Below are 144,179 nucleotides of genomic sequence, written 5' to 3'. Positions count from 1 at the left end.
CCTTCTATACTGACGTCCAGCAGGTTGCAAATTGAATATAATTTTTTTCTGCATCTAGCTCTGAAAAAATATTTGGGCTTCTAGCGGTGTGAGGGACTTGGTCTATTAGTCCATCTATACTGACCTCCATCAGGTTGCAAATTAAAAATAATTTTTTTCTGCATCTAGCTCTGAAAAAATATTTGGGCTTCTAGCAGTGTGTGGGACTTGGTCTATTAGTCCATCTATACTGACCTCCATCAGGTTGCAAATTGAATAAAAAAATTTTCTGCATCTAGCTCTGAAAAAATATTTGGGCTTCTAGCGGTGTGTGGGACTTGGTCTATTAGTCCATCTATACTGACCTCCATCAGGTTGCAAATTAAAAATAATTTTTTTCTGCATCTAGCTCTGAAAAAATATTTGGGCTTCTAGCAGTGTGTGGGACTTGGTCTATTAGTCCATCTATACTGACCTCCATCAGGTTGCAAATTAAAAATAATTTTTTTCTGCATCTAGCTCTGAAAAAATATTTGGGCTTCTAGCAGTGTGTGGGACTTGGTCTATTAGTCCATCTATACTGACCTCCATCAGGTTGCAAATTAAAAATAATTTTTTTCTGCATCTAGCTCTGAAAAAATATTTGGGCTTCTAGCAGTGTGTGGGACTTGGTCTATTAGTCCATCTATACTGACCTCCATCAGGTTGCAAATTGAATAAAAAAATTTTCTGCATCTAGCTCTGAAAAAATATTTGGGCTTCTAGCGGTGTGTGGGACTTGGTCTATTAGTCCATCTATACTGACCTCCATCAGGTTGCAAATTAAAAATAATTTTTTTCTGCATCTAGCTCTGAAAAAATATTTGGGCTTCTAGCAGTGTGTGGGACTTGGTCTATTAGTCCATCTATACTGACCTCCATCAGGTTGCAAATTAAAAATAATTTTTTTCTGCATCTAGCTCTGAAAAAATATTTGGGCTTCTAGCAGTGTGTGGGACTTGGTCTATTAGTCCATCTATACTGACCTCCATCAGGTTGCAAATTAAAAATAATTTTTTTCTGCATCTAGCTCTGAAAATATATTTGGGCTTCTAGCAGTGTGTGGGACTTGGTCTATTAGTCCATCTATACTGACCTCCATCAGGTTGCAAATTAAAAATAATTTTTTTCTGCATCTAGCTCTGAAAAAATATTTGGGCTTCTAGCAGTGTGTGGGACTTGGTCTATTAGTCCATCTATACTGACCTCCATCAGGTTGCAAATTGAATAAAAAAAATTTCTGCATCTAGCTCTGAAAAAATATTTGGGCTTCTAGCGGTGTGTGGGACTTGGTCTATTAGTCCATCTATACTGACCTCCATCAGGTTGCAAATTAAAAATAATTTTTTTCTGCATCTAACCCAGCCAATAGTTTTGGCCTAATACCACAGTTTGGCCACTCAGCTCTGCTCGGTTCCCATCCATTGTTTTTTTGTGCAAACAACTCCAGAGTTGTGAATTAGTTAACCACCAAAATGAGTGGAAAAAGGCCTGCTGCTGGTGGAAAGGGGAATAGGCGTGTTGGGAAGGGGAAAAAAGGTTGTGTCCGTGGGGTAGGTGCAGAAGAAAGACCATCTTCCAGCCAAACTAAAATGTCTACTTCTTTTAGCGGACAATGTGATAAGATCCCTTTCTTACGGCCACGCCAATCGCTACAAATTCCAGATGAGGCACAAAAACAGCAGGTGCTTCAACGGATATCAAGTGCTCCTTTAAGTGGGCTCTCCTCCACATCAACTTCAACATCACAAATACTCCAGTCCTCAAAGGTGTCACCCAATTCGCACTTGCTTCCTCACAGCTCCCAAATCTCCAGCTGCCCGTCTGAGTATGAGGTAGAACAGATGGTTGAGTCTGCAGAGCTGTTTACTCATACTATAGCCTGGGAATCAGAGGTCGACTCCAGCGCTTCTGTGAATCCAGACGAGGAAATGATCTGCACTGATGCCCAGAATCTTTATGAGTCGGATCCAGGACCAGACGCAGAAGGTTCTGACCATAATGTAGACCCTCATTCCCAAACTGTAACTCCTGTTGGTGGAGACAATGAGGAAGACGATGATAAGACTCAAATACCTGATTGGAGCGACAACTTTAGTTTTTTGTCAGGGCAGGAACAGGTTGGCTCTGAGGACGACGGGTGTGATAACGCACAGGGTGATGATGATGAGGTCGGAGATCCCACTTACTGTCAACCCACAGTCAGCCAAGAGATGAGGTCAGCAGAGGAGGTGGAGGAAGATGCTAGTGACGACGAGGTCAGGTTGCGCCTTCCTGGACAGAGACGTAGTACTGGAAGCATGTCAACAACTGCATCCTCAAACACAACTCTGCCTCTCACCACAAGTCGTGGTGGCTCTTCAGGTCGCATGGGTGCTAAGCCTTGCATAGCCTGGGCATTTTTTCAGATCGATAAAGATGACCCAACTCGTGTTATCTGTAACATTTGTCAGCAAAAGCTAAGTAGAGGCCAAAAAATACATAGTTTGAGTACTTCATGCATGAACCGGCACATGGACATGAAGCATAAGTTGCAGTGGGAAGCTCAGTGTGCTACAATGCGGTCTAGCCGGCCGAGCCAACCACCGTCTGCCATATCTTGTGCATCCGCGGCCTCTTCATCCTCTGTGACTGGGGGGACAGCAGTCACACCTGTTTTGGGGCGCAGACCTGCCACCTCTTTACCCGCAATAGCCAGCGTGATTGGCAGGTCATCATTTTCTTTGGAGGTGGTAACACCACCTGGTCTTGAGCGCTGTCCGACATCGATAGCACCACCTTTGGATCAAGGCAACCTAACATGTCCGCCTGCATCTTCCTCACAGACCGGCAGTTTGCCGGGGACACCCTTATCAACCCCGTCTAAGCACAATAGCCAGCCCTCGGTCCCTCAGATGTGGACAAGTAAAAGACCATTTCCTCCTAGCCATGAAAAAGCTAAGAGGTTGAATTTCACCATCTGCAAGCTCTTGGCTACAGAAATGCTGCCTTTCCGCCTGGTGGACACAGAGGATTTTCGAGACCTTATGTCCGTCGCAGTGCCCCAGTACCAGATGCCCAGTCGGCACTACTTCTCAAAGAAAGGTGTGCCTGCGCTCCACCAGCATGTCGCACACAACATCACCGCTTCTTTGAGAAACTCTGTGTGTGACAGGGTGCATTTCACCACAGACACTTGGACGAGTAGGCATGGACAGGGGCGTTACATGTCGCTGACTGGGCACTGGGTAACTATGGTGACAGCAGGACAAGGGGCTGCTGTCCAAGTCTTGCCGTCCCCACGAGTTGTGCGTCAATCCTCTTTATGTCATTTTTCCTCCACTGCTTCTGCCTCCTCAACCTCCTCTCGGTCTTCCACCTGCACCCAAAGCCTGTCTGGTCATGCCACAAGCTTTCTAACTGCGCAGAAGGGATCCTGCACACCTCCTTACTATGCTGGCAGTAGGGCTCAACGTCATCAGGCGGTTTTTACATTGAAATGTCTGGGAAATGTGAGTCACACAGCTGAGGAGTTGTGGTCAGCTCTGGAGAACCAATTTCATGAATGGTTGTCTCCACTGGACCTGAAACCAGGGAAGGCCGTGTGCGACAATGCTGCAAACCTGGGTGCGGCCCTTCGCCGGGGCAATGTCACACACGTGCCTTGTATGGCTCACGTGTTGAACCTGGTTGTCCAGCAATTTTTAGCCCACTATCCCAGACTAGATGGCCTTCTGCAGAGGGCACGGTCGCTGTGTGCTCACTTCCGCCGTTCGCATCCCGCAGCTCAGCGACTTACATCTCTACAGAAGTCGTTGGGCCTGCCACTTCACCGGCTAAAATGCGATGTGCCTACCCGGTGGAATTCAACTCTGCACATGTTGCAGCGACTGTGGCAGCACCGACAAGCCCTGGTGCAATACGTTCTGACGTATAGCCTGGGCCAACGAGATTCAGAGGTGGGGCAAATCACGCTGGAGGAGTGGTCTCAGATCAGGGACCTATGCACCCTTCTGCACAGTTTTGAAATGGCGACGAAGATGTTTAGTGCTGACGATGCCATTATCAGCATGACTATTCCGGTGATTTACATGCTGGAGCACATGTTAAACAGAATTCGGAGTCAGGTGGTGGCACAAGAGGAGGTGGAGGAAGTAGAGGAGGAGGAGTTGTATGCGGAAGGGCTAACATCTGCAAGGTCCAGACGGTCGGCAGCACCAAGGCGGCAGGCATGTGAGGGTGGGGGAGATGGTTTAACCAGGGCGCATGGTAGCAGCCAAACTAGTGAGGAAGGTGCAGGAGCCCAGGAAGAAGTGGAGGACGAACTGATGGAAGACTCATCAGATGAGGGAGACCTTGATCACATTTCTGTTGTGCGAGGTTGGGGGGAGAGGACAGAGGAAGGAAGCATGATTGTTACCTCGCCACCAACACAACAGGGACTTGGTGCTCCTGGATGCGCAACACACATGAGTGCCTTCTTGCTGCACTACCTGCAACATGACCCTCGAATTGTGAGAATTAGAAATAATCCTGACTACTGGGTTGCCACACTGTTAGATCCCCGGTACAAAAGTAAATTTGCAGAAATTATTCCTGCCATAGAAAGGGATGCACGCATGCAGGAGTATCAGCAGAGACTGTTGCAGAATCTTACATGTGCTTTTCCACAAAATACCAGTGGTGCACGTAGTGAATCTCACAGTTCCAACTTGCCAACCGTGGGACCGTCAAGTGTTCAGCACTCAAACCGTAACAGAACCACAGTATCTGCTGGTAACATCAATTTTGCGGAATCATTTCACCACTTTTTTAGCCCATCCTTTGCAAGGCCACAGGAGACAAGAAGTCTGACACATAGTCAACGCCTAGAGACGATGGTACAGGAGTATCTCCAAGTAAACATTGAAGCCACGACTGTGTCACTGGACCCTTGCTCTTTTTGGGCTTCCAATCTGGATAAATGGCCGGAGCTAGCCACTTACGCCTTGGAGATCTTGTCATGCCCCGCAGCCAGCGTTCTGTCTGAACGTGTGTTCAGCGCTGCTGGTGGTGTGCTGACAGATAAGCGCACGCGGTTCTCCACTGATAATGTAGACAGACTCACGTTCATAAAGATGAACAAATCATGGATCCGAAACGACTTTTCTACCCCTGTGTCATCCTGGGGAGAGTAAAAGCTTGATGATTGGTTAAAATCACCCTACCAACCGTTTTAAGCTTTCAAATTGCTAATCATGTTTATCTGTATCTTGACTGGAAAATAATTTGGGCTTTGTAGCAGTGTGCAGCACTGATCCTATTAGGCCATCTATAATAAGCTTCACCAGATTTAAAATTAAAAATAATTTTTAGCTGCATCTAGCCCGGAAAATAATTTTGGGGCTCCGAGATGCGCAAGACACATAAGTGCCTTCTTGCTGCACTACCTGCAGCATGACCCTCATATTGTCAGAATTCGAAGTAATCATGACTACTGGGTTGCCACACTCTTAGATCCCCCAAACTTTTCGATCAACCTTTTCATTTTAATAAAGACCAAAAAAATGGTCATTTTTGAAATTATAAGCATTAGCAGGTTGTTAGAAACTGAAATCAAACAGTTTTCAACTCAAAACTTTATTCTAGGTGATGTTACATTTTCACATAGGACCCCTTGTTCGAAAGGAGCTTCTGAACTCTCTCGTCCATTGAATTTGTCAGGTTTTGGATGGTTTCTGCTTCAATTGTTTTGCATGAGGACAGAATACCCTCCCAGAGCTGTTGCTTAGATGTGAACTGCCTCCCGCCATCATAGACACTCCTTTTAATGATGCTCCAAAGGTTCTGAATGGGGTAGAGGTCAGGGGAGCATGGGGGTCACACCATAAGTTTGTCCCCTTTTATGCCCATATCAGCCAGAGATGCAGATGTTTTATGTGCAGCATGAGATGGTGCATTATCATGCAGAAAAATGATCTTGCTGTGAAATACACGGTTCTTCTTCTTGAACCATGGCAGGAAGTGAGTTTGAGAAAATCCACATACATTATGGAGTTCATCTTTAGCGCCTTCAGGGATCCTAAAGGGGCCGACAATCTCTCTCCCCATGATTCCAGCCCAAAACATTACTCCACCTCCTCCTTGTTGGCGCTGTAGCCGTGTTTGCGTGGGGTGTCCATCAACCAGCCATCCTCCACTCCATTCATCTGGACCATCGAGCGCTGCACGGCACTCATCCGTGAACAAAACAGTTTTGAAATCAGTCTTCATGTAATGTTAGGCCCACTGGAGCCGTTTCTGCTTGTGTGAAGTGGATAGAGGAGGTCGACAGGATGGCGTATGCACAGCTGCAAACCTCTGAAGGACCCTGCATCTTGTTGTTCGGGGGACGTTGGAGGCACAAGCAGCTTCAAAAACTTGTCTGCTGCTATGACAAGGCTTTTTTGCCGCTGCTCTTTCAACCTGACGTAATTGCCTGTAGGAAAGAGTCCTCAATTTGCCCTTATCAGCACGCACACGTGTGTACTGTGAATCAGCTACATACTTCTTGATTGCCAAGACACTTCATCCTGATCATCGCACAATGTTGATTGTAGTCATGCCTTGACCTAAACACTCCACAATTTGTTGCTTCTCAGCAGCCGACACATCCTTTTTCTTTCCCATTTTGGCAGAAAATGTAGGCTGCTTAATAATGTGAGAGAGCCTTCTTAAGTAGTCTTGCCTTTATTGGACACACCTGCCAAACTAATTAGCACAGGTGTCTGCAATTGCTTACAGTGATATAAAGAGCCCTGACACACATCACCATCAATGAGTTTAACACTAGAACAACTGATGGAGTCATTTTGACTCCTTTCGTTTTTTATTTCTCTTCTGTGACTACATTTTTCAGAATTCCGGCTTGAAACTCGGTGACTTTTCCTCAAATATGATGTGAAAAAAGATTTTGTGAGAATAAATAATTTTGGTGAAAAATTTGCGCGTTTTTTTCAAAATTTACCAAGAACTACTGAAGGGAGTCATTTTGACTCCCTACTATATTTTGAGGTCCTTTTGTCACTAAATGTTGCTATAAAGTTTTGTGCATAATTTTTTCACTCTGTCTTATTTACCCTGATGTTCATATAGATGTAGTTCAATTTACATGTCAACTTTTCACATTTTCCTTGTGTTTTACCTGCTTGTATTACTGTGTAATGCTGAACAACCTCTATCTGATGAGGAGCTAGATGCATTCATTGCGATATTCTATGCTCGTGGAATATCTGGCACGAACCGTCACTCGATTAGCAGTATTTGGTGTAATGACTGGGGAATACCGTTTTGCAAAGCGACAATGTCTAGGGACCGCTTTGTTGAAATTATGAGGTTTCTCAGATTTGATGAGAAATCTACTCGATCGGAGAGACTGCAAACGGACAAGTTTGCTCTATTTTCTACTGTGTGGGACAGGTTTATTGAAAATTGTATTGCGTGTTACAAACCTGGCCCATACATAATGGTGGATGAGCAACTTTTCCCAAGCAAAACTAGGTGTCCATTCACGCAGTACATGCCTTCCAAACCAGATAAATATGGCCACAAATATTGGCTAGCTGTTGATAAGAGGAGCAAATATCTGGCAAATGGCTTCCCTTATCTAGGCAAAGATGACACACGCCGTGCTGAGGACCATTTAGCTGACCATGTGGTAATGAAGTTATTGGACCCGTTTTTGAAAAAAGGTCGCAATGTTACAACCGATAATTATTTTACTTTAGTAAAATTAGCTAAACAGCTAAAAAGCAAAGGAACAACCATCGTGGGAACACTGAACAAGATAAGGCGAGAAGTGCCTAAAGAAATAAAATCCATGAAAGAGGAATTGTACAACACTAAAGTGTTTAGAAATGAAGACAATTTTACACTTACAGTATATCAAGGAAAGCCCAACAAAAATGTTGTCATTTTGAGTTCCGTCCATCCAGATGTTGTTGTTGCGTCTGATTCCGCTAAAAAAACTCCAGAAACGGTAAAGTTTTACAATGAAACAAAATATGGAGTAGATGTAGTGGATCAGATGGCACGAAAATATACCACACGAACATGCACAAGGAGATGGCCTGTTCATGCATTTGAAAATGCCTTAGACTTTGCGGGTATAAATGCATGGATAATATTCAAGGAGATTACCCACCAAAAAATGTCACGCAAGGCATTTTTGCAAACGCTTGTGAGAGAGTTGAGTGGTCCTTATGTCACAGATAGGGAAAAGGGTTCCACGTCCCAAGTTTCTACATGCTCAGAAGTGATGGTTCAAACAAAATTTTGCCAGATCAAAGAAAAGTGCAAGAAAAATAGATCTGTCGGAAATTGTAAGACTTGTGGTAAGTCTTTGTGTGGGCAATGTACTGCCATAAATCAAAGGCAATGCCTAAAATGCGAAACACCAAATGTTTAGAAGGTGAATTCTGCACCATATTTTCATTTTTATGCTCCTCCACCTACATTTTCTCTGCTTTTTGTTCTTCAGTTGTTGTTTATATGTGTGCACTTGAATAAAAAAAAATGTTTGAAAAGCGTCTATTATAATTATTGTTATTTTCTGTAGAAAAATAAGAAAAGCAGAAAAAAAACAATCAAAAGCATTACTGTTGGATCTCACAATAATAATACATTACAAAAAATATAATTATTAATAAATAACCACAAATGAAACTCTAAAAATAAACGAAAACAAGCAAGGAGTCAAAATGACCCCTTTCAGTAGTTCTAGGCGGGGTCACGAGTCCAGTAGTCCTAGTGTTAACTGACAAACAAACAAATTCTTCCCTTATCACTCCTAAACACTTTTTGCATAATAATTTGTAACGCGGTGTACATGTGCTTTTCCACAAAACACCAGTGGTTCACGTAGTGAATCTTACAGTTCTAACTTGCCAACCGTGGTCTGTATGGAATTGTTCAATAAAGGGCCCAAAATTAAGATAACATAGATGGGAGAGGTCTCTATGAATAGGAATTCCTAAGTATTTGATACCCTGTGAGGGCCAGGCAAAGGGAAAGTTGGACTGGATGGAATCCTATATGGATTTAGGGAGGGAGACATCGAGGGCCTCAGACTTCGCTGCATTGATTTTAAAATTTTACCATGTAACAAAGTGATCTATTTCAGCCATAACAGCAGGGATGGATATATGTGATTGAGTGATATATACTAGGACATCATCAGCAAATAGAGAGCACTTGTACTCGGTGCCTCCCACCTCAATCCACCTAATATTGGGGTTATGGCGAATTGATGAGAGCAGGTGCTCCGTCACTAGGATGTATAAGAGAGGGGACAGAGGACATCCCTGCCTTGTCCCATTGGTGATTGTGAAAGGTGATGAAAATGTTCTGACGCACCCCCTGGGCCTTGGGACACCCGGAGCCGGACCCTTTTTGGTGGATGCTGGTGGTTGTAGTCTTCGTGGCGGCGATCCGGTTCCGTGGCTCAGGGCGGTCAAACCAGTGGCGGAACTATTTATGTGGTTTTGATGTTTAAATGTCCGACTACGCCACCCGTGGATTGCGGTCAGAGTGAACCGCCGCTACAGGGCAGACCGCTAAGGCTGGTGTTGTGGGTGCAGCAGAGCGTAGCATAACTCCCCACGGGAGGAGTATAGCCTCAGGGCAGTGTATGCGGAGGATGGGGGTGATGGTGCAGGGCGGCAGCAGTAACGACACAGAGTCAGTGATGCAGTTCAGGGCCTTTACTCACAGTTCTTATTATCCAGACCACGTCTGCAGGTAACGGCTGCCCACGTCGTACTGTGCTCACCAGGTGAGGGGCTCAGACAACTCCCAGATAACTTTGGAGCGCTTCACAGGACCCCCTTTGTGTGTCCTTTGTCTGGCCTTTCTTACCAACACTTCTGTCCGGCTGCCTCGGGCCTCCTCTTGGTAAACTTGGCGCCAGTTTCCCTGACCCTATGTGGTGCCTTCCTAGCGGGTGGAGCAAGGGGCTGCGCCACATAAAATGTCAGAGCCTCCGGTTTCTAGCTGAGGGTCGTTTCCTGCCTCCACTAGTTCGGGGACCGGTCTCCCCCTTTGGCCTGACCCCTCCACGCAGGTGGATTCGGGCGTGCGGTGGCGACTCGCCCGTCCGCACCCCTGGGATCCATTCATTCCTCGTTCCTGGAGCCTTCTCCGCTCCTCTTCCTTCCTTCTCCCTCTTGCAGGCCTGGGCCTCTGTTACTAGGCCCGCCTCCGGAGCAGAGCTCATGCAGAGCCCCTGCTCCCTGCCACTTCTGCTCAGACTTCTCTGCACTGAACTAAGATGGTGCCCACCTTTTATACTCCCTTCTCAATGCACCCAGGAACTGCTTCCTCCCTGCTCCTGCACTGCAGGGTTCCCCTTCCTCAGTGTTCCCTCCCCCCACTCCAGCCAGGGACAGGGACTGTCGTGCCCATCTCAGGGGCATATTGGTCGCCCTGCCCCACGGCAATGTGGTGTAATGCATGCAGGTGTCGGGTCCTGATCCACACTCCATCCTTATCTGAGAGTGAGATATCACACCTCTGGGTGAGGTGCAATACGTCTGTAGCAACCGAGCCCTCGGTGCTACAGTTCCATTTATCTTCAGCCTAGGTGACGTATTGTGATACAGGGCCGTGATTTTGGCTATAAAAGGGTCCCCTAGACCCCTACCCCAAGCTTTTTAAGAGAATCATATATGGCATGCCAGGAGACTCTATGGAATGCTTTCTCAGCATCCAACGAGAGTATCTACTTACAAATTTTTAACTGCATCTAGCCCAGGAAATACTTTGTGCCTAGTAGCAGTGTCTGCTAGTCAGCGGATTATCCCGGCTGTTAAGCAAGCTACACCACCTGTAGTTTGGACACTTAATTATTTCAAAGGAAATGCTTCGGGACCACGGGATACTTAGTGAAGAGCATCAGGAGGCACCCCAAGGCATAGGGGCTGGGACTGGCACTAGGATGCCTTGCGGTGGACAGCCGAGCTCGATCCTTATAAAAGCTTTTTAACTGCAGCAGCTTTAGTGGACGCTACTGGAGCTGGAATTACGCGGCTGCTGGCATGAGACTTGCCCTCCAATAGATCCTTGTAAATGGATTTAAAGTGTATTCATTCAAATTAGAGGGACAATTTAAATTAAAAAGCTTAGAGCTGCCTCCACCACAGGGGGGCTCTCTCGACCCACCAGCGGACAGGCACCAGTATTGGGAGAGGGGGGCTGGCCATCAGGGTTCACCGCGGCTCTGGCACAAACCCGGCGACACGGAGGTGGCACGGGCAGGAGCGGACTGGCCGTCTCGGCTTCTCACTTTTTGGATTTTAGAAGGGCATGACATGCCTATATCTGTGTCTCCCCCTCCTTTTACTCCTCCACCTCTTTTCTTTTCGCATGACTATATGTACTTGTCACTTTTCCATGTGTTAGTTGTGTCTTCTGAGCAGTTTGTCAGCTTTTGGACACCTTTGAAGGTGTTTTCTATGTGTTTCTATGTGTTTTTGTTTGCCTGCCATTGGTTTTAACGGTGTTCGAAGGTGTTCGACGAACAGTTCGACGAACTGTTCGGCGAACACACGGGTGTTCAACGAACCGAACCGAACTCGAACACTACGGGGGTGGCTCAACACTAGTGAGCACCGCTCCGGCTCCAGAGGAGGAAGCATCAACCTCCAGGTAGAACTGTTTGTTGCAGTCCGGACGGTGCAGCACAGGGGCAGAGGAGAAGGCTTGCTTCAGGGAAAGGAAGGCCTCCTCAGCTTCGGGTGGCCATACCTTGGGATTTGCTCCCTTACGGGTGAGCGCAGATATGGGCGCAGTCCGAGACGAGAAGTGAGGAATGAAGAGACGATAGTAATTAACGAAGCCCAGGAATCGCTGTATCGCCTTCAAGCCCTCCGGCCGGGGCCACTTTAGGACAGCAGAGAGCTTCTCGGGATCCATTCGCAAACCCGTCTGGGAGATAACGTAGCCCAGAAATGGAAGAGAGGTCTGCTCAAAAAGGCACTTCTCGTATTTAGCATAGAGGTGGTTCTGCCTGAGCCTCAGCAGGACCTGACGAACATCCCTCCGGTGTGAGGGAAGATCCGGAGAGAAGACCAAGATGTCGTCCAGGTATACCACCACGCAGGAGTAAAGAAGGTCACGGAAGATGTCGTTGACCAGTTCTTGGAAGATGGCGGGAGCATTGCAGAGACCGAAGGGCATCACACGGTACTCATAGTGTCCGTCACGGGTATTAAATGCCGTTTTCCACTCGTCTCCCTGACGGATACGGACCAGGTTATACGCTCCACGTAGATCCAGCTTGGAAAAGATCCTGGCGCCTTTAAGGCGATCAAATAACTCGGAGATGAGCGGAAGGGGGTATTTATTTTTAACCGTGATCTGATTGAGTCCTCTATAGTCAATACAGGGGCGTAGCGAGCCATCCTTTTTTTTGACAAAGAAGAATCCGGCTCCAGCTGGGGAAGTAGACTTCCGGATGAATCCCCTGGCCAGATTCTCCTCTATGTACTCAGACATGGCCCGGGTTTCGGCCGCAGACAACGGATAAATACGCCCACGGGGTGGAGTGGCGCCAGGAACCAGGTCAATCGGGCAATCATATGGCCTATGAGGTGGCAATGTCTCTGCTTCCTTCTTACCAAAGACGTCAGCATAGGTCCAGTAAGGAGCCGGAAGACCGGGTAAGTTAGCTGGGGTAGGTGGAGGACGAACCGGACGAACCGGAACCAGGCAGGTCTTATGGCAGTCCGGCCCCCACCGGAGTACTTCACCGGAATGCCAGTTCAACACGGGTTCGTGTGTTTGGAGCCAAGGTAGACCTAGCAATAGGGAGTGGGAGAGTCCGGGCAACACATGGAAGGAGATTACCTCAGAGTGCAGCATTCCCACCTGCAGGGTTATGGGTTCCGTGGCGAGCAGGATGGTCACCGGAAGGAGTCTTCCATCCACTGAGGCGACCGACAAGGGTTCAGCCAGAGACTTGGTGGGAATACGGTATTTCTCAACCAGGGACTGGGAGATGAGGTTTCCAGCGGATCCAGAGTCCAGGTGGGCGAGTTCAAAGTGACGGATCTCTCCCCAGGAGATAGATACAGACAAAGTCAGGGTTGGAGAGGATTTATTTTTGTCTAGGGCGACCTCTCCGAGCGGTCCTAGACACTGGAGTTTCCCGGCCTCTCCGGGCAGGAACGAATCAAGTGCTCCTTACTGCCACAATAGAAGCAGCTCCCCTCGGCTCGGCGAGACTCCTGGCGAGATTTGACCATCTTGGTCTGGTCGACCTGCATGGGCTCGGGTGAGTGTGCCCGGGGAGTGACAGAAGAGGAGACAGGTTTCTGGAAAGTAGGAGCTAGGCGGGGAAACCTTCTCTCTCGGGTGGTCTCTTTGGTGCGTTCTTGAAACCGGATGTCAATCCGGGTAGCCAACGACACCAGGTCATCCAGGGTGGTAGGAATATCCCGACCGGCGAGCTCATCTTTAATCCGACCGGAAAGGCCCTCCCAGAAGACGGACACCAGGGCCTCATTATCCCAGGCAAGCTCAGAAGCGAGGGTGCGGAACCGTATGGCATATTGGCCCACGGTGAGACTCCCTTGACGGAGACGTAGCAAAGAGGAGGCAGATGAGGTCTTTCGTCCCGGTTCATCGAAAACTCTCCGGAAAGCAATGAGGAAAGACGACAGGTCGGACACCAGGTGATCCCCTCTCTCCCACAGGGGGTTAAGCCATGCCAGTGCCTCCCCAGTGAGATGGGACAGGATGAATGCCACTTTGGCTCGGTCGGAGATAAACTGGTGAGTCAAGAGTTCAAAGTGCAGGGTGCACTGGTTTATGAAGCCCCGAGCTTGAGCGGGGTCCCCTCCGAAGCGAGTAGGTGCAGACAGCCGGGGTCCGAGACAGGATGCCATGGTATTGGTGGGCAACGGTGCTGCCGGGGTGCGAGTCGTGACACTAGCGTTGGTTGCTGGTGGAGCAGACAGTGTGTCCAGGCGGGAGTTGACATTCCGCAGGTGGTTCAGGATGGACTCCTGCTGGGATCTCTGACGGGAGAGTTCATGGTATAGGTCAGAGAGCGAGGGAGCTTGGGTGCCACCGAGTTCCATGGCCCGAGCAAACTGTAACGGGTCTGGGAGGCGGAACCTCTGAGCTACTATACAAGGGGGCAGTCCTTGTAAGGGAGCGGGTGGCGACCAGGCAGGCAGTCACAGCAGGTGACCGGGACAGTCTCTAGAAGAACGGGCAGGAGGTCATGGCAAGTGACCGGGGCAGTCTCTGGATTAACGGGCAGATGGTCACGGCAAGTGACCGGGGCAGTCTCTGGGTGAACGGGCAGATGGTCACGGCAAGTGACCGGGGTAGTCTCTGGGTGAACGGGCAGATGGTCACGGCAAGTGACCGGGGCAGTCTCTGGGTGAAGGGTTGGTACGACCTGTGGCGGCTGATGGTAGACGTGAGCTCCCAGGTGAGCGGGCAGAAGTCTCTGGACAGGCGGGTGGTCACAGCATGTGATGGCGGAGCCTCCAGGTAGGCTAGCAGACAGGCAGCAGATGAGCGCTCCCAGGTGAGCGGGCAGGAGTCACTGGACAGGCAGGTGGTCACAGCACGTGACGGCGGAGCCTCCAGGTAGGCTAGCAGGCAGGTAGCAGATGTGCGCTCCCAGGTGAGCGGGCAAGCTGGTCCATAGACAGACTGACAAGAGTTGGAAGGCAGACCGTCGGACCTCAGGCAAGCAGGCAGGTAGTTGATGTGCGCTCCCAGGTGAGCGGGCAAGCTGGTCCTTAGACTGACAGGAGTAGTAAGGCAGACCGTCGGACCTCAGGCTAGCAGGCAGGTAGCAGGATATCAGGCAGGAATTAGACAGCAGACTGGCAGGAATCTGGCAGGTAACTGGCAACGGGACCTGAGGGCTGAAGCAGAGTAGTGAACAGTGCTACAACATTGCTCGGGCACCTCCATTTTGGAGGAGGTGCCTTTTAAATGGGAGGTCCTCCGGCAATTGGCCGGGGACTCCTTAGGACAGCGCGTGCGGTCCCTTTAAGAGAGGGGGAGCGCGCGCGCGCGCGCCCTAAGCAGACTGCCGGGGAAGGAGCGCGTGCCGGAAGCAGCGGGAGAGCAGCGCTGGAGGACGCCGCGCCAGGAGCGGGGAGGTGAGAGGGACGGCGTCTCTGCCTAGAACGGGGCAGAGACGCCGATGCTACAATTAGCAAGATTCTCTCTCTGTTTTCTCCCCCAGTTGTATTATCTGAAAAATTAAAAACTTTCCAGTTTAGAGAGTGGTGCAAATTTATTTGCCAGTAATCAAATTTGGGGGAAAATTTGGCCAAGCTGGTGAATTCAAATGTCAAAAGATTGGCTTATCACTAGTTTACCCATTTAATTTATTATAAAGGTGCACCTTTTTGGAACCACATAGTGAGTTTGAGCTAATCCCAAGGGTAATAATAAAATGCCTTATAGGTGCTGGTTCTTCTTCAAGAATTATATGGAGATAGGAGTCCTATTCTCCCAGGCTCTGAATTTTGGAAGGGAAGAGATCATGCATGTATGCATCTCTCTCCAATGCATAAAGTTGATTAAATGGACAAATGTTTCATTTCTCACATAAAACTATAAAAAGAGAGCCTCAAAAATAAATGTCAAAAACTGTACAACTCTGTTCTAATGGAATAGCCACCTCTTGATGTAGTCATGCAGCAAACATCCACATCAGAGATGAGAAGTCTGCAAGCACTTCAACACTCCTACAGCACACGCATTCCCAAGCTTCTCCTTCTGACACTACTTGCTCTGAACAAGCCAGCGCTGTAAATCAATATAGAGGGAGGTAGAAGAATGCAAAATCTGGGGGTTGAACAGTGAACAGAGCCGCTTGGCCACGCCAAGGGTGCATCGAGTACCTTAAATAGCATATTGGATTAAAGAGCACTTTCAGAAGAATGGAGGTATAGATTAATAAACTAAAAATATAATTTGAAATGGAGTAGGTGCCCTACATGTATATGTGATCAGTTTAAAATGTGTTTTAGGGCTCACAGATGGGCAGACAGATTATTACAAAAATCTTGTTAAAAATTTCCCAATCTTATATTTCCTACATAAATGTTACCACTTCTCTACTCAGGCTTCCTACTTCTCCAAATTCTTCTACATTATAATTATTCACTCCTGTGACGATTGCTTCACTGGTTTTAGTAACAGCTGCAAATATTAAAAGTAAGTAATAAACATATTAAAAAGAAGATTCTTTTAGTTTTGTGGTAGCTTGATCCTGTCTAGGTGTCTTCCTGTTAGTAGTCTCCTGTTAGGTTTTTTCTATCTTGCTGGTCACATGATCTTGTTTGCCTATTTAATCCTGCTCCGCCCTCCTGGCCTTGCTGGACTTCATTGTAATTTCTACTCTTAAGTTAGCCTGGTGCTTAGTTACCTTTCTCAGTCTGTTTAGCTTGGTCTTCGGACCTTTATGTTCTATGTTGTGTGTTTGTCTTTTACTGCTACAATTTCTGCTAGGAGGTGCCCAACTTTATCCCAGTCCCTAGTTCTTGTAGGGATCCCTCCCTTGCATCTATAGGTCTTCGTACAGACTAGCCGAGGACTTTAGCGGGTCTGATCGCAGGATCAGGTTCCCCGTTATATCGTAGGGATCTAGCTTAGTTCTATTGTAGGGACAGATCTCCTTTCTTTCCTTAGTGCTTGTAGCAGATCATAACAGTAAGTCCAGCCCAAAAATATCTCTAAGGAAAGACTTCCAGTTTCCATCATGGTGTCGGTTCAGGATTTGGCTCAACGCCTGCAGGGACTCTCTCTGGAGGTGGCCGAGCTCCAACAACACGTGAGTAGCTGTTCTGGAGCACATTTTGTGGAGCCAAAGGTACGTTTGCCTGATTTATTCTTTGGTGATCAACAGGAATTTTTTTTCCTTTAAAAATGCTTGTTTATTGTTTTTTGTTTTTTTAAGACCCAGATCCTCTGGTGATGAATCACAGCGCATAGGGTTCATAATGTCACTTTTGCGCAAAGAACCTCAGGGATGGGCCTTTTCTCTCCAACCTAGTGATCCATGCTTTAGATCAGTGGATAGTTTTTTTTCTGCTTTGGGTTTGTTGTATGATGATCCTGATCGTGTCTCATCAGCTGAGACTGAATTAAGACATTTTAGGCAGGGATCAGGTAATGTGGAAAAATATTGTTCTCACTTCCGTCGGTGGTCTGCCCAGGTGGGGTGGAACGATTCAGCTTTGAAAAGTTTGTTTCTTGCGAGGCTAAGTGAAAGGGTTAAGGATTTGCTGATTGCTTATCCCACACCTGGAAACTTGCAGGAGGCTATGCAATTAGCTATACGGGTGGACAGGAAACTGCGTGCAAGGGTTAATAAAAGTAAATCCTCTGCCATGTCAGCTCCGAGTCTTGAGAGGGTCTGTACTGACATTGGAGAGCCAATGGAGATCAGGGCGATGGCACCCCGCTCTCAGGAAAAAGACCGCAGATCTTCTGAAGGTTTGTGCTTTTATTGCTTAAAATCTGATCATTTTATTAAGAACTGTGTACTTCGTATGAACAAAGAAAAAAAAAAGGTCAGTTACACCCGTATTGCCTGTTTAAATTCTAAGGGGGTATTTCTTTCTGCTACTACCACTGCTCAGGAAGAATTAATTGAATTTCGGATATTTGTGGATTGTGGTTCTACTCTGAATGTGATTGATGGGGGATTCTTGGAAAAACTTAAATTAAAACCCAAACCTTTGTCATCCCCTATTGCTGTGGTTTATGTCGATGGCTCCCCCTTGAAGAGTGTTACTCACAAGGTCTGTGAATTTCCCCTCACTATTAATGGTGTTCATCAAGAAAATTTGGATTCGGTGGTATTAAATAATTTGCCTTCTCCAGTAATTTTGGGGTTACCCTGGTTAAAATTGCACAATCCTGTACTGGATTGGTCTACCAATGAAATTAAGTCCTGGAGTCCTAAGTGTTATGACAAGTGTTGTAACGGACGTATTGCTGCGGTGGAAAAAGGGGAATTACCTGTGCTATTCAGGATTTTTGGAGAGTTTTTTCTGAGGAGTAGTGTTGAGCCACCCCCGTAGTGTTCGAGTTCGGTTCGGTTCGTCGAACACCCGTGTGTTCGCCGAACTGTTCGTCGAACTGTTCGTCGAACACCTTCGAACACCGTTAAAACCAATGGCAGGCAAACAAAAACACATAGAAACACATAGAAAACACCTTCAAAGGTGTCCAAAAGCTGGCAAACTGCTCAGAAGACACAACTAACACATGGAAAAGTGACAAGTACATATAGTCATGCGAAAATAAAAGAGGTGGAGGATTAAAAGGAGGGGGAGACCCAGATATAGGCATGTCATGCCCTTCTAAAATCCAAAAAGTGAGAAGCCGACACGTTCAGTCCGCTCCTGCCCGTGCCACCTCCGTGTCGCCGGGTTTGTGCCAGAGCCGCGGTGAACCCTGACGGCCAGCCCCCCTCTCCCAATACTGGTGCCTGTCCGCTGGTGGGTCGAGCGAGCCCCCCTGTGGTGGAGGCAGCTCTAAGCTTTTTAATTTAAATTGTCTCTCTAATTTGAATAAATACACTTTAAATCCATTTACAAGGATCTATTGGAGGGCAAGTCTCATGCCAGCAGCCGCGTAATTCCAGCTCCAGTAGCGTCCACTAAAGCTGCTGCAGTTAAAAAGCTTTTATAAGGATCGAGCTCGGCTGTCCACCGCAAGGCATCCTACTGCCAGTCCCAGCCCCTATGCCTTGGGGTGCCTCCTGATGCTCTTCACTGAGTATCCCGTGGTCCCGAAGCATTTCCTTTGAAAAAATGAAGTGTCCAAACTACAGGTGGTGTAGCTTGCTTAACAGCCGGGATAATCCGCTGACTAGCAGACCCTGCTACTAGGCACAAAGTATTTCCTGGGCTAGATGCAGTTAAAAATTTGTAATTAGATACTCTCGTTGGATGCTGAGAAAGCATTCCATAGAGTCTCCTGGCACGCCATATATGATTCTCTTAAAAAGCTTGGGGTAGGGGTCTAGGGGACCCTTTTATAGCCAAAATCACGGCAATGTATCGCAATACGTCACCTAGGCTGAAGATAAATGGAACTGTAGCACCCTGAGGGCTCGGTTGCTACAGAGGTATTGCACCTCACCCAGAGGTGTGATATCTCACTCTCAGGTAAGGATGTAGTGTGGATCAGGACCCGACACCTGCATGCATTACACCACATTGCCGTGGGGCAGGCCGACCAATATGCCCCTGAGATGGGCACGACAGTCCCTGTCCCTGGCTGGAGTGGGGGGAGGGAACACTGAGGAAGGGGAACCCTGTAGTGCAGGAGCAGGGAGGAAGCAGTTCCTGGGTGCATTGAGAAGGGAGTATAAAAGGTGGGCACCATCTTAGTTCAGTGCAGAGAAGTCTGAGCAGAAGTGGCAGGGAGCAGGGGCTCTGCATGAGCTCTGCTCCGGAGGCGGGCCTAGTAACAGAGGCCCAGGCCTGGAAGAGGGAGAAGGAAGGAAGAGGAGCGGAGAAGGCTCCAGGAACGAGGAACGAAGGGATCTCAGGGGTGCGGACGGGCGAGTCGCCACCGCACGCCCGAATCCACCTGCGTGGAGGGGTCAGGCCAAAGGGGGAGACCGGTCCCCGAAACTAGTGGAGGCAGGAAACGACCCTCAGCTAGAAACAGGAGGCTGTGACATTTTATGTGGCGCAGCCCCTCGCTACACCCGCTAGGAAGGCACCACATAGGGTCAGGGAAACTGGCGCCAAGTTTACCAAGAGGAGGCCCGAGGCAGCCGGACAGAAGGGTTGGTAAGAAAGGCCAGACAAAGGACACACAAAGGGGGTCCTGTGAAGCACTCCAAAGTTATCTGGGAGTTGTCTGAGCCCCTCACCTGGTGAGCACAGTACGACGTGGGTAGCCGTTACCTGCAGACGTGGTCTGGATAATAAGAACTGTGAGTAAAGGCCCTGGACTGCATCACTGACTCCGTGTCATTACTGCTGCTGCCCTGCACCATCACCCCCATCCTCCGAATACACTGCCCTGAGGCTATACTCCTCCCGTGGGGAGTTATGCTACGCTCTGCTGCACCCACAACACCAGCCTCAGCGGTCTGTCCTGGAGCGGCGGTTCACTCTGACCGCAATCCACGGGTGGCGTAGTCGGACATTTAAGCATCAAAACCACATAAACAGTTCCGCCACTGGTTTGACCGCCCTGAGCCACGGAACCGGGTTGCCGCCACGGAGACTACAACCACCAGCATCCACCAAAAAGGGTCCGGCTCCGGGTGTCCCAAGGCCCAGGGGGCGCGTCAGAACATTTTCATCACCTTTCACAATCACCAATGGGACAAGGCAGGGATGTTCTCTGTCCCCTCTCTTATACATCCTAGTGACGGAGCACCTGCTCTCATCAATTCGCCATAACCCCAATATTAGGTGGATTGAGGTGGGAGGCACCGAGTACAAGTGCTCTCTATTTGCTGATGATGTCCTAGTATATATCACTCAATCACATATATCCATCCATGCTGTTATGGCTGAAATAGATCACTTTGTTAAATGGTCAAATTTTAAAATCAATGCAGCGAAGTCTGAGGCCCTCGATGTCTCCCTCCACAAATCCATATAGGATTCCATCCAGTCCAACTTTCCCTTTGCCTGGCCCTCACAGGGTATCAAATACTTAGGAATTCCTATTCATAGAGACCTCTCCCATCTATGTTATCTTAATTTTGGGCCCTTTATTGAACAACTCCATACAGACCACGGTTGGCAAGTTAGAACTGTAAGATTCACTACGTGAACCACTGGTGTTTTGTGGAAAAGCACATGTACACTGTGTTCCAAATTATTATGCAAAAAGTGTTTAGGAGTGATAAGGGAAGAATTTGTTTGTTTGTCAGTTAAACTCATTGATGGTGATGTGTGTCAGGGCTCTTTATATCACTGTAAGCAATTGCAGACACCTGTGCTAATTAGTTTGGCAGGTGTGTCCAATGAAAGGCAAGACTACTTAAGAAGGCTGTCTCACATTATTAAGCAGCCTACATTTTCTCCCAAAATGGGAAAGAAAAAGGATGTGTCGGCTGCTGAGAAGCAACAAATTGTGGAATGTTTAGGTCAAGGCATGACTACAATCAACATTGTGCGATGATCAGGATGAAGTGTCTTGGCAATCAAGAAGTATGTAGCTGATTCACAGTACACACGTGTGCGTGCTGATAAGGGCAAATTGAGGACTCTTTCCTACAGGCAATTACGTCAGGTTGAAAGAGCAGCGGCAAAAAAGCCTTGTCATAGCAGCAGACAAGTTTTTGAAGCTGCTTGTGCCTCCAACGTCCCCCGAACAACAAGATGCAGGGTCCTTCAGAGGTTTGCAGCTGTGCATACGCCATCCTGTCGACCTCCTCTATCCACTTCACACAAGCAGAAACGGCTCCAGTGGGCCAAACATTACATGAAGACTGATTTCAAAACTGTTTTGTTCACGGATGAGTGCCGTGCAGCGCTCGATGGTCCAGATGGATGGAGTGGAGGATGGCTGGTTAATGGACACCCCACGCAAACACGGCTACAGCGCCAACAAGGAGGAGGTGGAGTAATGTTTTGGGCTGGAATCATGGGGAGAGAGATTGTCGGCCCCTTTAGGATCCCTGAAGGCGCTAAAGATGAACTCCATAATGTATGTGGATTTTCTCAAACAGCACTTCCTGCCATGGTTCAAGAAGAAGAACCGTGTATTTCACAGCAAGATCATTTTTCTGCATGATAATGCACCATCTCATGCTGCACATAAAACATCTGCATCTCTGGCTGATATGGGCATAAAAGGGGACAAACTTATGGTGTGACCCCCATGCTCCCCTGACCTCTACCCCATTCAGAACCTTTGGAGCATCATTAAAAGGAGTGTCTATGATGGCGGGAGGCAGTTCACATCTAAGCAACAGCTCTGGGAGGGTATTCTGTCCTCATGCAAAACAATTGAAGCAGAAACCATCCAAAACCTGACAAATTCAATGGACGAGAGAGTTCAGAAGCTCCTTTCGAACAAGGGGTCCTATGTGAAAATGTAACATCACCTAGAATAAAGTTTTGAGTTGAAAACTGTTTGATTTCAGTTTCTAACAACCTGCTAATGCTTATAATTTCAAAAATGACCATTTTTTTGGTCTTTATTAAAATGAAAAGGTTGATCGAAAAGTTTGGGGGATCTAAGAGTGTGGCAACCCAGTAGTCATGATTACTTCGAATTCTGACAATATGAGGGTCATGCTGCAGGTAGTGCAGCAAGAAGTCACTTATGTGTCTTGCGCATCTCGGAGACCCAAAATTATTTTCCGGGCTAGATGCAGCTAAAAATTATTTTTAATTTTAAATCTGGTGAAGCTTTAGTATAGATGGCCTAATAGGATCAGTGCTGCACACTGCTACAAATCCCAAATTATTTTCCAGCCAAGATACAGATAAACATGATTAGTAATTTGAAAGCTTAAAACGGTTGGTAGGGTGATTTTAACCAATCATCAAGCTTTTACTCTCCCCAGGATGACACAGGGGTAGAAAAGTCGTTTCGGATCCATGATTTGTTCATCTTTATGAACGTGAGTCTGTCTACATTATCAGTGGAGAGCCGCGTGCACTTATCTGTCAGCACACCACCAGCAGCGCTGAACACACGTTCAGACAGAACGCTGGCTGCGGGGCATGACAAGATCTCCAAGGCGTAAGTGGCTAGCTCCGGCCATTTATCCAGATTGGAAGCCCAAAAAGAGCAAGGGTCCAGTGACACAGTCATGGCTTCAATGTTTACTTGGAGATACTCCTGTACCATCGTCTCTAGGCGTTGACTATGTGTCAGACTTCTTGTCTCCTGTGGCCTTGCAAAGGATGGGCTAAAAAAGTGGTGAAATGATTCCTCAAAATTGATGTTACCAGCAGATACTGTGGTTCTGTTACGGTTTGAGTGCTGATGCTGAACACTTGACGGTCCCACGGTTGGCAAGTTGGAACTGTGAGATTCACTACGTGCACCACTGGTATTTTGTGGAAAAGCACATGTAAGATTCTGCAACAGTCTCTGCTGATACTCCTGTATGCGTTCATCCCTTTCTATGGCAGGAATAATTTCTGCAAATTTACTTTTGTACCGGGGATCTAACAGTGTGGCAACCCAGTAGTCAGGATTATTTCTAATTCTCACAATTCGAGGGTCATGTTGCAGGTAGTGCAGCAAGAAGGCACTCATGTGTGTTGCGCATCCAGGAGCACCAAGTCCCTGTTGTGTTGGTGGCGAGGTAACAATCATGCTTCCTTCCTCTGTCCTCTCCCCCCAACCTCGCACAACAGAAATGTGATCAAGGTCTCCCTCATCTGATGAGTCTTCCATCAGTTCGTCCTCCACTTCTTCCTGGGCTCCTGCACCTTCCTCACTAGTTTGGCTGCTACCATGTGCCCTGGTAAAACCATCTCCCCCACCCTCACATGCCTGCCGCCTTGGTGCTGCCGACCGTCTGGACCTTGCAGATGTTAGCCCTTCCGCATACAACTCCTCCTCCTCTACTTCCTCCACCTCCTCTTGTGCCACCACCTGACTCCGAATTCTGTTTAACATGTGCTCCAGCATGTAAATCACCGGAATAGCCATGCTGATAATGGCATCGTCAGCACTAAACATCTTCGTCGCCATTTCAAAACTGTGCAGAAGGGTGCATAGGTCCCTGATCTGAGACCACTCCTCCAGCGTGATTTGCCCCACCTCTGTATCTCGTTGGCCCAGGCTATACGTCAGAACGTATTGCACCAGGGCTTGTCGGTGCTGCCACAGCCGCTGCAACATGTGCAGAGTTGAATTCCACCGGGTAGGCACATCGCATTTTAGCCGGTGAAGTGGCAGGCCCAACGACTTCTGTAGAGATGTAAGTCGCTGAGCTGCGGGATGCGAACGGCGAAAGTGAGCACACAGCGACCGTGCCCTCTGCAGAAGGCCATCTAGTCTGGGATAGTGGGCTAAAAATTGCTGGACAACCAGGTTCAACACATGAGCCATACAAGGCACGTGTGTGACATTGCCCCGGCGAAGGGCCGCACCCAGGTTTGCAGCATTGTCGCACACGGCCTTCCCTGGTTTCAGGTCCAGTGGAGACAACCATTCATGAAATTGGTTCTCCAGAGCTGACCACAACTCCTCAGCTGTGTGACTCACATTTCCCAGACATTTCAATGTAAAAACCGCCTGATGACGTTGAGCCCTACTGCCAGCATAGTAAGGAGGTGTGCAGAATCCCTTCTGTGCAGTTAGAAAGCTTGTGGCATGACCAGACAGGCTTTGGGTGCAGGTGGAAGACCGAGAGGAGGTTGAGGAGGCAGAAGCAGTGGAGGAACTTTGAGATAAAGAGGATTGACGCACAACTCGTGGGGGCGGCAAGACTTGGACAGCAGCTCCTTGTCCTGCTGTCACCATAGTTACCCAGTGCCCAGTCAGCGACATGTAACGCCCCTGTCCATGCCTACTCGTCCAAGTGTCTGTGGTGAAATACACCCTGTCACACACAGAGTTTCTCAAAGAAGCGGTGATGTTGTGTGCGACATGCTGGTGGAGCGCAGGCACACCTTTCTTTGAGAAGTAGTGCCGACTGGGCATCTGGTACTGGGGCACTGCGACGGACATAAGGTCTCGAAAATCCTCTGTGTCCACCAGGCGGAAAGGCAGCATTTCTGTAGCCAAGAGCTTGCAGATGGTGAAATTCAACCTCTTAGCTTTCTCATGGCTAGGAGGAAATGGTCTTTTACTTGTCCACATCTGAGGGACCGAGGGCTGGCTATTGTGCTTAGACGGGGTTGATAAGGGTGTCCCCGACAAACTGCCGGTCTGTGAGGAAGATGCAGGCGGACATGTTAGGTTGCCTTGATCCAAAGGTGGTGCTATCGATGTCGGACAGCGCTCAACACCAGCTGGTGTTACCACCTCCAAAGAAAATGATGACCTGCCAATCACGCTGGCTGTTGCGGGTAAAGAGGTGGCAGGTCTGCGCCCCAAAACAGGTGTGACTGCTGTTCCCCCAGTCACAGAGGATGAAGAGGCCGCGGATGCACAAGATATGGCAGACGGTGGTTGGCCCGGCCGGCTAGGCCGCATTGTAGCACACTGAGCTTCCCACTGCAACTTATGCTTCATGTCCATGTGCCGGTTCATGCATGAAGTACTCAAACTATGTATTTTTTGGCCTCTACTTAGCTTTTGCTGACAAATGTTACAGATAACACGAGTTGGGTCATCTTTATCGATCTGAAAAAATGCCCAGGCTATGCAAGGCTTAGCACCCATGCGACCTGAAGAGCCACCACGACTTGTGGTGAGAGGCAGAGTTGTGTTTGAGGATGCAGTTGTTGACGTGCTTCCAGTACTACGTCTCTGTCCAGGAAGGCGCAACCTGTCCTCGTCGTCACTAGCATCTTCCTCCACCTCCTCTGCTGACCTCATCTCTTGGCTGACTGTGGGTTGATAGTAAGTGGGATCTCCAACCTCATCATCATCACCCTGTGCGTTATCACACCCGTCGTCCTCAGAGCCAACCTGTTCCTGCCCTGACAAAAAACTAAAGTTGTCGCTCCAATCAGGTATTTGAGTCTTATCATCGTCTTCCTCATTGTCTCCACCAACAGGAGTTACAGTTTGGGAATGAGGGTCTACATTATGGTCAGAACCTTCTGCGTCTGGTCCTGGATCCGACTCATAAAGATTCTGGGCATCAGTGCAGATCATTTCCTCGTCTGGATTCACAGAAGCGCTGGAGTCGACCTCTGATTCCCAGGCTATAGTATGAGTAAACAGCTCTGCAGACTCAACCATCTGTTCTACCTCATACTCAGACGGGCAGCTGGAGATTTGGGAGCTGTGAGGAAGCAAGTGCGATTGGGGTGACACCTTTGAGGACTGGAGTATTTGTGATGTTAAAGTTGATGTGGAGGAGAGCCCACTTAAAGGAGCACTTGATATCCGTTGAAGCACCTGCTGTTTTTGTGCCTCATCTGGAATTTGTAGCGATTGGCGTGGCCGTAAGAAAGGGATCTTATCACATTGTCCGCTAAAAGAAGTAGACATTTTAGTTTGGCTGGAAGATGGTCTTTCTTCTGCAGATGTTACTGTTGCTTTAACACCTACCCCACGGACACAACCTTTTTTCCCCTTCCCAACACGCCTATTCCCCTTTCCACCAGCAGCAGGCCTTTTTCCACTAATTTTGGTGGTTAACTAATTAACAACTCTGGAGTTGTTTGCACAAAAAAACAATGGATGGGAACCGAGCAGAGCTGAGTGGCCAAACTGTGGTATTAGGCCAAAACTATTGGCTGGGTTAGATGCAGAAAAAAATTATATTCAATTTGCAACCTGATGGAGGTCAGTATAGATGGACTAATAGAGAAAGTCCCACACACTGCTACAAGGCCAAATAATTTTTCAGAGCTAGAAGCAGATAAAAATTATTTTTAATTTGCAACCTGATGGAGGTCAGTATAGATGGACTAATAGAGAAAGTCCCACACACTGCTAGAAGGCCAAATATTTTTTCAGAGCTAGATGCAGATAAAAATTATTTTTAATTTGCAACCTGATGGAGGTCAGTATAGATGGACTAATAGAGAAAGTCCCACACACTGCTAGAAGGCCAAATATTTTTTCAGAGGTAGATGCAGAAAAAAATATATTCAGTTTGCAACCTGATGGAGGTCTGTATAGATGGATTAATAGAACAAGTCCCACACACAGCTAGAAGCCCAATATTTTTTCAGAGGTAGATGCAGAAAAAAATATATTCAGTTTGCAACCTGATGGAGGTCAGTATAGATGGACTAATACAACAAATCCCACACACAGCTAGAAGCCCAATATTTTTTCAGAGGTAGATGCAGAAAAAAATATATTCAGTTTGCAACCTGATGGAGGTCTGTATAGATGGATTAATAGAACAAGTCCCACACACAGCTAGAAGCCCAATATTTTTTCAGAGGTAGATGCAGAAAAAAATATATTCAGTTTGCAACCTGATGGAGGTCAGTATAGATGGACTAATACAACAAGTCCCACACACAGCTAGAAGCCCAATATTTTTTCAGAGGTAGATGCAGAAAAAAATATATTCAGTTTGCAACCTGATGGAGGTCAGTATAGATGGACTAATACAACAAGTCCCACACACAGCTAGAAGCCCAATATTTTTTCAGAGGTAGATGCAGAAAAAAATATATTCAGTTTGCAACCTGATGGAGGTCTGTATAGATGGATTAATAGAACAAGTCCCACACACAGCTAGAAGCCCAATATTTTTTCAGAGGTAGATGCAGAAAAAAATATATTCAGTTTGCAACCTGATGGATGTCAGTATAGATGGACTAATACAACAAGTCCCACACACAGCTAGAAGCCCAATATTTTTTCAGAGGTAGATGCAGAAAAAAATATATTCAGTTTGCAACCTGATGGAGGTCTGTATAGAGGGATTAATAGAACAAGTCCAACACACAGCTAGAAGCCCAATATTTTTTCAGAGGTAGATGCAGAAAAAAATATATTCAGTTTGCAACCTGATGGAGGTCAGTATAGATGGACTAATACAACAAGTCCCACACACAGCTAGAAGCCCAATATTTTTTCAGAGGTAGATGCAGAAAAAAATATATTCAGTTTGCAACCTGATGGAGGTCTGTATAGATGGACTAATACAACAAGTCCCACACAGCTAGAAGCCCAATATTTTTTCAGAGGTAGATGCAGAAAAAAATATATTCAGTTTGCAACCTGATGGAGGTCAGTATAGATGGACTAATACAACAAGTCCCACACACAGCTAGAAGCCCAATATTTTTTCAGAGGTAGATGCAGAAAAAAATATATTCAGTTTGCAACCTGATGGAGGTCTGTATAGATGGATTAATAGAACAAGTCCCACACACAGCTAGAAGCCCAATATTTTTTCAGAGGTAGATGAAGAAAAAAATATATGCAGTTTGCAACCTGATGGAGGTCAGTATAGATGGACTAATACAACAAGTCCCACACACAGCTAGAAGCCCAATATTTTTTCAGAGCTAGATGCAGAAAAAAATTATATTCAATTTGCAACCTGACGGAGGTCAGTATAGATGGACTAATAGAATGATGCTATGCCCAAAAGATTTTACTTCACTAGGTGCAGTAAAAAAATTGGTATTCTATACACAGGTGGTATATCTTGCAACACAGATAGGCTACTCCACTGACTAACACACTCTGCAATAGGCCAAAAAGGATTAGCTTTGCTAGATTCAGCCAAATGCTGTGAAAAAAACTTGCACAGCACTGCCACAGACCTGCCTGGCAAAAACTGATAGGAACTGATGTAACCTAGTCCTGAAAAGGACTCCAATTACAATTAGTCTTTACTCCCACAATCTATCTATTTAAGAGCACAGACCTGCCTGATAAAAGTCGTAGGAAATGCTGTAACCTAGTCCTTAAAAGGACTGCAATCAAAACTATTCCCTACTCCCAAGCTATCTGTAGATTTGTGCGAAAATTGGCTTGAAATTAACAAGGTATAGCGCACACAGCAACAGCGGTGCCGTCTAACACGCAGCTGCAGCAGTGAGAAAATGGTGGCGACGGGGAAAATGGCTTGGTCTTATAGGGCAAGGACATGTGACATACACTGCCAATGACACATGCCCTTGCTTGTGTGAAAAAAGCACTTCGCTCCGTGTGTGCGCTGCTGATAGGCTGACAGATTGCACCTCCCCACTGTAAATGCGGGAAAGAGAAAAAAAAAATGGAGATCTTCATTGTTCCTGCAGAGATCCATCCCCTGCCCCTCCCCCCACCCCGCTGTACACTCAAACTGCGTATTAACATTAATTTTCATCATTACTGAGAAAAAATCCAGTTATGATTTTGGTGCACGAACAGTTATCGAACATAACCTCGAACAGCCGAATTTTTCTCAAATTGTTCGTGTTCGCCGAACGGCTCGAACACCGCCCAAAACAGCTCGAATTTGAGATTGGCGAACAGTTCGAGTAGAACAACGCTCATCTCTACTGAGGAGGAGTCACAAATGTTGCCTCCCCATAGAGACTATGATTGTACCATTGAATTTGTCCCTGGAGCGACTCTTCCTAAAAGTCGTTTATTTAATCTTACTATTCCTGAGAGAAAGGCTTTGGAGGAATACATACAGTCAAGCTTGGCCGCCGGTCACATTAGGCCTTCCAAGTCTCCTGTGGCTGTTGGATTTTTTTTTGTTAAAAAATAGGACGGCGGTTTACGTCCTTGTCTGGACTTTCGTGAGATTAAAAAAATTACTGTACGCAATCCTTACCCACTGCCATTGATTCCTGATTTGTTTAACCAGTTAGTGGGGGCCAAGTGGTTCTCTAAAATTGATCTCCGGGGGGCATACAATTTGTTGCGCATGAAGGAGGGTGATGAATGGAAGACTGCATTTAACACTCCTGTGGGTCATTTTGAGAACCTGGTTATGCCTTTTGGTCTTACCAACGCTCCAGCATTTTTTCAGAATCTTATTAATGACATCCTTAGACCTTTGATCGGCAAAAATGTGGTTGTGTATTTGGATGACATTTTGATTTATTCGCCTGATCTAGAGTCTCATTGGCGGAGCGTATGTGAGGTATTACAGTTATTAATTGACAATTCGCTTTTAGCTAAGCTGGAGAAATGTGAGTTTGCTGTACAGAGAATTAGTTTTTTGGGCTACATTATCTTCAGCGAAGGCTTTGAGATGGACCCTGTGAAGGTTCAGGCGGTTCAGGAATGGTCTAGGCCTATTGGTTTGAAATCGGTACAGAGGTTTTTGGGTTTCGCCAATTAATACAGAAAATTCATTAAAAATTTTCTATTATTGTCAAACCACTGACCGATCTCAACAGGAAAGGTGCTAATGCGGTTCAGTGGACTACTGAGGCCATTGAAGCTTTTGTGTTTCTAAAGGAGAGGTTCAGCTCTGCTCCTATCCTTATGCAGCCTGATGTGACTAAGCCTTTTTTGGTTGAGGTTGATGCTTCTTCGGTGGGGGTCGGTGCGGTGTTGTCTCAGGAAATCAAGGATGGAGTACATCTCTGTGCTTTTTTTTCAAAAAAAATTTCTGAGACTGATATTGGTAATCGGGAATTGCTGGCTATTAAACTCGCATTTGAACACTGGCGTCATCTCTTGGAAGGTGCTGAATTTCCCATTCAGGTTTTCACCGATCATAAAAATCTGATCTATCTTGATGCTGCCAAGCGCTTGAATGCCCGTCAGGCTAGGTGGGCACTTTTTTTCTCGCGGTTTAATTTTTCTTACATCCCGGGTACCAAAAATGTTAAAGCTGATGTAGCGTCGGCGTCCCTGCCTCCTGCTAGGCAGGGACGCTGTTCCCCTCACCTCTCCGCTCCGTGCCCGGCGTCTTCCTCCCGCTCTGCTGGCAGCGCGCGCTGCTTCCTGGCCACTGTGCTTAGGGCGCGCGCGCACGCGCTCCCCCTCTCTTAAAGGGTCCGCGCGCGCCGTCCTAAGGAGTCCCCGGCCAATGGCCGGAGGACCTCACCATGTATAAGGCACCTCCTCCAAAATGGAGGTGCCCGAGCAATGTTGTTGCATAGCCTATCACTCTGCTTCAGCCCTCAGGTCCCGTTACCAGATACCTGCCAGTTACCTGCCAGTTACCTGCCAGATTCCTGCTTGATACCTGCCTGATACTTGTCTATCTGCTTACATTCCTGCGGTCCGACAGTCTGCCTACCAGCCCTGCCAGTCTGTCTATGGATCGGATTGCCCACTCACCTGGGAGCGCTCATCTGCTACCTGCCTGCTAGCCTACCTGGAGGCTCTGCCGTCACGTGCTGTGACCACCTGCCTGTCCAGAGACTCTTACCCGCTCACCTGGGAGCGTCCACCTGCTACCTGCCTGCTAGTCTACCTGGAGGCTCAGCCGTCACTTGCTGTGACCACCTGCCTGTCCAGAGACTCTTGCCTGCTCACCTGGGAGCGTCCACCTGCTACCTGCCTGCTAGCCTATCTGGAGGCTTAGCCGTCACTTGCTGTGACCTCCTGCCCTTCTACCCAGAGACTGTCCCCGTCACTTGCCGTGACCTTCTGCCCTTCTACCCAGAGACTGTCCCCATCACTAGCCGTTACTACCTGCCCGCCTACCCTGGGAGCCACCCGCTTCCTTACAAGGACTGCCCCTTTGTATCGTTGCTCAGAGGTTCCACCTCCCAGACCCGTTACAGTTTGCTCGGGCCATGGAACCCGGTGGCACCCAAGCTCCCTCGCTCTCGGACTTGTGTCATGAACTTTCCCGTCAGAGGTCCCAACAGGAGTCCATCCTGAGTCATCTGCGTAGTGTTAACTCCCGCCTGGACACATTGTCTACCTCTTCGGGAGCTGCCTCCGCACGCGCACTTACTACCCCGGTACAGCCGCAGCCCATCAACACCATGGCATCTCTTCCCGGTCCCCGCCTCTCTGCTCCTCCTCGTTTTGGCGGAGATCCCAGCCAGGCACGGGGCTTCATTAACCAGTGCACTCTGCACTTCGAACTGTTGGCACACCAGTTTTCCACCGACCGAGCCAAAGTAGCCTTCATCATGTCCCATCTCACGGGAGAGGCACTGGCTTGGCTAAATCCTCTATGGGAGAGAGGAGACCCCCTGGTGTCCAACCTGCCAGCCTTTCTCATGGCTTTCCGGAAAGTCTTCGACGAACCAGGACGGAAGACCTCATCCGCATCATCTCTGCTACGCCTCCGTCAAGGAAATCTCACCGTGGGCCAATACGCCATACGGTTCCGTACCCTTGCTTTGGAGCTGGCCTGGGATAATGACGCCCTGGTGTCTGTCTTTTGGGAGGGTCTGTCCGGCCGTATTAAAGATGAACTCGCCGGTTGGGACATTCCTACCACTCTCAACGACTTAATAACTCTTGCCACCCGGATTGACATCCGGTTCCAGGAGCGCGCCAAAGAGGTCACCCGTGAGAGGAGGTTTCCACGTCTAGCCCCTACCTTCCAGAAACCTGTCACTTCTCCCATTACTCCCCAGGCGCACTCACCCGAGCCTATGCAGGTCGACCAGACCAAGATGGTCAAGACCCGTCAAGAGTTACGCCGAGCCGAGGGGAGCTGCTTCTACTGTGGCAGTAAGGAGCACCGGATCCGTTCCTGCCCGGAGAGGTCAGGAAACGCCTGTGTCTAGGATCGCTCAGAGAGGTCGTCCTAGATAAGAGTAAACCCTCTCCATCTCTGTTGCTGTCGGTCTCTATCATCTGCGGGGAGAACCGTTATTTTGAACTAGCCCAACTTGACTCTGGAGCTGCCGGAAATCTCATTTCTCAGTCCCTGGTAGAGAAATACCGCATTCCCACCAAACCTGTAGCTGTACCCTTATCTGTCACTGCCGTAGATGGGGGCCTCTTACCACATCCCATCCAACTCATCACCGAATCCATAACCCAGCAGGTGGGAATGCTGCACTCAGAGAGCATCTTCTTTCATGTTCTGCCTGGACTCTCTCACGCCCTCTTGCTAGGCCTACCTTGGCTTCAGAAACATGCACCCATGCTTGATTGGCAGACCGGAGAAGTCCTTCGCTGGGGACAGGACTGCCATAAGACTTGATTAGTTCCCGTCCATCCTGTCCGTCCTTCTCCTACCCCAGCCAATCTACCTGGTCTTCCGGTTCCCTATTGGTCTTATGCGGACGTCTTTAATAAAAAGGAGGCAGAGACATTACCCCCTCATAGACCATACGACTGCCCAATCGACCTGATATCCGGCGCTACTCCTCTCCGTGGGCGTATTTACCCTTTGTCCGCTGCTGAGACCCGGTCCATGTCTGAATATATTGAGGAGAATCTGGCCCGAGGATTTATCCGAAAATCGACCTCCCCGGCGGGAGCAGGCTTCTTCTTCGTCAAAAAGAAGGACGGCTCACTCCGTCCCTGTATAGACTATAGAGGCCTTAACCAGATCACGGTGAAGAATAAATACCCCCTTCCGCTCATTCTGGAATTATTTGACCGTCTGAGTGGGGCTAGAATCTTCACCAAGCTGGACCTCCGTGGGGCATATAACCTGGTCCGTATACGTCAGGGGGATGAATGGAAGATGGCATTCAACACCCGGGACGGCCACTATGAATACTTGGTAATGCCCTTCGGTCTCTGTAACGCTCCCGCCGTCTTTCAAGAGTTGGTCAATGACATCTTCCGGGACCTTCTCTACTCCTGCGTAGTGGTGTACCTGGACGACATCTTGGTCTTCTCTCCGGATCTTCTCACTCACCGGAGGGATGTTCGTCAGGTCCTGCTCAGGCTCAGGCAGAACCACCTCTACGCTAAATATGAGAAGTGCCTCTTTGAGCAGACCTCGCTTCCGTTTTTGGGCTACATAATCTCTCAGACCGGCCTACGAATGGATCCTGAGAAACTGTCTGCCATCCAGAAGTGGCCCCGACCAGAGGGGTTGAAGGCTATTCAGCCGTTCCTGGGCTTCGCCAACTACTACCGCCTCTTCATACCGCACTTATCTTCCCGGACTGCCCCAATCTCTGCGATTACCTGTAAGGGCACTAATCCCAGAGAATGGCCGCCCGAAGCAGAGGAAGCCTTTCTTTCCTTAAAACAGGCTTTCTCTTCCGCCCGGTGCTGCATCGTCCGGACGGCAACAAACAATTCTTCCTGGAAGTGGACGCCTCCTCCTCTGGAGCCGGAGCGGTACTTACCCAAAAGTCATCTTCCGGAAGAATGGTAACTTGCGGCTTCTTCTCCAAACTCTTCTCCCCTTCTGAGCGCAATTATTCTATAGGAGACCGAGAGTTATTGGCCATTAAGCTGGCACTGGAGGAGTGGCGTTACCTGCTCGAGGGGGCTCTTCACCCGGTAATTATTTATACGGACCACAAGAACTTGGCTTACCTCCAGAGCGCCCAGAGACTTAATCCGCGCCAAGCTCAGTGGTCCTTGTTTTTTGCCCGCTTTGATTTCGTTCTTCATTTTCGCCCGGCAGACAAAAACATCAAAGCTGACGCCTTGTCCCGATCCTTCCTGGTGTCTGATCTAGAGGAGGAGCCTAAGCACATCATTGATCCCGCCAGAGTAATGCAGGTGGCCCCCGTGAATCTAAATCGTCTCCCTCCTGGTAAGACGTTCGTAACAGTACCTGATCGGAAGAAGGTCCTACACTGGGGTCACTCGTCTAAGCTAGCTGGCCACGCCGGTCAGAAAAAGACCCTCCAGCTTATTACCCGGCATTACTGGTGGCCTACCCTGCACAAGGACGTAATAGACTTTGTTTCAGCCTGTGTGTCCTGCGCCCGCATTAAGGTTCTGAGACATCTGCCAGCCAGTCGCCTCCTTCCTCTTCCAGTACCTGCTGCCCCGTGGCAGCATATAGCTATAGACTTTATAACGGATCTCCCTGTCTCTGCCGGTTGTACGGTCATTTGGGTGGTCGCTGACCGCTTTTCCAAGATGGGTCACTTCATTCCCCTGCCGGGCCTCCCGTCTGCACCCGAGCTGGCTAAAGACTTTATCCGCCACATCTTCCATCTCCATGGCCTGCCCCTCCACATCGTGTCGGATCGTGGGGTTCAGTTCACCTCACGCTTCTGGAGAGCCACATGTAAGTTGCTTGACGTCACCCTGGACTTCTCCTCCGCTTACCCCCCACAGTCCAATGGTCAAGTGGAGCGGATAAATCAGATCCTGACCAGTTACCTCTGGCACTTCGTTAATGCCCACCATTCGGACTGGGTGGATCTCCTACCATGGGCCGAGTTCTCTTACAATAATCACGAGAGCGAATCTTCCTCCAAATCCCCGTTTTTTGTAGTCTTCGGTCAGCATCCTCGGATCCCATTTCCCGTCTCCACCTCGGTGGACAATCCGGCTGCGGAATCTCTCGTTAGCGAATTCTCCTCCATTTGGGAGAGTACCCGATCCGCACTCCTTCAGTCGTCCGAGCGGATGAAAAAACACGCTGACAAAAAACGCCTGGATCCTCCACAATTCCGTCCTGGAGATAAAGTCTGGCTATCGTCCAAGTATGTCCGGCTCAAGATTCCTTCCTACAAGTTAGGGCCTCGGTTCATCGGCCCACTGGAAGTTATCAAACAAATCAACCCGGTGGCCTATAAATTGAAACTCCCGGCCAACTTGCGGATCCCTAACTCCTTCCATGTATCTCTCCTCAAACCCGTGGTACTTAACTCTTTTTCCAAGTCTACAGGTACGCCTCCTGCTCTGGTTTCCGCTGAAAACGAGTTTGAGGTAGAGAACATTCTGGCCACCAAAAGGGTAAGAGGAAAGACCTTTTTTCTAGTGGATTGGAAGGGGTTTGGTCCTGAGGAGAGAACGTGGGAGCCCCGGGAGAACATCCATGCCCCTCTCATCCTTGATAAATTTCTGTCTGGTCTAAAAAAGGGGGGGCCTAAAGGGGGGGTACTGTAACGTCAGCGTCCCTGCCTCCTGCTAGGCAGGGACGCTGTTCCCCTCACCTCTCCGCTCCGTGCCCGGCGTCTTCCTCCCGCTCTGCTGCAGTCCAAAGGAGTCCCCGGCCAATGTCCGGAGGACCTCACCATATATAAGGCACCTCCTCCAAAATGGAGGTGCCCGAGCAGTGTTGTTGCATAGCCTATCACTCTGCTTCAGCCCTCAGGTCCCGTTACCAGATACCTGCCAGTAACCTGCCAGTTACCTGCCAGATTCCTGCTTGATACCTGCCTGATACTTGTCTATCTGATTACATTCCTGCGGTCCGACAGTCTGCCTACCAGCCCTGCCAGTCTGTCTATGGATCTGATTGCCCGCTCACCTGGGAGCGCTCATCTGCTACCTGCCTGCTAGCCTACCTGGAGGCTCTGCCGTCACGTGCTGTGACCACCTGCCTGTCCAGAGACTCTTACTCGCTCACCTGGGAGCGTCCGCCTGCTACCTGCCTGCTAGCCTACCTGGAGGCTCTGCCGTCACGTGCTGTGACCACCTGCCTGTCCAGAGACACTTACCCGCTCACCTGGGAGCGTCCGCCTGCTACATGCCTGCTAGCCTACCTGGAGGCTCTGCCGTCACCTTCTGTGACCCCCTGCCTGTCCAGAGACTCTTGCCCGCTCACCTGGGAGCGTCCACCTGCTACCTGCCTGCTAGTCCACCTGGAGGCTCAGCCGTCACTTGCTGTGACCACCTGCCTGTCCAGAGACTCTTGCCCGCTCACCTGGGAGCGTCCACCTGCTACCTGCCTGCAAGCCTATCTGGAGGCTTAGCCGTCACTTGCTGTGACCTCCTGCCCTTCTACCCAGAGACTGTCCCCGTCACTTGCCGTGACCTCCTGCCCTTCTACCCAGAGACTGTCCCCGTCACTATCCGTGACTACCTGCCCGCCTACCCTGGGAGCCACCCGCTTCCCTACAAGGACTGCCGCTTTGTATCGTTGCTCAGAGGTTCCACCTCCCAGACCAGTTACAGCTGATGCTTTGTCTCGCAGCTTTTCTCCCATGGTCGGTGCTAAGGAGGAGGGGAGCATTTTACAAGAAGGTGTTGTGATTGCTGCATTGGACTCCATTTTGGAAGATGAGATTCTCAAAGCACAGGAGAATGCCCCATCTAACACTCCCCATGGGAGGTTGTTTGTGCCTAGGACCTTTGGGAGAGATTTGTTTGTTGAGTGTCATGAGTCTCGGCTGGCAGGTCATCCAGGAATTTCTGAGACCAAGAGACTTGTGGGTCGCAGTTTTTGGTGGCCTGGATGGCAGAAGGAAGTCATTAAGTGGGTGCGTCAATGTACGGTGTGTGCTAGATCTAAGTCTTCACATACTCCTGCAGTGGGGTTGCTTTGCCCTCTGGAGGTTCCTAGTGCACCTTGGACACATCTGGCCATGGACTTTATTACTGACCTTCCCCCCTCTGAGGGTTTCACAGTCATCTGGGTGGTCGTGGACCGTTTTAGCAAGATGTGTCACTTGGTTCCTTTCATCAAACTGCCCTGCGCTAAGACACTCACTAAGGCCTTTGTCAAGGAAATTGTCAGACTACATGGCGTTCCTACTGACATTGTTTCGGATAGGGGACCTCAGTTCGTGGCTCGTTTTTGGCGTGCTTTTTGTGACATTTTGGGAGTTCATTTGTTGTTTTCATCCGGATATCATCCTGAGTCTAATGGCCAGACAGAAAGGAAGAATCAGGATGTTGAGCAGTTCTTGCGTTGTTTTGTGGCAGACAATCAGGAGGGGTGGTCTGAGTTTCTGCCACTTGCTGAGTTTGCTCTTAACAACCATACATCCTCTTCTGCTGGTTGTTCGCCTTTTTTTTGTTGTTCTGGGAGACATCCGTCTTTTGGGTCATTCTCCAAATTGGTATCGGCTGTGCCTGAGGAGGAGAGTTTTTCCGGTGACTTGGAGAGAGTTTGGACGGATGTGCTTGGTAATCTTCAGGAGGCTAGCAAAAAATCTAAGAGGTACTTTGATAGGAAACGGCAAGAGGTTTTGTTTGCTATTGGCGACATGGTTTGGTTGTCCTCTAAGAATCTGCGGTTGAGGATTCCTTCTAAAAAATTGGGTCCCAAGTTTGTAGGGCCCTTTAAGGTGCTTCAGGTAGTTAACCAATCTGCTGTTAGGTTGGAGGTTCCTACCACCTGGAAGATTAATCCGGTGTTTCATGTTTCTCTGTTGAAAAGAGCTTGTGTGTCGGATGGAGACGTCTCTGCCACTGTTCCTCCGGTGGTGGAGGACGGGGAATACGAAATTTCCCGCATCCTAAATTCTAGACGTATAGTGGGAGTTTGCAGTATCTCGTCGCTTGGAAGGGTTTCGGACCCGAGGATAACTCATGGGTGAGGGCGGATGATGTTTCTGCTTCCAGACTTGTCAGAGCGTTTCACAAGAGATTTCCTGATAAGCCTGGGCCTAGGGGATCCGGAGGATCCTCATAGAAGAGGGGGTACTGTTAGAACTCTCCTGTTAGGTTTTTTCGATCTTGCTGGTCACATGACCTTGTTTGCCTATTTAATCCTGCTCCGCCCTCCTGGCCTTGCTGGACTTCATTGTAATTTCTACTCTTAAGTTAGCCTGGTGCTTAGTTACCTTTCTCAGTCTGTTTAGCTTGGTCTTCGGACCTTTATGTTCTATGTTGTGTATTTGTCTTTTACTGCTACAATTTCTGCTAGGAGGTGCCCAACTTTATCCCAGTCCCTAGTTCTTGTAGGGATCTCTCCCTTGCATCTATAGGTCTTCGTACAGACTAGCCGAGGACTTTAGCGGGTCTGATCGCAGGATCAGGTTCCCCGTTACATCGTAGGGATCTAGCTTAGTTCTATTGTAGGGACAGATCTCCTTTCTTTCCTTAGTGCTTGTAGCAGATCATAACACTTCCATTATTAACCATCCACTCTTTTCTATCCCATCAGTTAAAATGATCTTAGTAAAGTATCTTTTTAAAAATATACCTACTTTCAATTTACTTTAATTTAAAATATTGGATTATTTATGAGATATTAATTAGATATAGATATAGGAAGCCATCCTTGTTCAGTCTCCACAGTATGCCCGCCCGTTTCTCTTCCCTGAGCAGAATTTATAGACTTCTGTGGGTTGCATTGACTTAGAACCTAATAGAAGATTATGAAAAGCCAAGCATATGCAAATAAATATAGAATATGAGTTAAAAAGGAAAAGACATACAGCGGAGGCTCAACCAGGTGCTGGATGGCATCCTGGCTGTGAGACATTTTTAATTGAAATAAATTCCATAAATAAATTAAGTAGTTTTATTTAAAAAAAGGGATTTTATCAGGTGATTGGTTACCTATTGCCTCGCTACTGGTGGGTTTAGATCTTATAACAGTAATACCAGTATTTTTAATCTTATCAATAGGTTTCAATACCCTGATGTTTGTGTTCACTGTGTTACTCCACCATATTAACAGCCACAGTACATATCTTTATTAATGTTTTTCTGTACACCTCAAGTGAGGAAGATTATGGCCCCTGCAATTTGGTGATTTCTGTTTATTTAATAAAACTTTTCTAATATATTTTATCTTGAGGATTTAAGTTTTTTATTATGCTTTGATTCTACTCTATACTAAAGAAAAAAGAAGGCCCATAGGCAAATTATAATGAGGGCAATCTGGGCTACCGTCCTGGGCCCAAAGCTCCAGGGGGGCCCATGGCCAGACTGCCCTCATTTTGTCCACAGCCTGCATGACAATATAGCAGACGTGAACACGCAGTGCACTCTGCGTGGCAACGTCTGCTGAACTCACCCGCAGAGTCCCTGGTGTTCCCGGCTGTCTACTCCCGCAGCTCAGGACCTGTGCGGTGCTCAGTGCTGGCTCCGCCCCCTGATCATCTTGTGCTGCCTTTCAATGTTTCTCTCCTGCTGGCAGCACCTGGTGCCTGGTGGTGATGGTAAGTAACAGTGTGATAGATTGACGGGGGGGGGTCTGCAGGGCATAATGTTATCCTGGGAGGTGGAGCTGCAGGGCATAGTGTTATCCTGAGGGGGGGCAGCTGCAGGGCATTGTTATCCCGGGGGGGAGCTGCAGGACATAATGTTATCGTGGGGGGAGCTGCAGGGCATGATGTTACCCTGGGGGGGGGCTGCAGGCCATGATGTTACCCTGGAGGGGCTGCAGGCCATGATGTTACCCAGGAGGGGCTGCAGGCCATGATGTTACCCTGGAGGGGGGCTGCAGACCATGATGTTACCCTTGGGGGGGCTGCAGGCCATGATGTTATCCTGGAGGGGCTGCAGGCCATGATGTTATCCTGGAGGGGGCTGCAGGGCATTGTTATTCTGGGGGGTCAGCAGGCCATGATGTGACCCTGGGGGTCTGCAGCGCTTGATGTTACCTTGGAGGGGCTGCAGGCCATGATGTTACCCTGGAGGGGCTGCAGGCCATGATGTTATCCTGGGGGGGGCTGCAGGGCATTGTTATTCTGGGGGGTCAACAGACCATGATGTGACCCTGGGGGGGTCTACAGCGCATAATGTTACCCTGGAGGGGCTGCAGGCTATGATGTTACCCTGGGGGGGCTGCAGGCTATGATGTTACTCTGGGGGGCTGCAGGCCATGATGTGACCCTGGGGGACTGCAGTGCTTGATGTTACCCTGGAGGGGCTGCAGGCCATGAGGTTACCCTGGAGGGGCTGCAGGCCATGATGTTACCCTGGGGGTCTGCAGGGCATTATGTTATCCTGGGGGGGCTGGGCTAGTGGTAGAGTTACATAGGGGAAGTTGACGAGGAGCAGGGGCGCCAGACCGCTTCATCTTAGGGGCCGACCTCCGCTGTCCAGGAGGGAATTGTGAAGGGCAGAACTCGTCCCTGTCTCTGATTATTTCTGCTCTTTCTTTTTAAATCACTGTTTTTCTGTGTAAATGTGGGTGCATTTATGTATTGGGTTTTTAAATTAAATAAATAAAGAGAATTTTTATAGTTTTTTTTTTTGTTATGGACTGGTTTACATGTATAAGGGCCCCATAGGTTGATCTCTTTGGTTGTTGATTGAGGGGGCTATGTGGGGGCTCATGTTGTATGCTGCGCATAACCAGAAGCCATCGTCTGAACTTCCGGTCATGCGCACTGCTCGCCTCTGAAGCTGGGAAGCGTACACCTGACTGCAGAGGCGCAGTGACTCTGCCGGAATGAGCACCGCACCTGCGCATATTTGCATTAGCCGATGATGACGCCGCTCATGCAAATTATGTTATCACACCTGCAGGGGCATGATAATATGGAAGAGGGCTGACTAGTCTGGGGAACTAACACCCCATCGACTAGTCAAAACCCTCATTAGGATAGGGAAAGAAGAGGTTATAAATGATTTTTTAAAGCATTTATTTAAATGAATAATGTTACAGGAGGGGTATAATCGCATATAGCTGAATGCTGCTGGATTGGAGGGCATACGGGACCTGACAGGTTAATTCTGCTTAATATGAAGTCATACAATTAATATACAAAAATAATTAATATATTCATATTTCAGCCTATTGGTTTGGCCTCCACAACAGTCACGGTCTCTCACGTGGCCCCTTGGGAAAATTAATCTCCTACTCCTGTTCTATTATGTATAGCGCTACGTTATGTATAGTTCTGTACATAAGGGAAAAATTTGCGTGACGAGGATGGAGGGGGTCCAGACCTTCTAAACTGCCGTGGGCCCTAGCTACTCTTAATCCTCCCCTGAGTAAGCCTAAACATATCCTGTAAGAATGGAGTCAAAATTTTATTTAACCTATAAACTGGGATCGATTCCAGCACGTACGGTAAATGAAAGCAGACAATACAGTATGAAAGTAACCTATACCACATTAAAGAGGCAGAAAATGTGTCAGTCAATAAGTCATTGATGCAATTGACACATGAACAGAGTTGCAGCTGGTTGATGTCAAAGTTTGCCTGGTATGGGCTCAAATTTTAAATTGAAGTTCTGTGTATGGACTGATTTAGAGGAGATGTCTATATTCTACTTCTGTTTTACATTTACTATGTATCAGAATTAGAGGGGTTCCGTTGCCTAGAAGAACATGTGACACAGTACTACATTTCAATTATCTAGATACATACACTTTTATGATTTAATTAATATTTTTTTTATCCACGAAGGATCAACTTCGAGTTAAATTTTCTGAAATTTGTAGCCTCTCTCTATCTCTCTCCCAGCTATAGATAACACAACACATGCAAAAATGACTTTTAGCCTTAAAAACATGCATTTGGCTAAAAAAAAATGACCCGAAGGAACAACCCTTTTAAATTTTTAGTAACTGGGAACAATCATGGTTAAATCCCCCAGTAAATCTAAGCCTTGGTAAAGTAGTGTAGGGTTTGGTACTCACTTAGCCGCATTAGAGGTAGACACAGGATATTGTTTCTTTTAAAATGTCCAAGGCTGGTTTATTATTCCTGAATAAACCACACTTTCAGAAGTAAACAAGAGCAAGCCTGGTCCGGCACAGTGTAAAAAAAACAGAAAATAACCAGTCCATACAATATGGCAGGTACACCTGCTCATGGTCAGTGTCTTTTTTGCGCAAAACACTCTGGAGGTCTCCACACCTCCAGCCACAGACACTGAATGAGACACTTGGTCTCTGTTTTATGCACACGCCCTGGGGTGGGGATATGTGAGCAGCCAGTCCCCCCCATCTCTTATGACTTGTCGTAAAAACCAGCCGTGATGCACTTAATTAACTCTCTCAACACTACTTGTGCTGGAGCATGTTTTTCTGGTTTTGAATCACTGAAGTTACCATCCTCAGCGATACATATCTCCCCTCAAGGACATGTCTGGTGGCCATCTTACATACCCCCCTTCTGCCCAAAGGCAGGGGGCTTGGCACCTTCCGCTAATAAACAGTGGACCCTCGATAATGCATCAGCATTTGCATGCCGTTTCCCGGGCCTATGCTCTACACAGAAGCTAAAATCCTGAAGGTCTAGGAACCACCTGGTCACTCGAGCATTGTTCCCCTTTTTCTCACTCTTCCATCTTAGTGGGGCATGGTCTGATACCAGTCTGAACTTCCTGCCTAAGAGATAGCACCTTAGGGTGTCCAAGGCCCACTTGATGGCCAAACATTCCTTCTCCACTATGGAGTAATTTTTCTCACAGGATGTCAGCTTCCGGCTTAAATACATTATGGGGTGTTACTCCCTATTCACCTCTTGTGATAGGACAGCACCCAGTCCTCCATCTGACACGTCCGTCTGGACCACAAACTCTCTTGAGAAATCCAGAGCCACCAGCACTGGCTGTTTACACAGAGCCTGCTTTAGTTCCTGGAAAGTCGTCTCTGCTTCTGGAGACCACTTAGCCATAATCGACTTTGTCGCTTTAAGGAGGTCTGGCAAAGGGGTGGCTACCATGGCGAAGTTGGGGAGGAACTGAAGGATCGAATATTGCCTGGACTTTACTCAGATGGCTTCCCCAATCCGACCTGTAGATCATGATATCATCCAGGTAGGCCGTTGCATACTTCTTGTGGGGAGCTACAATCCAGTCCATGGCTCTCTGGAAGGTAGCTGGAGCACCTTGCAACCCAAACGGCAACTTGGTGTACTGAAAATACCCATCTGGAGTTGAAAAGGCTGTCTTCTCCTTGGCATCTTGGGCCATAGGAATTTGCCAATACCCTTTTGTGAGGTCAAGGGTGGTAATGTACCTGGCCGGCCCTAGCCTTTCATTTAGTTCATCTACCCTGTGCATTGGGTATGAATCGAACTTAGAGACCTCATTCAGTTTCCTATAGTCATTGCAAAACCGCCATTCTCCATCTGGTTTCGACACTAGGACTATGTCACTGGACCAGCCACTCTGGGATTCTTCAATGACTCCCAGACTTAGCATCCGCTTTACTTCTTTCGAGAGTACCTCTCGGCGGGCTTCGGGAATCTGATAGGGCTTCAGGTTTACCCGGACATGAGGCTCTGTAAGGACCTCATGCTCTATTATCTGGGTACAACCTGGTAGTTAAGAAAACAGGTCCCTGTTCCGCTGCTGCAACTCTCGGCACTATTGCTTTTGGGCACGTGACAGCAACTCAGCCACCTTGACCTCTTCCACATCGGCTTCAGACTTCGCCACCAAACACGGAGCTTCCACCTGCTCCCTATCTCGCCATGGCTTTAATCAGGTTGACATGGTACACCTGGTAGGGCTTCCTTCTCTCAGGTTGGTGGACCCTATAGTTGACATCGACAACCTTTTCCACTACTTCATAGGGACCCTGCCACTTGGCCAGGAATTTGCTCTCTACTGAAGGCACCAGCATCAGTACCCAATCTCCAGGATTGAAGTGTCTAACCCTCGCCGACCTATTGTACACCCTCGACTGTGTCTCTAGCGCTTTGAGTAGGTGTTCTTTCACAATGGGCATTACTACTGCAATCCTCTCTTGCATCTGTGCCACATGTTCGATTACACTTGTGTAGGGTGTAGACTCAGCCTCCCAGGTCTCCTTTGCTAAGTCCAGGAGTCCACGGGTGTGTCGGCCATACAACAGCTCAGAAGGGAGAATCCAGTAGGCCTGTGGGACTTCTCTGATGGAGAACAGAAGGTGCGGCAGTAGGCAGTCCCAGTCCCAGCTGTCTTTCTCTACGACCTTCTTCAACATGGCCTTCAAGGTTTTATTGAACCGCTCCACCAAGTCATCTGTCTGCGGGTGGTAAACTGAGGTCCTGAGTTGTGTGATTTGCAGTATCTTGCTCAACTCTCTCATCACCTTTGACATAAACGGAGACCCTTGGTCTGTTAGAATCTCTTTAGGCAACCCCGTCCTGTTGAAGATACCGACCAACTCCCGGGCTATACACTTGGAGGAGGAATTTTGCAGGGGCACGGCCTCCGGATACCGCGTAGCATAGTCCAGTACCACCAGGATGTACTGATGTCCTCTGGAGGACTTGACCAGGGGTCACACTAGATTCATTGCGATGTGCTCGAACAGAATCTCAATGACAGGTAGAGGCATTAAAGGGCTACGGAAGTGTGCCACCGGGGAGGTCAGCAGACAGATGGGACACGACCTGCCTATAATTCACTATCTCTCTGTGACACCCGGGCCAGTAGAACCTCTGAAGGATTCATTCTGGGTTTTTTTTCTACCCCCAGATGTCCAAGACATCTGCATGGGCCATATCTAACACCCTGAGTCTGTATGGCCCTGGCACTAGTAACTGCTCGATTATCTCCCCTTTGAGCTTGGTGACCCAATATAGTAACTCTCCATTTATGGAAGAGTGAGGATATCAGATGTCAGCCCCCGGCTCTTGATCAACACCATTAAGAACCGTTACATTATTAAACGACTGTTTTAGAGTTAAGTCAATGAGCTGGGCGGTTCCAAAGTTTCCCCCGGACACCTCCAGTTCAGGGATGTTAGACTCCGGGGATTCTGCCTCATCCTCATCCCCAACCAGCACACAAAAGAGAAACCTGTTGGCTGCGGTCTGCGATGAGGTTTCCTCATGGGTGACTTGGTTGTTGCCCCGGAAAACCTGGCTTCCTCCCTTTCTCCCACAAGTCCCAAAGCATGGCAAAGTCCCGCTCTATTATAACCAGATGCAACAGGTCCTTGACTACGCCAACCTCATGGGACTTGGCGCCACAGTTTGTGTCTATGACCACTGAGGCCACAGGGTAGTCCTTAGCGTCCCCATGGATACAACGGAAGCTGACCTTTTTCCCTGAAACCAGTCGGTGAGGAACTGTGGCTCTTACTAGGGTTACTAAACTCCCCGAGTCTCACAGAGCAGTCACTTGCATACCATTCACCGACAAGAGACATGCCTGCGATCCCTAGCCTGTTTGAGGAACAGCACTGCAGGCAGGATATGCAAAATATGAGCAATGCCGTCCTGAACTGTAGTCCATTGGTTCAGTTGTCACGGGGCACAGGGTGGCTATGTGACCTGGGGCGTAACATCTCCAACATGCTATATTATGGGGCGGGACCTTTGGCTGCAACTCAGACCCCTCCTGGGCTCTAGGAGCCCCCCATATGTGGCTCTAGCTCCCCTCTTTTGGGTGTCTGCCCCCTTTTGGGAACCCCAGTATGGAGACGGTATGACCCCTTGTCTCCCCAAGGAACTCTCAATCGCCTGATACCTTTACACCAACCCCACCAAGTCATCGGCATTACGGGGATCTCCCTGGGCAACCCAGGATTGCACCGACCTCGGTAGGGAGTTTATGAACCTGTCCATGACAACTTTCTCAACCATTTGTGCTGGGGGGGGGGATTCAGATTGCAAACACTTTTGGACCAGGTATAGGAGGTCGAATATCTGGGACCTGGGAGGTTTGTCATTGCAATAGGCCCAGTGGTGCACCCGTCGCGCCTTGACAGTCAGAGTCACTCCCAAGCGTGCCAAAATCTAATTTTTCAATTTGGTGTACTCCTTTGTGTCCTGCAAAGCCAGGTCATAAGGGGCCTTCTGCGGCTCCCCTATTAAATATGGCGCCAGTACTTCCGCCCACTGCTCAGGAGGCAATTTCTCCTGTTCTGCCACCCGCTCAAAGAGTGCCTCAACATCATCACCCGAGGTCATCTTTTGCAATGCTCTTCTTACCGTCTTCCTCACGTGAGAGTCATCACCTGGAGTAGGGGGTGGGGCGGTTGCCCTGCCATGGATCACCTCGGCCTGGAGCTCCATATGCATCTTGTGCTGTAGTTGTTGCATCTGCTGCTGCTGTTGCCACTGCTGTTGCTGTGCCTGCTGCTGCTGTTGTCACTGCTGTTGCTGCTGTTGACACTGCTGAAGGTTAGCCTGCACCAATTGCTTAATCAGCTCCTCCATGCTGCCGGACGTCCCTGGCTGGCTGGCGGCCTTCACCCAGAACATAAACGGCTTTCTGTAGCAGTCACACTGCCCCTTGGGATTCGTGCCCATGCTTCTAGCACTAATTGTATGGTTTGGTACTCATTTAGACACGTTAGAGGTAGACACAGGATACTGTTTCTTTAAAAATGTCCAAGGCAGGTTTATTATTCCTGCATAAACCGCACTTTCAGAAGTAAACAAAAGCAAGCCTGGTCCGGCACACTGTAACAAAAACAGAAAATAACCAGTCCATACAATATGGCAGGTACACCCGCTCATGGTCAGTGTCTTTTTTGCACAAAACACTCTGGAGTTCTCCACACCTCCAGCTACAGACACTGAATGAGACACTTGGTCTCCATTTTATACACACGCCCTGGGGTGGGGATATGTGAGCAGCCAATCCCCCCCATCTCTTATGACTGCTCGTAAAAACCAGCCCTGATGCACTTAATTAACCCTCTCAGCACTACTTGTGCTGGAGCATGTTTTTCTGGTTTTACATCACTGAAGTTACCATCCTCAGCGATATATATCTCCCCTCAAGGACATGTCTGGTATCCATCTTACAGTTGGTTGACCCTTCCAACTTATTTTGGACTCACCTGTTATTGATTTTGATTCACTTAAAACATGAGGCCATTTCTACATTTTTCAGGTTTAGTTCTAAGCCACAAATTGCCCCTTTTCCCTTGTGCTGATTTCAGCTCCTTACCTAACTACTGGTTCCTTTTTGTTTCTGACCATAATACTTAAAGGGGTGGTCTGAAACAAAATTTTATTTTCATTTTAAATCTCCATTTATTGTAGCAATGCCAAGTAGGCTAGGATTAAGTCCTAACGCTGCTGATCTTAATCAGAAGTACCTTAGTAACTTGACTAAGAACCAGGAAATGGGATCACCTTGTGTCAGTCTGCTGGATGTTAAGCAGAGTGGAGTGTGTTAAAGCTGGTGAGTGACCAGCGAAAATGTAAGATGTAGATGGAAAGCTGAGCAGTTTGTGTGTTGGAGCTACAGAGTAATGTGTGGAAGCTGCAACCTATTCAGTGTGAACTCTGAATGGAGTTGATCACTTCTGCTTGGCACTGGAAGCTGCTGGAGCTCGGGCTGAAGGTGATACCTAGACTGTTAGGACTATACCTCTTCTGCGTATAATGGAGAAAGGACTGTAATCTGTTGGAGTGAGCCCTTTAGGATGGCACACGCTGTCCCTTTAAGAAGGAGGAAGCACGAGTGCGCCCCAAGCAGAGTGCCCGGGAATCTGCGAGCCGTGCACAGACCCCGGGCAGCAGCATCAAGAGGAGGAGAAAGTGTGGGATGGGGTCCTCAGCGGAAAGTGAGTCGGCATTCCTGCCAGAGGAGGGGAGCATGCAGGGACGGCGGTGCTACAAATGACCTCCGTTTCAGGGGTTAGGCTAGTGCCTGCTCTACTGAGCATGCGTCGGTTGTCAATTCCGAGAGATGCTTAGAAGGATCTTGTCACTGTGCACTGTTCTTCTTAGTGCACAGTGACAATGTACTCTGTCGCTGGCTCTGATCAGAAGTGATGAAACTGACAACAGAGTGCATGGTCGGTGAACATTGTAAGTAAAGAACATGTGATCAGAGACCAGCGGTGATTGGGACTTTTTAATTAAAGTATATTAGAAAAAAGATTAGATTATGACAATAAATAGAGATTTAGTAGTAAAATAAAATTTAGTTTCAAACCTCCCCATTTAATGGTTCTATGGCTGTTTCATTCATCTAACACTGTATTAGTTTCTGTTGCACTGCCAATATTGTGATCTTTTAATGAAAGCCATGTTTTCTGTATTAAATTTTAAAAAAATGTGTTAATCTACTGTACATATCCGCTTACATTAAAGACTCAAGTACATTCAGTAACTGCATTTTCAGATTTGTGCAACAGTGGTGTATTTTGAGCAAATGATAGTATCAGATTCCATTCTGAGATTAGAAAATCTTTTCTCAAACCCTTCACTGTAAGGCTGCGTGCCCACTATGCGTTTTTCAAGCGTTTTTGCCGTGGAATTTCCGCACCGAAAACACTTAAAAAACGCTTGGTAATACGTGCTCCATGGTCCCCAATGATAATCCGCATGTGCTGTGCACATGCTGCGGAAATTTCAGCTGCGGATTATCACTGCGGAAAAATACTCAGCATGTCCATTAATTTTGCGGACACGCAGCGTAATTGCCGCTATTAACTTGCATTGAAACGCTTGATATCCGCATCACTACATGTGCACATGCGGATATTAAGCGATTCAATGTGCGTATGGTACCTCCTCCAGACCCGGGTACCATGGTACCTGTTAAAAAATGAATTTAAAGTAAAAAATAAACATTATACTTACCTTCCGATGTCCACCGGTCTCCTGTACGATGCGTCCGGTCTCTTGTACAGCTCGTGATGGTCTAAAAGGACCTGGGGTAACGTCATTTAGTCATGTGACGACCTGTCACTCAACCGCCGACGTCAGCGGACCGTACAAGAGACCGAACGCATCGTACAGGAGACCGGGGGCCATCGAAAGGTAAGTATAATGTTTATTTATTATTTTTTACCATTTTTATTCTTTTTTTTTAACTATTACTTGGTCACACTATACTGTATAAATCCATGCCAGGTGCATGGATTTATATAGTGTGACCAAGTTGTCAGGCACTTTTCTAAGTGATGCTAAAATCGCTTGGAAAAGCGCTTGATAACCCTCATGCAGAAATGCATGCAAAAACAAAAACATCCGCATGCGTTTTTCCTGCCAGGGAGATGCGGAAAAAATCTGCAGCATTTCTTCATCGTGGGCACTTAGCCTAAAAGGGTTTCCCGATTTCACAGGATGTGATCTTATGTTGCCCTTTGCTCTAAATAAATAACTAATGAACTGCACCATTATGTAATGTAGTCATAATGGTTATTGAAATAAAATGATTTGATAATAATTTTTATTTGGATACAATATAAAACACATAACTCTTTCACTTGTTGGAGAGGTTTTTTAAATATCAGTAACGAGAGCAAAGTTAGAGAGACACTATGTCCAGCATCTTGTTTACCCACTGCCTGCACATGGAAAACTTTCGGCCAAATGAGATAAGAAACTAGCTCCCACTGAAATAGAAAATGACTAGCCAGTTTGATTATGTCATTGTTGCACTTCTGCCTATAAGTCTGTCAGTAAGATAAAAGCAGATCTAGTGAGGGACATGTACAAAATCTTTGCCAGCTATCAACCTGTTTTGAAAGCGTTGAGTGAAGCTTGTGAAGGTTTGTTTTTATCCTCATTCTTTCTGAAAAGCTATGCAGGCTGTCAAAAGCGACAATTTTCAGTCATGAACTACAAAGAGTGTGTTTTTTACTCCTAAGTGCAGTGTGACAATATGCTATACATGATAAAATACATGCTATAATAATCCAACATATACCTATTAGTGATGAGCGAGCATGCTCGCTACTGCTCGCTGCTCGCCCGAGCATCTCACTGCTCAAGATGCTGGGCGCTCGCCGAGTATTTCCGGGATTGCCTCCCTGCATGGTTGGCGCTCTTTACAGAACCAATGAACATGCAGGGATTGCCTGCCACTCACTGTAATACCGCAGCCATGTTAGTTGTGGCATTACAGCGATAGGTTGGCAGCACAGCGTCATCAGGTCTATACCAGACCTGACACAGCCTCGCTCGTCACAGTCAATCCGGAATCAGACAGTGTAGGGAGATGTGCTGCTGAGCAAGGGAGAGATTCGCTTGTTTATTAGGTAGTGTAGGTAGAACAGAAGTGCACTACTCAAAAAAATAAAGGGAACACTCAAATAACACATCCTAGATCTGAATGAATGAAATATTCTCATTGAATACTTTGTTCTGTACAAACTTTAACCAATGGAGGCCTGGATTTGGAGTCACCCCCAAATTTAAAGTGGAAAAAACCCACTACAGGCTGATCCAACTTTGATGTAATGTCCTTAAAACAAGTCAAAATGAGGCTCAATATTTTGTGTGGCCTCCACGTGTCTGTATGACCTCCCTACAATGCCTGGGCATACTCCTGATGAGGTTGCGGATGGTCTCCTGTGGGATCTCCTCCCAGACCTGGACTAAAGCATCCACCAACTCCTGGACAGTCTGTGGTGCAACGTGACGTTGGTGGATGGAGCGAGGCATGATGTCCCAGATTCAGGTCTGGGGAACGAGCGGGCCAGTCCATAACTTCAATGCCTTCATCATGCAGGAACTGCTGACACACTCCAGCCACATGAGGTCTGGCATTGTCCAGCATTAGAAGGAACTCAGGGCCAACCGCACCAGCATATGGTCTCACTAGTGGTCTGAGGATCTCATCTCGATACCTAATGGCAGTCAGGCTACCTCTGGCGAGCACATGGAGGGCTGTGCAGCCCTCCAAAGAAATGCCACCCCACACCATTACTGACCCACTGCCAAACCAGTCCTGCTGAAGGATGTTCCAGACTCTGTCACGTCTGTCACATGTGCTCAGTGTGAACCTGCTTTCATCTGTGAAGAGCTCAGGGCACCAGTGGCGACTTTGTAAATCCTGGTATTCTGTGGCAAATGCCAAGCATCCTGCATGGTGTTGGGCTGTGAGCACAACCCCCATCTGTGGATGTCGGGCCCTCATATCACCCTCATGGAGTCGGTTTCTAACAATTTGTGCAGACACATGCACATTTGAGGCCTGCTGGAGGTCATTTTGCAGGGCATTTTGCAGGGCTCTGGTAGTGCTCCTGCTGTTCCTACTTGCACAAAGGCGGAGGTAGCGGTCCTGCTGCTGGGTTGTTGCCCTCCTATGACCCCCTCCACATCTCCTGGTGTACTGGCTTGTCTCCTGGTAGGGTCTCCAGCTTCTGTACACTATGCTGACAGACACAGCAAACCTTCTTGCTACAGCTCGAATTGATGTGCCATCCTGGATGAGCTGCACTACCTGAGCAACTTCTGTGGGTTGTAGAGTCTGTCTCATGCTACCACGAGTGTGAACGCATAAACAACATTCAAAAGAGTCCAAAACATCAACCAGAAAGCATTGGTAGTGAGATGAGGTCTGTGGTCCCCACCTGCAGAACCACTCCTTTATTGAGTGTGTCTTAAAAATTGCCAATAATTTCCATCTATTGTCTATTCCATTTGCACAACAGCATGTGAAATTGATTGTCAATCAGTGTTGCTTCCTAAGTGGACAGTTTGATTTCACAGAAGTTTGATTCACTTGGAGTTATATTCTGTTTTTTAAGTGTTCCCTTTATTTTTCTGAGCAGTGTATATTAAATATATACATCTCAACAAACAGTCCTTCTGAGGACTAATCCATCTGCAGAGATATCAGGCAGGCAATGTATATAGGCAGGCAGGGTATATAGCAGACTGCAGTGCATATAGCACAAGATGCTCCATTCCAGTTTTGTCTGGTGCTGCTGCTGTTAGATATTTCTAGACATAGGCTCAGGTCTCAGGGGCCAGGAATAATTTTTTTTGGATCTTAATCCTCATTATTTGCTTAAAAAGCAATCCAGAGAACACAGTTTTTCTGCGCCATTTGCTTGCTGGCACTGCAGAGTACAGCCAGGTCCTTTCCATATTACAGCACTAAAAATGCAGCTATTTAAAACTGTGGTTTGTCTGTGACACGGATCACATATAATTGCGCTGAAAATACTGCAATTTCTGGGCTCCATTAAAAATTTGTTTCAGTGTGGCAGTGCAGCGATTGACACCAGTTTGCTGTTTAAAATAGTTACCTACAGGCCGTCATACGGATCACATGTAAGTTCGCTCCAAATTCAGCCATTTGTAGTGAGTGTGGAAGATATTGTCCTCCATTTAAAATGGGCAAGGCACATGACAAGGGACGGGGAACTGGACGTGATGGTGATGGTGCATGCACAGGTCGAGGCCGTGGGCAAGCTGAAATTGTGCCACAACAAACACCCACATCTTCTCGCTCGACCTTCCTGTCCCAAATAATGGGGGACCGCAGAACACCACTATTGAACACAGAGCAGTGTGAAAAGGTTATTGGTTGGATAGCAGATAATGCTTCCAGTCACTTAGCCACCACCGCCACTACCCTGTCTTCCACACGGTAAAGTCTCAGTAGCCATGGGTCTGGACCGCATATTCCTCACCCTGAACCTCATTCCTCCCACCATGCCGAGTGCCCAGAGACAACTGATCCCACACTTGGACACTCCGAAGAGCTGTTCACTTTTCCATTTATAGATTCGGGCCTCTTGCCCAGTCCTCTTGAAGCTTGGCAAGAGGAGATCGCATGTAGCGATGCCCAAATATTTGTGTGAAAGTGTCACAAAAGGTGGATGATGATAAAGCACAATTGCCAGAAAGTCAGGAGTAGGACCAGGGTGCAGAAGTGGAAGACGAGGTGGTGGATGATATAGTAAGTGACCCAACCTGGCAGGAGGCCATGCAGAGCGAGGACAGCAGCACACAGGGGGAGGGAGGCAGATCACCCCAACAGGCAGGATGAAGCAGTGTGGTGGCCGCACACAGAAGGCAGGCAACCGTTCCCCGTAACACAAACACAAAGGAAGTTGCCAGTACAACTGTTGAGTCTTCCCGAGTCTGGTTGTTTTTAAAGACTCTGCCCATAACCCCAAAAAGGCCATTTGCACCACCTGCTAGGCCAGCATCAGCAGGGGTGGCAAAACTACCAGCCTGACCACCACCAGCATGATCAGGCACATGGCAGCAAGCCACCCGACTTTGTGGGCCGAACCCCAGGTTCCAGGAACAGTGTCTGCGAGTGGCACAATTGCTTCTTCCGCTTTTGTGCATGCAAGTCAATCCCCTGTCCATGGTGCATGCGAAGATGCTTCCTGCTAGCACCTCAACTAGCACCATCAGCAAGCAAGTCTACGTCCTTGTCCCAGTGCAGCTTTCAGTTTTCCATACCCCAGTCCTTGGAACGCAAGCGCAAATACGCAGCCAATGCCCCACAGGCCACAATACTAAATTCACACATTTCACGACTTCTTGAGCTCGAAATCTTGCCTTTTAGGCTCGTGGAGACAGAAGCATTCCGCAACCTGATGGCGGCAGGCATCCCTTAGTACTCGGTCCCTAGCCGCCACTATTTCTCCTGGTGTAACATCCCCGCATTACAATAGCACGTGTCCCAAAACATTAGCCGTGCCCTCAACAACGCAGTTACCATGAAAGTTCACCTAACTACGGACATGTGGACAAGTGCTTGTGTTCAGTGACGGTACATCTCGCTGACAGCACACTGGGTTAACATAGTGGAAGCCAGAACTCAGTCAGTCCTTGGGATGGAACACGTACTCCCGACGCCAAAGAATCGCGGGCCCTTGGTCAATCAGGGTTGCCCCCACAGTCTACAGCTCCTGCACCTCATCCTCCTCAGCCTCCTCCTTCTCTTCAGCCTCCATCTCCAAAATGACCACATCAGTTACAAGCTGGAAGCACTGTAGCACTGCCTCGGCCAAGCGGCAACAGGCTGTGCTGAAGCTAATATGCTTAGGTGACAAACTGCACAATGCTAAGGAGTGTGGACAGCTCTGAAAGAGCAGGCAATTCTTTGGCTCACATTTCTGAACCTACAGCCACGCATGGTCGTGTGTGACAATGGCCGGAACCTGGTGGCGGCTCTGAGGCGAGGCGAGCTCACAAACGTACCATGCTTGGCCCATGTGCTTAATCTCGTGGTTCAGCGGTTTCTCAAATCCTACCCGGAGCTGCCGGATCTGCTTGTTAAAGTACGCCACCTGTGTGGCCATTTTAGAAAGTCACCTACAGTTTTCGCCGCCCTTGCCATGTTTCAGCAGCATTTGCAGATTCCGGCTCACAGACTGGTGTGAGATGTCCCCACGCCTTGGAACTCTACACTGCAGATGTTGGGAAGGATTTGTGAGCAGAAGAGGGCAGTTGTTGAGTACCAGCAACAACAAAGCCATCGGTATTCAGTTCAGACTCCACACATAAGACCTCAGGAGTGGACATGGATGTCAGACATATGTACCATCCTCCAAAACTTTGAGGACTCCACCAAGAAGGTGTGCAGCTATGACGCCATAATTAGCGTCACCATCCCGCTTCTCTGTCTTCTGAAATGCTCTCTGCTCACAATCAAAGAGGATGCATTGCAGGCGGAGCACGATGAGATGAAGCAAGGAACCATACAGGGTGATTCCACACAGCCCAGCCTCATATCATCCCAACGTGGATTGGGTGACAATGAGGAAGAACAGGAGCTAGTTTCATGCCCTATAGAGGGTACTACCTGCACAACTGTCATACCGTCTGTTCAGCATTGATGGCCTGAGGACAGAGAGGAGGAGGAGAGCATGGTCACTCATCCTCCTGGTAAGGACACGGAAGTCTTGCCTGTTAGCAGTCTGGCACGCATGGCTCAGTTTATGTTCCGCTGCCTTTCCCATGACCACAGCGTTCTCAAAATTTTGGGTGACAGTCATTACTGGTTGGTGACACTTCTAGACCCACACAAGGAGAACTTTATATCTCTTATTCCTGAGGCAGATAGGTCTACAAAAATGGGGCAGTAGCAGAAGGCCCTTGCTGCGGAACTATTTAAAAAAATTCCCATCTGAAAATGCTGGCGTCAGAGGTCACAGTTCATTGGACAACCAAGGACTACAGGCGAGAGAGACACAACTCCACTCCAGCAGAGGCAGGGGAACACTGTCAAAGTTCTGGGAGAATTTTCTCAGACCCTCCCATCGCACAGGCCCTGAGGCACAGGGTACTCTAACAAAGAGTGCAAAGTTTGGGAAGATGCTGAGGGAGTACCTTGCCGACCGTACCAACGTCCTCCGTGATTCCTCCCCTTATAATTATTGGGTATCCAAGCTGGATACGTGGAATGAACTGGCTCTCTATGCCTTGGAGGTTCTTGCCTGCCCTGCCGCTAACATTTTATCAGAGCGGGTTTTTAGTGCCGCTGGTGGAATTATAACTGATAAGCACATTCGCCTGTCAACTGAAAATGCTGACAGGTTGACTCTTATAAAAATGAACAAGGGCTGGATTGGGCCAGACCTCTCAACACCACAGAATGATAGCAGCATAACATAAACTCAAATCTAGTGTCTTATTTTGGGAGGTGTATTCCCATTCACCTTTTCACACCCACACATGGGTATACGCTTCCTGATTTTAGCTATTTGCTCTTGTACTCCTCCTTCTCCTCATCCTCATCCTCCACCACCATATCACCATGGTGACCATGGTCCGTGATGCAACACCCACATAATTTTTTTAAAGGGTGTTTATGATGCCCGTAAAAAAAAATTGTTATACAGTATGTTCATGTATACCCCTCAGGGGTAAATGTTTGTCAGCCCATACACTTAGTGCATGGGCATTACAAATATAGGAGACCCGCTCCTTTCTAATGGGAACATTTTTTTATGAGGTCCTCCTCCACGTATTTTCCAAGGGGCATTGGAGTGCCTCCCAATTTTTGGCAGCCCTTGCATTCACTGCAAAGGCCAACACTATGGGAGACCCACTTCCTAATAATGGGAACATTGTTTTTAGGAAGCTCTCCGTCCTCTACGTCTCTTCCAAGGGGAATTAGGGTGCTTCCAAATTTTTGGCAGCTTATGCATTCACTGCGTAGGCAAACACTATGGGAGACCCACTTGTTATTAATGGAAACATTGTTTTCAGGAGGCTCTCTGAACTCTACGTCTCTTGCAAGGGGCATTGTAGTTCCTCCAAATGTTTGGCAGCCATTGCTTCACTGCATAGGCAAACAGTATGGGAGACCCTCTCCTTTCTAATGGGAATTTGTCGTTACTGTGGCCCTGATCTATGCTTCTTTAAATTGTTAGTGGGGTTATTCCTAAATTTTGTCAGATGTTGGACTCACTGCATACCCTATAACTGTATAGCACACCCGCTCCTTTGTAATGGAAATATGTCATTAATGTGGCGCTGCTCTCTGTGTCTTTAAATTGTTAGTGTGGTTTTTCCCAAATTTTGGCAGCCCTTGCAGTCACAGCATGGGCATTACCACTACAGGAGTCTCGCTCCTTTATAATGGGAATATTTTTTTTACTGAGACCCTCCTCTATGTCTCTTCAAAGGGGTATTTGGTTGTGTCCGAATTTTTGGCAGCCCTTGCAATCACTGCATACACAATAACAGTGTTGTCAATAATGGGAACAACAAAGCATAGCCGGCTGATGGCTCTCTAACAATAGCGAGGGCCAACTGCTTGCCCTTTAAGAATAGTAAGGGCTGCTTGATGACCCTATAAAAATAGGCTTTGTGACTTTCAGAGTCCCTACATCATAATTGAAACAGGTTGTGTCTGATGATTTGTCACACACCACATGGCCAGATAAGGTTGTAAAATGTTAAAATTACATTTTCCGGTGAATGAATTTGTCTTAAAAAATAAGATAAAAAAAACAAAAAACAGTAGGATCTTTCCTTAGTATAAAAAACAGAGTCACCAATGTGTAATCACATTGTTCAGCTCCTGCACCTCCTCCTTTTCCGAAATGACCACATCAGTCACAAGCTGAAAGCACTGCAGCACTGCCTTGGCCAAGCGGCAACAGGCTGTGCTGAAGATAACATGTTTAATGCTTAGGTGACAAACAGCCCAGTGCTGCAGAGTTGTTGAAAGCTGTAACACAGCAACCTGATCTGTGGCTCTCACTGCTGAACATACAGCCAGGCATGGTCATGTATGACAATGGGTGGAACCTGGTGACGGAGAAATGACAGTGGGAGTAGATACGGTTTCCCTCTATGCCAGTCCTTTCACTGAGCTAAAGAATATGGATGTGGTGAAATACAACTCCCACTGAGAAGCAGTTTCAAACTGAAAAACATTGGGCCCACCAGAGGATTTGATTCTGAGGGCTCACCTTTCTCACCCGCTGAAGAGCCCCATAGCTGCTGCAAAGTTTGCGCTATCATGAACTCTCCTGATGGAGAAGGCAGAACCCACCCAAGGACTCTCTAGTGGGACTGTCCAACCCTGCCAAGAAGCAGTCCTGGCTAAGAGAGGAGTGTTGGAAGGTTCCCGGACACTCTATGTCTCCTTTTTTACTGAGGTGGAAACCCACGCAAACACGGGGAGAACATACAAAATCCTTGCAGATGTTGTCTTTGCTGTGATTTGAACCCAAGATCTCAGCGCTGCAAGTCTTCAGTGCTAACCACTGAGCCAATGTGCTGCCGTTCACCCTGTGATATCTAACAGGCTGGAGAAACTTGCACCTACTGCCAATCTTCAGCTCCTTTGTGAGAAACTAATGTATTTGGGCAGCCACTCAGTCTACCAAATAGAATTCCTGAGAAAGAAATTGGGGATGGCTTTGCTACTGGTACTCGGGGAAGTGCTAATACCATGGCGTCATACCATAGTTCACTGGAAATATTACAGGCTGGTAGGAGGCAGGCAGATTCCCACAGAAAAGTTCCAGCAGTAATGTTCGGGGACCCTTGCTTGTGGAAGGTGGAGACGATACCGGGAGAAATAGTGGCGGCTGGGGACCGAGTATGGACACCCAGCGGCTGTCGGCATGAGATTGTGGACAGCTTCCAACTTCACGAAACTAAAAGGCCACATTTGTGTTTGTGGTTAGGCGGTCGTTCCCAGTGAGTGCACTTGTGAGGGCACAGGTAATGTTGTGGGACCCGTGTTTGTGAAAGGAGGGGGCGATACCAGGAGAAATAGTGGCAGCTGGGGACCGAGTATGGACACCAGGCCACCGCCGGCATGAGGTTGTGGACAGATTCGGCCTCCACGAGCCTAAAAGGCCACATTTCAAGTGCAAGCAGCTTTAGAGGACTTCCTGGGAGAAATGACAGCTGGAGTAGATATGGTTTCCCAAGTCATTTCACCAAGCTAAAAAATATGGCTGTGGTAAAATACAACTCACCGACAAGCTGTGGACTGCTCCGTACCGTCCCTGGCCCCATTCACTTGTCCACGTGTTTGTGGTTAGGTGGTCCTTCCCAGTAAGTAAACTGGGGAGGGCTTGGGTAATGTTGTGGGACCCGTGCTTGTGGAAGGCGGAGACGACACCGGAAAAAATAGTGGCAGCTGGTGACCGAGTATGGATACCCAGTCGCCTCCGCCATAATATTTTGGACAGCTTCCACCTCCACGAGCCTAAAAGGCCACATTTCAAGTGCAAGCAGCTGTCAAAAATTTGGCAGTATAGTATTGCAGCCTGTGGGTGGGTGGCTGGCTGGCTGCATAATTGCGCTTGCATTCCAAGGAATGGGGTAGGGACAACTGAACGTTGCAATGGGACAAGGATGTGGACGGTGATTGTTGTAAGTCTGCAATGACAGGTGCATGGCGGTAGGTATCTTTGCATGTGCCAAGGATCACTTATGATGGGCACACTTTTAGGCAGTGACCTGGGAGTCAGGGATGCTTCCAGGGGTCTTCCCCATGCTGTTTCCATGTCTTTTCAGCACTGTATGCATGTATCTGATGATGTGTCACACACCACATGGCCAGATAAGGTTGTAAAATGTTAAAATTACATTTCCCAGTGAATGCATTTGTCTTGGTTGAAAGCAATGCAAAAGTGCAAAAACGAATCAAAAACGCTACGTGTGAACATAGCCCAAGGTGTGGAGGAGCATTTTTGTTTTTGGTTATTTATTTTGCCTTATATACAAGTCATTACCCTGGAAAGGATGTTCCTTAACATATTTCCCAGGAAAATCCAGTCGGTAAAAGTGGTGTAATACCTCTGACAACAATGTTGACAGCAGTGACCTGGGAGTCAGAAATGCTTCCAGGGGTCTTCCCCATGCTGTTCCCATGTCATTTGAGCACTGTTCCCATCAACTTGGGCAATTTTTAGGCCCTCTACAGACCGCCCGGGAAAGCCGCCTGAAAAATGCTCGAGTTTCCCATAGACTTACATCGGGCTCGTTGCTCAAGTCGATCACCCGAGTATTCGAATTTGCTCGACCCGAGCATCGAGCACCCGAGCATTTTAGTGCTGGCCCATCAATATTACCTATTTATACTTAGTAAAAGTTCTTATTCTTTTCAAAATCCTCTATATTTTTAACCCCTTTACTACCAATGACATATAAAAAAAGAAAAAACAAAAGCAGCACTACCACATAGTATCTGGGTGCTAAACCTCCCCGATATAGACCAAACCTTCAATATAATACAAGAAATTGGAGGCAGCACACCATTCAAATTGAAAAAGGTGTTGTTTCATGATCTATCATGGCGACATTTTTGTTCTAATTTGAGAACCTTTCTCGAGTATATATACGTCATCTGTCTTCTCCCGGCATTTGATGCGGGTTCCGGCGCTGAGCTCATATTTTTCCCTGCACGTGACAGCTGGTCTAATCAGCTGTCATGTGCCTCTAACAGCCTCGGGTCGATCTACGATCCATCCGCGGCTGTTAGGTTAAATGCTGGTGTCAATCTCTGACACCAGCATTTAACACATGCTGATCAGCAACGCATCACAAGACCCTACCATCGGTTCACCAGTCACGTGATCGCAAAGCGTCGATGGGTTTTCATGACAGCTGGGGGTCTGCAGAAGACCCCTGTGCCTGACATTGTAAATCTCCTATGAACATAAGCGATCATGATTTCTGCTACCACAGTGGCTTGCAAAAGTATTCACCCCCTTAACTTTTTACCTATTTCGTTACATTACAACATGTGTTTAAATATTTTCGTAATCTGATTTGTGTGTGATTCATCAGCACTAAATAGTCTTAGTTGGTGAAGTGAAGTGAGAAAAATATCAGCATAAATTTAATTCATGGCATGAAATAATTAAAAATTGGCATGTGCATATGTATTCGCCCCTTTTGCTATGAAGGCCATAAAAATTTCTGGTGCAAGCAATTACCTTTATAATGCAAAAAAAGGACCAGCACTCCTCCCATTTAGCACAGGCGATTTTAATTAGCAGGAGACTGCACAGAGGGTCTAGCCTATTTTTGCTCTCACTTGAGAGCATGAGGAAGGTGAGTTACAATGCTCCTTTCATGCGGTGTTGGTGCAGAGTGTCGGCCATTGTTGCTGTGGTTTTGTGCTTGTGGGGCGGCACAGCCTGAATTCATGGGGACTCAGTCTTGCAGCATAGGTGCTGTGAGGCACCGGGCCGCTCGCCTTGGTGGTGCATTGTCGCCCTCAACCAGCCCCAAATCACAAAAAATGGAAACGCTATGGGGATCAGAAAATGGCGACATAAGCAAATTTTTTTGTTCACAACTTAAATAAAAAATAACCTATACATGTTTGGTATCTGCATACTCATACTGATCTGGAGAATCATATTGGCAGTTCAGTTTTAGCATTAAGTGAACATGGTAAACATAAAACTCCCAAAACAATTGTAGAATTGCATTATTTTTTGAAATTTCACTGCTCCTGGAACTTTTTTCCCATTTTCCAGTATGATATATGTTAAAATCAATGGTGTCATTCAAAAGTACAACTTGTCTTGCAAAAAACAAGCCCTCATAAGGCTATATTGATGGAAAAATAAAAAAGTTATGGTTCTTGGAAGAAGGGGAGGAAAAAACGAAAATGAAAAACTCTAAATCGCCCTGGGATGAAGGAGTTAACACCCTTTTCCATCTACGTTATATTTAAAATGGGTTCTAAAAGCTTATACAAATACAGGTGCATCTCACTAAATTAGAATATCATCGAAAAGTTAATTTATTTCAGTTCTTCAATACAAAAAGTGAAACTCATATTATACAGAGTCATTACAAACAGAGTGATCTATTTCAAGTGTTTATTTCTGTTAATGTTGATGATTATGGCTTACAGCCAATGAAAACACAAAAGTCATTGTCTCAGTAAATTAGAATACTTTATAACAACAGCTTGAAAAATGTTTTTAAAATCCAAAATGTTGGTCTACTGAAATGTATGTTCAGTAAATGCACTCAATACTTGGTCGGGGCTCCTTTTGCATCAATTACTGCATCAATGCGGCGTGGCATGGAGGTGATCAGCCTGTGGCACTGCTGAGGTGTTATGGAAGCCCAGGTTGCTTTAATAGCAGCCTTCAGCTCGTCTGCATTGTTGGGTCTGGTGTCTCTCATCTTCCTTTTGACAATAACCCATAAATTCTCTATGGGGTTATGGTCAGGCAAGTTTGCTGGCCAATCAAGCACAGTGATACTGTTGTTTTTAAACCAGGTATTGGTACTTTTGTCAGTGTGGACAGGTGCCAAGTCCTGCTGAAGAATTAAATTTCCATCTTCAAAAAGCTTGTCCGCAGAGGGAAGCATGAAGTGCTCTAAAATTTCCTGTTTGACGGCTGTGCTGACTTTGGTCTTGATAAAACACAGTGGACCTACACCAGCAGATGACAAGGCTCCCCAAACCATCACTGATTGTTGAAACTTCACACTACACCTCAAGCAGCTTGGATTGTGGCCTCTCCACTCTTCCTCCAGACTCTGGGACCTTGATTTCCAAATGAATATTGGAAATCTGGAATCTTGTGGAGTGCGTCAATGACTGCCTTCTGGACATCTGTCAAGTCAGCAGTCTTCCCCATGATTGTGGAGCCTACTGAAACAGACTAAGGGACCTTTTTAAATGCTTAGGAAGCCTTTGCAGGTGTTTTTTGTTAATTATTTTAATTTAATGAGATAATGACGCTTGTGTTTTCATTGGCTGTAAGCCATAATCATCAATATTAACAGAAATAAACACTTGAAATAGATAACTCTGTTTGTAATGACTCTATATAATATATGAGTTTCACTTTTTGTATTGAAAAACTGAAATAAATTAACTTTTTGATGATGTTCTAATTTAGGGAGATGCACCTGTACATATATGTGTTTAAATCATTTCTGGATGATTCCAATATAGCTCAGACATTTCAGTTCTGTGCTGCACATTTGTTTTGATGCTGCCAAGGATAGCTGTTGGTGGGATTACCAATGGAAAAGATTACCGCTGAAATGATTTCTTACCCTCTCACAAACGTTTCTAGTTACCACCTTCTGTAAGCCCAACTATTAGAGCTAAATAACGATATGTGTGAAAAAAAGTTCTGATATCTGGACCGAAAAATCGGACGAGTGCCATGCAAGTGTCATGTGATTTTCATGAGAGGACAATGCGATTTTTCACACCTAGAATCCATATGACATCAGTATGCAATGCATTTTTTTTTTCTCTGCAACTATTATTCTTCAATCATTTACAGGACCATTTACAGTGTTCTATTCTACAAAATGGAAATGTATCCATAAAACTTGATTGGCATACGGATGGTCTGTACGTCGTCCGTTTTTTTTCTCGCATCCATTGACTTGCATTGGCGAGGTTCATCTGATATACGCAGCAATACGCAGCATGCTGCAAATTTTTTCTCAGTCCGATTTCAGCTGAGAAAAAAAAATCACAGATGAGCTACAACTCATACATTAACATTGGTCAGAGTACAATCCGATTTTTTATCAGATTGCAGTCGTCCGTTTTTCTCTAAAATCAGTATGAGCCCTTAGGCTATATTCACATGTTCAGTATGTGGTCAGTATTTTACATCAGTATTTGTAAGTCAAAACCAGGAGTGGGTGATAAATACAGAAGTGGTGACGAGTTTCTATTATACTTTTCCACTGATTGTTCCACTCCTGGTTTTGAATACAAATACTGATGTAAAATACTGCCGAAATACTGAACAAGTGAACGTGGCCTTAAGCTGGAGTCACACTAGCATATAAAATAATCGTTTTAATGTTGATCCAGAAAAGTAGGTGTCCTGCGATTGTCATGAGAGGACAATGCGATTTTTCTCAACTAGCATCCGTATGACATCCGTATGCAATTTGTTTTTAACATTATCTTTTACATACTGTAGTTTTCTATGTAATTTAAAGCTAGTTTTCTAACTAATGAAGCAAACTTATATACAGATATACATACATGATAGATAGATAGATAGATAGATAGATAGATAGATAGATAGATAGATAGATAGATAGATAGATAGATAGTGTCACAAGTAGTGTTGAGCATTCTGAAAATGAAATATCGGGTATCGACCGATATTCGCTGTATCGGAGTTCCGATACTGAGTTCCGATACTTTTAGAATATCGAATACGGGAATCGGAAGTTCCCATAATGCAATGAGCCAGTTTGATTTTATTCAGCCAATGAGGATCCTAAGAAGTGTGGGCTCATCCTGTTAGTCATGTTAGGCATGTTAACTAATGGCATGGCTGTGATTGGCTGCTGAAATGATGTCATGATGCACTATAAAAGCCGCCGCCGCCATTTTGGGTTCACTCTGCTGTGAATTCAGTTAGGGACAGGACGCTGCTGTTCTGAGGGACAGTTTGAGCTAGCGATTTGCTTTATTGTGCTTTACCCAGGCTACTTTATAAACCGCTGTGCGAGAAGCTTTCTTTTGCCTTGCAGCGCTAGTGCACAGTTCTCTGCACTGTTCACGGCTGTCTGTGAGGTCTTTGTGTGTGAGTGCAGCTCATGCTGTAGTGTGTTCTGCAGCCATGTCCATTTGTAGTCCACTCAGCGTGCGTCACTGCCTCATACATTGTCCTTTTTAGCATTAGTGCTGCTCACTTTTCCTGATTTCTCCTATTAGTATGGTTCCATCCATATCCAGCTAGATTGCTTCCAAACACACTATATAGGAGTAGATAGAGAAGCTTTCTTTTGCCTTGCAGTGCTAGTGCACAGTTCCCTGCACTGTTCACTGCTGTCTGCAAGGTCTCTGTGTGTGAGTGCAGCTCATGCTGTAGTGTGTTCTGCAGCCAAGTCCGGTTGTAGTCTGCTCAGCGTGCGTCACTGCCTCATACAATGTAGCGCCGGCGTCCCTGCCCTCTGCTAGGCAGGGACGCTGTTCCCCTCACCTCCCTGCTCCGTGCCCGGCGTCCTCCTCCCGCTCTGCTGGCAGCGCGCGCTCCTTCCCGGCCACTGTTCTTAGGGCGCGCGCGCGCGCTCTCCCTCCCTCTTAAAGGGGCCGCGCGCGCCGTCCTAAGGAGTCCCCGGCCAATGGCCGGAGGACTTCACCATATATAAGGCACCTCCTCCAAAATGGAGGTGCCCGAGCAATGTTGTTGCACTGTTCTACTCTGCTTCAGCCCTCAGGTCCCGTTGCCAGTTACCTGCCAGTTACCTGCCTGATTCCTGCCAGAGTCCTGCCAGTTTGCTGTCTGTTTCCTGCCAGTTATTCCTGCTACCTGAGGTCTAGCCTGAGGTCCGACGGTCTGCCTCACAACTCCTGTCAGTCTGTCTAAGGACCAGCTTGCCCGCTCACCTGGGAGCGCACATCAGCTACCTGCCTGCTTGCTAGCCTGAGGTCCGACGGTCTGCCTTTCTACTCCTGTCAGTCTGTCTATGGACCAGCTTGCCCGCTCACCTGGGAGCGCTCCTCCGCTACCTGCCTGCTTGCCTGCCCGGAGGCTCCGCCGTCACGTGCTGTGACCACCAGCTATTCCAGAGACTCTTGCCCGCTCACCTGGGAGCGCTTCTCCGCTACCTGCCTGCTTGCCTGCCCGGAGGCTCCGCCGTCACGTGCTGTGACCACCAGCTATTCCAGAGACTCTTGCCCGCTCACCTGGGAGCGCTTCTCCACTACCTGCCTGCTTGCCTGCCCGGAGGCTCCGCCGTCACGTGCTGTGACCACCAGCTATTCCAGAGACTCTTGCCCGCTCACCTGGGAGCGCTTCTCCACTACCTGCCTGCTTGCCTACCTGGAGGCTTCGCCGTCACGTGCTGTGACCACCTGCTATTCCAGAGACTCTCGCTTGCTCACCTGGGAGCACACATCCTCCATCTGCCTTGCTAGCCTACCTGGAGGTTCAGCCATCACAGGTCGTACCTACCCTTTACCTAGAGACTGCCCCGGTCACTTGCCGTGACCTCCAGCCCGTTAACCCAGAGACTGCCCCGGTCACTTGCCGTGACCTCCAGCCCGTTCACCCAGAGACTGCCCCGGTCACTTGCCGTGATCTCCAGCCCGATCACCCAGAGACTGCCCCGGTCACTTGCCGTGACCTCCAGCCCGTTCTTCCAGAGACTGTGCCGGTCACTTGCCGTGACCTCCTGCCCGTACACCCAGAGACTGTCCCGGTCACCTGCTGTGACTGCCTGCCTGGTCGCCACCCGCTCCCTTACAAGGACCGCCCCCTTGTATAGTAGCTCAGAGGTTCCGCCTCCCAGACCCGTTACATACATTGTCCTTTTTTGCATTAGTGCTGCTCATTTTTCCTGATTTCTCCTATTAGTGTGGCTCCATCCGTATCCAGCTAGATTGCTTCCAAACACACTATATAGGAGTAGATAGAGAAGCTTTCTTTTGCCTTGCAGTGCTAGTGCACAGTTCTCTGCACTGTTCTTGGCTGTCTGCGAGGTCTCTGTGTGTGAGTGCAGCTCACGCTGTAGTGTGTGCTTCAGCCACGTCCGGTTGTAGTCCGCTCAGCGTGCGTCACTGCCTCATACATTGTCCTTTTTTGCATTAGTGCTGCTCATTTTTTCCTGATTTCTCCTATTAGTGTGGTTCCATCCGTATCCAGCTAGATTGCTTCCAAACACACTATATAGGAGTAGATAGAGAAGCTTTCTTTAGCCTTGCAGTGCTAGTGTACAGTTCTCTGCACTGTTCATGGCTGTCTGCGAGGTCTCTGTGTTTGAGTGCAGCTCACGCTGTAGTGTGTTCTGCAGCCACGTCCGGTTGTAGTCCGCTCAGCGTGCATCACTGCCTCATACATTGTCCTTTTTTGCATTAGTGATGCTCATTTTTTCTGATTTCTCCTATTAGTGTGGTTCCATCCGTATCCAGCTAGATTGCTTGCAAACAAACTATATAGGAGTAGATAGGAGGAGCCTTTTTTCAGCCTTGTGCCCTGCAGCCCCAGCCAGATTAGTATTAGCCTATTTTTTGTATCCTCATCTATTGCATTGTAGGTTACATTCCTGCACTGTAATAGCTACAAAAAGTTTGTGTTACTATCGGTTTTACATCTTTGGGCACATCCAGTGTCTTTTTGTGAAAAAAAAAATGTAAATAAAGTTCACCAAACACTCCACTTTACAGTTGTGTAGGCCACATTAACTAATGTTAAAGTCTAGTCCACACTTTATAAAATTAGTGTTTCTTATACCTGTTAGCAGCTATTCAGGAATAAGCACGCTAAGCCCTTAGTACTTTTCTGCCTATCTTTATCAGTCTACCAAGATGAAGAAGGCAGGGAGTAAGGCTACTTTGAAGAACCTAGAATATAAGACATATTTTCAGTTGTTTCACACTTTTTTGTTAAGTATATAATTCCACATGTGTTAATTCATAGTTTTGATGCCTTCAGTGTGTATGTACAATTTTCAAAGTCATGAAGATATAGAAAAATCTTTAAATGAGAAGGTGTGTCCAAACTTTTGGTCTGTACTGTATGTTGGAGAGTTTGTGTGAGCAGCAGGCAGCAGTAATGGAGTACCAGCTGCAGCAGGCGCAAACAAGTCACACTGCGCGCCGTGCACACTTCACCACCACTGAGTGGGCCTCTATGAAGGACATCTGCCACGTTTTGCGTGCCTTCGATTATTCCACGCGGATGGCGAGTGCAGATGATGCACTAGACAGCATGACTATCCCCCTTATCTGCCTGCTTGAAAAAACACTGCAAGCACTAAAGGAGGAGGTTTTGGAAGAGGTGGAGGATGAGGAGTTACAAATGCCATCTGCTTCTGTACAGTGTGCGCAACGTGGTTCCGCACAAAGGCCTAGGCAGGGGACACTTTGTGAGGAGGATGAGGAGGAGTCAATGGAGGAGGAAGATATCTGTCCAGAGGAGGGAGGTACACAATGCTCTAGTAGTCAGTATCTAGAGCGAGGGTGGGGTGATGCAGAGCAGGCAGAGATCATGCCTCAAGCAGGGGACAGGGTTTCTTGGCCAGTTGGCAGTCTGCAGCACATGGTTGATTTCCTGCTGCAGTGCCTGAGAAATGACCGCCGCATCGCTCACATTCTCAACACGGCTGATTATTGGGTGTCCACCCTCCTAGATCCTCGCTACCGGGACAACTTACAAAGCCTCATAACACCGTTGAACCGGGAGCGTAAAATGCAGGAGTACCAAGACACACTGGTGCATTCCATCATGTTCTCCATTCCACCCAAGAGCAGTGCTGCTAGTGCTTTACAAAGCGGCTCCGTGCGTCAAGGCAGTGGAGGAAGCTCTGCACAAAGAGGGAGCAGAAGCAGCGCCTCAGCACAAGGCAAGACCAGTATGGGCCAAATGTGGCAACGTTTTGTGTCCCCGCCACAAATGTCTACACCATCACTGATGGCTCCAGTCAGCAGGAGGCAACGTTTCCGTCAGATGGTGACAGACTACATGTCTTTCCCTCTCAGTGTACTCCCAGACGGCTCTGTCCCCTTCAAGTTTTGGGTCTCTAAGCTGGATACATGGCCAGAGCTTAGCCAGTATGCATTGGAGGTGCTGGCTTGCCCTGCTGCTAGTGTATTATCGGAACGCGTCTTTAGTGCCGCAGGTAGTGTACTAACAGACGGTTGCATCCGACTATCCTCCGATAACGTTGATCGGCTTACTTTTCTGAATATGAACAAGGCCTGGATCTCGCATGAATTTGCCAGTCCTCTTCCAGATTAAATAATTGGTTGTCAACAGTATCCAGGTCTCCTGTTGTGTTCATGTTTCTACCACCTGAACTGTAATCCCTGGGCTCCAACACCGCCTGTTGCTGCTTAGAAGTGCCGTCTGCACAGTCAACACTTGCTCCAGTGTTATTGGGGTTCAATATCGTCAGCTGATCCCCTGCTGTGTGTCCGGCAATTTCTCCTGCTCTGTCCACATTCACACTACTACTGATTTTAAACTTGCGCCAATTAGGCCTCTAGCTCCTCTCTGTTTTCAGTATTTACCCTTGGCTCCAACACCGCCAGTTGCTGCTCAGAAGTGCCGTCTGCACAGTCAACACTTGCTCCAGTGTTATTGGGGTTCAGTAGCATCAGCTGATCCCCTGCTGTGTGTCCGGCAATTTCTCCTGCTCTGTCCACATTCACACTACTACTGATCTTAAACTTGCTCCAATTAGGCCTCTGGCTCCTCTCTGTTTTCAGTATGTACCCTGGGCTCCAACACCGCCAGTTGCTGCTCAGAAGTGCCGTCTGCACAGTCAACACTTGCTCCAGTGTTATTGGTGTTTAGTAACGTCAGCTGATCCCCTGCTGTGTGTCTGGCAATTTTTCCTTCTCTGTCCACATTCACACTACTACTGATTTCAAACTTGCTCCAATTAGGCCTCTGGCTCCACTCTGTTTTTAGTATTTACCCAGGGTTCCAGCACCGCCAGCTGTTTCCCAGCAGTGTCTTTGGCATGGGTACTCCCTCCTGCCCAGCCTGGTTCCAGCACGCCAGCTGTTTCCAGGTAGTGTCAACGTCACTTTGCCTCCAATACGTTGTCCTGTCATGTTGCGGGCAGGTTAGCCGACTCTATGGTGCCTGCAGTTTAGGTGACTCCTACTGTATGTGGGCTGCGGGATCTGGCAATGAAGGCTGGTTCCATAGTGCCAATAGGACAAGCACCCCCTGTAGGACTGTGGGTTTCGGTAACTCCGGCCGGCTCACGGCCTTGCAACTTTTTTTTTCATGTGTACCTTCTGCTGCCTATCTGAGTTCCAGTACCATTGCCTGGTTCTTTGGAAGTAAATCTTGAACATGTCCCCCTGGGTTCCAGTAACATCAGCAGGTTCCAGGCAGTGCCTTTGGCTTAGGTGCCTCCTTCTCGGTATCCGAGTTCCACCAACGTCTGCTGGTCCTTGGTAGTGCTTTCTGGCACAGGTACCTCCTGTTTAGAAACCGGGTTCCAGTACCATCAGCTGGTCCTCGGTAGTTCCATTGGCTCTTGTACCTTCTGCTACCCATCCGGGTTCCAGTACCGTCAGCTGGTTCTCGGCAGTTCCTCAGCCTTCTTGTACCTGCTGCTACATTTCCAAGTTCAAGCTTTTTGAAATGGTTTTTGGTAATCACTCTGGATCTCCCTGATGATGACCCTGAAGACGACGACCCTGAAGACCACCCCGAAGAATACGAGGACCCCAAAGACGACGACGCTGAAGATGACAACCCTGAAGACCACCCCGAAGAAGACGAGGACCCCGAAGACGAGGACCCTGAAGACGACGACCCTGAAAACCACCCTGAAGAAGATGAGGACCCCGAAGACGACGACCCTGAAGACCACCCCGAAGAAGACGAGGACCCCAAAGACGACGACCCTGAAGACGACAACCCTGAAGACCACCCCAAAGAAGACCAAGAAGATGACTCTGAAAAAGATGACCAAGAGGACAAAGAACAAGAAGACAACCACCAAGATACAGAAGAACAAGAGAAAGAAGACCAAGAAGCAGAAGAACAAGAAGCTGCAGAACAAAAGGCAGAAGAACATTAAGCATAAGACTAAAAATCAGAGCAAAAGATATTATCTAAATTATAAGCAGAAGAAGACTAAGCAGTGTATGGGGGTGAGTCCGTTCCTCTGGAAAATACCTGCTGCTGCAGGCCAAACTGAATGCGGACAAATCCTGTTGTAAATCTTTTGTGACAGGCAGAACGGAAGGTGTAATATTCAAACTTTTATAGATAACAACTACAGGAATGCCTGTCACAAATAAGAATATGATGAAGAAGAAAAATATGAAGAAGATGAAGAAGTAGAATATGAAAAAGAATAATAGTTGAATAAGAAGAATATGAAGAATGTAAAAAAAAAGAATAATAGGAAGAAGGTGAAGAAGAAGAAGATGAGTAAGGTGAAGAAGAAGTTGATGAAAAAGATGCTGCTGCTGAGGATGATGAAGGAGAAAGTGTGGGAGAAGTAAAAAAGAAGGTGAAGAGCATGGAAGTAGTGAAACTTGAATATCTGCCAAAATATAAAAAAGCTCAACATAGTCAATATCTTTGTAACTCCGAACGTCTTAAAAAAAATATTAATTCCTGCTATTCCATTTGATTGGGCTAAACCTCTATGACTTTAATGTCTCCTCCACCTCCCCCAATACATTCTACATTATTCTTAGTTGTTTTCCTTCATGTAGAATTAACCAACAAGGAAAGAAAGGGTTTATTTTCATTCCGATATTTGTGTCCCATTGACTTGCATTGGTTTCCGGTATCGGAATCGACGATATCCGATATTTTTTGCGTATCGGTCCGATCCAATCCGATCCGATGTTTCCCGATATCGGAAGGTATCGCTCAACACTAGTCACAAGCCCTCTACATATAATAGACTAGCACTCATAAGTGCCTTTCAGGTGCCACTAAAGGGTGTTTAGCCTTATTAAACCTATTAAATAAATAAGTTTAAAAAAATAACATTGGGTATCCCCTATTTTTCATAACCAGCCAAGGTAAGCAGGCAGCTGCAGGTTTATAGTATTGGTACCATTTTTTTTTACATATGAATTTTTGATCACTTTTTATTACATTTTTTATGTGTCAGTATGATGAAAAAGTGACATTTTTGGTTTTAATCATTTTTTACGGTGTTGGCCGTACATAATAAATATTGTGCCAGTTTAATAGTTCCATTCGTTATGGATGTGGCAATATCAATTATGTCTATGTCTATGGGTTTTTTTTTGTTTATTTTTGTTTTAACACAAAGGCTGTGTTTTTAGTTGTAAAACATTTTTTTTTATTTGTGTGCGCTTTGTGTGTTTTTTATTTACATATTTTATTTAACTGTTCTTTTAACTTTTTCGCTTAGTACAACCGTGGGACATGAATAGTTTTTACTTTGATAACTGGTCTCATGCATTTCAGTACTCGTGTGCTGCAGTGCCTGGGACATGTCAGTGTTTCACTGTCTCAGCCTGTTAGACCCTACTTATAACAGGATCTAACAGGCCACCATACCCTGGGGTCATCTGATGACTTCAGGGTACCTTGGCAACTATCGGCACCCACGATTACAATTGCAGAGGGCCAATGGTGTCAAAGGGTCTTTTAACCCCCTTTTAACCACTTGGATGCCACTGTTGTGATTGATAGCAGGGGGGTAAATTGTAAATGATGGTCTTCTTTGAACTGAGCTTTGTGATGACATACACAGAGGTCTTCAGCAGACCCCCGTTGCAATAGCAACCCATCAGCACCCCACGATCATGTCATGGAGGCATTGATGGCCATGTAGAATGACGTAGTACCACTGTTAATGCCATCGTCAATCTTTGGCATTTTGTACTGGACATACAGCCCCCAATTTGATAAAAAAGTAAAACTAGTCATTTATAGCCTTAAGAAAGATGACTAATTTATCAAAAAAAACCTGACAGATTTGTTGCCACTGAGATTATGTATCAAAGTCAATATGTCAAGGAATTGGAATCCCAAATGCTAGACACTAATATATATGAGAAATTAAAGGAAGACCTCACAATGCTTTATAAATGTGAAATAGATGGAGCATTGTAAGATGCTAGCGTTTCTGGGATCACAGGTCCTTCTCTCATGAGCTTATGGTAAATTCCATCAATGTACACCTATACTTTGTTACCCAAAATTCTTAAAGATATTAAAAACTGCCAATATGTCCTATTGTTTGAGTCAATTCTATATTTCATCCAATTGTAGTGTACATGGATGCATATTTACAAAGAATTGTTAGACGATTGCTCAGGTTTCTGAAAGATTCCAATGATTTTTTGGTGACATATGCACAATGTAGAGATATCTAATGTCCCTCTTGGTAATTATGGTCATCAAAATTCTATATACAAATATTCCTAATGTTGAAGGTATGGAGTCGCTGAAGGAAATACTATGTCAGGATCATACACTTACAAATCAAAATGTCATGATAGGTATGGGGAGAACCTAGCGTATAATGATGGGAACAGAGGAGGGAGCCCTACAACTAGGGAAAAAGAGAATGGAGACCCCCTAAGCAAATCTAACGACACCCTAACTCCCCTGTCGACCCTAAATAGATTCCGCACCGAGCAGGATACCTTAGCTCTAACTGACCCTAGAGGATCTTCCTGATCCTTTCATTATCCCTCTCTCTCTAGGAACCAGAAGTGATCTTCACCTTGTTTGAGGATTATACCTTTAGGACCCAGCGGTGATCACCTTCTGCTGCTAATTACCACACCCTTTCTGGATCCTTACATATACTCAGATTCTCAAGTGAGTTTCTTGTGATAGAGTTTCCTTTTCTATTCTATTTCCTTAGAGTTCCTTTGTGGATTGTAGCCATGTTCTTCCCGGTGTCATCTTAAAGCTAACTGTATTCCCTTATTTGTTTCCCTGGTGTGCACTTTAGTTTGCAGTTGGGCTGACTAGTGCTCACTCTTTCCCCTCCCTACCTAGGGCATAGCTCTAGGGTCATTTAGGGCCAATACCAATAATACATAATGAATACTTCAGGTAAGTAAATAAGTAGTGAGGTCACCAGGCACCATGTACAACCAACTGTACTATATGATAGTCAATATCTATCCTCGCATATAGATGTGCTGTTGTAATGGGGTAAATTGTAACTGTGTGGTGCTCATACAATATAGCAGGGGAGGAAGCCAAAGTGACTGACTGTACCTGATTGTTGGGTCCAAAAGGAGGGATTTTGGCACAATCTTGGTTGTACATGGTGCCTGGTGACATCACTACTTATTTACTTACCTGAAGTATTCATTATGTATTATTGGTATCATCATTTTCTGTCACCACATGCATTATTGGGCACCAAGCACTGCCATTTACGCCATATTTGCTAGACTGGCTTTGACATACTCATTACTATTGTTGTATACCAGTTTTCTGTGATCCAATTTGATCATGTTTATTACAATTAGTGTATACCTGTTTCTTGTGATCCAATTTAATCTGTTATGCACACGCCCGGGCTAAGCGGCGTGTGCGTGTGATTGGTAGTGATTCCACTGGACCGTGCCGGAGAGTGAATGCCTGGAGGGGCGTGACTAAGTATTCACCCGATCCGACCAGGGTCGCACGACGGCATACGACGCCAGTGCACCAAGGAGGAACCGAGCAGAGGGACCAGGTGCTACTCCAGGACAGACCCCGGACACGGCTGTTGACCCACACAGGGGAATACAGGAACAGGCTGGTAGGCTGGCACACAGACTGGTATGCAGGCAGGCGGGTATGCAGGCAGGCGGGTATGCAGGCAGGGGGGTAAAGGCAAGCACAGCTAGAGTGCAGACAGGGAGGCACTAGCAGGCAGGAACACAGGCGGGATAGGACCCAGTACACACCGGGACTCAGGAACAATACAGGCAGAGGATTACAGGCAAGCACAGCTAGAGTGCAGACAAGGCTGAGCAGGGAGGACAGGGCTCTGTTCACACGGAACAGACAGGAAGGGAAAGACAGAGCCAGATACTCACACAGTACTTGCAGAGACAACAAGCAGGAGTTAGGTACGAGTTCAGACTCTGCAGAAAAAGGAAGGGAACGGACATAGAGGCAAAACAGGTAAAGGACAGGAGAGAGTTCAGACTGGAACTGAGTGTACGGAGAAGACCGACACTGCAGAGGGATACAGGAGCGGGTCTGGGAATACGGCCCCCAGAGAGGCGGAACGAACAGGCAAGGAGCGTGTTCAGACAGGACAGACCAGACACAGGAGCGGGTCTAGGAAATCGGCCACTAGAAGGCGAGAGGAACAGGCTAGGAGCGTGTTCAGACAGGACAGACAAGAGAACACAGAAAGGACTCAGTTCAGACACGGGAACTAATACCGCAAAGCAGGAGACATACAGGACTTAGTTCAGACACGGGAACTAATACCGCAAAGCAGGAGACATACAGGACACAGTTCAGACACGGGAGCTGATACCGCAAAGCAGGAGACATACAGGACTCAGTTCAGACACGGGAACTGATACAAAAAGCAGGAGACATACAGGACTCAGTTCAGACACGGGAACTGATACAAAAAGCAGGAGACATACAGGACTAGTTCAGACACGGGAACTGATACAAAAAGCAGGAGACATACAGGACTCAGTTCAGACACGGGAACTGATACAAAAAGCAGGAGACATACAGGACTAGTTCAGACACGGGAACTAATACCGCAAAGCAGGAGAAATACAGGACTCAGTTCAGACACGGAAACTGATACAAAAAGCAGGAGACATACAGGACTCAGTACAGACACGGGAACTGATACAAAAAGCAGGAGACATACAGGACTCAGTTCAGACAGGCCTGGAAATACAGCCTCCAGGAAAGGCAGACAAGGAAACAAAGACGGGACCTGGCACCTTCAGAGTGCAAGCACACACTGAAGGAAAACACTTATGCTCAGGCAGGGATAGAAGGGAGCTGCTGAGCTATATACCAAGTGACAGACAGCAATAGGCTGAGGACGCACAAGGGGTGTGACCCACAGCAGGTACAAAAGGCAGGAAGTGATCGGGCGCCGCCCTTAAGCAGCAGAAACAGACACAAACAGACAGCATGGAGGGAAGCCAGAGAGACATTCTGGACAGGAGATCAAGTGCGCCCTCTTGCACAGTGGGAGATGGACCACCATGCAAGGACGCCGCCAGGTATGTTACAGTACCTCCCCCCTTACGCCCCCTCTTCTTCAGGCCTGCCAGAATCTTCCGCAGGGAATTCGAGGGCCAGTCGTTCACTGGGTTGGAGGGGGACAGAGACTTAAGGGTAATCTCTGCTTCGAGGTACATCTTGTCAAGCTCACAGGAAGAAATAGACGGGTTATCACGTACATAATGAGGAAAAGTCACTGTCTCTTTGTTATCTGGTGGTATCCCGGAGGATTCAGGAAACAACTGGAGGTCCTCCGCCGGGTCAGAAGAGTGCAGAGGCTCAGAGAAAACAACTGCTTCAGAGTACACTAGGTCGGACTCACTGGAGGAAGCAGGCGAGGTATCGGGTACCGAGTATAGGAAAGTCTCTGTCCATTCACCACCAGGTGGCACCCCGAAGGGTTCTGGAGACAGCTGGCGGTCCTCCGCCTGGTCAGAGGGGTGTAGAGACTCACGGGTAACCTCTGCTTCAGAGTACACTAGGTCGGACTCACTGGACGAAGCAAGCGAGGTATCAGATCCAGGATATAGGAAAGTCTCTGTCCATTCACCACCAGGTGGCACCCCGAAGGATTCTGAACACAACAGGAGGTCCTCCGCCTGGTCGGAGGGGTGTAGAGACTCAGGAGTAACCTCTGCTTCGGAGTACACTAAGTTGGACTCACTGGACGAAGCGAGCGAGGTATCAGGTACAGAGTATAGGAGAGTCTCTGTCCTTTCGCTACCAGGTAGCACCCCGAAGGGTTCAGGAGACAACTGGAGATCCTCCGCCTGGTCGGAGGGGTGTAGAGACTCGGAGGTAACTACCACTTTGGGGTACCCATTGTCAGGCTCACAGGACGAAGCGGACAAAGTATTGAGTACCGGGTGTAGAGAAGTCTCTCTCCATTTGTCATCGAGTGGTATCCCGGAGGGTTCAGGAGGCAACAGGGGATCCTCCGCCAGGTAGTAGAGGTGCACAGACTCTGAGGTAACCACAGCTTTGGAGCATCCTTGGACATGCACACCGGTTAAAGAGAAAGAAGCATCTGATGCCGGGTGCAGGAAGTTCTCCTGTGTGGAGTCTGGATGGGCAGAAGTCTCTTCGGCCAGGAGAACTGGTGCACTACCCACGCACATTACCCATTGGGGTTTCTCCGGGATACAGGGAGATGAAGCTTCAGTAGGGACTTCAAGGTTGGGGTCAGGAGGTCTCAGGGAGGACAGACCCTGGCGTGACGGCTTGCCTCTAAGTCTAGCACGTCTGGCCTGCCTCTTGAGGTTGAGAGAAGTATTCCGGAAAGCGTAGTCACCCTGTGAGGATTCTGGGTGGGCAGTAGTCTCATTGGGCTGGAGGACTATTGCGCTACCCACACACATTACCCATTGGGGCTGCTCCGGGATATTGGGAAGTGAAGCTTCAGCAGGAGCCTCCGGGTTAGGATCATCGAAGACCACTAGAAAGGCCACCAGGAAGGCCATTAGGTCCCGGAGGATCGGATCCTGTGTTTCATATAGGGGGTTGATCCATTCCAAGGCATCACCCGCCAGGTAAGACATCATAAAGGCCACTTTAGCCCAATCGGAAGGAAAATAAAGAGGGTAGGCCTTAAAGTGTAACATGCATTGCTCCACAAATGCACGACACTGTCTTGGATCCCCATAGTAACGTGGCGGATCCGCAGGAACGAGAGCTGATAGATCCATCTGGACGGTGCGTAATTCGCCTGGAACTCAGCTAAGGGAAAAAAATTTATTTATTTATTTTAATGCATGTATTCGCTGGAAAAACTTCTCAGAGAGCGAAGGCCGTGGGGCTCAACGGGAACCATGGCCTGAGCATGCTGTTATGCACACGCCCGGGCTAAGCGGCGTGTGCGTGTGATTGGTAGTGATTCCACTGGACCGTGCCGGAGAGTGAATGCCTGGAGGGGCGTGACTAAGTATTCACCCGATCCGACCAGGGTCGCACGACGGCATACGACGCCAGTGCACCAAGGAGGAACCGAGCAGAGGGACCAGGTGCTACTCCAGGACAGACCCCGGACACGGCTGTTGACCCACACAGGGGAATACAGGAACAGGCTGGTAGGCTGGCACACAGACTGGTATGCAGGCAGGCGGGTATGCAGGCAGGCGGGTATGCAGGCAGGGGGGTAAAGGCAAGCACAGCTAGAGTGCAGACAGGGAGGCACTAGCAGGCAGGAACACAGGCGGGATAGGACCCAGTACACACCGGGACTCAGGAACAATACAGGCAGAGGATTACAGGCAAGCACAGCTAGAGTGCAGACAAGGCTGAGCAGGGAGGACAGGGCTCTGTTCACACGGAACAGACAGGAAGGGAAAGACAGAGCCAGATACTCACACAGTACTTGCAGAGACAACAAGCAGGAGTTAGGTACGAGTTCAGACTCTGCAGAAAAAGGAAGGGAACGGACATAGAGGCAAAACAGGTAAAGGACAGGAGAGAGTTCAGACTGGAACTGAGTGTACGGAGAAGACCGACACTGCAGAGGGATACAGGAGCGGGTCTGGGAATACGGCCCCCAGAGAGGCGGAACGAACAGGCAAGGAGCGTGTTCAGACAGGACAGACCAGACACAGGAGCGGGTCTAGGAAATCGGCCACTAGAAGGCGAGAGGAACAGGCTAGGAGCGTGTTCAGACAGGACAGACAAGAGAACACAGAAAGGACTCAGTTCAGACACGGGAACTAATACCGCAAAGCAGGAGACATACAGGACTTAGTTCAGACACGGGAACTAATACCGCAAAGCAGGAGACATACAGGACACAGTTCAGACACGGGAGCTGATACCGCAAAGCAGGAGACATACAGGACTCAGTTCAGACACGGGAACTGATACAAAAAGCAGGAGACATACAGGACTCAGTTCAGACACGGGAACTGATACAAAAAGCAGGAGACATACAGGACTAGTTCAGACACGGGAACTGATACAAAAAGCAGGAGACATACAGGACTCAGTTCAGACACGGGAACTGATACAAAAAGCAGGAGACATACAGGACTAGTTCAGACACGGGAACTAATACCGCAAAGCAGGAGAAATACAGGACTCAGTTCAGACACGGAAACTGATACAAAAAGCAGGAGACATACAGGACTCAGTACAGACACGGGAACTGATACAAAAAGCAGGAGACATACAGGACTCAGTTCAGACAGGCCTGGAAATACAGCCTCCAGGAAAGGCAGACAAGGAAACAAAGACGGGACCTGGCACCTTCAGAGTGCAAGCACACACTGAAGGAAAACACTTATGCTCAGGCAGGGATAGAAGGGAGCTGCTGAGCTATATACCAAGTGACAGACAGCAATAGGCTGAGGACGCACAAGGGGTGTGACCCACAGCAGGTACAAAAGGCAGGAAGTGATCGGGCGCCGCCCTTAAGCAGCAGAAACAGACACAAACAGACAGCATGGAGGGAAGCCAGAGAGACATTCTGGACAGGAGATCAAGTGCGCCCTCTTGCACAGTGGGAGATGGACCACCATGCAAGGACGCCGCCAGGTATGTTACATAATCATGTTTACTGACCACATTGATGTTGTATGTATTCTCTCAGGATTGCGGACAATCTTGTGTCTGTAATTTCACTATGACCATTCTGTTAATAAAGGTTTTTTATATATATAGCCAATGTTTAATTGATTTTCGGACCTGACATTCGGTGGTTCTCCTCTTTTTTGTTACCTGGATGACCAGCAAGCACAGAGTTGTGATGTTCCCTAATTACTTTACGACGCAGATTACATGGTACAAATAACCTCCCTGACGAGCAGGAGACAGGGGCGTCCCCCTGACCCTTCAACACCTCCCCCTCCAGGTCAGGGCGCGAGGCCGAAATGACTGCCCCCTTCTGCAAAATAGGGGCAGGGTTCTCATGGTCACTACCACCAGAGAAGCTCCGGGATAAAGCATCAGATTTGATGTTTTTAACCCATGGACGGAAAGTGAAAACAAAATTTAACCTAGTGAAAAACAGAGACCACCTAGCCTGCCTAGGGTTGAAATGTTTAGCAGACTGAATATATGACAGGTTCTTATAGTCCGTGATAACAGTAATAGGATGAATTGCCCCCTCCAACCAATGTTGCCATTCCTCAAAAGCCAATTTAATCTCCAAAAGCTCCTTATTGCCCACGTCATAATTTCTCTCGATCGAAGATAACTTTTTGAAAATGGCGCATGGACGCCATTTACCAGGGGACAAGCCCTGAGACATATAAATAATCAATAAAGACCAAGCTCAACTATGGAAAAGAAGGGTGCCAGGAATACAACAAATGCGTCCATGTAAATAAAGATTCCGGCACACCAAATAATGTAGGAAAGTCTCAAATAGGTGATGAAATAATAGATGCTTTATTTCTCCAATATCAACTGGTTCAAATTGTGGTAAGTATACAGTTGCCCGCCCAACGATTCAACCCCAACGGGGTTTTCCTCAGGGGCATCAGAGGCGCTTAAAAACCAGAAAATAAACAAAAAATAAAGACATAAGTGTGATATAATATATTCGACAATACAATGAGTAATATACACCAAAAAAAGGGTATATGTGGATGGAACAAGACAAGGGGGAAAAAATGGGGTGAATAGGGGGAGTGGGGGGGGGGAAGGGTAAGACAAAGGGAGGAGTGGATGGGGGGGGAAATGGGGAGAACAATAGAAGTGGAGGGAAGAGGAAGCAATGTATATACAGAACAAAGGGGCAGAATGGTGTAAAAACAGGGAAAAGAATACCTAGTTGCTATGTACTGTTTAGTATCTGGGAGAATATCCCAGTAGCTGCAGAGAAGCTCAGGAAGAATCACAAAAATGAGAACCAGTAGTTGTAGTAGTAAGGGAAAAGAAATCAGCCGGCGATAGAAGCTGTGGACAAACAGTAAAGGAAAATGAGGTACCAGTAACTGGATAAAAAACCAGTGTCTAATCAAAAATGGACTTGCCTTAAGAAAAAAAGGTCAGTATACAGAGACCAGAGGTAACCGAGGGGATATGCCTGCGGGGTATGGTAGGTAGACCTAAGAGTAAAGAAAGGGGGGTAAATACAGGAGAGTACATAGAGAGGGACAAACGGGATGAAAGGCCTAGAAGGCTCTTACCTATATGTAATGCAGGAGGTATTTCCAGCCGGTGGTGGTGTAGTGTCAAGAGCGTTAGCGGTGTTAAAGAGCGCTGTGTGACTTCCTGTTTCCGGAGGGCGGTGACGCCACTTCCGGTAAATGGAACGCAGCTTCCGGTAGCGTGGAACGCACGACCGCGCATGTGCGCGGCCCAAAGGGAGAGATATACAAGGAAGAAAGAAGGTACAGCGGCGCGTGCGCGGGATATGTAAAAAGGGAATAAGCGAGCCACAATGAAGAGATAAGAAACAGGGGGAGCGGTAGCTCCAAATGGATAGGGGTAGTATGAATGGGGGGAAGGAGCTAGGGGGGGGGAAGAAGAAAAAGGCCATGTCTGTGTGAAGAGAAGGGACAAAACAAGTATATGAAAAAATAAATAAAAATAAAAATAAAGAGGGGAAAGGCAGGGGAGACATATACAGTAAGGATATGACAGAACATGTAGGGAAAAGGGGGAAAGAGGAAAAGGGGGGGGGGAAGGGGTGGTGGGGAGAAGAAATAGACATATAGAGAAATATACATACAAAAAAGATTAGGAGAAAGGTAGGGAAAATATTAGTTATATAAAGTGCATGTAATATAACATCTACAGTATGATAAATTATACAATGTAACATGGAAATAATTATATACGGTGACAAAAAGGATATATCCAGTTCAAATATGTAGGGTCTGTGAAAAAAGTAAAAACATAATATAAGGAATACAGAACAAAAGGGATAATAATGGGTAATCCGCATATCACGCAATCTACCTGTAAAAACATCAGGAAGAACAAAGGATCAACACTGGAAAGCTTTCAAAAGAGAAGGTATCTCAAATGTGAACCTCATATTCCCGGTTGAGGCCATGAGGTTCTAATGTCTTAAGGGTGAAGATCCAGAAGGCCTCCCTTTCTTTGAGCCTCTGGATCCTGTTACCCCCTCTCCTGCCTGGTGGGACATGATCAATCACCTGGTAGCGTAGTTGTGCAATAGAGTGATGATGGGAAAGGAAATGGTTAGGGATTGGTAACAAATTATACTTACAACGAATAGTAGATTTATGTTTGCTGATCCTATCTCTGATGTGCTGTGTTGTTTCCCCCACATACCCTAGACCGCATGGACACTTGATCAAATGCACTACGAATGAAGAATCACATGTAAAGTAACCCTTAACCGGGAACCTTTTGCCTGTCAGAGGGTGTGTAAATGAACTACCTCGGGTTATGTTGGAACATTGACGGCAGCCTAGACATGGAAAATTGCCTAAGGGTGGTGTAGATAATGTCGTCTGGTATGTCCTTGGGTTAGAACTCCCAATGTCGGCCCGTACAAGTTTGTTCTTAAGGTTAGGAGGTCTTTTATTGCATACCATGACTGGCCCTTGAAAGTCCGGGATCTTAGGGTATGAGTTGCTCAGTATTGGCCAATGAGTCCTCAGGATATCACGGATTAGGGTCTGATAGGGATGGTAGGTGTTAACGAAAGTCATGCGGTTTATCTTGGGTGTCTGCTGTCGGGGGGTAAGTAGAGGAAAAGCTGCGGAGGATGGGTAACCTCTGTTAATGAATTTTTGTCCCATCTCCATATGTCGTACGGTGCGTGAAGATGGATCAGAAACAATTCTACTGACTCTAGTGTGTTGTGAAATGGGTAGGGAATGTTTAATATGTCGGGGATGGCAACTGTTATAATGAAGTAGACTGTTACGGTCCGTGGGTTTAACAAATAGATCCGTTGTGAAGTGGCCCCCTTCTTCCTTGATGATGGTAATATCAAGGAAATTAATGCGATGATGGTCATGATTCATGGTAAAGGAAATTTGAGGGGTACAATTGTTAAGGTAGTTGACAAATTCTCTAAGTTTAACCTCGGTATTGTCCCAGATGACGAAAACGTCATCAATATAGGGTTTTCACATTTTTATATCAGTGAAGGTATTCAAAGGCACGTACTGGTGTTCGAAGTGTGCCATGAAGATATTAGCATAAGGTGGGGCCATATTGGACCCCATGGCTGTCCCACGTTTCTGGATGTAATAATTGTCCCCAAAGAGGAAAAAGTTGTTATTAAGGATAATGTCCGCTAGATCCCTACAAAGATCTATCCGTGATCGGGGATATCCGCTATATTTGTCCAGGAACCATTGTAATGCCTGCAAACCAAGCGTATGATCAATCGATGTATATAGACTATTCACATCAAGTGTGACAAGGATACATCCAGGGGGAATGGTGTCCAGATGGTGAAGTTGTGACAGAAAATCAGAGGAGTCCTTGATATAGGACGGAATGGTCGATAGTAATGGTGTCAAGATTTTTTCAACAGTTTTGGCTAGAGGGGATAATAGTGAGTCTGTAGATGCCACAATGGGGCGTCCTGGAGGGTGTAGTACATTTTTATGAATTTTGGGCAGTGTATAGAATACTGGGGTGACTGGATGGGTGTTGATAAGATACTCCGCTAGTTTCTGATCGATAATGCCACGGCTCAACAGTGATTCTATTTTATTCCGTATAAGTCGACTAATGTGATGTGTAGGGTTAGTAGTGACCTTGGTGTATACTTGTTCGTCATTAAGCTGTCCCTCTATCTCATTCACATAGTAAGAGCGGTCCATGACCACTATGGCGCCCCCTTTGTCCGCTGGCTTAATCATGATCCGGTTATTTGTGGATAAGGAATTAAGGCTCTGTTTTTCCTCCCTAGTAAGGTTGGTATATAAGGGGTCTTCATTATGTTGTATTTTAGTCTTGAGTATTTCAATGTCCTTATTGACTAGTGAAATGTAAGTTTCCACTGGGTGGTATGTTTTTGGGGGGTTAAAGCGTGAGGGTAGCCTCAATCCCAGTTCCTTCAGTGATAACTGTTCAGGATTCTGTGGTACAGTAGAGGAAGTTGTCAGGTGGTCGTCATTGATGGAGAAATGTACCCTAAGTCTCAGATTCCGAAAAAAGCGTCTAAGTTCGAGGTCTAGGGTGAATGGGTCGAAGGACGGGGTTGGGCAAAAAGACAATCCCCTCTGTAATAGTCCAATCTCCGTGGGGGTAAGGATTTGTGAGGAAATGTTGTATACGAGGTTGTCGGGCCTACCTGTGATCGGAGGGTCATTCTCTCGGGCTGCACCTGTGGGGGAACAGGAGGTGGAATAGTGGTTAGGAATCTGGTGGACTCTGCGGATTGAACCCCTAAGGCCCCGCCGCGTTTGGCGCGTCGGGGTTGTCGTGCCCCAAAAAAACGTCTGGGACGTTGGGATGTATACTCGCTGTCGCTGCCGGAGGATGAATAGAAGCGGGAGCCGTATGTGGTGTGACTGGATCGCCATCTATATACCCTGCCGGATAAATAGTCTTCCTCGTCTCGCTTAAACTTAAGTAATTTGCGGTCTTGTAGTGTCTTCTTATAAGAGAGTAAAATGTCAGTCGTCTTCTTTTTAAGGCCCTCAAATTGTTCAGTGGAAATGGTATTTATTAGTTGATCTTCTAGGGAGATAATTCTCCCTTCCAGTTCCGTAATCTCCTTTTGTATAGATTCAATGGTCAGTAAGATCAAGTCCATGGAGCATTTGTTGAGTATGCTCTCAAACTTATTGCAGAAGTCGGCGTTATCAGAAAAAAGAGTAGGTTGAAGATTCACCCTGAGTCCTCTAGGGATCCTCTTGACACGGTGGTACTCAGCAAGGGTGGAAAGGTGAAGGTCCAGAGCAACTAGTTTTTTTCTTTCCTTTTCATAATCTCGTGTCTTGTTGTCCTCAATAGACGAGTGAAGGAAGGTATTTCTATCAATTTTGGATAGAATAGCTACGGTATCTTCCTCATTGTAGGCAAATGTGTTAAACGACATGGGGGTATTAATTAGGAGTCTTGGTTACAACTAAATCCAAGTAAATAATCAATAAAGACCAAGCTCAACTATGGAAAAGAAGGGTGCCAGGAATACAACAAATGCGTCCATGTAAATAAAGATTCCGGCACACCAAATAATGTAGGAAAGTCTCAAATAGGTGATGAAATAATAGATGCTTTATTTCTCCAATATCAACTGGTTCAAATTGTGGTAAGTATACAGTTGCCCGCCCAACGTTTCAACCCCAACGGGGTTTTCCTCAGGGGCATCAGAGGCGCTTAAAAACCAGAAAATAAACAAAAAATAAAGACATAAGTGTGATATAATATATTCGACAATACAATGAGTAATATACACCAAAAAAGGGTATATGTGGATGGAACAAGACAAGGGGGAAAAAATGGGGTGAATAGGGGGAGTGGGGGGGGGAAGGGTAAGACAAAGGGAGGAGTGGATGGGGGGGGGAAATGGGGAGAACAATAGAAGTGGAGGGAAGAGGAAGCGATGTATATACAGAACAAAGGGGCAGAATGGTGTAAAAACAGGGAAAAGAATACCTAGTTGCTATGTACTGTTTAGTATCTGGGAGAATATCCCAGTAGCTGCAGAGAAGCTCAGGAAGAATCACAAAAATGAGAACCAGTAGTTGTAGTAGTAAGGGAAAAGAAATCAGCCGGCGATAGAAGCTGTGGACAAACAGTAAAGGAAAATGAGGTACCAGTAACTGGATAAAAAACCAGTGTCTAATCAAAAATGGACTTGCCTTAAGAAAAAAAGGTCAGTATACAGAGACCAGAGGTAACCGAGGGGATATGCCTGCGGGGTATGGTAGGTAGACCTAAGAGTAAAGAAAGGGGGGTAAATACAGGAGAGTACATAGAGAGGGACAAACGGGATGAAAGGCCTAGAAGGCTCTTACCTATATGTAATGCAGGAGGTATTTCCAGCCCTGAGACAACACAGCCCCACACTCCACCTCCGACGCATCAACTTCTACGATGAAAGGTTGAGAGACATCGGTTTGACTAAGTATAGGTGCTGGGGCAAAACATCTCTTTAAAGAGAAGAAAGCCTGCTGGGCGGCATTCGACCATTTGAAGAAATCTGACCACTTTCTTGTCATGTCAGTGAGGGTTTTCACAATTACCGAATAATTTTTGATAAATTTCCTGTAAAAATCAGTAAAGCCCAAAAAGCGCTGTAATGCCTTCAGGTTCTCTAGATGGTCCCAATCAAGTACAGCACGGATCTTCTCCGGATCCATCTGAAAACCCGACAATGGCAACGTACCCCCAAAATTGCACCTCATGGACACGAAAACACATTTCTCTAGTTTGGCATATAGTTTGTTAAAATCTGTAGTACCTGTTTAACATGACCTTGATGTGTCTCTAAATCTGGTGAGTAAACCAAAATATCATCCAGTTAGACCACCACAAACCTGCCCACTAAATGGTGGAAAATATCGTTTATGAAATGCTGGAAAACCGCAGGTGCATTGGTCAGACCAAAAGACATTACCAGACTCTCAAAATTCCTCTCAGTGGTATTGAAAGCAGTTTTCCATTCATCCATCTCTCTGATTCTAACAAGATTATAGGCTCCCTTTAAATCCAACTAAGAGAATACTCTAGCTCACACAACCTGGTTGAATAAATCTGTGTTATGATCTGCTACAAGAACTAAGGAAAGATAGGAAAACTGTCCCTACAATAGGACTAAGCTGATTCCCTACGATGCAGCGGGCAACCTGTTCCTTGTGAACAGACCCGCTTTCGTCCTCAGCTAGTCTGAACGCAGACCTATAGATATAAGGGAGGGGTCCCTAAAAGTACTAAGGACTGGGACAAAATTGGACACCTCCTAGCAGAAGTTGTAGTGGAGCAAAAAGACAAACAGACAAAAATACTTAGAGGTCCAAGGACCAAGCAAACTATAGAGAAAGGTACAAAGCACTTGGCTAGATTAAGAGTCAACGTAACACTGAAGTCCAGCAAAGCCAGAAGGGCGGAGCTGGAATAAATAGGCATCAGGTCACGTGACCACAAAATAGAAAAAAACTAACAGGAGGGTTCTAACAGTACCCCCTCTTCTAAGAGGATCCTCCGGATCCTCCAGGCCCAGGCCTATCAGGAATCCTCCTGTGAAACACTCTGATAAGTCTAGGAGCAGAGACATCATCCACCCTTACCCAGGAGTTATCCTCAGGACCAAAACCTTTCCAAGCGACGAGATACTGCAATCTCCCTCTATGCTTTCTGGAATTCAGGATACGAGAAATTTCATATTCACCGTCTTCCACCACCGGAGGAACTGTGACAGTGGCATCCCTATCCGACACATCAGCTTTTTTCAACAAGGAAACATGAAACACCGGATTAATCTTCCAGGAGGTGGGAACCTCCAACCTAACAGCAGACTGGTTAACCACCTGAAGCACCTTAAATGGTCCCACAAATTTCAGACCCAATTTCTTAGAAGGAATCCTCAACTGCAGATTCTTTGAGGACAACCAAACCATGTCACCAACCGTAAACAAAACCACTTGACGTTTCCTGTTAAAATGCTTCTTAGATTTTTTGTTAGCCTCTTGAAAGTTACAACATACATCAGTCAAAACTCTCTCCAAATCACCGGAAAAATTCTCCTCCTCCGGCACAGCCGACACCAATTTGGAGAACGAACCAAACGACGGATGTCTCCCAGTGCAACAAAAAAACGGAGAACACCCAGCAGAAGAGGATGCATGGTTGTTAAGAGCAAAATCAGCAAGTGGCAGAAACTCAGACCACCCCTCTTGATTGTCTGTCACAAAACAACGCAAAAACTGTTCAACATCCTGGTTCTTTCTTTCTGTCTGTCCATTAGACTCAGGATGATACCCAGATGAAAATGACAAATGGACTCCCAACCTGTCACAAAAGGCACGCCAAAAACGAGCCACAAACTGAGGTCCCCTATCAGAAACAATGTCGGTGGGAACGGCATGGAGTCTGACAATTTCCTTGACAAAAGCCTTAGTGAGTGTCTTAGCGCAGGGTAGTTTAATGAAAGGAACCAAGTGACACATCTTGCTAAAACGGTCCACGACCACCCAGATGACAGTGAAACCCTCGGACACAGGAAGATCAGTAATAAAATCCATTGCAAGATGCGTCCAAGGTGCACTAGGAACCTCCAGAGGGCAAAGCAACCCCGCAGCAGGAGCATGTGAAGCCTTTCATCTAGCACACACCGTACATTGACGCACCCATTTAATGATTTCCTTCTGCCATCCATGCCACCAAAAACTGCGACCTACAAGTCTCTTAGTCTCAGAAATTCCTGGATGACCTGCCAACCGAGACTCAAGATACTCCACAAACAACTCTCTCCTAAAGGTTCTAGGTACAAACAACCTCCCATGGGGAGAGTTAGATGGGGTATCCTCCTGGGCTTTCAGAATCCCATCTTCCAAAACAGAGTGCAATGCTGCTATCACAACTCCTTCCTGTAAAATGCTCTCCTCCTCCTCGGTACCAACCATGGGAGAAAAGCTGCGAGATAAAGCATCAGCTTTAACATTCTTAGTACCCGGGATGTAAGTAACAGAAATATTAAACCGCGAAAAAAAAAGTGCCCACCTAGCCTGATGGGCATTCAAGCGCTTGGCAGCATCTAGATAGATCAGATTCTTATGATCAGTGAAAACCTGAATGGGAAATTTAGCACCTTCCAAGAAATGACGCCAATGTTCAAATGCGAGTTTGATAGCCAGCAATTCCCGATTACCAACATAGTAATTAAGTTCGGTTTCAGAATTTTTTTTCGAAAAAAACCACAGGGATGAACCTCATCCTTGTTCTCCTGAGACAAAACCACACCCCCCCCCCCACACCGAGGAAGCATCAACCTCGACCAAAAAAGGCTTGGTCTCATCAGGCTGCATAAGGATGGGGGCAGAACTGAACCTCTCCTTGAGATATACAAAAGCTTCAATGGCCTCAGTAGTCCACTGGACCGTATTCGCACCTTTCTTGGTGAGATAGGTCAGTGGCTTAACAATTATAGAAAAATTGTTAATGAATTTTCTGTAATAATTGGCGAAACCCAAAAATCTCTGTATCGATTTTAAACCAATAGGCCTCGGCCATTCCTGCACAGCCTGAACCTTCACCGGGTCCATTTCAAAGCCCTCGCTGGAGATAATGTAGCCCAAAAAACTAATTCTCTGCACAGCGAACTCGCATTTCTCCAGCTTAGCAAAAAGTGAATTGTCACTTAATAACAGCAATACCTCACGTACGCTCTGCCAATGAGACTCCAGATCTGGGGAATAAATCAAAATGTCATCCAAATACACCACCACATTCTTACCAATCAAAGGTCTCAGAATGTCATTAATAAGGTTCTGAAAAAACGCTGGTGCATTGGTAAGACCAAAAGGCATAACCAGATTCTCAAAATGACCCACCGGAGTGTTAAAAGCAGTCTTCCATTCATCACCCTCCTTCATTCGCAACAAATTGTATGCCCCCCGGAGATCAATTTTAGAGAACTACTTGGCCCCCACTAACTGGTTAAACAAGTCAGGAATTAACGGCAGTGGGTAGGAATTGCGTACTGTAATTTTATCAATTTCGCGAAAGTCCAGACATGGATGTAAACCGCCGTTCTTTTGTTTTTACAAAAAAAATCCAACAGCCACAGGTGACTTAGAAGGTCTAATGTGACCAGCAGTCAAGCTCGTCTGTATATATTCCTCCAAGGCCTTTCTTTCAGGGATAGTCAGATTAAATAAGCGACTCTTGGGAAGAGTAGCTCCAGGAACAAACTCAATGGTGCAATCATAGTCCCTATGAGGTACTCCCTGAAAGAAATACTCCTTTAGAGTTTAAACAAGCAATATGGGCATAACTGACCTTTTTTTTTTCTTTGTTTAACCGAAGCTCACAGTTCTTAACAAAATGGTCAGATTTACCTCAATAAAAACACAATCCCTTGGAAAACCTGCGGTCTTTCTCCTGAGAGCAGAGTGACATCGCCCCAGTCTCCATCGGTTCTCCGTCGTCCGAGCAGACCCTCTGATGACTAGGAGCTGCCATAGCAGGAGTTTTCTCCTCATTAACCCTGGCACGCAGTCTCCTGTCCACCTGTATAGCTAATTGCATGGCTTCTTGCAAGGTTCCAGGTGCAGAGAAAGCAATCAGCAGATCCTTAACCCTTTCACTTAAACCAGCAAGAAATGAACATTTTAACGCCGAATCATTCCATTCCACTTCAGAAGACCACCTTCTGAAGTGTGTACAATAATTTTCAACATCACCTGACCCCTGCTTCAAATGTCTCAGTTGTGTCTCAGCAGATGAGACTTGATCAGGATCGTCATACAACAACCCCATAGCAGAAAAAAAATCTTCCACTGATCTAAAACACGGATCATTAGGTTGGAGAGAAAAGGCCCTGTGGTTCCTTGCGCAAAAGTGACATGATAAACCCAATGCGCTGTGATTCATTCCCAGAGGACCTGGGTCTCAAACAAAAATATAATGAACAAGCATTTTTAAAGGAAAAAAAATCTTGTTGTTTACCATAAAAAAAATCAGGCAGTCCTACCTTCGGTTCAACAAAATGCGCTCCAGGACAGCTACTCACGTGATGCTGGAGCTCGGCCACCTCAAGAGACAATCCCTGTAGGCGTTGAGCCAATTCCTGAACAGACACCATGCTGATCTCCGGAACTCGTCCCTTAGGATTTTTTTTTTTCGTTTTTGGGCTGGACTTACTGTTATGATCTGCTACAAGAACTAAGGAAAGATAGGAAAACTGTCCCTACAATAGGACTAAGCTGATTCCCTACGATGCAGCGGGCAACCTGTTCCTTGTGAACAGACCCGCCTTCGTCCTCAGCTAGTCTGAACGCAGACCTATAGATATAAGGGAGGCGTCCCTAAAAGTACTAAGGACTGGGACAAAATTGGACACCTCCTAGCAGAAGTTGTAGTGGAGCAAAAAGACAAACAGACAAAAATACTTAGAGGTCCAAGGACCAAGCAAACTATAGAGAAAGGTACAAAGCACCTGGCTAGATTAAGAGTCAAAGTAACACTGAAGTCCAGCAAAGCCAGAAGGGCGGAGCTGGAATAAATAGGCATCAGGTCACGTGACCACAAAATAGAAAAAAATAACAGGAGGGTTCTAACAATCTGGAATCAGAGGAAGAGGATAAGAATCTCAGATGGTAATTTGATTCAATTCCCGGAAATCTAAACAGGGAAGGAGACCCCCATCTTTCATCTTAACGAAAAATAACCCAACCACCACGGCCAAAGATGAGGGTCTGATATGTCCCTTCTCCAGACTCTCAGCAATGAAATCCTTCATGGCTTGTCTCTCAGGACCAGAAAAACTGTACAGTCTGGACTTGGGTAGTTTAGCTCCAGGAATCATATTAATAGGACAGTCATATGCACGATGAGGAGGCAAATCCTGACACCGCTTCTTAGAAAATACATCCTCAAAACCAGACAAAAATGCAAGTAAGGTCTCCGTAGAGACCACAGAAAGGGAAATTTTTAAACAGTTCTCATGACAGTAATCTCCCCATTCCATAATTTTCCTAGATTGCCAATCCACTACCAGATTATGTTTCACCAGCCAGGGTACACCCAGTACAACTGGAATGGGAAGGCCCTCCAGGACATAACAAGGAATTACTTCATAATGAAAAAGCCCCACCCTCAGTCTTATAGTATGTACAATCTGTGTCAGACATCTCTGTGCAAGTGGTGCTGAGTTGATGGCATAAATATGGATGGGCTTAGTTAACGTACAGCAAATAAGCCCATGAGTTCTCCCAAACCCAGCATCAACCATGCTGACTGCAGCTCCACTGTCAAAAAACACAGAAATATTCTCATTACTGCTCTCTAGCACCACCTCTGCCATCAGGACAAACCGAGAAGTGCATGTTGAAGACAAACACACCCCCTGATTATCCAACCCCACACTACCAAGGGTCAATCGAGTACCAGATGTTCCTTTTTGCTTTGGAACTGAGAGACAGATCCAAATAAAATGTCCCTTTTTACCACAAAAAAACTACACCCCATTTCTCTTGCGTATCTCAAGGGAAATATGCGACGCAGAAGCTCCCCCTAACTGCATGGGTTCCTCCAAATCCATAAGTACAGGTCCACCCCCAGACCGTCCCCCCCAGCAATGGGGCGTTGCCTCGAAAAGGGAGCTCAGGAAAAGGTGGTTTCACCCACCTATCCCGAAGGCATCTACCGGTGGCTATAGTTAATGACATGGCAGCCTCCAAGGACCCAGGGTTTTCGTATACTGCCAAGGCATCCTTCAACCTTTCTGAAAGGCCCTGACAAAATTGGCTTCTAAGAGCCGGGTCATTCCACTTGGTATCAGTTGCCCATCTACGGAATTCGGAAGTATAAGTCTCCACTGACCGATCCCCCTGCTGAAGGCGATGCAGCCTGGATTCAGACAAGGAGATTCGGTAAGGATCATCATAGATGAGGGCCAGAGCCCCGAAAAATCCTTCAATCAATCGGAGGCAAGCAGAGTCCTGTAGCAAAGAGAAAGCCCAGGATTGAGGATCTCCTTGTAGCAGTGAGATCACAATCCCCACTCGCTGCTCCTCATCTCTAGAGGAGTAGGGTTGAAGCTTAAAGTATAATTTACAAGCTTCTTTAAATACAAAAGACTTGTCTCTACCTCCTGAAAACCTGTCCGGAAGGGCAATTTTGGGCAGAAGATGAACCAGCCTACCCACAGAGTCCACAACATTAGGAGTCTACGGCCACTGAAGTTTCTCTTGAACAGCTGATCAAAGGTCAGCTACCTCCAGTGATAAACTCTGAAGCTGCTCTGCCAGCACCGAAACAGGATCCATAACAACACGGAAAAAAAATGTCTTTTTTTTTTTTCTTTAAATGGCTGGTGATAATGTCATGCTAATTATGGGAAGAACCCACCATATAACGATGGGAACAGGGGAGGGAGCCCTACAACTAGGAAAAGGGAGAGTGGAGACCCCTAAGCAAATCTAACGACACCCTAACTCCCCTATCGACCCTAAATAGGTTCCGCACTTATTGCCGAGAAGGATACCTTAGCCCTAACTGACCCTAGAGATAGGCCCTATCTACGGACGGGAAAAGGGTGAGCACTAGTCAGCCCAACTGGAAACCAGGAAGAACATGGCAACAATCCACAAAGGAACTAACAGGTAAACATTGGCTGAGCTATGTGTGAGATTGAACAATACCTGTGGCCCAGGGAAGTGTGAAATTGAACAATGCCCTGAGCAACTCAATGGCAGGCCATAGTGTGAAAATAAACAGTGTCCTACAAACTCAATGCACTGTCAGTGTCTTAGGTAAACTATTCCTGAACAATTCACCTCCCCCCACTGTTACATTTGAAATTCTGGTTAATATGGTTTCACATATGTTTTGCATTGGTGACTTGCGCTCCTGTTTCTCTGGTGGAAGCAAAGCTGAATTTTAGGATCCTGAAAAACGCACAAAAAAAGGCACCAAAACCTGTGTTTGTGATGCAGCTTCTTTCCTGCCAAGAGATCAGGTTTTGCTGCAGAAAAAAAAAAGCTGAAAAAAACGCAATGTTTGAACATAGCCTTAGAGTCAACCAGGGGCTTCATTTAATCTCAGTTTTTCTTAATGGTATTATATTGTAAGGTTGTGTGCACACATTGCGTTTTTGATACGTTTTTTTTACTGCAGATTTGTCACAAAACCTGAAGGGTTTCCTGATGCCAGCAAAGCAAATAATTTGGTGTGGATTTAAATCGTCAGAACGTCAATTCTTTCAGCATTTTTGCTGCAGTTTTCACCCATACCCATGAGTGGGGAAAAATCTGCACCAAAAACGTGAGTAAAAAATCTCAGCAAAAAACATGTGTTTTTACCACTGCTTTTTTCCTACCAAAAGATGTGGAAATGGTGCGGGAATTTTTTCACCGAATGCTTAATGTGGGCACATACCCTAAAGATTAGTTTATATGACCTAAGATATGCTGCCGGAGTGATATATCGATTCTTATCTGCAATGGTTGTACTATGCAGTTATAAATAGTTAGTACTTGGTTTGTGATTTTAAACTCAGATGTGTCACTGTTGAAGAAACTTTTGTTTCTGAAAAAAGTCCAATGTGAGAAGGGGAATATGGAAAAGCTGAATTGGCCTAATCCCAGTCACTTATTAAGTAGAATGATGAAATAGTTCATTCCTATGGTATTTTACGTACAAAACATCACCTGGAAAATAGCTTAAAGTTCTAAGAAGAAAAACAACAAGCTCAGTGATTCCTGTTAATGTCTCGCTCTTTGTCAGTTTTGTTCCCAAAAAGATAATCCAGTAAAATGAAAATATGTACAGTAGACAAGCTGGAATGTGACGATCCAGAAAGTGAATACATAGGGCTGCATCTCGCCTCCAGTGGCAGTCTGAAATATCTCTCAGGGGCAGCAGCATAGTGATGTCTCCATGATGTACAGCACTGTTGCCCTGCTCCCGAAAGCATGACACTGTCAAGCATATAACACAGACTCTGTCTGAGAATATACCATTCAATCAGTCACTCTCCACATTAAATGTCACAAATAATCTGTACAATTCAATTGAAGAAACAAACTGACATTTTTTGGTGCAAAAAGAAAAATACAGAACTAAACTAATGTGGTTGCATAATTATATACACCGTTAAAAGAGAATTTGCATGTCAAAACCTGACAATATAGGGTAAATCAGCATGGTAATAGCATTCTGAAGCTGTTTGATCACCGCACTGAAAGCCTAGCTACTAGGAAGAAATTAACTTTATTCCTCCCATCAACCTCTGGCTTTCAGTCATAGAGGCACAGCCAACACATCTTCAGTAGCTGCTCAGTACATAATGAGTGGCGGCCGCAGCCACATCCCAGCACTGACTGACAGCCGGCTCAGTACTGCTGCACTGCTAGAATGCTATAAATATGCAGTTTAACTCCACATCTGCAGGTTAATAGCATTTGGGGAAATGACTGGTTTCTTTTAAACTAATACTTTGTTGAAGTACCTTCCATATTTATGAGATCTTTCAGTGTCTTTGGGTAGAAGTCTATCAGCATAGTACATCTACAATTGACACTCTTCCCCTACTCTTCCTTGCAGTAGCACTCCAAATCTGTCAGATAATAAGAGCCTCTCCTGTGTACACACCTTTTCCGGTTAACCAACAGATTTTCGATTGCATTCAGATCTGGGCTATGGCTGGACAGTTCCAAAACTTTGATCTTCTGGCAAAGTCATTCTTTTGTTGATTTGGAGGTATGCTTAGGGTTGTTGTCATGCTGAAAAGTGAAATTCCTCTTCATCTTCAGCTTTTTAACAGAGGCCTTAAGGTTTTGATGCAAAATTAACTGACATGGGTATGGTGTTCTTTTGGTGATGCACATTGTTAGCTATGCGCTAAACAGACCTTTTGGATTTATAGGCAAAAAGTTCAACCTTGGTCTCATCAGGCCTTAACAAGATTTCCCACATGTTTTTCACAGACCTGATGTAGGTTTTGGTAAAACTTAGCCGGGCTTGGATGTTTTTATTGTAAGGAAAGGCTTTAGTCTTGCCACCCTTCTAATATAATAATAATCTTTATTTATATATCGCCAACATATTCCGCAGCGCTTTACAATTCAGAGGTTCATATACAACAGTCATAAGTAACATAGTTAAAGATAATACAATAATTAAAGCAAAAATAATGGCGACCCTGCTCATAAGAGCTTACAATCTACAATGAGGTGTGGGTGATACAAAGGACAGGGGCTTATTTACAATTATGGTCCAGTCATCTTGAGGAAATGGGGGAAAGATAAAGGCTGCATGAGCTAGTCACCAGCCAATATTTGTAGTACTATTGGGTGCAGTGGAGTTTGATGGAGAATTATGTTTAGAGAAATATTGAATGGGCTATATATGAAAGGACTTCGATTAGGGAACGCGATAGGCTGCCCTAAACAGATGTGTTTTAGGGAGCGCTTAAAACTGTGTAAGTTGTGCTCAGTCCTAATTTCTTTTGGTAGAGCATTTCAGAGAATTGGTGCAACTTGGGAGAAGTTTTGGAGCCGGGAGTGGGAGGTATGGATTAGTGCGGATGTTAGTCAAAAGTCGCTTGCGGAGCGTAGTGAACGGGTAGGCCAATAAACAGAAATGAGGGAGGAGACGTAGGGGGGTGCCACACTGTGGAGAGCTTTGTGGGTGAGGACAAGCAATTTAAATTGGATCATATAATGTATGGGCAGCCAGTGCAATGACTGGCACAGAGCAGAAACATTCGAGTAACAATTAGCCAGATAGATGACCCTGGCTGCTGCATCTGACTTGCCCCCTGGGCCGTGGGGGACTCGGATCCGGGCAATAGGGAAACGGTGGGGGTAGTAGTGGCGACCCGGTTCCGTGGCTCAGGGTGGTCAGGCCAATGGTAGTCTGCTATGTTCTGCTGATAATGTCCGACTACGCCACCCGTGGATTGCGGTTATTAGGAACCGCCGCTGCATGCAGACCTCTGGGGCTGATGAGGTGTGCAGCTAGGGTAATGTGACTCTCCATGGGAAGAGTGCGGCCCCAGGGCAGTATAATGGATGTTGGGAGTGATGGTAGTGGGAGTCCCAGTGCTGATAGTGCTGGAGGAGCAAGGAGCACACAGACAACAGGTTGCAGTCCAGGGTCTTTACTAAACAGGTAAACTGACCCACAAACAGTCCCGGCTAGGAGGGGACCTGGATGTCTGAGAGCAACGGGGAAATTGGCCCTGGTGAGGGTGTAGGCCTACCGTGCTTTCTGCGCTCCTTCTGGCTATCTCCTCCTGATAGGGTAACAGCCCACGTTTCCGAGCTTTCCGTGTTTTCTCACCTGTATGGCCTGCGACGTGGGTTCCTTTCTGCTCCCAGCCTTGTACGGCTTTACTGGTCCCTTCGGTTGTGGCAGAGCCTCCAGGCTTCTTAGGCCAAGGAACATACAGTCCCTTGCGGACTGGTTATCTGCTGGGGGATGTGGAATCCTTCCAGCCTCAGACACCAAAGTCTGGTAAAGTTAAGTCTTTTCTCTGCCAAGACAGGCTCTCTTCGCCTCTTGTCTCTGGCTTGTGGCTCTCCTCCTGCCACACTTCCTCTTAGGTGCAACACAACTGTCCCTCTCTGCTCTGGGACCTGAATCCTCAGATAGGTCGTCCGGTTCTCTCTAACCCTGCCCCCAGCACCAGCTTTTATAGGGGCAGCCAGCTCCCCCTAATGGCCAGAGACAGGAGGCATTGCATGCTAATGTTCCCCTGACTAGAGAACCTCCCCTTGCTCTCAGACACAGCTTTAATTACACTTGTGGCATCCAGGCCAGGGTGACACATTTCCTCCTAGTGAAATTTAGTACTCCGGGACTAAACAATACACAAAGACAATATGCATAACTATAAAACATTAATAGACAGACGACGCACAAATTGAGTTCTTAAGATCACAGTGTGGCCTGTGACCGGGTGTCCATATCACCAGCACAACGGGGAGCCTTAACCAGGTGGGGGTCTGTCCTACTCCAAGTCCTTTACATTCTTAGTTCATTCCTGGGTTAGGCTCCAAACGCAGTCCATACAAGGTCCCGGTTATAAAAAGTCCATAACCTTTGAGTCCTTACGGTAGCTGCAAGAAACTGAAACACGCTATTAATAATCACGCAGGTAACTTGGCAAACATTTCAACATTTTGCAACAGGGTTATTTACAATTTTAGTACACTCTATATTCTCCAGCGAGCGGGTATCTGTCCCTTTGTGCTCCTGGTTGACCTCCTTAACCCACTGTCTGGTGGTGGACCAACCTGGCTTTCCCCACTAGCGTTAGGGTTACAGCTACCAGCTGGGTGTACAGGTAGGGCAGGCAGCTGTCTGCGGGTTCTTTGGCTTACCGCAGGCATGGCAGGCTCACTGTCAGCAGAGGGTTGACTCTCCTGGGCTGCTGGTACAGGCTCTTCTGCCTCTGGAACCGCTTGCTCCTCTTCACCTTCCGGCTCTGGTGTTGGTTGTTGCTGGGCCGGTTGCAGGAAATGCAGGACCGGTACCACTATGGCATCATTTATGCGAGTCCAGGACTGAGGGAACTCTCCGAGAACGGTGCTGATCATTTCTTCCTTGTCCTCTGCGGGTTCAAGGTTACTCTGATCCTGTTCTGCACTACGGAGTTGCTCGGGGCACCTTTTGAGGTGGTCTCTGGAGACGACACTAGTGGTTTCTCCTCCGTCCTTGGTGATTATGCACACCTTTGGGTTGTCGTGGTCAGACTGCAGTACAGTGTAGGGTTCCCTTTCCCACTGGTCGTCCAACTTATGTAGCCTTCTTTTTCGCTTTAGGACTTGCTCACCAGGTTCTAGGGGACTAGCAGGGGCGTGTTGATTGAAGAGTCTTTCTTGCTTCTCTCTCACCTGGGCCAGGCTCTTCTCCACACTCTCCTGTACCTTCTTGTACTGCAGTTGCCTTTCCATATCCCAGTCCGCATCCGGGGAGGTGTCCTCAGGTATTAAGACTCCCATCTCCAGGTCTACGGGCAGCTTACCTGGTCTAGCTCGCATCAGGTAAGCCGGGGTGCAGTTTGTAGCGTTCACCGGGATATTGTTGTACATGTCTACCAGGTCCGGCAATTTTTCTGGCCACAGGCTGCGTTCCTCCAGGGGCAACGTCTTCTGGAGATCAATGACTATATTGTTCATCTTCTCACACATCCCGTTGGTTTGGGGGTGGTAAGGTGTTGTCCGTATTTTCTTACAGCCATAGAGGTTGCAGAACTCCTGGAAGATTTCAGCCTCGAACGCTGGACCCTGGTCTGTCAGGACCTGTTCCGGATACCCGTGTGGACGGCAGAAGTATTGCTGGAAGGCTCTGGCCACTGTTTGGGCTGTCAAGTCCTTTACCGGGACCACCACTAGAAAACGGGAATAGTGGTCCACGATTGTCAGGGCATAGATGTATCCCGACAGGCTTGGAGCCAATTTGACGTGGTCCAGAGCTACCAGCTCAAGAGGCTGCGTGGTGACGATGGGCCTCAAGGGTGTCTTCTGGCTGGTACGGTCCTTCCTCCTTAGGTGACAAGGGCCACAGTCTCTGCACCATTTTTCCACAGCTCCTCTCATGCCGACCCAAAAGAACCTTCCTCTTAGTAGGAACTCCAGTTTCTTCCAACCGAAGTGTCCCGCTCTGTCATGGTAAGCCCCCAGGACCATAGCTGCATCTCGCCTTGGGACCTCGACTTGCCAGGTCAGCTCGTGCGTCCGGTGGTTAACAATCCTTCTGCACAACTTGCCTTCGTAGAGGAACAGCTTGCTCTTCTCCTTCCATAGCTGCTTGGCTTCCTCTGGGGCATCTGGATCTAGGCGGGCGTCTTCCCGGGTCAGCAGATCTTTCACCAGGTGGACTGCAGGGTCACAATCTTGGGTCTCGGCCCAGCTGTGGTGAGGTAGGGGATTCATCATCACAGTTGTTAGATCCTCCTCCTTCACGCGGTGAGAGTGTTGAGCGGCTCCATACCGGTGAAACGCGGGGAGTTCTACCTCCTCCAGCTCTTCTGGGTCTTCGTCACCTTCAGGTAAGTGAGGCATCCTTGATAGGGCGTCCGCGTTGGCGTTGGTTTTGCCTGGCCGGTACTTGATCACGAAGTCATAGTTGGAGAGACGGGCCATCCACCGCTGTTCCAGGGCACCCAGTCTTGCATTGTCCAGGTGTGTCAACGGGTTGTTGTCCGTGTACACGGTGAACTTTGCGGAGGCCAGGTAATGCTTGAAGCGTTCCGTCACGGCCCACACCACCGCCAAGAATTCTAGCTTGAAGGAGCTGTAATTCTCCGGGTTCCTCTCGGTGGGCCTCAGCTTCCGGCTGGCGTATGCGATCACCCGTTCTCTGCCCTGTTGGTTTTGGGACAGTACGGCTCCCAGTCCCACATTACTGGCATCTGTGTGGAGAATGAAAGGCTGGCCGTAATCAGGGTAGGCCAGGATCTCATCCCCCGTGAGGGCCATCTTTAGCTGGCGGAAGGACTCCTCTTCCGGTTTATCCCACTTGAAAGGTGGCTTTTGACTCCTGGACTTAGACTGTCCGATCAGGAGGTCCTGCATAGGAGCTGCCATCTTAGTGAACCCGGGGATGAACCTTCGGTAGTAGCCTACCAACCCGAGAAACTGTCTCGCCTCTTTGATGTTCGAGGGGCTTGGCCAGCTCTTGATTGCCGTGACCTTGTCAGGGTCGGGGGCCACTCCTTCCGCGCTTACCACGTGCCCTAGGTACTGGAACTTTGGTTTCAGCAGATGACACTTCGATGGTTTCACCTTCAGGCCGTAGCCTGCCAGGGCTTCGAACACCTCGGCCAGGTGCTTTAGATGGTCCTCGTAGGTCTTCGAATAGACGATCACGTCGTCCAGGTAAAGGAGGACCGTCTCGAAGTTTCGGTGCTCTAGACAGCATTCCATCAGCTGCTGGAAGGTCCCTGGTGCGTTGCAGAGCCCGAAGGGCATACAGTTGAATTCACTCAGTCCCATCGGGGTGGTGAAGGCGGTCTTCTCCTTGTCAGCCTCTGCCACAGGAACCTGCCAGTACCCGCTAGTAAGGTCCAAAGTAGAAAAGAAGTTAGCTGACTTTAGTGCGGCTAAAGACTCCTCTGGAGTGGAATCCTTCCAGCCTCAGACACCAAAGTCTGGTAAAGTTAAGTCTTTTCTCTGCCAAGACAGGCTCTCTTCGCCTCTTGTCTCTGGCTTGTGGCTCTCCTCCTGCCACACTTCCTCTTAGGTGCAACACAACTGTCCCTCTCTGCTCTGGGACCTGAATCCTCAGATAGGTCGTCCAGTTCTCTCTAACCCTGCCCCCAGCACCAGCTTTTATAGGGGCAGCCAGCTCCCCCTAATGGCCAGAGACAGGAGGCATTGCATGCTAATGTTCCCCTGACTAGAGAACCTCCCCTTGCTCTCAGACACAGCTTTAATTACACTTGTGGCATCCAGGCCAGGGTGACACACATCAAGGATGGACTGGAGAGGGGAAAGTTGAGTGAGGGGGAGGCCAATTAATAGAGAATTACAGTAATCAAGGCGGTAGTGGATCAGGGCCACAGTGAGGGGTTTTGTTTTTACCATGATGAGAAGGGGCGGATTCTAGAGATGTTCTTCAGGTCTTCAAGTGCAAGCAACAAGAGCGGGCAAAAGATTGTATATGGGAGGTGAAGGAAAGATTGGTGTCAAACATAACACCCAGACAATGAGCCTGCTGCCTAGGCGTTATTGTGGAGCCACACAGGGAGAAGGAGAAGTCAGATTTAGGGAGGTAAGTAGATGACTGGAGCAGAAGAAGCTCAGCTTTGGAAAGGTTGAGTTTCTGATGAAACAGACATGGTGTTGGAATCTGCGGACAGACAGTCACTGGAGGTCTGTAGTACAGCGGGGGTAAGGTCAGAGGATGAGGTGTATAGTTGTGTGTCATCAGCATAAAGACGGTACTGAAAGCCAAATTTGCTGATTATCTGTCCAATTGGGACCATGTAGAGAGAGTAGAGGGCCAAGGACTGTACCCTGAGGGAACCAATAGTCAGAGGAAGAGGAGAAGAAATAGAGCCAGCAAAAGATACACTGAAGAAGAGGTCAGAAAAATAGGAAGAGAACCAGGAGAGAGCAGTGTCATTTATGCTGATTGAATGGAGCATAGAGAGTAGGAGATGGTGGTCAACAGTGTCAAAAGCTGCAGAGAAGTAAAAAAGAATTAGCAGAGAGTAGTCACTGTTATGACGCACCCCTGGGCCTGTGTCGCGCTGCGTTGCGCATGCGGGAGCTTACCCGGAGCCGGATCTCTTGAGGGTTGTAGTCTCGTGGCGGTGATCCGGTCCGTGCCCAGGGAGTCAGACTAAGTGGCGCTGTATTAGCGGTAGATGTTGGACGACTACGCCACCCGTTGAGTACAGCTAAGGAGCTGCTGCTGCAGGGCAGACCGCTGAGGCCGGTGGTAGGATTGTGCAGCGTGATAGTATAACCCCCAACGGGAGGGGTATGGCCTCAGGGCAGCCGACGTGGATGATGGGGGTAGCAGGAACCACTCAGAGACGGTACGGTGTAGTTCAGGGTCTTTACTGGTGATAAAGATAGACCCTCCCGGAGTACTGGCTAGCGATTGGGGCCTGGTCAGTCCTTGAGCAGATGGGATCTCCCCTGGCCAGGCGGAGTTGTAGGCCTCCCAAACTAACTGTACTCTTCTGGCTACCTTGCTAGAGGCGGGTATAAGTAGACCACGTCCCTGAGTGTACCGTGTGGTGCTCACCCGTATGGCCGGTGACTCGGGGCCTTCTAGTAGCTTCCGCTCCACGACGGCGGTGCTGGTCCCATGCGTGTGACCGTGCCTTCGGGTTTCTTGGCCAGAGGACCTGAAATCCCCTGCCTGATGGATTCTGCTGCTGGGTAGGAGTTAGTCCCCACAGCCTCGGACTCCGGGTCCGGTAAGAAATCTTCTCAGTCAGGGCGAGCTCTGCAGCTGCCAGCCCCTGACTCCTTGTAACACTGCTCCCACAGAGCTCCTGTTGTTTCTTCCCATAGCTGCTTCTCTTCTCTGTCTCTACTTCTGGCATGGCCCAGGAGCTGGGCCCAGCCGGAGCCACAGCTCCCTGTCAGCCCTCCTGGCTGAACTCTCCCTCTAAACTCTCTAACCCTGCCTCAGCCCCAGGTTTATATAGGGGAAGTTCTTCCCCTCCCAGGACTGGGCAGGAGGTGTGGCATGCATAGGATTCCTGACCAAGAGACCTCCCACCTGCTCTCAGACATAACATTGCCGTTACTGTGGAAACCAGACCCCTGGGGTGCCACATTCCCCCCTAGTGAAATTTAGTACTCCGGGACTAAACATATTTTTAGAAAAACATAACAAGGTATAAACAATAACAATACAATAAGAAAAACACATAAAGATGGTTACGGCGTGTCCGCAACCGGGTGCAGTCTTTGAAGAAAACAAAGGTGTCCATTTCACCAAAACAGGGAGACGTAACCAGGTAGGGGTCTGTCCTGCCCCGAGTCCTTAACAGTCTTTAGTCCATTCCTGGGTTACGCTCCAACCATGTACAAAGGATTCCCGGTAAATCCACCAAAGACTCCCATAAATTACTAGAAACACATAATTATTTACAGGATATGGCCGCTCTCAGTCCTCGGCCAGTGGGGATAAGGAACGGCTGCTCACAGTCCTCAGCCTGGTTTAAGATAGGGGCACATGGGGAACAATTCACTAATCCCAACGGGGACCATATTTTAATTAGCAGCAGTCCTTGTACCCTTACGGGTAACTATTTACAGCTCTTTATTCACGCTACTTCCCTTCAGTAGCTATGTCCTCTTTGTGCTCCCTCCTGAGGGTAGTCCTCAGACCCGTCCGGGTCCTCTTGGCTTTCCTCGTATTGGTAGTACTGCAGCTCCTCCTCGGTTAGTTGGGTTAGTATCTCTGCGACAGTCCTCCTCCCAGGTGGCCAGGACTTTACCTCCCTTTGGGCTGCCCCGCTTAATTGGGCCACCAGGATGCTCACTTTTTGCTCCTCTGTGAGGGGGTACACCTGGAAGAGGCTATCCAGCTTTTCTCTAAAGTCATGCAGGGTATGTGACTCCCCTGAGTACTGGGGTAGCCAGGCTGCCCCCGGGATATAGGGCATGGTGAAAGGCATGACCGCAACAGCGGTGGCGCTGGCGGGGGTTGAAGCGGTGAAGCTCTCCTCCATATCCGACATCCTTCTCCCCCCTAGTGGACCGTGGCCTACCTTGCGATGATCCGATTCCGTAGGCCGCGGCTCCGCAGTGGATCGTCAGGGTTGAGGACCTTCCGTCGCGCTCCTGTGACGTCGGCGTCTGCTGGGCTCCTTCCAGGACCTTACGCAACGTCCGGACGTGAGGCGGGGCTTCAGTTCTCGCGCGCTTTCGGAGTCCACGCCCCTCTTCTTCCCACGCGGCGTCCTCAAGATGGCGTCCAATGGCGGGAAAACTCCACCGATGGCGGGAAGGAAGCGGAAGATGGCGCCGGATGGCGGGAATCTTCACCACAGGTAAGTTTGAACAGTCTTTTTCAGGCACGCAGTACCCGGTGGTTGCGGGCACGAAATAGTGCCGACTACGCCAAAAGTTGACGCACCCCTGGGCCTGTGTCGCGCTGCATTGCGCATGCGGGAGCTTACCCGGAGCCGGATCTCTTGAGGGTTGTAGTCTCGTGGCGGTGATCCAGTCCGTGCCCAGGGAGTCAGACTAAGTGGCGCTGTATTAGCGGTAGATGTTGGACGACTACGCCACCCGTTGAGTACAGCTAAGGAGCTGCTGCTGCAGGGCAGACCGCTGAGGCCGGTGGTAGGATTGTGCAGCGTGATAGTATAACCCCCAACGGGAGGGGTATGGCCTCAGGGCAGCCGACGTGGATGATGGGGGTAGCAGGAACCACTCAGAGACGGTACGGTGTAGTTCAGGGTCTTTACTGGTGATAAAGATAGACCCTCCCGGAGTACTGGCTAGCGATTGGGGCCTGGTCAGTCCTTGAGCAGATGGGATCTCCCCTGGCCAGGCGGAGTTGTAGGCCTCCCAAACTAACTGTACTCTTCTGGCTACCTTGCTAGAGGCGGGTATAAGTAGCCCACGTCCCTGAGTGTACCGTGTGGTGCTCACCCGTATGGCCGGTGACTCGGGGCCTTCTAGTAGCTTCCGCCCCACGACGGCGGTGCTGGTCCCATGCGTGTGACCGTGCCTTCGGGTTTCTTGGCCAGAGGACCTGAAATCCCCTGCCTGACGGATTCTGCTGCTGGGTAGGAGTTAGTCCCCACAGCCTCGGACTCCGGGTCCGGTAAGAAATCTTCTCAGTCAGGGCGAGCTCTGCAGCTGCCAGCCCCTGACTCCTTGTAACACTGCTCCCACAGAGCTCCTGTTGTTTCTTCCCATAGCTGCTTCTCTTCTCTGTCTCTACTTCTGGCATGGCCCAGGAGCTGGGCCCAGCCGGAGCCACAGCTCCCTGTCAGCCCTCCTGGCTGAACTCTCCCTCTAAACTCTCTAACCCTGCCTCAGCCCCAGGTTTATATAGGGGAAGTTCTTCCCCTCCCAGGACTGGGCAGGAGGTGTGGCATGCATAGGATTCCTGACCAAGAGACCTCCCACCTGCTCTCAGACATAACATTGCCGTTACCGTGGAAACCAGACCCCTGGGGTGCCACAGTTACATTTTGCTGTCAAAAGGTCATTGGTCACTTTGATGAGTGCAGTTTCTGTAAAAAGTAGAGGGTATAAGCCAGACTGTGATGGATCTAGAAGAGAGTGAGAGGAGAGGTAACGGGTAAGGCTTCCCCATAGGCCAGACATATGAAGAATATGGTAGCTTGTTGTGACATGCAGTACAAAAACAGTACTTGCTAGAAATTCCTGCAGCAATTTTAATGTTGCTGTAGGCCTCTTGGCAGCCTTCTGGATCAATTTTCTTCTTGTCTTTTCATCATATTTTGAGGGACATTCAGTTCTAAGTCACTGTTGTGCCAAATTAAAGCAATTTCTTGATGATGCTCTTCACAGTGATTCATGGTATATCTAGTGTCTTGGAATATTTTTGTACCCTTCTGACTGATTTAAACTTTGCTGTGTACTGAGTAGTGATGAGCGAGCACTAAAATGCTCGGGTACTCGTTGATCGGGTCGAGCAAATTGGAATGCTCGAGTGCTCGGTCCGAGTAACGAGCTCAATGTAAGTCTATGGGAAACTCGAGCATTTTTCAGGCGCCCCCCCGGCGGTCTGCAGAGGCTCTAAAAATTGCCCAAAATCGATGGGAACAGTGCTCAAATGACATGGGAACAGCATGGGGAAGACCCCTGGAAGCATTTCTGACTCCCAAGTCACTGCTGTCAACAACATTGTCAGTGGTATTACGCCACTTTTATGGACTCACAATAAAACATACAAAAATTAAACCAAAATGGATTTTCCTGGGAAAAATGTTACGAAACATCCTTTTCAGGGTAATGACTTGTATATAAGGCAAAATAAATAACCAAAAACAAAAATGCTCCTCCACACCTTGGGCTATGTTCACACATAGCGTTTTTGATGGGTTTTTGCACTGCTTTCAACTATGAAAAATGCATTCACCAGGAAGGGGCATTTTAACATTTTACTACCTTATCTGGCCATCCAATGTGTGAGACATCATCAGACATATCCTGTTTCATTTATGAAGGAGGGACTCTGAAAGTCACAAACACTATTTTTATAGGGCGATCAGGCTGCCCTTACTATTCTTAAAGCACCAGCAGTCAGCTATGCTTTGTTGTTCTCATTATTCAAGAGTGGGTCTCCTATACTGTTATTGCGTATGCAGTGACTGCAAGTGCTGCCAAAAATTTGGACACACCCCAATACCCTTTTGAACAGACATAGAAGAGGGTCTCAGTAAAAAAATATGTTCCCATTATAAAGGAGTGGGTCTCCTATAGTGGTAATACCCATGCAGTAACTGCAAGGGCTGCTAAATTTGGGAAAAACCCCAACACAAATTTAAAGACACATAGAGCTGGGCCACAGTAACGATATGTTCTCATTAGAAAGGAGCGGGTCTGCTATACAGTTAGAGGGTATGCAGTGAGTCCAATGGCTGACAAAATTTAGGAAATACCCCAATAAAAATTTAAATACACAGAGCTGGGTCACAGTAAAGACATCCTCCCATTAGAAAGTAGTGGGTCTCCCATACTATTTGCCTACACTGTGAATGCAACGGCTCCCAAAAATTTGGAGGAACTCCAATGTCCCATGCAAGCTATGTAGAGGTCGGATGGCCTCCTGAAAACAATGTTCCCAATTTTAGGAAGTGGGTCTCCCATACTGTTTGCCTATGCAGTGAATGCAACGGCTGACAAAAATTTGGAGGAACTCCAATGTCCCTTGCAAGAGACGTAGAGGTCGGAGGGCCTCCTGAAAGCAATGTTCCCATTTTTAGGAAGTGGGTCTCCCATACTGTTTGCCTATGCAGTGAATGCAACGGCTGCCAAAAATTTGGAGGAATTCCAATGCCCCTTGCAAGAGACAAAATCAGGAAGCTTATACACATGTCTGAGTGTGAAGACAGAGGTACATGCCAATAGAGTTAGACCTCCCAAAAAAGAGACACTGGATTTGAGTTTATGCTACACTGCTATAATTCGGCGTTGTTGAGAAGTCTGGCCCAATCCAGCCCTTGTTCATCTTTATAAGAGTCAGTCTGTCAGCATTTTCAGTTGACAGGCGGATGCGCCTATCGGTTATAATTCCACCAGTGCCACTAAAAACCAACTTAGACAAAATGCCAGTGGCAGGGCAGGCCAGGACCTCCAAGGCATAGAGAGCCAGTTCATGCCATGTGTCCAGCTTGGATACCCAATGATTATAAGGCACAGAGGAATCACAGAGGACATTGGTATGGTTGGCAAGGTACTCTCTCAGCATTTTCTGAAACTTTTCCCTCCTTGGGAGATTACCCCACGCCTCAGGGCCTGTGCGATGGGAGAGTCTGAGAAAACTGTCCCAGAACTTTGACAGTGTTCCCCTGCCTCTGCTGGATTGCAATTGTGTCTCTCTCGCATGTACTCCTTGGTTGTCCAATGAACTATTACCTCGGCCGCCAGCGTTTTCAGATGGTAATTTTTTTAAGAATTCCGCAACAAGGGCATTCTGGTACTGCCCCATTTGAAAAGAGGCCTGTCTAGCAAGAGGATAAGGGACAGAAAGTTCTCATTATAACATGGGTCTTGAAGTGTCAATTTTGAGAACGCAAGGGTCACGGGAGAGGCAGCGTAGCATAAACTCAGCCATGTGTGCCAGACTGCAAAGAGGCAAGACTTCCATGTCCTCATCAAGAGGATGACTGACCATTCTCTCCTCCTCATCCTCTTCCTCCTCCTCAGGCCATCCACGCTGAGCAGACGGTATGATAGTTGTGCAGGTAATACCATCTGTAGCGCAAGAAACAAGTGCCTGTTCTTTCTCCTCCTCCTCATTGTCACCCAATCCACATTGGGATGAGATGAGGCTGAGCTGTGTGGAATCACCCTGTATGGTTCCTTGCTTCATCTCATCATGCTCCACCTGCAATGCATCCTCTTTAATTGAGAGCAGAGAGTGTTTCAAAAGACAGAGAAGCGGGATGGTGATGCTAATTATGGCGTCATCGCTGCTCACCATCTTGGTGGAGTCCTCAAAGTTTTGGAGGATGGTACATATGTCTGACATCCATGTCCACTCCTGAGGTCTTATATGTGAAGTCTGACCTTAATACCAACGGCCGTGTTGATTTTGGTAGTCAACAACTGCCCTCTTCTGCTCACAAATCCTTCCCAACATCTGCAATGTAGAGTTCCAATGCATGGGGACATCGCACACCAGTCGTTGAGCTGGTAGCTGCAAACACTTCTGAAGCATGGCAAGGGCAATGGAAGCTGTAGCTAACTTTCTAAAATGTGCACACACGCAGTGTACTTTGACAAGTAGATGCGACAGATCTGGGTAGATTTTGAGAAACCACTGCACCACAAGGTAAAGCACATGGGCCAGGCGTGGTACGTGAGTGAGCTCGCCTCGCTTACGAGCCACCACGAGGTTCCAGCCATTGTCACAGATGACCATGCCTGGATATAGGTTCAGCGGTGTCAGCCACAGATCTGCCGCAACTCTTCAGTGGTGTGCAGTTATTCACCTAAGCATATTAGCTTCAGCACTGCCTATTGCCACTTGGCTGACACAGTTCTTCCAGCTTCTGACTGATGTGCTCATTTCAGAGATGGAGGCTGAAAAGGAGGAGGTGCAGGAGCTGTAGAATGTAGAACCCAGTGTGTCATCAGTGAAATGTACCGTCCCTGCCCACAAGCACTTGTCCACGTGTCCGTGGTTAGGTGGACGTTCCCAGTAACAGTGTTGTTGAGGGTACGGCTAAATGTTCTAAGACCCATGCTTGTGTAATGCAGGAACAGCACACCGGGAGAGAAAGTGACAGCTGACCAATTACTGGACCAAGTCCCGCCATCAGGTGGCGGAAAGCTTCCATCTCCACGAGCCTAAAAGGCAAAATTTCGAGCGCAAACAGTCGAGAAATGTGTGAATATAGTAGTGCGGCCTGTGGGGCGTTGGCTGCGTATTTGCGCTTGCGTTCCAAGGACTGGGGCAGGGAGAACTGAACGCTGCACTTGGACAAGGAAGTGGACTTGCTTGCTGATGCTGCTACTTGAGAGTGTGCAATGACAGGTGCAGGACAGGAGGTGTCTTCGCATGCACCAGGGAAAGGGGATTGTCTTGCATGCACAACAGCGGAAGAAGCAATGGTGCCACCCGCAGACACTGTTCCTGGACCCTGGGGTTCGGCCCACAAAGTCGGGTGCTTTACTGCCATGTGCCTGGTCATGCTGGTGGTGGTCAGGCAGGTCGTTTTGCCACCCCTGCTGATGCTGGCCTGGCAGATGGTGCAAATGGCCTCTAAGGTTATCTGCAGAGGCTTTAAAAAATAACCGGACTAGGGAATACCTAACAGTTGTACTGGCAACTTCCTTTGTGTTGGTGTTACCGGGAACGCTTTCCAGCCCTGTGTCTGCGGCCACCACACTGCTTCTTCCTGCCTGTTGTGGTGCTACGCCTCCCTCCCCCTGTATGCTGCTGTCCTTGCTCAGCATGTCCCCCTGCCAGGTTAGGTCATTTACTATATTATCCACCACCTCATCTTCCACTTCCGTAACCTGGTCCTCCTCCTGACTTTCTGGCAATTGTGTCTCATCATCGTCCACCTCTTGTGACACTTTCCCACCGTCACCTTCGTGTGACCGTGGCTACTCGATCTCCTCTTGCCTTGCTTCAAGTGGACCGAGCGAGAGGCCTGAATTTATAAATGGAAAAGTGAACAGCTCTTCAGAGTGTCCAAGTGTGGGATCAGTTGTCTCTGGGTACTCGGCATGGTGGGAAGAAGGAGGATCAGGGTGAGGAATATGCTGTCCAGACTCACGGCTACTGACACTTGACCGTGTGGAAGACAGGGTGGTGGTGGTGGCTAAGTGACTGGAAGCATTATCCGCTATTCAAACAACAACCTTTTGACACTGCTCTTGGTTCAATAGTGGTGTGCTGGGGTCCCCTAGAAATTGTGACAGGAAGGTCAGGCAAGAAGATGTGGGTGTTTGTTGTGGAACAATTTCGGCTTGCCCACGGCCTTTTCCTCTGCCTCTGCATGCACCATTACCATCACGTCCAGTTCCCCGTCCCTTGCCATGTGCCTTGCCCATTTTAAATGGAGGACAGTTTCTTCCACGATCACTACAAATAACTGAGTTTGGAGCGAACTTATATATCCGTGTGATGGAGAAAACAGAGTTTTAAATACCTGGCCTGTAGATAAGTAGTTTGAACAGCAAACTGCTGTGAATTGCTTCACTGACACACTGAAAGAAATTTTTAATGGAGGCCAGAAATGGCAGTATTTTCTGACAACGTATATGTGATCCGTGTGACGGAGAAAACAGAGTTTTAAATACCTGGCCTGTAGGTAAGTAGTTTGAACAGCAAACTGCTGTGAATTGCTTCACTGACACACTAAAGGAAATTTTTAATGGAGGCCAGAAATGGCAGTATTTTCTGACAACGTATATGTCATCCGTGTGATGGAGAAATTAGAGTTTTAAATACCTAGTCTGTAAGCAAGTAGTTTGAACAGCAAACTGTGGTGAATTGCTTGACTGACACACTAAAGGAAATTTTTAATGGAGGCCAGAAATGGCAGTATTTTCTGAAAACGTATATGTGATCCATGTGATGGAGAAAACACAGTTTTAAATAATTGGATTTCTAGTGCTCTAGTATGGAAAGGACCTGGCTGTATTCTGTAGTGTCTACAAGCAAATGGCGCAGAAAAAATGGTGTTCTCTGGATTGATTTTTAAGCAAATAATGAGGATTAAGATCCAAAGAAAAGTATTCCTGGCCCCTGAGACCTGGGCCTTTGTATTGAAATATCTAACAGCAGCAGAAGGCAGAATTGGAATGGAGCCTCTTGTGCTATATGCACTGCAGTCTGCTATATACACTGCCTGCCTATACACCCTGCCTGCCTGATATCTCTGCAGATGGATTAGTCCTCAGAATGACTGTTTGTTAAGATGTATATGTGTAATGTACGTTTTTTTCTCCCTACACTACCTAATACACAAGCAAATCTGTCCCTGACGCAGCAGTACCTCTCCCTACACAAACAAATAGCGCAGAAAAACGGTGTTCTCTGGATTGCTTTTTAAGCAAATAATGAGGATTAAGATCCAAACAAAAGTATTCCTAGCCCCTGAGACCTGGGCCTTTGTATAGAAATATCTAACAGCAGCAGAAGGCAGAATTGGAATAGAGCCTCTTGGGCTATATGCACTGCAGGCTGCTATATACCCTGTCTGCCTATACACCCTGCCTGCCTGATATCTGTGCAGATGGATTAGTCCTCAGAAGGACTGTTTGTTGAGATGGATATGTGTAATGTACGGTTTTTCTCCCTACACTACCTAATACACAATCAAATCTCTCTGTGACGCATCAGCACCTCTCCCTACACTGCCTGATTGCGGAGTAGAATGACGAGCACAGCGGCGCCAGGTCTGATATAGACCTGATGAAGCTGTGCGGTCAGCCAATCACTGTAATGCCACAACTAATATGGCTGCAGCATTACAGTGAGTGGCAGGCAATCCTTGCATGCTTATTGGCTCTGTATAGAGCCGCCAAACATGCAGGGAGGGGACCCGAGCATCCGCCCGAGCATCTTGCAAGTACTCGGCGAGCTTTGAGCATCTCGTGTACTGAGATGCTCGGGCGAGTACCGAGTACTTGCGAGTATGCTCGCTCATCACTAGTCAAAACCAAATGTTGAGGACTTCAATGAGGGACACCGCAAGTGAAAAATAAACTTTTTACTGAGCAATAACTTGGTGGGGATTATGTACCAAAGAACAGAAAGAACAGAGCAACACACATAGATTAGATAGATAGAAACATGTCAGTCACATATATAATAAGTACAGTGACAGTGCTGGTTACTGTACTTGTTATTTAGTGTTAAAATAAAGGATTAATTAAAAAAGAAATAATACTGTTTTCATGCACCCGTCTCTTTAAAAAAGCCGGCCAGCATTTCTTCAGCGGCATACATCGGTACCCGACAATTTAGAACAGAAAGAATAGAGCATCACACATAGATTATATAGAAAGAATCATGTCAGTCACATATATAATAAGTAGAGTGACAGTGTTGGTTACTGTACTTGTCATTTAGTGTTAAAATAAAGGATTTATTAAAAAAAAATTGGCGTAGGGTTCCCAGTAATTTTAGTCTCTAGCGGAGGTTAAGCAGACGGCTGGGGCAGATGTTTGAAGCCAGGGAAGGGGGTAATACCCACGGAGCTTCCCAGGTTACTAATATCAGCCCCCAGCTGAATACCTAGCCTTTACCAGGTATTAAAATGGGGGACCCCCAAAAAAATTGACGTGGGGTCCCCACTATTTTAATAGCTAGCAACACTAAATGACAAGTACAGTAATCAACACTATCACTGTACTTATTATATATGTGACTGACATGTTTATATCTATCTAATCTATGTGTGATGCTCTATTCTTTCTGTTCTAAATTGTCTGGTACCGGTGTATGCTGCTGTTGAATTGCCGGCCGACTTTTTTAAAGAGACAAAAGCACTATTAGTTTTTTTTCAATAAATCCTTTATTTTAACACTAAATAACAAGTACAGTAACCAACACTGTCATTGTACTTATTATATATGTGACTGACATGTTTCTATCTATCTAATCTATGTGTGATGCTCTATTCTTTCTGTTCTAAACTGTCGGGTACCGGGGTATGCCGCTGATGAATTGCCGGCTGGCTTTTTTAAAGAGACGGGTGCATGAAAATCGGAGGGCACTAGTGTGTTCCAAGTGCCCTGCTATGTTTTTCATGCACCCTCCTATATACCCTGCCTGCCTGTCTGCCTATATATTCTGCCTGCCTGATGTTTAATTGAGCACCGTTCCCATCGATTTGGGCAATTTTTGACCTTCTGCAGACCGCCGGGGGGGACCTCAAGAAAAATGCACGAGTTTCCCATAGACTTACATTGGGCTCGTTGCTCGGGTCGAGCAACCGAGTATTCCAATGTGCTCGACCCGAGCTTCAAGCACCCAAGCATTTTAGTGCTCGCTCATCACTAGTGTTTATGAAATTTTTTATACAGTATGTTCATGTATACCCCCCAGGGGTAAATGTTTGTCAGGCCCTCTCCTTTCTAATGGAAACATTTTTTATGAGGCCCTCCTCTACTTCTCTTCCAAGGGACATTGGAGTGCCTCCAAATTTTTGGCAACCCTTGCATTCACTGCATAGGCAAACACAATGGGAGACCCACTTCCTAATAATGGGAACATTGTATTCAGGAGGCCCTCTGACCTCCACGTCTCTTCCAAGGGTCATTGGAGTGCCTCCAAATTTTTGGCAACCCTTGCATTCACTGCATAGGCAAACATAATGGGAGACCCCTTTCTAATAATGGGAACATTGTTTTCAGGAGTCCCTCTGACCTCCACGTCTCTTCCAAGGGGCATTGGAGTGCCTCCAAATTTTTGGCAACCCTTTCATTCACTGCATAGGCAAACACAATGGGAGAGCCACTTACTAATAATGGGAACATTGTTTTCAGGAGGCCCTCTGACCTCCACGTCTCTTCCAAGGGTCATTGGAGTGCCTCCAAATTTTTGGCAACCCTTGCGTTCACTGCATAGGCAAACACAATGGGAGACCTACTTCCTAATAATGGGAACATTGTTTTCAGGAGGCCCTCCTCTAAGTCTCTTCAAATGGGTATTGGGGTCCATATTACACATGCCCATTGTGGGTGTAGATGATCTGAAAGGGCGCGAAGAAACATCCAGCCCTCTAAAGGTTTCACCTACTGAAGGGAATGTCATGTCTCTAAGTGCCAGCCTGCAGTACGAAGTAGGGTGAAGTGGAAGGAGAAGGCCAGCCTCCCAGAAAGTATGAAAAAGGAAAACGGATGGAGGTGACAGAGAAATGGAATGGTGTGCCCCAGAAGACTCCACGCAGCGAAAGGCGGAGCAGTGATGCAAGATGCCAAGCGTCAAGAAGGCCGGCGCCATTTGTTGGTCAAGATGAGCAAATATGTTTGAAATTCTATCTCAAAAGTTATATTCGAAATGAATATGGCACATTCGGATTCGTGATCGGAAACGCGAGCATTTTTACTTAAATTCAGGAAAATCGGTAACATTCGGCAAACAAGGGCAAGAAAATCATTGCGGCGCAACTGCAGTGTTTTCTAACAGTTTGGTTAGCATACTGCTTGTGTATGGTGAGCTGGGGATGTGTTTGATGAGTGGAGGGGCTGGGGAGAGCTCAGAAGAGCTCAGAGGAGCGGCGCACTTTTAATCTTTTTTTTTCCTGTAACTTTAAGTGTCCAAATTGCGGATAGCCAATAAGAGTGCAGGGAGCATCCACACTGTCCAGACACAAGGGCTTCTGCCATTGGCTGCTGAAATCACATGTCCTCTCTATATAAAGAGCGGCCATGTTCCCTCAGCGCCATTTTATGCATGTCACTGCTCACAGACGCTGCTGCTGCTGACTGGGCTCCTGTGTAAAGAGCGATTTTAGCTAGATAGGTAGGTGGTTGTTTGGAAGTCAGATAGTTTAGATAAGTAGTCTGCTGTGTGCCTGTGAAATCGAACTTGCAGCACTTTTTTTTTTCTTGTGCAATTACTGAGGTTCAGACAAAAGCAGCATGGCCCATGGCATAGAAATATGTTGTGCACTGCTTGTATTGTGCTTTATGCACGAGTATCCCTTCAATCAATTTTTTACTTGCTAATGTGATACAGCAAGCAAGCAAGCCCTAGTAGCCCACCTTTTGATTTTGTGGGGTTGAGATTTAGCTGTACTGCTGAGCTCCTGAGAGCAGAGCAAAAAAATCTTTTATTTTCATTTGCTAATGAGATAGCGCAAGCTATTGTAGCCCACCTTGTCATTTTTTGTGGGTGAAATTCAGCTGTATGCACAGTAAAAAAATATATTTTTTCTGTTGCTAGCCAGACTTCAAAAATATTTTTTTCTTTGCCAAAAGCGATAGAGTCTGCCATAAGTCACCTAGTCTTTTGTGGCGGTGAAATTCAACTGTAAGCAGAGCTTATTCAGCGTAAAAAAAACAATTTTTTGCTGTGACTAATGTGATACAGCAGGCTACATCTGAGTTTGAAATATCTTGGAGAATATATTTTATGTTACATAGACCTCATTCACAGTAAAAAAAAATAATTTCTTCTGTTCCTAATGTTATACAGCAGGGGACATCTCAGTTTGGAATAGTTTGGAGAATATCTCATGTTACATAGGCCTTATCCACACAAAAAAAATACTTTCTTCTGTTACTGATGTCATACACTAGGGGACATCTCAGGGTGCCAAGGGAGGGTGGTTCATTATGATCGAAGGGAGTTGGTGATACCAGAAAAACTGTTAGTGAAGGTTCAAGAGGTGAGGAACAAACAGAAGAGGAAGAGGTGATGGGCGAGGAAAAGTCAGAACATGTAGAGGATAATCATCTCCTCTCTGTTCATGTTTGGCGGGAGGGGACGGAGGAAACAAGAATCAGAGTTACCCAGCCACCAACACAGCATGGGCTTGAACCTCATGGAAGAGCCCGACATATGATTGCCTTCTTGCTACACTATTTGCAACATGATCCCCGTATAGTTATGATTTGAAATAGTGCTGACTACTGGGATGCCACTCTGTTACATCCACTTGATAAGAGTCAATTTTGCCAGATGCTTCCCGCCCTGGAAAGGTACACGCGAATGCTGGATTATCGAAACACGGTTTTACACAACCTTAAGATAGGTTTTCCCCAAGACAGCAATGAGGCACACAGAGTGCATCGCAGCTGTACACTTCCAACCTCCGACACGTCAATTCGTCAACGAAAAAATATTAGCAGCAGTAGTGTAAGTGGCAAAAGCAATTTCTGTGAGTCCTTTCACACATATTTTAGATTAGCTTGTGCACCAGCACAACAGAGTACAAGTCTGACACGTGGTGAACGACAGCAGAGGATGGTGCACTCCTGATTGAGTCTCCATCTGCTGGGATGGCTGTAGTGGTAGAGGTGTCATTCCTAATTCTACTATTTCTACTGTTGTGAAATTGATGCCACTTCGCTGGTGTCTGCCACAAATTTTTGGAAATGTGGGAATTCTGATTGTGTCTCCATCTGCTGGGTTGGCTGTAGTGGAAGAGTTGTTGATCCCCATTATACTACTTCTACTCTAGTGAAATTGATGCCATTTTGGTGATTTGAGGCCCTATATTTTTTATAATATGAACACTCCTGATGGAGTCTCCATCTACTGAGTTGGCTGTAGTAGAAGAGTTGTCGTTCCTAATTCTACAATTTCTACTGTACTGAAATTGATGCCATGTTGGTGGTGTCTGCCACTAATTTTTGGAAATGTGGAGAATCCTGATTGGGTCTCCATCTACTGGGTTGGCTATAGTGGAAAAGGTGTTGATTCCCATTATGATAGTTATACTCTATTGAAATTAATTCCTTGATGTAGATATTGTTGTCACAGGGGTACATATGATAAAATATAAATTGATTTTCTTTCTACCGTGGAATATAAAACAAGTTATACTTCATCTTATAATTCTTTGTGCAGATATTGTTCTCCACACAGGGGTACACAAACATGATAAACTCAAAATTGGTATAGAAAGCAGACCACATATGAGTTTAAAATTCTTTGGGGCAAATATTGTTCACCATACAGGGGGAAAAAAACAACAAGTTGGGTCTGAGTAGCTTCCTGACCCTCGTCCCCAGACATTAAGCCCTGATGGGGGGGGGGTGATCCTGATGAGACTCAAATACCTGAGGGTCACGTGGACTGTAACTGTGCTGTCAGGGCAAAAAGAGGAGGAGGGTGACTGTCAGGAAGAGGAATGGGATTACACATTGGATGATGATGAGGTTGTGGATCCCACTTGGTGTGAACCCAGATGCTCGCAGCTGAGTAGCTCATTTGAGGAAGTGGAGGAAGACAAGGAGGTTACGTTGCAGCCTTACGATGCACACATGGAGTGATGCAAATGCAACGAGCATTGCATCGTTAGCCACAAATGTGGCAGCGGCCAGCAGCAATCGCGGGTCTGCAGCTTGCAGAGGCGGGAAGGGTTGCCTAGCCTGGGCCTTTTTTGAGACTGCAAAGGTTGAGCTAACACACGTTATCTGCAAACTTTGCAAGAAAAAACTCTGTAGAGGGAAAAAGTGCAACAATTTGACTACTACAAGCATGAACTTTCACATGTGCAATGAACATTCTTTAAACTGGCAATCTCACTGTGATAAAATGCAGACCAGCAGACCTCAACAACCATCAGCCGCCCCATCAATTGCATCTGCTGCTTCTTCCTGCTCCTCTGTTATCATGCCAAGTATTGTCACGCAGGTCTCTGACCGCAGAACCTCCGGTTCTTTACCCACTCAAGTCAGGCTGAGTGAGAGCCCATCAGTTGTAATGGAAGCGAACACCACATGTTTCTCAATCCATCGTAACATCTCTGCCTGCGCCTCACTCATGGTCCAGCAGATTGTCTGATTCACCGTACTCCGCCCTCTCTCAGCAATGCAGCCCTCGGTCCCATAGTTGTGATCACGTAAAAGATTGTTTCCTCCTACACATGACAATGCTAAGAGATTGAACTTCACCATCTCCAATTTGTTGGCCATGGAAATAGTGGCGTCAGGCCCTAATTTTTAGAAATGTGAACACTCCTGGTTGGGTCTCCATCTGCTGGGTTGGCTGTAGTGGAAGAGTTGTCGGTCGCCATTATACTAGCTCTATTCTAGTGAAATTAATTCTTTGGTGCAGATATTGTTGTCACAGGTGTACACATGACATAATCAAAATTGTTTTTCTTAGTACTGTGGTATATAAAGCAGGCTATATTTCATCTTTTAATTCTTTGGTGCTGATATTGTTCTCCATACAGGGATACACATTAGTAATGAGCGAGCACTAAATGTGCTTAACTTAGTGGTTCAGAGGTTTCTCAAAACCTACCCAGATCTGCTAGAGCTGCTTGTGAAAGTACAACACGTGTGTGCCCATTTCAGAAAGTCAGCTACAGCTTCCGCCACCCTGGCAGTGCTTCAGCAGTGTTTGCAGCTTCCAGCTCACCATCTGGTGTGCGATGTCCCCACACATTGGAAATCAATATTACAGATGTTGGGAAGGAGTTGTGAGCAGCAGAGGGAAGTTGTTGAGTACCAGCTTCAACACGCCCATTGGAATTCAGGTCAGCCTCTGCACATAAGAGCTGTTGAGTGGGCATGGATGTCTGATATCTGTGCCGTCCTCCAAAACTTTGAGGACTCCACCAAGATGGTAAGCGGCGATGACGCCATAATTAGCATCCCCATCCCGCTTCTCTGTCTACTGAAACGCTTGGTGCTCACAATTAAACAAGAGGCATTGCAGGCGGAGTAAGGAACTATACAGGCTGACACTACACAAACAAGCCTCATCTCATCTCAACGCGGATTGGGTGATAATGAGGAAGAGCAGGAGGAGGAGAACATGGACAGGCGTCTTCTTGGTGAGGACAGGGTAGTCTTGTCTGTCTTAGAAGTCTTGATACTCCTCTTTCAGTCTGTGGGAAAGCTGTATGAATTTCGCTTAATGATGATATTGAGAGGCCTAAACTGTGGCTTTGCTTATGCAAAACACATTGCAGATCAGGCCATTGCCCAACTCTGTAGTCATGAAATTCAAGGTGCAAAGAAAGATCTTTGTGTGTCGAAGCACCACCGAGAAGTGTGAGATGATGTTGGATGGGCTGTCATTACTTATGGAACAAACTGTTTTAGAGGACTTTCCTGGGAGAAATGACAGCCGAAGTAGGTATGGTTTCTATGCCAGTCCTTCACTGAGCTAAAGAATATGGCTGAGGTGAAATACAACTGTCACCAAGAAGCAGTGTAAGACTGAAGAACATTGAGCCCACCAAAGGATTTGATTCTGAGGGAACACCTTTCTCCCCCACTCAAGAGTCCCATAGCAGCTGCAAGGTTTGCGCTATGAACTCTCCTGAAGGAGAAGACAGGGCCCACCATAGGAGTCTCCAGTTCTCTGGTTGGCCCTGTTACTACTAACACTGACCTACAAAGCCATCCATAACCTTTCTTCTCCATACATCTCTGAACTAATCTCTCGATATATTCCCTTACGTAATCTCCAGTCCTCCCAAGACCTCCTTCTCTCCACACTTATTTGTTCCTTACCCAATCGCCTCCAATACTACCAAATATTCCCCATCCTCTGGAATTCTGTGCCTCAACACATCCAATTAGCCACCACATTCGGATCCTTCAGAAAGAACCTGAAAACCCATCTCTTCAAGACAGCCTACAGCCTGCCATTGCCTCGCTGCCACCTCAACACAACCGGAGCTAATGTAACTTCACAATCTACTGTCTCCTTCCCCTCCTACACCTACTGCCACTCAGTGTATTCAGCATCTTTGTGAGAAACTAATGTTTGCTCAGCCTGTCTGCCAAATAAAATTCCTGAGGTACGGAAATTGTGGATGGCTTTGCTTTTGGCACTGGGTGCTTATACCAAACCGTGGAGTGCCATTCACTGGATATTCCTGGCTGGTTGGAAACAAGCTCATTCCCACAGAAAAGTACCAGCAAGCAAAGGAGATGGTGGCCTCTAACATTATGAAGGAGTTTGTTCGTTGTCTAGTAGTCTGGTTTTTATACTAAAGATCCTGGTTATTTTCATAGTTTTAAGTGAGCATATAGAGACCGTGGCTTCTGCAGCAGCGCATCCAGGCTGGGATAGTAGCGGAGAAATTGCTGTACTATCAGGATGAGGATGCGAGCCATTCAAGGCACGTGTGTGAGGTTGCCCCGGTGTAGGGCCACCACCAGGTTTGCATCATTATCGCACACGGCCTTCCCTTGCTCCAGGTTCAGTTGAGACAGCTATTGCTCAAACTCGGCCTGGTGAGCTGTCCACAACTCTTCAGCTGTATGACTGTAATCTCCAAGGCATATTCATTTTAACACTACCTGATTGCAGTGAGCCCTGGCTGCGAAGTACGGAGATGGGGGGGAATTCTCTCTGCACTGTTGGAAGGTGTGTCTTATTAAGGCAGAGGTTGAGGGTGCAGGTGGAGGCTGTAGAGGAGGTGGAGGATGCAGAAGCACTGGAGGAAGTGTTAGATACGGAGGTTTGTACCGCAAGCCTTGGGGATTCCAACACTTGCTGTCTAGTGACACCTTAGTGTCTAGTGGTTTAGTTCTCCATCCCCTGGTGTCTAGTAGTTTAGTTCTCCAACCCTAGCTGTTTAGTAGGTTAGTTTTCCAACCCCTGTTGTCTTAATAGTTTAGTTCTCCAACTCCTGTTTTCTATTAGTTTAGTTCTCCGTGTTCTGGTGTGTATTTTTTTCATTCTCCAACCCTAGCTGTTTAGTAGTTTAGTTTTCCAACCCCTGTTGTATATTAGTTTAGTTCTCCATGTTCTGGTGTGTATTTATTTCGTTCTCCAACCCATCCATGCCCACCCAGAGGGGTTTACATATGGTGACGAGGGTTTGGATTCTTCTTGGACCCTACTTCGTCCAGGCCCAGATCAACTAAAAAAATTTTTGGGCATTGCTACACATGCTTTCCGCCTCTTGAGTGTGAAGCTTTGGATCAGACCTCTGAATAGACTGTGTGAACAGCTCTGCAGACTCGCCCATCTTTTCTTCCCCACAGTCTGTTGGCCGGTTGGAGAGTTGTGACGCTGATGAAAACAAGGGTAATTGGGGTGCCACCTCTGAGGACTGTACTGTGTGTGATGTTAAGGTGGAGGAAGAGGAGTAGAGGCCACATGATGCAGCGCTTGTCATCTACTGGAGCACATGTCCTTAATGACCCTCATCTACAAGGCGAACCACTGTGCGGCTACCAAAGAAAGGGAGTGGAGTCCAGTAACAGAAGTTTTCAAAATGCTGCACAATTGCTTACTGCAGCAAAACAATCCTACTTCTCATCTCTCATATCATACGTGTCTCACAACTCTAAACAACCATTCAGTACTTTCAAGTCTCTCCTCAGTCCACCAGCTCCCCTCCCTCTCCTCACATCTCAGCTGAAGACTTAGCCTCATTCTTCAAGCAGAATATTGAAAACGTAGGGCAAAGCTTTTGCTTAAAGTTCCAACAGCCCCTCTTCATAATTACTCAACTCTCCTCCTCCAAAACACGCCTCTCCGCCATCACGGAAGATTATCTTTACTCTACAAATCACATCTCACCACCTGTGAACTTGACCAAGTACCATCTCACCTCATTCGAAACCGTACCACAGTCTTCATCCCAAACCGTACCACAGTCTTCATCCCAGGCCTAATCCTCCTCTTCAACCTGTCACTAACAACTAGTGTCTTCCCCTCATGATTCAAACATACCTCGATCACACCCATCCTCAAAAGCCCTCCCTTGACCAATCCTATGTCTTGCTATTGCCCCATCTCACTTCTCCCCTTTGCCTCCAAGTTACTGGATCAACAAGTCCACTTGTGGAGTGTGTTAATGACTGCCTTCTGGACATCTGTCAAGTCAGCAGTCTTCCTCATGATTGTGGAGCCTACTGAAACTGACTAAGGGACCTTTTTAAACTTAAAGGAAGCTTTTGCGGATGTTTTTTTGTTAATTATTCTAATTTACAGAGATAATGACTTTTGTGTTTTCATTGGCTGTAAGCCATAATCATCAACATTAACAGAAATAAACACTTGAAATAGATCACTCTGTTTGTAATGACTCTATATAATATATGAGTTTCACTTTTTGTACTGAAGAGCTGAAATAAATTACATTTTTGAGGATATTCTAATTTTGTGAGAAGCACCTGTGTCTGTGTGAAATATGTGTCATCTGGCTTTGCTAGAAGCTGAAAAATTACTTCTACTGTGATTCCTTGCTTTAAAATTCATAGTTTGAAAATCCTTCCTCTTTCCCCAGCCCTTTTCCATAAACTGTCCCATTGCCTCCCTCCTCTGTTCCCTTTAACCGTAGCCCTGTGCAGATCACTCATCATATACAGTAGTTCAAAAGGCTACATCAAAATATAATTGTGCATGATCCCGATTGTTGAAGCATTGCTCTTAGCAAATGTCAGGTTTTAGCACACTAGCTAACAAGAGGAACAACATTTTGCTGGTGATAGTCATCTCCTAGCCAGCCAGATTGTCATGCAACAAACAGTCCATCAGCGAAAACACTAGAGTAAAACAAGGTCAGCGATGCACAAAATTATATTTACTCCAATTAGGGAGTTACTGCCTGATATTAGCTATGGATAAATTGCTGGAGGAGGTGATTACAAAACATGAATTCTCAGATGATCTGTGTCAGAGGGCACACTATTTCTGAAGGATCTATCCTATGAACTTGGTCAATTTGTTAAAGGGAATCTGTCTCCCCCAAAACCCTAATTAAAGCATTAATACATGTATGTAGGGAACTTTCATGAAAAAATATATTTTGCATGCAAATGAAGAAGCTGCTGTGTGCCCTTGATGTAGCCAAAGGGCTCGGTGCCCCCTAAATTATTTCCCCTAACTTTATATACAGAGCACTGTCATATCTTGTTTGACAGGAAATTCTGCAGCCAAGGAAAGATATTGTTTTTGCTGGCTCTTATTGTTGGCTCCTGTCTGCAGTACAGTACCAACTGGTGGCCACAGATAGGAACCAATAATGAGAGCTGACAATAACACTTTGATAGCACTGAACTCAATTAGCGGATCTGCACAGTTACGCTCACATAATGTTTCCGGCTCTCTTCAAGGGTTCCTGTAAACGGCTGCCGCTCAGCACTTTACTGCAGACAGGAGCCAATGATAGCTGACATTAACAATATGTGATCGTGGCTTTAATGTACCTGTCAAGTTCTTGGCCATGCCATAGGTACACTGTAACCCCCTTTACATATGAAATAAATATTTTTTTTATGCTAGTTAACCGCTACAAACTGTACTATAGCTATGATATGTATTGAGGCTAAATCCCTAATTTAACACTATATAAATGGTTTAGTTAGTGTTTTGGGGGTCACCAAGTGTAACTGTTGTTGCCCTGGTGTGGTCCTGCAATCAGGAAGAGTTGGCCAAAGCGTGAGAATTGGTGCATCTAATGTGAAGTGCCAATTCTGAGGCTGCTTCGGACTGGAATTTTTAGGCTGGGAAGGGCCAAATAACCATGGACCTTCCCAGCATGTTAATATCAGCCCCCCAGCAGTCAGCTTTATCTTGGCTCGTTATCAGAAATAGGAAGGACCAAACATCATGTTTTTTTATTATTTATTTATTTCCCAGCAGTGACCTTGGTGTCAGAGATGCGTCCAGGCGTCTTCCCCATGCTGTTCCCATTCCATTTAAGCACTGTTTCCATCCACTTCAGCGAATTTGTGCCCCCCCCCCCGCCCCCTCTGACCTCCTGTTAATGTCTTCCGGAAAAATCTTTGAGTTTCCCATTGACTTCTATTATACTCACTTCTCGAATCGAGCCCATCCGAGTGTCCAACCTGCTCGATTCGAGTACCGAGCACTCGAGCGTTCTAGTGCTCGATCATCAATGATGGTGCATTTTGGATTATGAGCTGTTCGAAGCCTTCTCCATGCTTTTTTTCCCATCATTCTGGTACAGGGTGATCTTTGTTTCATCTGGGCAAAGAATACTTTTCCAGAACTGGACTGGTTTCTTTAGATGTATTTTGGCAATGTCTTATCTGTCCTATCTAATTTTAAGGATGATTAATGGTTTGCACATTGTGGTGAATCCTCTGTTTTTGCACTCATGATGTCTTCTTTTTATGTTAGACTTAGATACTGAAATATATCTACTTCCTGGAGAGTATTCATTACTGGGTAGGATGTTGTGAAAGGGTTTTTCTTCACCATGGAAGGATTCTGCAATTATCCACCACTGTTGCCTTCTGTGGACTTCCAGGCCTTTTTGAGTCCCCAGTGTGCTTTATTTTTTTTTGTTTTGCAGAATTTACTAAACTGTTGATTTGGCCACTCCCAACATTTCTGCTATCTTTCTGTTGGATTTCTCTTTTTCAGCAAAATGATCTGTTTCTCTTCCATTGATAGCTCCTTAGACAGCAGGTTATGGGTTCACCGCACCAGCTTCCAAATGCAAATTTCACACCTAGAATCAGCACCAGATCTTATACCTGCTTAAATGATAATGGATAGTGATGAGAGAGCATGCTCGACACTGCTCGTTACTCACCAGAGCAGCTCAGTACTCGAGATGCTCAGAGCTCACCGAGTACTTGTGCGATGCTCGGGCGGGAGCTCGGGTCCCCGTCCTGCATATTTGGCGCTATTTAGAGCACCAATCATGCAGGGATTGTCTGCCACATCCCAAATCGATGGGAACAGTGCTCACAGTGAAACATGAAAAGCCGGCAATTCATCAGCGGCATACACCAGTACCCGACAATTTAGAAAATAAATAATAGAGCATCACACATAGATTAGATAGATAGAAACATGTCAGTCACATATATAATAAGTACAGTGACAGTTTTGGTTACTGTACTTGTCATTTAGTGTTAAAATAAAGGATTTATTGAAAAAAAAATTGGCGTGGGGTTCCCCGTAATTTTAGTCTCTAGCTGAGGTTAAGCAGACGGCTGGGGCAGATGTTTGAAACCTGGGAAGGGGGTAATACCCACGGAGCTTCCCAGGCTACTAATATCAGCCCCCAGCTGAATACCTAGCCTTTACTAGCTATTAAAATGAGGTACCCCCCAAAAAAATGACTTGGGGTCCCCCCTATTTTAATAGCTAGCAAAGGCTAGGCAGACAGCTGGGGGCTGATATCAATAGCCCAGGAAGGGTGCCATAAATATTGGCCCCCTCCCAGGCTAGAAACATCAGCCGTCAGCCACCCCAGAAATGGCGCATCCACGGGATGTGCCAATTCTGGCACTTAGCCTCGCTCTTCCCACTGTCCTGTAGCGGTGGCAGTGGGGTAATAGGGCTGGGGTTGATGTCAGCTTATAATGCCAGCTGACATCAAGCTCAGGTTAGTAATGGAGAGGCATCTTTAAGACACCCCCATTACTAATCCCATAGTGAAAGTTAAAAAAAACACCAACACCCAGAATAAAATCTTTTAATTGAAATAAAGACACAATACTTTAATGTTCTAAATTAAACTCTACTTACCGTATCACCCATTCCAGCTGAAGCCAACGATCTCCTGCAATAAAAGTAAAATAATTAACCAACCTCATCTTTACCTTTCCATGGTTCCCAGGACGGCTCCAGCACTGCTACATTGACATGACAGGCTGGATCGCAGCAGAACGCTGCCATCCAGCTTGCCATGCCGCAGACACTGAGAAGCTCCTCAGTGAACCTCCTCAGTGTCTGGCTGTGACGGCATCCAGATGAGCCGAGTTCATGTCCAATGAACTCAGCTCACCTCATGCATGTCACTGATAGCGTGGGAGAATTCTCCTGTGCATGTGGTGCCGGCAAAGGACGTCACCGCTTGAGCAGGAGAATTCTCCCACGCTGGGATGGCATTGAGATGGCAGGCTGGATGGTAGCAGAATGCTGCCATCCAGCATGCCATTCTTCAGAGACACTTGGGGTCCCTCATTTTAATAGCTAGTAAAGGCTAGGTATTCAACTGGGGGCTGATATTAGTAGCCTGGGAAGTTCCGTGGGTATTACCCCCTTCCCAGGCTTCAAACATCTGCCCCAGTTATCTGCTTAACCTCCGCTAGAGACTAAAATTATGGGGAACCCCACGCCAATTTTTTTTTTTAATAAATCCTTTATTTTAACACTAAATGACAAGTACAGAAACCAACACTGTCACTGTACTTATTATATATGTGACTGACATGTTTCTATCTATCTTATCTATGTGTGATGCTCTATTCTTTCTGTTCTAAATTGTCGGGTACCGGTGTATGCCGCTGATGAATTGCCGGCTTTTTTAAAGAGACGGGTGCATGAAAATCGAAGGGCACTAGTGTGTTCTGAGTGCCCTGCTATGTTTTTCATGCACCCTCCTATATACTCTGCCTGCCTGTCTACTAGAGATGAGCGTTGTTCTACTCGAACTGTTCGCCAATCTCAAATTCGAGCTGTTTTGGGCGGTGTTCGAGCCGTTCGGCGAACACGAACGATTTGAGAAAAATTCGGCTGTTCGAGGTTATGTTCGATAACTGTTCGTGCACCAAAATCATAACTGGATTTTTTCTCAGTAATGATGAAAATTAATGTTAATACGCAGTTTGAGTGTACAGCGGGGTGGGGGGAGGGGCAGGGGATGGATCTCTGCAGGAATAACAAAGATCTCCATTTTTTTTTCTCTTTCCCGCATTTGCAGTGGGGAGGTGCAGTCTGTCAGCCTATCAGCAGCGCACACACGGAGCGAACTGCTGTTTTTCACACAAGCAAGGGCATGTGTCATTGGCAGTGTATGTCACATGTCCTTGCCCTATAAGACCAAGCCATTTTCCCCGTCGCCACCATTTTCTCACTGCTGCAGCTGCGTGTTAGACGGCACCGCTGTTGCTGTGTGCGCTATACCTTGTTAATTTCAAGCCAATTTTCGCACAAATCTACAGATAGCTTGGGAGTAGGGAATAGTTGTGATTGCAGTCCTTTTAAGGACTAGGTTACAGCATTTCCTACGACTTTTATCAGGCAGGTCTGTGGTCTTAAATAGATAGATTGTGGGAGTAAAGACTAATTGTAATTGCAGTCCTTTTCAGGACTAGGTTACATCAGTTCCTATCAGTTTTTGCCAGGCAGGTCTGTGCCGGTGCTGTGCAAGTTTTTTTCACAGCATTTGGCTGAATCTAGCAAAGCTAATCCTTTTTGGCCTATTGCAGAGTGTGTTAGTCAGTGGAGTAGCCTATCTGTGTTGCAAGATATACCACCTGTGTATAGAATACCAATTTTTTTACTGCACCTAGTGAAGTAAAATCTTTTGGGCATAGCATCATTCTATTAGTCCATCTATACTGACCTCCATCAGGTTGCAAACTGAATATAATTTTTTTCTGCATCTAGCTCTGAAAAAATATTTGGCCTTCTAGCAGTGTGTGGGACTTTCTCTATTAGTCCATCTATACTGACCTCCATCAGGTTGCAAACTGAATATATTTTTTTTCTGCATCTACCTCTGAAAAAATATTGGGCTTCTAGCTATGTGTGGGACTTGTTCTATTAATCCATCTATACAGACCTCCATCAGGTTGCAAACTGAATATATTTTTTTTCTGCATCTACCTCTGAAAAAATATTGGGCTTCTAGCTGTGTGTGGGACTTGTTCTATTAATCCATCTATACAGACCTCCATCAGGTTGCAAACTGAATATAATTTTTTTCTGCATCTAGCTCTGAAAAAATAGTTGGCCTTCTAGCAGTGTGTGGGACTTTCTCTATTAGTCCATCTATACTGACCTCCATCAGGTTGCAAATTAAAAATATTTTTTATCTGCATCTAGCTCTGAAAAAATATTTGGCCTTCTAGCAGTGTGTGGGACTTTCTCTATTAGTCCATCTATACTGACCTCCATCAGGTTGCAAATTAAAAATAATTTTTATCTGCATCTACCTCTGAAAAAATATTTGGGCTTCTAGCTGTGTGTGGGACTTGTTCTATTAGTCCATCTATACTGACCTCCATCAGGTTGCAAACTGAATATAATTTTTTTCTGCATCTAGCTCTGAAAAAAAATTTGGCCTTCTAGCAGTGTGTGGGACTTTCTCTATTAGTCCATCTATACTGACCTCCATCAGGTTGCAAATTAAATTTTTTTTTTTTTCTGCATCTACCTCTGAAAAAATATTGGGCTTCTAGCTGTGTGTGGGACTTGTTCTATTAATCCATCTATACAGACCTCCATCAGGTTGCAAACTGAATATAATTTTTTTCTGCATCTACATCTGAAAAAATATTTGGGCTTCTAGCTGTGTGTGGGACTTGTTCTATTAGTCCATCTATACTGACCTCCATCAGGTTGCAAACTGAATATAATTTTTTTCTGCATCTAGCTCTGAAAAAATATTTGGCCTTCTAGCAGTGTGTGGGACTTGTTCTATTAGTCCACCTATACTGACCTCCATCAGTTTGCAAATTCAAAATAATTTTTTGTCTGCATCTAGCTCTGAAAAAATATTTGGCCTTCTAGCAGTGTGTGGGACTTTCTCTATTAGTCCATCTATACTGACCTCCATCAGGTTGCAAACTGAATATATTTTTTTTCTGCATCTACCTCTGAAAAAATATTTGGGCTACTAGCTGTGTGTGGGACTTGTTCTATTAGTCCATCTATACTGACCTCCATCAGGTTGCAAATCGAATATAATTTTTTTCTCCATCTAACCCAGCCAATAGTTTTGGCCTAATACCACAGTTTGGCCACTCAGCTCTGCTCGGTTCCCATCCATTGTTTTTTTGTGCAAACAACTCCAGAGCTGTGAATTAGTTAACCACCAAAGTGAGTGGAAAAAGGCCTGCTGCTGGTGGAAAGGGGAATAGGCGTGTTGGGAAGGGGAAAAAAGGTTGTGTCCGTGGGGTAGGTGTTAAAGCAACAGTAACATCTGCAGAAGAAAGACCATCTTCCAGCCAAACTAAAATGTCTACTTCTTTTAGCGGACAATGTGATAAGATCCCTTTCTTACGGCCACGCCAATCGCTACAAATTCCAGATGAGGCACAAAAACAGCAGGTGCTTCAACGGATATCAAGTACTCCTTTAAGTGGGCTCTCCTCCACATCAACTTCAACATCACAAATACTCCAGTCCTCAAAGGTGTCACCCCAATCGCACTTGCTTCCTGACAGCTCCCAAATCTCCAGCTGCCCGTCTGAGTATGAGGTAGAACAGATGGTTGAGTCTGCAGAGCTGTTTACTCATACTATAGCCTGGAAATCAGAGGTCGACTCCAACGCTTCTGTGAATCCAGACGAGGAAATGATCTGCACTGATGCCCAGAATCTTTATGAGTCAGATCCAGGACCAGACGCAGAAGGTTCTGACTATAATGTAGACCCTCATTCCCAAACTGTAACTCCTGTTGGTGGAGACAATGAGGAAGACGATGATGAGACTCAAATACCTGATTGGAGCGACAACTTTAGTTTTTTGTCAGGGCAGGAACAGGTTGGCTCTGAGGACGACGGGTGTGATAACGCACAGGGTGATGATGATGAGGTTGGAGATCCCACTTACTGTCAACCCACAGTCAGCCAAGAGATGAGGTCAGCAGAGGAGGTGGAGGAAGATGATAGTGACGACGAGGTCAGGTTGCGCCTTCCTGGACAGAGACTTAGTACTGGAAGCACGTCAACAACTGCATCCTCAAACACAACTCTGCCTCTCACCACAAGTCGTGGTGGCTCTTCAGGTCGCATGGGTGCTAAGCCTTGCATAGCCTGGGCATTTTTTCAGATCGATAAAGATGACCCAACTCGTGTTATCTGTAACATTTGTCAGCAAAAGCTAAGTAGAGGCCAAAAAATACATAGTTTGAGTGCTTCATGCATGAACCGGCACATGGACATGAAGCATAAGTTGCAGTGGGAAGCTCAGTGTGCTACAATGCGGCCTAGCCGGCCGGGCCCACCACCGTCTGCCATATCTTGTGCATCCACGGCCTCTTCATCCTCTGTGACTGGGGGGACAGCAGTCACACCTGTTTTGGGGCGCAGACCTGCCACCTCTTTACCCGCAACAGCCAGCGTGATTGGCAGGTCATCATTTTCTTTGGAGGTGGTAACACCAGCTGGTGTTGAGCGCTGTCCGACATCGATAGCACCACCTTTGGATCAAGGCAACCTAACATGTCCGCCTGCATCTTCCTCACAGACCGGCAGTTTGCCGGGGACACCCTTATCAACCCCGTCTAAGCACAATAGCCAGCCCTCGGTCCCTCAGATGTGGACAAGTAAAAGACCATTTCCTCCTAGCCATGAGAAAGCTAAGAGGTTGAATTTCACCATCGGCAAGCTCTTGGCTACAGAAATGCTGCCTTTCCGCCTGGTGGACACAGAGGATTTTTGAGACCTTATGTCCGTCGCAGTGCCCCAGTACCAGATGCCCAGTCGGCACTACTTCTCAAAGAAAGGTGTGCCTGTGCTCCACCAGCATGTCGCACACAACATCACCGCTTCTTTGAGAAACTCTGTGTGTGACAGGGTGCATTTCACCACAGACACTTGGACGAGTAGGCATGGACAGGGGCGTTACATGTCGCTGACTGGGCACTGGGTAACTATGGTGACAGCAGGACAAGAGGCTGCTGTCCAAGTCTTGCCGTCCCCACGAGTTGTGCGTCAATCCTCTTTATGTCAAAGTTCCTCCACTGCTTCTGCCTCCTCAACCTCTTCTCGGTCTTCCACCTGCACCCAAAGCCTGTCTGGTCATGCCACAAGCTTTCTAACTGCACAGAAGGGATCCTGCACACCTCCTTACTATGCTGGCAGAAGGGCTCAACGTCATCAGGCGGTTTTTACTTTGAAATGTCTGGGAAATGTGAGTCACACAGCTGAGGAGTTGTGGTCAGCTCTGGAGAACCAATTTCATGAATGGTTGTCTCCACTGGACCTGAAACCAGGGAAGGCCGTGTGCGACAATGCTGCAAACCTGGGTGCGGCCCTTCGCCGGGGCAATGTCACACACGTGCCTTGTATGGCTCACGTGTTGAACCTGGTTGTCCAGCAATTTTTAGCCCACTATCCCAGACTAGATGGCCTTCTGCAGAGGGCACGGTCGCTGTGTGCTCACTTCCGCCGTTTGCATCCTGCAGCTCAGCGACTTACATCTCTACAGAAGTCGTTGGGCCTGCCACTTCACCGGCTAAAATGCGATGTGCCTACCCGGTGGAATTCAACTCTGCACATGTTGCAGCGACTGTGGCAGCACCGACAAGCCCTGGTGCAATACGTTCTGACGTATAACCTGGGCCAACGAGATCCAGAGGTGGGGCAAATCACGCTGGAGGAGTGGTCTCAGATCAGGGACCTATGCACCCTTCTGCACAGTTTTGAAATGGCGACGAAGATGTTTAGTGCTGACGATGCCATTATCAGCATGACTATTCCGGTGATTTACATGCTGGAGCACATGTTAAACAGAATTCGGAGTCAGGTGGTGACACAAGAGGAGGTGGAGGAAGTAGAGGAGGAGGAGTTGTATGCGGAAGGGCTAACATCTGCAAGGTCCAGACGGTCGGCAGCACCAAGGCGGCAGGCATGTGAGGGTGGGGGAGATGGTTTTACCAGGGCGCATGGTAGCAGCCAAACTAGTGAGGAAGGTGCAGGAGCCCAGGAAGAAGTGGAGGACGAACTGATGGAAGACTCATCAGATGAGGGAGACCTTGATCACATTTCTGTTGTGCGAGGTTGGGGGGAGAGGACAGAGGAAGGAAGCATGATTGTTACCTCGCCACCAACACAACAGGGACTTGGTGCTCCTGGATGCGCAACACACATGAGTGCCTTCTTGCTGCACTACCTGCAACATGACCCTCGAATTGTGAGAATTAGAAATAATCCTGACTACTGGGTTGCCACACTGTTAGATCCCCGGTACAAAAGTAAATTTGCCGAAATTATTCCTGCCATAGAAAGGGATGCACGCATGCAGGAGTATCAGCAGAGACTGTTGCAGAATCTTACATGTGCTTTTCCACAAAACACCAGTGGTGCACGTAGTGAATCTCACAGTTCCAACTTGCCAACCGTGGGACCGTCAAGTGTTCAGCACTCAAACCGTAACAGAACCACAGTATCTGCTGGTAACATCAATTTTGCGGAATCATTTCACCACTTTTTTAGCCCATCCTTTGCAAGGCCACAGGAGACAAGAAGTCTGACACATAGTCAACGCCTAGAGACGATGGTACAGGAGTATCTCCAAGTAAACATTGAAGCCATGACTGTGTCACTGGACCCTTGCTCTTTTTGGGCTTCCAATCTGGATAAATGGCCGGAGCTAGCCACTTACGCCTTGGAGATCTTGTCATGCCCCGCAGCCAGCGTTCTGTCTGAACGTGTGTTCAGCGCTGCTGGTGGTGTGCTGACAGATAAGCGCACGCGGCTCTCCACTGATAATGTAGACAGACTCACGTTCATAGAGATGAACAAATCATGGATCCGAAACGACTTTTCTACCCCTGTGTCATCCTGGGGAGAGTAAAAGCTTGATGATTGGTTAAAATCACCCTACCAACCGTTTTAAGCTTTCAAATTACTAATCATGTTTATCTGTATCTTGGCTGGAAAATAATTTGGGCTTTGTAGCAGTGTGCAGCACTGATTCTATTAGGCCATCTATAATAAGCTCCACCAGATTTAAAATTACTAATCATGTTTATCTGTATCTTGGCTGGAAAATAATTTGGGCTTTGTAGCAGTGTGCAGCACTGATCCTATTAGGCCATCTATACTAAGCTCCACCAGATTTAAAATTAATAATAATTTTTAGCTGCATCTAGCCCGGAAAATAATTTTGGGGCTCCGAGATGCGCAAGACACATAAGTGCCTTCTTGCTGCACTACCTGCAACATGACCCTCATATTGTCAGAATTCGAAGTAATCATGACTACTGGGTTGCCACACTCTTAGATCCCCCAAACTTTTCGATCAACCTTTTCATTTTAATAAAGACCAAAAAAATGGTCATTTTTGAAATTATAAGCATTAGCAGGTTATTAGAAACTGAAATCAAACAGTTTTCAACTCAAAACTTTATTCTAGGTGATGTTACATTTTCACATAGGACCCCTTGTTCGAAAGGAGCTTCTGAACTCTCTCGTCCATTGAATTTGTCAGGTTTTGGATGGTTTCTGCTTCAATTGTTTTGCATGAGGACAGAATACCCTCCCAGAGGTGTTGCTTAGATGTGAACTGCCTCCCGCCATCATAGACACTCCTTTTGATGATGCTCCAGAGGTTCTGAATGGGGTAGAGGTCAGGGGAGCATGGGGGTCACACCATAAGTTTGTCCCCTTTTATGCCCATATCAGCCAGAGATGCAGATGTTTTATGTGCAGCATGAGATGGTGCATTATCATGCAAAAAAATGATCTTGCTGTGAAATACACGGTTCTTCTTCTTGAACCATGGCAGGAAGTGCTGTTTGAGAAAATCCACATACATTATGGAGTTCATCTTTAGCGCATTCAGGGATCCTAAAGGGGCCAACAATCTCTCTCCCCATGATTCCAGCCCAAAACATTACTCCACCTCCTCCTTGTTGGCGCTGTAGCCGTGTTTGCGTGGGGTGTCCATCAACCAGCCATCCTCCACTCCATCCATCTGGACCATCAAGCGCTGCACGGCACTCATCCGTGAACAAAACAGTTTTGAAATCAGTCTTCATATAATGTTTAGCCCACTGGAGCCGTTTCTGCTTGTGTGAAGTGGATAGAGGAGGTCGACAGGATGGCGTATGCACAGCTGCAAACCTCTGAAGGACCCTGCATCTTGTTGTTCGGGGGACGTTGGAGGCACCAGCAGCTTCAAAAACTTGTCTGCTGCTATGACAAGGCTTTTTTGCCGCTGCTCTTTTAACCTGACGTAATTGCCTGTAGGAAAGAGTCCTCAATTTGCCCTTATCAGCACGCACACGTGTGTACTGTGAATCAGCTACATACTTCTTGATTGCCAAGACACTTCATCCTGATCATCGCACAATGTTGATTAGTCATGCCTTGACCTAAACACTCCACAATTTGTTGCTTCTCAGCAGCCGACACATCCTTTTTCTTTCCCATTTTGGCAGAAAATGTAGGCTGCTTAATAATGTGAGACAGCCTTCTTAAGTAGTCTTGCCTTTCATTGGACACACCTGCCAAACTAATTAGCCCAGGTGTCTGCAATTGCTTACAGTGATATAAAGAGCCCTGACACACATCACCATCAATGAGTTTAACTGACAAACAAACAAATTCTTCCCTTATCACTCCTAAACACTTTTTGCATAATAATTTGGAACACAGTGTACATGTGCTTTTCCACAAAACACCAGTGGTTCACGTAGTAAATCTTACAGTTCTAACTTGCCAACCGTGGTCTGTATGGAGTTGTTCAATAAAGGGCCCAAAATTAAGATAACATAGATGGGAGAGGTCTCTATGAATAGGAATTCCTAAGTATTTGATACCCTGTGAGGGCCAGGCAAAAGGAAAGTTGGACTGGATGGAATCCTATATGGATTTGGGGAGGGAGACATCGAGGGCCTCAGACTTCGCTGCATTGATTTTAAAATTTGACCATGTAACAAAGTGATCTATTTCAGCCATAACAGCATGGATGGATATATGTGATTGAGTGATATATACTAGGACATCATCAGCAAATAGAGAGCACTTGTACTCGGTGCCTCCCACCTCAATCCACCTAATATTGGGGCTATGGCGAATTGATGAGAGCAGGTGCTCCGTCACTAGGATGTATAAGAGAGGGGACAGAGGACATCCCTGCCTTGTCCCATTGGTGATTGTGAAAGGTGTTGAAAATGTTCTGATGCACCCCCTGGGCCTTGGAACACCCGGAGCCGGACCCTTTTTGGTGGATGCTGGTGGTTGTAGTCTTCGTGGCGGCGACCCGGTTCCGTGGCTCAGGGTGGTCAAACCAGTGGCGGAACTATTTATGTGGTTTTGATGTTTAAATGTCCGACTACGCCACCCGTGGATTGCGGTCAGAGTGAACCGCCGCTGCAGGGCAGACCGCTGATGCTGTTGTTGTGGGTGCAGCAGAGCATAGCATAACTCCCCACGGGAGGAGTATAGCCTCAGGGCAGTGTATGCGGAGGATGGGGGTGATGGTGCAGGGCAGCAGCAGTAACGACACGGAGTCAGTGATGCAGTCCAGGGCCTTTACTCACAGTTCTTATTATCCAGACCACGTCTGCAGGTAACGGCTGCCCACGTCGTACTGTGCTCACCAGGTGAGGGGCTCAGACAACTCCCAGATAACTTTGGAGCGCTTCACAGGACCCCCTTTGTGTGTCCTTTGTCTGGCCTTTCTTACCAACCCTTCTGTCCGGCTGCCTCGGGCCTCCTCTTGGTAAACTTGGCGCCAGTTTCCCTGACCCTATGTGGTGCCTTCCTAGCGGGTGTAGCGAGGGGCTGCGCCAAATAAAATGTCAGAGCCTCCGGTTTCTAGCTGAGGGTCGTTTCCTGCCTCCACTAGTTTCGGGGACCGGTCTCCCCCTTTGGCCTGACCCCTCCAAGCAGGTGGATTCGGGCGTGCGGTGGCGACTCGCCCGTCCGCACCCCTGGGATCCCTTCATTCCTCGTTCCTGGAACCTTCTCCGCTCCTCTTCCTTCCTTCTCCCTCTTCCAGGCCTGGGCCTCTGTTACTAGGCCCGCCTCCGGAGCAGAGCTCATGCAGAGCCCCTGCTCCCTGCCACTTCTGCTCAGACTTCTCTGCACTGAACTAAGATGGTGCCCACCTTTTATACTCCCTTCTCAATGCACCCAGGAACTGCTTCCTCCCTGCTCCTGCACTACAGGGTTCCCCTTCCTCAGTGTTCCCACCCCCCACTCCAGCTAGGGACAGGGACTGTCGTGCCCATCTCAGAGGCATATTGGTCGCCCTGCCCCACGGCAATGTGGTGTAATGCATGCAGGTGTCGGGTCCTGATCCACACTCCATCCTTACCTGAGAGTGAGATATCACACCTCTGGGTGAGGTGCAATACCTCTGTAGCAACCGAGCCCTCAGGGTGCTACAGTTCCATTTATCTTCAGCCTAGGTGACGTATTGTGATACAGGGCCGTGATTTTGGCTATAAAAGTGTCCCCTAGACCCCTACCCCAAGCTTTTTAAGAGAATCATATATTGCGTGCCAGGAGACTCTATGGAATGCTTTCTCAGCATCCAACGAGAGTATCTAATTACAAATTTTTAACTGCATCTAGCCCAGGAAATACTTTGTGCCTAGTAGCAGTGTCTGCTAGTCAGCGGATTATCCCGGCTGTTAAGCAAGCTACACCACCTGTAGTTTGGACACTTAATTTTTTCAAAGGAAATGCTTCGGGACCACGGGATACTCAGTGAAGAGCATCAGGAGTCACCCCAAGGCATAGGGGCTGGGACTGGCAGTAGGATGCCTTGCGGTGGACAGCCGAGCTCGATCCTTATAAAAGCTTTTTAACTGCAGCAGCTTTAATGGACGCTACTGGAGCTGGAATTACGCGGCTGCTGGCATGAGACTTGCCCTCCAATAGATCCTTGTAAATGGATTTAAAGTGTATTCATTCAAATTAGAGAGACAATTTAAATTAAAAAGCTTAGAGCTGCCTCCACCACAGGGGGGCTCGCTCGACCCACCAGCGGACAGGCACCAGTATTGGGAGAGGGGGGCTGGCCATCAGGGTTCACCGCGGCTCTGGCACAAACCCGGCGACACGGAGGTGGCACGGGCAGGAGCGGATTGAACGTGTCGGCTTCTCACTTTTTGGATTTTAGAAGGGCATGACATGTCTATATTTGTGTCTCCCCCTCCTTTTACTCCTCCACCTCTTTTCGCATGACTATATGTACTTGTCACTTTTCCATGTGTTAGTTGTGTCTTCTGAGCAGTTTGTCAGCTTTTGGACACCTTTGAAGGTGTTTTCTATGTGTTTCTATGTGTTTTTGTTTGCCTGCCATTGGTTTTAACGGTGTTCGAAGGTGTTCGACGAACAGTTCGACGAACAGTTCGGCGAACACACGGGTGTTCGACGAACCGAACCGAACTCGAACACTACGAGGGTGGCTCAACACTACTGTCTACCTATATATTCTGCCTGCCTGACGTTTAATTGAGCACTGTTCCCATCGATTTGGCCAATTTTTGCAGACTGCCGAGGGGGACCGCCAGAAAAATGCTAGATTTTCCCATAGACTTACACTGGGCTCGTTGCTCGGGTCGAGCACCCGAGTATTCCAATGTGCTAGACCGAGCTTCAAGCACCCGAGCATTTTAGTGCTCGCTCATCACTAATAATGGATTAATGAGGGAATAGCCCATGCAGCCCATTAAGGAGCTTCTGTCCAACTACTTTTAGTCCCTTTAAAAAGAGGCAGCTACATATTAAAGAGCTGTAATTCCTAAACCCTTACTTCAATTAGGATGTACGTACCCTAAAATTAAGGGCTCGTTCACACTAGCATACAAACCAGACGAGTGCAATGAGTGGCCTCTGCTGCGATTTCACTCCGAAATTTGTTGGGTGTGAGAAAAAAATCAAATGCCATGCGAACCATCAATATAGCATCTGATTTTTACGGATATATTACAATTTTGTAACATAAAAAACTGTAAATGGTCCTGTAGATTAATATCTGCTGAGTAAAAATACAGACTCACGAACAGAACACAGATGACAAGTGAGAAAAAAATTGTCCCAGTGTCCTGGATGAGAATTAGACAGTCTGCACTTTAAGCTCATATTGATTATGTAACTCTATCTTGACTTAAATGGCAAAAACTTGTGTCACTGTCCAAAAATTTATGGACCTAACTGTGTGTGTATATATATACATATATGTATGTATATACAGTGGGGAAAATAAGTATTTGATACACTGCTGATTTTGAAAGTGTTCCCACCTACAAAGAATGGAGAGGTCTGTAATTTTTATCGTAGGTACACTTCAACTGTGAGAGAGACAAACCTTAAAAAAATTCCAGAAAATAACATTGCATAATTTTTACATGATTAATTTTCATTTTATTGCATGAAATAAGAATGTGACCACCTGCCAACCAGCAAGAATTCTGGCTCTCACAGACCTGTTAGTTTTTCCTTCAAGAAGCCCTCCTACTCTGCACTTATTGCCTGTATTAGTTGCAGCTGTTTGAACTTGTTACCTATATAAAAGACACCTGTCCACACAATCAATTACACTCCAACTTCTCCACTGGCGCTGATGTCAGTGAAGTGACCGGGGTTCATCAGCTATGAACTTCACTCAACTTATTCATGTCACCGCGAGGCACTGATGCTGAGCTATCACGCGCAGCTCAGTGTCTCTTCTGAATGCCAGGTTGAACTGTCGTATCATGTCACCAATCAGCAAGGAATCTAGATGTAGCAGAGCTGGAGCTCTTTGTGGGACAGATATGACTGATCTTATCGTCGAACAGGTGAGGAAAATGGTGGTTTATTATTTTTTATTTTACAGTAATAAATGGGAAAAAGAGGGAAGGGTAGTAGTTATTTAAAACATAGGAGTCTGTCTTTCTTTCAATAAAAGGACTGGATTTTGTCTGTGTGTTTTTACAACATGACTATGGGGTTAGTAATGGTCAGCTGACAATACAAAGCTGATATCAACTTCAGTACTATCACCCTACTTGCCACCTCACCAGGGGAAGTGGGAAAAGTGGAGGCGGTTGAAAGCTGATGTTCTTAGTCTTGGAGGGGGCCAATATCCATGGCTTCTTCCTAGCCTATTAATATCAGCCCACAGCTGTCTGCCTAGATTTTGTAGGTTATTAATTATAGGAGAGACCCCACGTCATTTCTTTGAGGGGGTCCCCAATTTTAATAACCAGTAAAGGCTAAGTATACATCTGTGAGCTGATATTAATAGCCTGGGAAGCTCCATGTTTATTACCCCCTTCCCAGGCTATAACCATCAGCCCCCAAGGGTCGGCTTCCCTTTAGCTGGATTTTAAAAAGTATGGGGGACCTCACGCTATTTTTTTCATTTATTTATTACTTAAATACATGTACAGTAAGTTACACATGCAAAGCAATGCATTTACTTAGAATGTTACTTATTTACAGAATATTTACTTAGAAAGCTATCTTTAAATGACAGAGTAATTCCCTATGTAAAAAGCTAATGATAATATTGCATTGAACACGGATTGCATACGCATGTCATACGGATGTCATACTGATGCTTTTTGATAAAAATCACGTTACACTCGCATGACACTCGTCTGACTTTTCAGGAACAACATCAGACCGATTTTATTAACGCAGATGGGTATAAGCTATTTATCTGCAGATTTACTGTATAGTAATCTAAAGCTGTCTGATCCTCTTACTAAAAGGGCCGCTCCCCAGAGAAAATTAACTTTATGCCTCCTGAGAGCCGCCGGCTTTTAGTCATACAGGCATACACAGCAGCAGTTACCTTTCACAGCACTGTAAGAGGCGGCTGTAAGCGCTAAGGATGAGCAAGCCCTAAAATGCTTGGATGCTAGGTACTCAAAACGAGCAATTCCTAATGCTCGGATGCTCATTTCGAGTAACGAGTAAAATGGGAGTTAACGGGAAATCCTAGTATTTTTACGGTGCACCCTACAAGGAGGTCTGGGGGGCAGTGAAAATGTTGAAATGGATGGGAATAGTGCTGAATGAAAGGAGAATAAAATGGGGAAGACCCCTGGAAGCATCTCTGAATCCCAGATCGCTACTGAGAACAATGGTGTTACACTTTTACTCCACTTAAAGGACTGTCAATAAAACATTCAAAATCAACGAGAAATTGGAGTTTAAGGAAAAAAAATGTTAGGAAACATTATTTTTTGTATAATGAGTTTTATATAAAGCAACATTTAAAAAGGATTTAAAAAAAGTAATTTAAGTAAACCAAAATTTAAATTTTCATAAAAAAATTGGAAATTTCATTGTAATTTATAAAGGAAGCAAGAAGTGCCAAAAATTGGATAGTAGAGAGACTCAGATACACCCTGTATTAGATATAACGGAGGGCCTCATATACTTTCTGTTCAAATTGTCATGTAGTGGTACTTTTAGACTCATAAAGGCTATGCACTATGTGCAAATCCTGCCCAAAATTATAAGCAGGGTCATCCATACACCCTTGAAGGCACCAAGTGGAGTGCCTCATAAAAAAAATTAAGAAAGTGTATTTGCGGCACTTGTACACTCATACTGGCTTTGCACACAGTGCAAAGCCAGGAAAAAATAAGGATGGTAATACAGTCATCCATAGACCCTTGAGGCAACAACTAGCGGGCCTCATTCAAATATTTTGAAAGTGTAGTTGATGTACTCCTACACTCATTAATCTTTGCTCAAAGTGCAAAGCCAGGAAAAAATTATAAGGGGGGTCATCCATAGACTCTTGAAGGCAACAAGTGGTAGGCCTCTTTCAAATATTGAAATTTAAAAACACTTTATATGCTGCTGTCATCATCTGGTGTGGAAAAGTTGGGGCTAATCCAGGATTTGTTCATTTTTATCAGAGTGATCCTGTCAGCATTTTTTGTTGACAGGCAAAAGTGCCTGTCTGTTATGACTCCCCCGGTAGCACTAGAAACCCGCTCAAACAAGACGCTAGCGGCAGGGCGGCACAAAACCTCCAAGGCATAGAGGGACAGCTCATGTCAGGTGTCCATCTTTGAGACCCAATAGTTGAAGGTTGCAGACTGCAGAGGAATTAAAGAGTACGCTAGTTTTATCGGCCATGTATTGCTTGACCATCTTTAAAGACGTTTCCCTCATCATCAAAAATACCTGATTATCAGGGCCTGGACACTGGGAGGAAGTCATGAAATTGACCCAGGCTTTTGACAGTGTACCCCTGCCTCTGCTGTACCTGGTATGTGTCTCCCTCACCTCTCCTCCTTGTTGGGCAAGGAAGCTTGCCCCTTGCTGCTAGCATTGTCTGATGGGAATTTTTTCAAGATATTTACCACAATGGCCTTTTGATGTAGCACCATTTTAGTAGACCTGTCTGCCTCAGGAAGGAGAGATGCAAGGTTCTCCTTGTAGCATGGGTCTAGCAGGGTGAGCACTCTTTTTTTGGCCGAGATCAATATAAAGTCGGTCATTTGTGCCATGCTCCCTACAGCCAACACTTTCTTGTCTTGCCATGATAACTACTCTCCATCTCCTCCTCCATTTCTTCCTCCTCATTGCCCTCCTCAGCCCATCTACGTAGGAAAGATGGGATAAAGCTTGTGTGGGTACTAGGGTTCAGTCGCCACAGAACCCAAAGGTAGGGGGAACCAGTAGTGGGTGTGGGTGGAGGAAGCAGTTTAGGGGAGCACTATAGAGTGAGGTATAAATAGGGAAGCCATCTTAGGGTGGCAGAGCAGTTCAGAAGAACAGTTCAGGAAGACAGTCAGGGAGCAGAGTCTCTTTAGGAGCTCTGCTCCACAAGTAGGGCCCAGTCCTAGAGGCCCAGGTGGGGAGCAGAGGAGTAGGCTCCGATCTACAGAAGGGATCCTAGAGGGTACGGCGAGAGCAGGACGGCACCCGTATGCCCCGAATCTGTCAGAAGACAGAGGGATCGTAGGCCGCAAGAAGGGGACCGGCCCCTGGTCCAGCCGTGTTACTCTACGTCTCGGCTGGGAAAACCGGAGGCTTCTGGCTTATATAGTCAGTTGCTGAAGCCTCATTCTAATCCCCGTGAGGGTCAAGCAGGTCCGGGAACTCCAACGTGACAGGAGGGACTTCAGAGCACCCCAGCGGGATTGAGAGTGGGAAGCGCAGGGCAGGAGGGAGAAAGACCCAGCGTGAAGACGGTCTAGGTAGGAACACAAGAAAGTGGGGTTCTGTCAGGTACTCCTAATCTGCCTGAGGAAGTGCTGAACCCCTGCCTTGTGAACGCAGCGCGACGTGGGAGGCTGACACCTGTACAGTGCACCAGTGGAACTGTCATAAGAACTGTGAGTAAAGACTCGGATGACTGCACCGCACTGCCTCCGTCCATTCTTTCATCTGCGCCATCCTTCCCTCCCTGCACTACAACGCCCTGCACAACTTACACTACCTACACTGCCCTGGAGCTAGCTCTACCTGTGGAGAGCCACACCATCCCTGCTGCTGTAACACCAGCTCCAGAGGACTGCTCCGCAGCGGCGGCTCCCTTTGGCCGCATTCCACAGGTGACGTCGCGAACACTTTAAATCCCTTATAAATATCCCCTTTTACTGACCGCCCTGGGTCACGCACCGGGCCAGCCACCGTGATATCCCCTATACCGGCATCTATAGGCCCGGCTGCCGAGTACCCCACGGCCCAGGGGGCAAGTCAGCTCTGCCATCACGAACAGGACACGTGACCAACCCGTTATCGGTGGGTGAAGTGTGCCTAAAGAACTGTGTTATGTTACTGAATGTGGCGCCCGCCCCAGAAGAACGGGCGCCATTATGTGCGTGATCAAAGACAACAATATGGAACCTCCCATCGTGGGTCGGGTCCCAGAATGGCGCCAAAAGCACACCTTGCCCCTTCCAACAGTGACTGTCCGCATAGATGTGTCCGTCAAGGCAGGGAGGACGTCACAAGGAGTGACCGACAGCAAACAGCCATGGGACCGCCCCCGAAAGGGGAGGGGAGGAAGAGAGAAGGAATGGTGACAGGGTGTGGTCTTAACCAGTCTAGACAGACCACACCCGGCAGCCAGCATGGAAGGACGCCAGGACCAAGCCTCCGCCTCTTGCCTGCAGCAGTGGCAAGCGGCTCCCCTCCCCATGGAGGGAGAAGCCGGAAAACTATCCCCGGAGGATGCAGAGTTCCTCCACAGCGAGATTCTGGAGCTGAGCCAGCAAGTTGAGAGGGCTCAGCAGGCAGGGGTCACCAAATGAAGGAGTGAGCTACTGGAGAAGTTGGAAGCCCGGCGGAGAGCAGCATTGGATGCCAGCAGCGGCAGCCCAGCCCCGGCAGAGCCCGCTGAATCCCAGGAGGCCATGAGCAGCATAGGAGCAGGTAGGAAAGAATCCCCTGTCCTGGGCGCTGCAAGCGCCGGACCTGCTCCTGGGCCTACTTCACCAGCACTCCCCGTATCCCGTCATGTCCTCTCTGGAGCAGCTGCTCACCCCGGAACCTCCACCACCGGGCGCTGAACTGGAGGACCTTCCACCTGGTGCCCTCCAGGAACCTCCACTTCCGGGCGCCGAAGCCAGGGGCCTTCTATTTGACGCCCTCCCGGAGCCTCCACCTCCGGCACCCAAGTGAGTGTACAGCGTGCCGGCCTTCGACTGGTCCGCCCGGTTCGAGGACCAGCAGCTGTGCCTGCTACTCCCGACACCAGCGCCCCCCGGTTGCTTACTCCAGCGGAGAGGAGTTTTGCTGGGACAACCGGGGGGGACCTGATGGGGTTCCCGCGTGAGACCCAGGCCGAAGCCCTGCGGAGGAAGGAATTCTGCAGGTGGGAGCACCAGCAGCTGGAGAAGGAGCGGCGCGCTTGGTGGGCGTGCTCGGCGGGCGCGCTGCGAGTGCCTGGAGGCCCGGAACAAGGCCGCAAAGGCTCAAGTGTGTCAGGCGGAGTCAGCCCACCCCAGCCCCCACGAAGAAGGACTCGTAGAGAAGTTCGACCTGAAGGCTGGGTGGGGCTTCATACGGGATCCCGACTTCGCGAGGGACATCTTCATGAACCGGCGGAATGTTGAGCCCGAGCTGGAGCAGGGCCATCCCAACTGGAATCTATACCCCGGTGACAGGGTCACCTACACACGTCATCACGGGGAGCGCGTGTGGTACACCCTACAAGTGTACCGCGTCATCGAGGACACACCCCCGCAGGACATACCGTATGACCCGGCTGGGTCCGGTAAGAACCAGCAGTACCCCAGGCGGGGACCCCACTACTAGGCCAGTAATTGGGACTAACTGTAAATAGTCACCCGTAAGGGTACCACCAGTTGTTTTATGTGTGCCTAAATACCCGTCAGGGTATACAGACTTCAGGCTGGGGACTGTGAACAGCCAAAAACTTATGTTGTACATAGTTCTGCACTTCTTAAAGTGCACCCTATTGGTTTTATATTGGCAACCATGACCTCAAAAGAAAAACCCGTTTGGCGTGGCGGAAGACGTGGTCCCACTCCAGGATCACCTATGCCCTGCTGCCACGCCCAGGGCCTACGTTGAAGGCTTGCGGACGGGTCCCTCATGCTGCTACTGTTATACCCTGTTACAGAAATATTATTAAAAAGTGCTCTTATAAAGTTATGATACCATGTAACGTTAAAGTGATGTGCCTCCCATAAAGGGAATAAAGTTTTATGATCTTATATGTGAAGGCATTCTTAAAAATTTGCATGTCTAATTTACAGTGTTTTTGCTTAGTTCCAGACCGCGGACGTGCTGTGTTTTACCAGGGGGGAGTGTGGCGCCCCTGAGGGTTCAGTCGCCACAGAGGTTCTGCACCTCACCCAGAGGTGTGGTATCCCCTTCTCTCAGGTAAGGAGGGAGTGCTCCCTGGAATCCCAACACCTGCATCCAACACTACACTGCTCCAGGCCGGCTGGAAGGGCAAGATGCATGTGCACAGTGCTGAGCCCTGTCCCTGGCTGGAGTGGGGGGAACCCAAAGGTAGGGGGAACCAGTAGTGGGTGTGGGTGGAGGAAGCAGTTTAGGGGAGCACTATAGAGTGAGGTATAAATAGGGAAACCATCTTAAGGTGGCAGAGCAGTTTAGAAGAACAGTTCAGGAAGACAGTCAGGGAGCAGAGTCTCTTTTAGGAGCTCTGCTCCACAAGTAGGGCCCAGTCCTAGAGGCCCAGGTGGGGAGCAGAGGAGTAGGCTCCGATCTACAAAAGGGATCCTAAGGGGTACGGCGAGTGCAGGATGGCACCCGTACGCCCCGAATCTGTAAGAAGACAGAGGGATTGTAGGCCGCAAGAAGGGGACCGGCCCCTGGTCCAGCCGTGTTACTCTACGTCTCGACTGGGAAAACCGGAGGCTTCTGGCTTATATAGTCTGTTGCTGAAACCTCATTCTAATCCCCGTGAGGGTCAAGCAGGTCCGGGAACTCCAACGTGACAGGAGGGACTTCAGAGCACCCCAGCGGGATTGAGAGTGGGAAGCGCAGGGCAGGAGGGAGAAAGACCCAGCGTGAAGACGGTCTAGGTAGGAACACAAAAAAGTGGGGTTCTGTCAGGTACTCCTAATCTGCCTGAGGAAGTGCTGAACCCCTGCCTGGTGAACGCAGCGCGACGTGGGAGGCTGACACCTGTACAGTGCACCAGTGGAACTGTCATAAGAACTGTGAGTAAAGACTCGGATGACTGCACCGCACTGCCTCCGTCCATTCTTTCATCTGCGCCATCCTTCCCTCCCTGCACTACAACGCCCTGCGCAACTTACACTACCTACACTGCCCTGGAGCTAGCTCTACCTGTGGAG

Source organism: Phyllobates terribilis, unplaced genomic scaffold (genome assembly GCF_046119375.1).
Source record: "Phyllobates terribilis strain yellow unplaced genomic scaffold, ASM4611937v1 Scaffold_11__3_contigs__length_659146591, whole genome shotgun sequence".
Taxonomy (NCBI): Eukaryota; Metazoa; Chordata; class Amphibia; order Anura; family Dendrobatidae; genus Phyllobates; species Phyllobates terribilis.
The sequence above is the reverse complement of the archived record's forward strand: the minus strand, read 5'-3'. Positions refer to the sequence as shown.